The sequence below is a fragment of the Chrysemys picta genome, chromosome 3 (assembly GCF_011386835.1).
Source record: "Chrysemys picta bellii isolate R12L10 chromosome 3, ASM1138683v2, whole genome shotgun sequence".
Taxonomy (NCBI): domain Eukaryota; kingdom Metazoa; phylum Chordata; order Testudines; family Emydidae; genus Chrysemys; species Chrysemys picta.
Genome location: NC_088793.1, coordinates 114,626,668 through 114,729,746, shown reverse-complemented (window position 1 = coordinate 114,729,746; position 103,079 = coordinate 114,626,668). Strand labels below are relative to the sequence as shown.

Genomic DNA, 103,079 nt, shown 5'->3' with positions numbered 1-103,079 from the left:
GCTGCTGCAGGCCCCGGCTCGGAGGGTTCGGGGGCGCCAGAGCCGCCGAGCGCCATGGCCGCTTCCTCCCCCGTCGCCTGGCCCCGCGGGTCGCCCCCCTCCTCTCCCAACCACCCGAGTCCTGCCTGCACTGGGCCAGGCCGGACTGTTACTCACCCCGGCCCCGCGCTGCCTCTGAGTCTCCCGGGCCTCCCTCCAGCACTTGCGGAGGGAGGGGGAATGGTGAGCCCGGGGAAGAGGCGGGGATTCGGGGAGGGAGCCAATCGGGGGAGGAGGGGGCGGAGTCGGGGCAGGGGGGGGGGGCGCGAGCACTTCCGGGCTCGAGGCTCGGGGCATTTCCTTGTTTGTCCGGTTGTCCCGACCGCACGTCGGTCGGGACGCGGGACAAACAAGGAAATATCGGGACGGTCCCGATAAAATCGGGACGTCTGGTCACCCTACCTAAAGAAGAGCTATGTGTAAATGTGAGAGTTCGTCTCTCTTACCAACGGAAGTTGATCCAATGAAAGATATTACCTCACCCACCTTGTCTCTCATGAAAAACCCGGCTTTCATTTAAATACATGAAAAAGGATGTTTATAGCTCAGACAAGATAAGACAGACATACCCAGATGCAAGCATTAAACCCCACTCTGACCAGTGATCCAAACTGAGCGCTATTCACCGCCACCACCTCTGATTTCTTGTCATTATCCAAATCATACAATCCTTTGTTTGGGGTTTTTTTTGGGTCCCAGGTGGAAAAAGTGAACACCAGTGGCTTATAGTATGGTTGTGTAGTTCATCTCTGTCTACACTGGAACAGGGAAAATTAGGTTATACTGTGGCAAGAATTGCATTTTATTATGGTTTTGGCTGGCTACGGAACTGACATCAGAGTGCTGGGGCCAGCAATAGCAAAGCTCTATTTTACCAGGAACCATGACAGCTCCTGAGGTTAGCAAGTTAAAACAATGTGTGTGTAGGAGATGATCCTGATAAAATTAGAGCTGCCCAGAAAATTCAGGATAGATGCCAACAGGTAAGTTAAAATTTAAATAAGATTATGCTTCTGTACAGACATGCTTTCTTCCCTATTGGCAAGTGCATTGTGAAATGTATGGTCCCAATCATTTATCACTTTCATATTGCAGCTATGACTCCAACAACATGGGGAAAAGTTGCCATGCAAGAGTGCCACCCTAGTCTTTTCTTAAAATTAACCCATGAGTTTGGGAGAGCAGTGCTTCAATCACTGTTCAGCTAGCAGGGCTCCTCAGTGAAGTCACCACAAGCTAGTGTCCTGTAGTAGGGCACTATGGAGGTAATGTCAGGAAGGAGAAAAGGTGATTATTCACCTACAACAAGGGTGGGCAAACTACGGTCCAGGGGCTGCATCCGGCCCTTCAGATGTTTTAATCTGGCCATCGAGTCCTGCCGGGGAGTGGGATCCGGGGCTTGCACCGCTCCAGCCAGGGAGCGGGGTCGGGGGCTTGCCCTGCTCTGTGCGTGCCATGGCTCTGCATGGCTCCCAGAAGCAGTGGCATGTCCCCCCCTCTGGCTCATACGCGCAGAGGCAGCCAAGGGACTCCGCACGCTGCCTCTGCCCCAAGTGCCACCCCCACAGCTCCTATTGGCTGGGAACCATGGCCAATGGGAACTGCAGGGGCAGCGCCTGCAGACAGGGCAGGACACAGAGATGCCTGGCCACGTCTCTGCGTAGGAGCCGGTGGGGGGACATGCCGCTGCTTCCGGGAGCTCCTTGAGGTAAGCGCCACCCAGAGCCTGCACCCCTGACCTCCTTCCGTGCCCCAACCCTCTGCCCCAGCCCTGATCCCCCTCCCACCCTCAGAACCCCTCAGTCCCAGCCCAGAGCACCCTCCTGCACCTCCAACCCCTCATCCCCAGCCAGAGCCCTCCCCCGCACACCAACCCCCAATATTGTGCGCATTCATGGCCTGCCATACAATTTCCATACCCAGATGTGGCCCTCAGGCCAAAAACTCCTCCAACTACATTGCCCCCTACACAACTGATTCTCCGCATTGGAATCCAGCTGGAAACATAGTTCCTGGAGGTAGAAAAAAATGCAGGGTTTGTTAGTGGATGTGGGATAGCCTATGCTCTCCATCTCAATAATGTTGGAATTGAGGAATCTACTTCTGCTTTAAAATGGATCTTTGGTTGTGTATCAAGGAACTGGACTCCTACAGTGTGGCTCTGTGCAGGTAATACAGTTGGGAACAAGAGTTACTGTAGGTATCTCTTCTTCTGGATAACATGATGCCAGCACTACTGTAGGTAAGTCCGAAGTAGCATCACTAGAGTGCAACTGGGAATACCAAAGCTCTCTCTGCCTGAAGTGTGGAGGGAGGAACACAGAACATCCTCTGGGTACTTTCTTCTTCCCTGTATCCCTTTCTTCTTGGGTGTCTTCCATCCACCTTCTTGGCTTCCAAAAACTCCACTAGGAAATCCAACCTGGTCTTGACTTTAACCTCTTGCTTTTTCTCTAGCAGGCCATCTGCAAGCCGTACCTCATTATCACCAGTCTCTCTCAATGGCTTTTCATTTCTGTCGAAACATCCTCAGTTTCCTTTGACCCATCTCTGACTTCACACAGCTCCTTTCCAGACCTCTGACTGTCCAGCTTCCCCACAGCCATACTATTCTCTGGGCACTATGGAGTCCCCAAATCTCTTTTCTTCACCCACTGAATGATTCTTTTCTCATGCTTTCCAATATGGACAGTCGCCTCTGCAACTCCAACTGCACCTCCCACAGTTTGTGTTCCTGTTTTAGGAACTGCATGAGGACAGCCTGGATCTGCTTGGACTGCTTCTTGCCACTGAAACAGAACCTCTCTCTAGTAGTTTTTGCTCTAGATACACAGACTCAGGTGCACCGCACCCCACTCCCTCTTAAAAGGGCCCATCATCCTGTGACATTTCCCTTTTAAGTTTTAAAGTCAAAGACTACTCCAACTTTACTTCAACCTATAAAGAAAGTGGGCTCTGATTTGCACGTAATATTACAGGGTATAAACTCGAGGAATAAGTGCTATAGCTCACCTATTATAACACAGCTTTAAAGTATCACATCTCTATTTACAGATTCTTGGGAATTGCATTGTTAAACTGCAGGTGGAGCACAAGGAAGTCTTAGCAGGAGTTGTTTGATGTGCATTCACCAGACATTACTTTGTCTATAGTAGGCTGCTTCCCTTTCCCCATCCTAATACTGTACTGTCATTCTGCCATCAGTTCAGCTCCACCAGTAATACCATCTGTGCTAATACCGACAGACTTCCATGTGGCCACCAGCATTTTAAACACCATGTCGTCTAGCCCACAAATCTAGTTGATGCAGTGCTAAAAATGTAATGGGCCATCTGCGGGATTGTCTAAACTAAAACTCCTGTCATTGCTACCCTGGGTGGAGCTGAACTGATGGTAACAATGATGGGACATTTTTAGCAAAACAGTCTAGTGTAGACAAGGCCACATCTAGGGGACAGGGTACGACCCAGGAACCCAGTAACAAGTTCCAACTGCATTGAATCTCTCTGAGCCAAATTCGTCTCTCAATTAAGATGACATAAATCTAGATTAACATATTTGATTTATTACAAAAAAAAAGTAGCATTTTGACTAAAATTATGCTTCTGCACAGATGTACTTTCCTCTACACTGGCAGCTATGCTGTGAAATTTCTGGTACCTATCCACTTGAAATTGCTGTTGGGGCTCCCATGGCAAGAAAACAGTTTCTGTGCAACTGTGCCTCCACCTAATAATAATTTTTCATAGACTGACAGTGTTCCTAAACTGAAAGAAAGAAAAAATAAATGGAAAGAGCGATATTTAGAGGGAAAAAAGGAAGAACAGAGGGAAGAAAATACTACAAGTAGGGCCAGTAAAAGACAAATGTACAGTGAATATAAAATAAATACATAGTATTCTATGGCATAGCATTGTGGTCTAATGGTTTGCTCAATAGACTAGAAGCTAAGAATTCTTGAGTTCTATATACCGGCTTAACTACTGTGCAACTTTTGGCATGTCACAGTTTTGACCTAAGTTCTGCTTTGATTATACAGAGGTAAGTGAATTTAAGTCACTGGAATTACTTCAGATTTACCAGTTTAACTGAGAGCAAAATTTTGCTCTCAGTGTCTCACTTTCCCCATGTCTAAAATGTGGCTAATGGTAATTATGAGTCCCATCTAGATTAGGAAATAATCATGTTAGCTAATACAACTTTCAAAAATACATTAGTATTTAGTAGTAATAGTCTAGACAAGGCCATAGGGATGTTTTCATTTGTTAATGTTTGTACAGCACTGTGAGAATGTAAAGTATTATGACAGGTTTCAGAGTAGCAGCCGTGTTAGTCTGTATCCGCAAAAAGAAGAACAGGAGTACTTGTGGCACCTTAGAGACTAACAAATTTATTAGAGCATAAGCTTTCGTGGACTACAGCCCACTTCTTCGGATGCATATAGAATGGAACATTTATTGAGGAGATATATATACACACATACAGAGAGCATAAACAGGTGGGAGTTGTCTTACCAACTCTGAGAGGCCAATTAATTAAGAGAAAAAAAACTTTTGAAGTGATAATCAATCTTTCTCACACTTCTTAACTGTCTGTACTGGGCTAGCTTGATTATCACTTCAAAAGTTTTTTTTTCCTCTTAATTAATTGGCCTCTCAGAGTTGGTAAGACAACTCCCACCTGTTTATGCTCTCTGTATGTGTGTATATATATCTCCTCAATATATGTTCCATTCTATATGCATCCGAAGAAGTGGGCTGTAGTCCACGAAAGCTTATGCTCTAATAAATTTGTTAGTCTCTAAGGTGCCACAAGTACTCCTGTTCTTCTTTTTAAAGTATTATGCAAATACTGAAGATAGATAATTGCAGGTGTGACGGGTTGGATCACAGAAACCCCCTTGGGAGCTGCCACCCGATGTGCAAAGACTACCCCTGCTTCTGTTTTCCCTGCCAGCTCAGGACTCCAGCACCCTGTCTTGCTGAGCCAGACACTCCTGTTTGGTTCCAGACACAGATCCAGGGTCTGAATCACTTGTTCCAAAGCTGCAAGTTTACCTGAAAACAGCTCACAGTAGCGTGCTTGTCTTTAGCACTCAGATGCCCAACTCCCAATGGGGTCTAAACCCAGATAAATCCGTTTTACCCTGTATAAAGCTTATGCAGGGCAAACTCATAAATTGTTCACCCTCTATAACACTGATAGAGAGATATGCACAGTTGTTTGCTCCCCCAGGTATTAATACATACTCTGAGTGAATTACTAAATAGAAAGTGATTTTATTAAATACAGACAGTAGGATTTAAGTGGTTCAAAGTAGTAACAGACAGGACAAAGTAAGTCACCAAGCAAAATAAAATAAAATGCGCAAATCTATGTCTAATCAAACTAAATACAGATACTCTCACCCTCAGAGATGTTTCAGTAAGTTTTTCTCAGACTGGACACCTTCCAGGCCTGGGCACAATTCTTTCCCCTAGTACAGCTCTTGTTGCAGCTCAGGTGATAGCTAGGGGATTCTTCATGATGGCTCCACCCCCTCTCTGTTCTCTTCCCCCCTTTATATATCTTTTGCATAAGGCGGGAACTCTTTGTCTCTCTGGGTTTCCACCCCCCCTCACTGGAAAAGCACCAGGTTAAAGATGGATTCCAGTTCAGGTGACATGATCACATGTCACTGCAAGACTTCATTACTCACTTGCCAGCACACACATATACAGGAAGACTCACAGGTAAATACAGCCATCTGCAGACAATGGGAGTCATCAAGATTCCAAACCATCATTAATGGTCCACACTTTACACAATTACAATAGGCCCTCAGAGTTACATTTTATATTTCTAGTTTTAGATACAAGAGTGGTACATTTATACAAATCAGATGATCATACTCAGTAGATTATAAGCTTTGTAATGATACCTTACAAGAGACCTTTTGCATGAAGCATATCCCAGTTACGTTACATTCACTTATTACCGTATTTTCTCTAAAACTATCTCAGTTACATTATATTGACTTATTATCAAGTTTTTATAAAACCATATAGACTGCACAACGTCACAGCAGGGTCTCATGTTTTCAGCGCTTATGAGAGAGATTAATTGTATCAAACCATAGCTTTAAGTGCTACTTTAAAGTGCAATACATAAAACTTGTATAATGAACTCAGTCCCTCCTTCCCAGACATCACTGGAGCAGCACCTCAGAAACAAAACTCATTTAAAAGATGTGGTGCTGATAGCCAGGTGACAGGTCACAACCTCAAAGAAGTGTTAAGAGTACCAATTCACTTGTGCTGATAGGAAGCAAAAGAATGCCAAGAGGCATTGTGGTGGGGTCAAGCCACATCTGTTGGAATAGTTCAAAGTAATGTTACCGCTATTGTCTTCATGTATCTGTAACTTATTGATTTGCATTGTGTATATATACCCCATGCTTAATTAGTCCTAGATCAGCGATATGTGTTAGCATTAAGATGAGAATTTGCTTGATATATGAACCATATATGATATATGTGGGGAGGGATAGCTCAGTGGTTTGAGCATTGGCCTGCTAAACCCAGGGTTATGAGTTCAATCCTTGAGGGGGCCACTTAGGGATCTGGGGCAAAATCAGTACTTGGTCCTGCTAGTGAAGGGAGGGGGCTGGACTCAATGACCTTTCAGGGTCCCTTCCAGTTCTAGGAGATAGGATATCTTTATTTATTTATTTAACTTCCTCAAAACTAAATGAATGCTAACATTTTTGCTTTAAATTATCTATTTCTATTGTAATGAGTAACTGGCAATTGTATTATATCATTGAAACCAAATTACTTGTTGTCTGCATGCATCCAATGAAGTGGGCTGTAGCCCACGAAAGCTTTTGCTGAAATAAATTTGTTAGTCTCTAAGGTGCCACAAGTACTCCTGTTCTTTTTGCAAATTACTTATTTATGCATAGGAAGTAGAATGTTAATTTCAAAGCAAGTAGTCAATATGCTAACTTCAAAGCAACAATGGAAGCCCTGTCTGCATTAGCTACCCATCAGAGCCCATGCTAGGATGAAGGTGCCTGTCAGCTTGCCTTCCTGTGAACAAGATCTATAACAGGAGTCAGCAGCCTTTCAGAAGTGGTGTGCCGAGTCTTCATTTATTCATTCTAATTTAAGGTTTCGCGTGCCAGTAATACATTTTAACGTTTTTAGAAGGTCTCTTTCTATAAGTCTATAATATATAACTAAACTATTGTTGTATGTAAAGTAAATACGGTTTTTAAAATATTTAAGAAGCTTTATTTAAAATTAAATTAAAATGCAGATTCCCCTGGACCGGTGGCCAGGACTTGGGCAGGATATCAGAAATTTAAAATATTAAAAAACAAAATTTCATGCATAGGGATGTGATGATAGCTGCATCTTCCTTCAAAATCTGTTCATATTTGTACTTTCTAAAATTAGAGACTACATAAACGATCATAGACATATCAGAGTTTTTCCAATGTTTTCAGTGAAACTGCATGGTTCAGTGGACAGAGCCTTGGGATAGGAGTCAAAAGACATGAGTTCTAGTCTGGCTCAGTGTGACAGTCTGTGCCACTATGTTCACTACTTTTACAAGACTATGATAAATTTTGTGCAAAGAGTCCCTTGTGAAATATCAGTTGAAAACTCATAATCTGCTGAACATTATTGTCCTGATAAAATATGTGTTATCAAGATTACAGGTAAAGTTATAAGATTCTACTGTATCACATTGTTGTAACACGATCCAAGTTTAAGGAAAGATGGCCGAAACTAATTTCTCAGAAACAAAGGATACCCAGCCTGGTGTTAAAAGACCATCATCTGTTTAAGCGGCGACTCTCCAGCAGGGGGAAGGCATAAATAAGAAATTTACATTTCATCACAGGGACAGTGCAAACCTTACATCCACAAGAGACTGCTTGTCACCTGCACTCCAGCTGGGGGTAGTCCTCAAAGAGGGGAAAGGGGTATAAGAATGAGAATGAGTGGCCTCCAAATCACCTCTCCCCTCCCACCCCTGCATCTTTACTCATGGCAGCTACAATTCTGTAAAAACAAAGAAAGCACCATTGAACTGGGGGAGGGGTGTTCCGGGCTGGAAGGCTTTTCAGCCAGTATAGACAGCTGTGAGCATATGGTGAAACAAAATCTTTTTGCTTTTCAGTTCACTTAGCTTGTTAAATTAGGTATTAGCTTGTGCTTTTTTCCTTTTTATTTGCTTTCTAATCAATTCTGACTTTTATGCATCATTACTTGTAATCACTTAAAAAATCTATCTTTCTGTAGTTAATAAACTTATCTTATTGTTTTATTTTAACCAATGAGTTTGAATTAAAGTATGTGGGAAACTCCATTTGGGATAACAAGGCCTGTGTACATCATTTTCCTTTAATGAGACGATGGACTTTCTATGAGTTTGTACTGTTCAAGAGGGGATTGAGCAATACAAAATGGACATCTCTGGGGGACAAAGCTGGGACTAGGAATTTGTGGGTGTCACCATTTATGTCAGGGGTGGCCAACCTGAGCCTGAGAAGGAGCCAGAATTTACCAATGTACATTTCCAAAGACCCACAGTAATATGTCAGCAGCCTCCCATCAGCCCCTCCGCCCCCCTCTCCCAGCACCTCCCGCCCACCGGCAGCCCCGCTGATCAGCACCTCCCCCTTCCTCCCCGCACCTCCTGATCAGCTGTTTTGTGGCATGCAGGAGGCTCGGGGGGATGGTAGGGGGAGGAGCGAGGGCACGGCAGGCTCAGGGAAGGGGGTGGGAAGGGGTGGAGTGGGGGCAGGGCCTGAGGCAGAGCCAGGGGTTGAGCAGTGAGAACCCGCCGGCACAGTGGAAAGTTAGAGCCTGTAGCTCCAGCCCCAGAGTCGGTGCCTATACAAGGAGCCGCATATTGACTTCTGAAGAGCTGCATGTGGCTCCAGAGCCACAGGTTGGCCACCCCGATTTATGTAATTCATGAGTCAGAGCACTCATGTAATTTAGCTGGGAGTGATTTTACATGCTAGGGACTGTGTATGAACTGGCCAGGAGTTCTGACAGCCAAGCAGTGTAAAAGGCACCCCAGGCTAGAGAATTAGAGGGACACAGCTGTTCAACAGTCCAGATTGTACCCTGGGGCATGTTACACTCAGTCATTCATTTATTATGCAGGTCACTTTACTTTCTGTGCCCCAACTTCCTCATCCGTTAAACAGACAGTTATACTGATTCACCTGCGTGAAGTGCTAGAAGATCTGCAGGTTATGAGTGCTAAGAATTATTACTATACAGGAGTGTGAGAACAGCCATCAGAAAATTTGAGTCCCGAAAGTAGTAGAAGTTTTTAAAGTAAAAACACTTACAGCTTAAAGGGACTAAAAACATAAAGCTCAGTAGGGTCAGCATCCTTTGGTGCTGCGGGAGGAATAGAGGAAGAATATATATGTTGGTTCAAAAAGAATCAAGAAAGCTTATTCTACCATAACTGGAGTTTCTGCTCGTTTTTATTTTTGTACTCTATGTTGGAATAAAATTATTTTTGGGGTCACTCACTCTGCAACATTAAATGACTCATTTATGTTGTTAGTGAGTTTAAGCATATTTCATTTGACAGTGATAAGATAGTCTAGATACCCCATTATCAGTAGAGAAAGCATATATGCCAAACCTGTCTTCACTTATAAAAGTATACTATATGGAACTGGTACAGAATCGAAATTGAAGATGTACATATATACAAAATTGATACTAGAGCTAGTGTTTTATTCCTTGCAAAAAAAATTAAGGAAAATGAAACTTTGTCAAATTTTCAATTTTTTTTATGTTTTAGTCAAAAAACATCATGGTTTCAACGGTCATATATGTTAGGTTGTCAACAACTGAAAAAAATGTTTGGTTTACAGATTGTCATTGAATACTCACAAAATTTCAAAGAAAATGGAAATTCTCCCATGAAAATATTCATGCACTTATAAATGCATTTTTTTTGGCAAAGTGTTTCTGACCAACTCAAATTAATAGATTTTTCTCTTCCTTTCCTCTACTACAGCAATTTTCATTCTTAATATAAAGGAACACAACCAAATTCAGTATGATTAGGCACTAGATGTGTTAGTCATATCTATCTGGCTAAGCCAAAAGAAGGAAAACAAATATGTATTTATTCAAAATATTTCACTTACACATTTATTATTTATTTCCCACAAAAACCTCTTTTCAAATTTGTGTGGTTGTTTCAGAAGTCCATACTATCTAGAGGCAAAGCAAACTGATATTTGTGACCTCAAACAAATTTAGAACAAATGAAAAGGTTCACAGAAACATGTTTTAAAAGAAAGACCCTTTCCTTATTTAGCTGTTTTAAAAAAATAACCCATGGATTTAAAAAGAGGAGGCTGGATCAAGGATATTAGGGAACTCACTGGAGAAGAATCCAACTTCTATCTCAAGCTACAAGAGGAAAAAGTTAGGTTTCACTAAGATCATCTGAGACAATTAGACTTCTAGGTCATTTTCACCAGAAATTGACTTTCAGCTCATGGAAGTCCATTGGTAAGCCTTTCTCACATCAAGAACACTTTGCTGAAGTCTAAAATAAACCTATAATCCCTTTTTTGAAATTTAGAAAGCAGCTTTCCATTTGGACAAGGTCCAAGCTCCTATTGTATGAACAATTAGTTTGGCTTTTGTTTTTATTATTTTTAATTATTACATAGTGGTGGGGGGATTGTGGGATTTGCATGACCTCTTTTAGACATGATTTGGACTTCTTGAAAAGCATGCCAACTTCCTTGTAAAAGGGAACTATAATTCTTATTAATAAAAAGAGAGAGTCCAAAACCTTTGTTCCTCTGATGGACCACTTTTGCTTGTTTAAGTTGATTGCCAGAAGTTTTGACAGGAAGTTACAAACAGATTAGAAAAGTTTTTGCTGACTACTAAAAATTCAGACAGTGTGGATTTATTACAAATTGGAGTTCTACCAGCAATGTATATGGAGACTCGTTTATGGAAATACTTTTTCCAGAAACACAATAACATTAGACTTTATCTTTCAGATTATAACTTTTTTGGCCTCAACTATAACATGCCATTATTTACAGACTGACTCTCTGGCAATAAATTGAGTTTGGTCACACCCTTTCCCTTGAATAAAAGGGGCCACAGCAAATCCACCAGATGACTTGGTTTGCTTTTCAATGTGGTCACTAAGCTGCTAGCTGAGGCCTGGTCCACACCTAAAATTTAGGTCAACTTATCTATTTTGCTCAGAGGTGAAAAAAAAAATCTCACACAGAGACTTTATTAAGCTTACCTAAGCACCATCGTAGACACTGCTTGATTGACAAAAGAAAGCTACGGCCTCTTGAGGGACTGGATTTACTACAGCAACAGAGAAAACCCTTCTGTTGCTGTAGTGTCTACACTATAGTGATGTAGCTGCAATGCTGTATCTGTGCCACTGTAGCATTTGTAGTGTAGACATACCCTTAGGGTGACATTCTCCTAATAAAATGATTTGGCTGGCATTTAAACCTGAAAACTTCTAAGCACTTAGTAAATATACAGCTGAAGTCAATAATGTCAAATGGGATCCATCGTGCAAGGACAAAACAGATACCTGAAACAGCAATTGAATAAATAAATAAATCTACCAGTAATACCTGTGCCCACTCTAATAGTAGTTGCCACAAATCAATACACATTAAAAAAAAGGAAAAAGTTTTAGTTTTCCCTGGAAAGAGGCCACAGATGTACTCTATCTCTTGGGGGTGAGCATTCTAAAGCTGTAAGATTTTCAGGGTATGTCTACACTGCATAGTAAACCCAGGTCCATGTGACCCACACTTTCAAACCCATTTTTTCCAAGCTCACCTTTGAGCATCCACACTGCAGTCCTATGCAGTCCAGATACCTGTGCCAGCACATTCATATTGTGGTATGTACACGTGTCAGATACTATGGCTTCTGGCAGAATCTCCCAGGGTTCTTAGCACCCTTCCTAGCTGTAGCTGCTCTAAGGCTTGCTTCATGGTGTATTGTGGGAGCACCTCTCTGTCCATTTGAATTTGGCTAGGACATCTGGACTTCACTCTTGTGAAAAGTGCCAATATAAAATCACATGGCCATGAATAGTCAAGAGTTCTTCCAAGTGACATTAACACCAAAAACACAGTACTCCATAATCCCAGGCTGTCCTTTGTTTAGTCTTGAATGACCCATACCACTTCCTGAAGCAGCCAAGATTTTCTTTGGAACTTTCTCATTCACGCACTGACCAAGCCCAAACATGGTTAGTATATGAGATATGAGGAAATTACAGTCAAACTATATGGCTGCAGGATTCAAGCCACAGCTAGCCCTTTGGTTTTGTGCCAGCTGACAATGGGACACCATTTCTGCTGCTCTGGAAGAAGCTGTTCCGGTCGATTCCACTTGAAATTAGAAAATGTGACTCAGGCATAGGGATATCTGAAGACTACACCAAAATGGTTTTTCAATCTTGAACATGGGAAGGGACTAAGGTGATATTCATCCTACCAAGAAGAAGTGCCCTTTAGTGTGGTGAAAGAGGAGACATGTTTCAGGACATACAACAACCTCTATTTACAGAGATTAAGCGGAAACATTCTCTCTCTGAGCATTATTTCTTTACTGTCTAATGCAGGGCTTCTTGAACCTTCCTCTGAAGTACCTGGTACTGGCCACTGCTAAAGACAGGATGTTAGACAACAGGGACAAACTACTCTGATCCAATATGGTAATTCCTATATTCCTTTGACTAAATGAACAAAATTACAGCCTTCTGTGGACTCTTGAGTTTAGCACTCACCAAGCCAGGGTACCAATTAGGGTTACCATTCGTCCGGATTTACCCGGACATGTCCTCCTTTTTGGGTTAAAAAATAGCGTCCGGGGGGGAATTTGTAAATCACTAAAAATGTCCAGGATTTCCCCCCCATGCAGAGCGAGGCGCGGCTGGGAGGGCTGCAGGAAATTCAGCTGCTTGCATGGGGCTCTGGCAGCCAGAGCCCTTCCCCCGCAGCTTGCCGGGCTGGACTCCGGAGCAGCTGTAGAGCTCCTCCTCCCTCCCCCCCCTCCCTCCCTGCATTCTGAGTCGGCCGGCCTGCCGGGCCGTTTGCATCGGGCCTCGGCAGCTCCTCCTCCACTGCAGCCCAGCGCCCCACTCCGGCAGCACTGTGCGGGGGCAGGGACCGGGTTGTGTGTTGCGCTGGGGAGCACAGCCACGTGTCTGGCTCCGCACAGAGCCCAACACCATGTTCTGAGCGGCAGGGTAAGGGGGCCAGGGGGCAGGAGAAGGGGCAGGGAGATTTTGGAGGGGGCAGTCAAGAGATGGGGGGGGGGTCGGGAGTTCGGGGGGGGCTTTTTGGGGGAGGTGGAGAAGGTTTTGGGCAGTCAGGGTACAGGTAGGGGGTAGGGTCCTGGGGGGCAGTTAGGGTGGGGGGTCTTAGGAGGGGGCAGTTAGGGGACAAGAGGCAGGGAGGCTTAGGTAGGGGGTGGGGTTCTGGAGGGCAGTTAGGAGCAGGGGTCCCAGGATGGGGCAGTCAGGGGACAAGGAGCGGGGGGGGGTTGGGGAGTTCTGGGGGGGGCTGTCAGGGGGCAGGGGTGGGGAGAGGGATCGGAGCAGTCAGGGGACAGGGAGCAGAGGGGTTTAGATGGGTTGGGAGTTCTGGGGGGGGCTGTCAGGGGGTGGGGAGTGGTTGGATGGGGCGTGGGAGTCCCAGGGGTCTGTCTGGGAGTGGGGGTGTGGATAAGGGTTGGGGCAATCAGGGTACAGGTAGGGGTAGGGTCCTAGGGGGCCAGTTAGGATGGGGGGAGGATCTCAGGAGGGGGCAGTCAGGGGACAAGAGGCAGGGAGGCTTAGGTAGGGGGTGGAGTCCTGGGGGGCAGTTAGGGGCAGGGGTCCCAGGAGGGGGCAGTCAGGGGACAAGGAACGGGGGGAGGATTGGGGTTCTGAGGGGGGCGGGAAGTGGGAGGGGCAGGGGCGGGGCTAGGGCGGGGCTCCTCCCGTCCTCTTTTTTGCTTGCTGAAATATGGTAACCCTAGTACCAATAACCTGAGTTCTCTCCTAACTCTCCTGAATACTCAAGTTTGCCCTGCTGTCCTCACAAAAATAGATGGCAAGGGAGAAGTGGAATCTGCCAAAATTCTGGTTTTATTCCAAAGGCCAAGGAAGGAGCTTCTCAGTGAGTAACTCTTCCTTCCACTGCACAGAAGTGACAAACAAGTCTATTTGGCCATAACACAGTGTTAGTGCACCTGGCGAATATAGTTCAAGACTCCCTTAGTGCTATTTAAAAAAAAGAGATGGGCTCAAACTGTCAAATCCTGTTTGTGAATACTCTTAATTCCTTGAGCAGTCAACTCACCCCTAACTGAAAGTGACCCACAGATTCACTCTACCCCCTGCTCACATCCATTGCCTGCATTTGGAGAGAAAGAGGGCATGGGAGAGGGGAAACGAGTGATAATAGAGAGAGAGAGAATGATGAAAGATTGTGACAGAGAGAGGGAAAGAAAACACTGAAGGTTTAAATTAGAGATAAAAGGCAGGTAAGAAGAAACCATACCAAAGAGGCTGAGAAAAGAGAGAGATTTTTTTAAAATAAAAAAAGATATGGAAAAGGAGATGAAAGGCCACACGAACACTGAACAAGACTGAAGAAAAACAGTGAGGCATATAAGGAAAAGTAGGGAATACAATACAAAAGGAAAAAACAAAAAAACACTGGATCTATCTAAAATAAAGCCTCTACGGCAGAAAAGTTTGTCATGTTCATTAAGGATGCTCCCTTGTCAATTTAATTTACATAGGAAGCACTTAGAAACTATAGTGATGATTGCTGTAGAATATAAAGACCTAGATCCTGCAGAAGTGTGCTTAACTTTCATTGAAATCAACATATAGGTGTTTGCACTATCTGGGCCTAAAATAAATAGATACTAAAGGAAGAAAAGAAGTGGGGTGGAAAGCATATTATATTAAAAAAACATTAAAAGCTTGTTTTTAGCTTCATTTTAAACCTCAGATTTAGTGTTTTGTTTTTGTTACACACAGCTAAACAAACAAACAAAAATCCAAATCCTGAGTTTTTCCAGCTTTGGGAGGGGACTGCACAAACCCTTGCAACATCTGATACCTCTTGGATTTTATACATCAAACATTCTTTTTGAAAATATGACACATAGCCGGTTTGGGATGCTCAGCTCATGGGATGTGAGATCAGCCCTTTCTTCAGTGCTAGGTAGCCAACTATGAATTCAGACCTGAATCCAAATTCTGATTTTGTTTTTCTCCCTCCACATTTTAGCAGTGTTCAGTCATGAGTTATGATTCAACCTATTTTTATGAAATGAAAAGTAAAAGTAGGAGCCTTTTTCTATTACAAGGTCAAACAAGGTTATTAAAGTTATTTACAAAACAAAGAGTAAAAGCTTAAAAATACTGAGACAGAAGTTTAGAAATGAACTTCTGAATATAAAATCACCAGCTTTAAAAGTTTATTTAAAATACCTTGAATATATTTTCCTGTAATAATTTCAGAACATTTTATTTTTCATACATATTAATATTTCTATTTAAAATTGAGTGTATATTAATGTTAGATAATGTAAAAAAATTCCTTGTAAGAAATTAGAAGGATCTAAAAGATTTTTTCAACTGATTATTAGGATTAAAATGGGATATATAGGAATAAATTAGGTTGATACCAGTTTTTAAATTAAAAGGAAAAATATGAATGTGAATCTTAATATAATTTGTACATGTTCACTGTAAGGTAGGTTTGTAACTAAACAAGGTGCTTTCTTAGCCCTCAATTCAGTTTGAGTTGAAGGCAATCTATATCTCACATGAAGCGATCTGCATCTTTTGGGCTGGAGCCTTAACTGAGGGTGTTATTTAATTCTTCTTGTGAGTCAAAGGTTTCTTTTCCAACAGCATATGAAATCGCATTGTTCCATAAACCAAGGCTGTAAGGTATTTGGGACATGGACTACGATTTATTACATTTGGACAATGGAGCCTTAGTTCTTGACTGAGACCTCTAAGCATTATTGCAACACAAATAATAAAATAAGTAAAATTATATTTAGAGATTTAAAAGGGTGTATTGTACATAGAGTTTTGGATAGATGAATGTATTCTTTTGTTTCCTGAACAGTCAAATCCTGAAGAACTTAGGAAAAACTCTCTTTGAGAATGCACCAAAAAGAACTTCTGGTGAAAGCACCAGAGGAACCAGCACCAGATGCCAACAACAGTTTGGGAACCCCTGCCTAAGGAGATATATTCTGCTTTAAGCAAAATAGTTAGATAGGAAGCAAAGCTGAACATCCTCACCAGGGCTTGAGTCTCCTTCAGTACAGTCTAATAGGAAATCAGGTTCCTTTACTAAAGCTGCAGTGATCCATTTCAAACCATGGTAGAGGATCTTGGAAGAAGAACAGGAGTACTTGTGGCACCTTAGAGACTAACAAATTTAAGGTGCCACAAATACTCCTGTTCTTTTTGCGGATACAGACTAACACCACTGCTACTCTGAAACCTAATCTTGGAAGAGTCTCTCTTGAACTGGTTTTGGTGTAGCAGGAATTCCAAGACTTACAGACAAAGATACCTTCACGAGGCTGAAGCGTCAGCTTGCTGTACTCCAAATTCTAACGAAGGCTGTCCTATCCTGACATAAGCCTCGGCTGATGTGGTGAGGAGGCGGCCCCAATATATCTGCTAGGATGCAAGGCCCTTTCTCTAGCTAAGCAAGGTTCTGTGGGCTAAGATATAGGGCCAGCCTTAGGGGTGGGTGTTCAGTTTTATTGTTTTCTTTAAATGTGTAAACATTCCTATTGGCCTTAGACTTTATAAAAAGGTGTGGGTTTGGGGGGGTATTTTTAAGCTTTAAATTAAGCTAAATTTAAAAGTATCATCCTAAAGATTATGCAGTGAACTGCATGAAATTTAATTCGTCTGCCTTGGAAGGAACAAAAGATGCAGTGCAGAATTTACTATAGTGGCGATTTAAATCTGTTATTTCCAGGAAGTGTTAGGATGAAATCCTGACCCTATTGAAGTCAATAGGAGTTTTGCCATTGACTTTCAATAGGGCCAGAATTTCAGTTCTAGTGTTTTCAGCTTGATGCTTACACCAGTAAGCCATTTCCTCCAGCCTTACAAAAATGTTAATACAACCCAAATAGATATGGTTGAACAATTTGGTTGGGAGTGGACTCAGGATGTGCCATGGGATGGACTAACCACAGAGAAAAGCTCTTCCGGTCAGACTCCATGCCTTATACTATCATGTTTCACAGGAATACAGATGTGCTTAATAAGCCTGAACATCTCAGTCTCTCTCTTGCCCTCAGAACAATAGCATGCATGATGGTGGATAATCCAAAAAAAGTGAACACTAAAAACATCAGATTTAAAAACGAAAGAAAACAAATCAGTCCACTGTTGTGTAGCTGTGACAAACAGCAAACCGTCAAAATTCCTAAAAATAATACTTGTTTACAGACTGGACTGGGAATGAAGTGCAATGAAGATTTCTCTCAAAAGGTGGCATGCTACATCTATTGTTGCATAATTAAAAAAAAAAATCAACTCCACTACAAACAATGGTTAACCGTTTTTACGGATTGAGTAGTACACTCACTCAAGGATGCTATTTCAGGGGAACAGTCTAGGCCTCTAATCCTTGGAATGCCCCAAGCCCCAACCATTCCTTAAGAAGTGTATTTTCTCTTTCCAGATCTTCTTCATTAATAAAAACAATAGCCAAGTGGGTACCAAATAGAAATGAGCATTTCTACAAAAGTCTAGATTTTTATTTAAAAAAAAATATTTTTCTGCAAGGGAAAAAAGGAGAGAATACTGAATCCATGTCACAGCTACAGACCTGACATTTTTCTATCCAACATCCTCAGGACCTCATGATATAGCCACTATTGTTCTATCTGAATACACCTCATTAGGACTCCTTTGAGAAAATATCAAGGAAGCATTCATTCAGCTAAAGGTCTGCTGTTTAGTGGTATTTTCAATAAAATACTAAACATGTTTACATAATGCCTTTTATTTAAAAAAAACAAAGTGCTTTACAATGTATAGAGGAATAATTTCACCAGCAATAGAGAAACAGCCACCTGTATGGAACATGGCAGCCTCATAACAGTGCACAGTAGTATACAGCTATTCAGGACAGGAAATAAAATATCATCCACTCAAAACTGTACGAATAATTTAGAGTAGACAATGCAATTCCTAAAGCAACAGGTTTAACAACCCTATTCTAAGAAAAGTCTTAAATTTTTCACTGATCACAAGCTTTCAGTCCCTATTGAAAGACTTGCAATTTGAGCAGCTTACTAATCCCTATCATCACAATGGAGCATTTGCTCAGTATTGACTTAGAAGGAAGAGTGCCACTTAATAAGTCACCAACACCACATCATCAGCACCCTGGTTCTCTTGGGAGGTAACCTATCCAAGTACTGATGTGGACTAATTCTGCATATAGCTTGAAAGGACTTTCCACTCTGTTTTTATGAAACACCTAAGAAAATGTGTTTGTTGGTTTAAAAGGGCTTATAGCAATTATTTTATTTTTCATGAGAGTTGGACAGAACAAGGGCAGACAAAACTGTGTACTAGCAGCCTATTTTTACAGATCATTCCCCTCTAGGGTGACCAGATGTCCTGATTTTATAGGGACAGTCCAGATTTTTGGATCTCTTTCTTATATAGGCTCCTATTACCCCCCACCCCCTGTCCCGATTTTTCACATTTGCTGTCTGGTCACCCTATTCCCCTCTCATTTGGCATCAAAGCTTGGTTTTGCAACTTTAAGCTAGCTATGTCTCAATTGTCTGGAAAAATTTATATCCCTTGGAAAGATTTTACAAAATGTTTCTCATATTGCAATAACATTATCTAGTTTACCAATCAGCATGGAGATATTAAATAACTATAAACCAGAATAGTATCCAAATATCTAAATAACAACTTTCATTAGGATATTTTCAGACCTGCTTTTTGGAGCAGCGTAACTGTGGATTGAACCTAGCGTTTAACGGTTTGTATTGGAACACTGGCAAGAAACAACAAGGAAAGAGAGAAGTCTATCTGATGCAACAAATACTACATTTACATTGCATTTAAAGTATGTTCTAAAATATGATGGGATGACATTGGGTGAATACTGTAATGCATTGAGGTTCAAGAATCACACTCAAAATCCAGACTAGTTTGTAGAGACTAGAAAGTAGGTCTTAAAAGATTTGATGGTTTCTAATGAAATTTAAAAAAAGGGGGTTGACTAGATCATGTAATAGAATATTTATGGAGAGAAATCCTATATAATCAGAATACAAACATAACACTGGGATTGTGATACTGGTTTCCAGTTCAGAACATTGATGAGTGCACAGAGTTGAAAGAAACTGAAGGCCACAAAGTTGGTAATTACAACTACCCAAATATTAGTTGGGCAAAAGTCAAATCAAGACAGTTCAGAGGGAAAAAACAAAACAACACTCATCAAGATGGTTGCTTGTTTGAAAAGCTGGTTTTGAAACAGAAAAAGTTTATTCTTGATTTAGACCATAGTAACACACTGAAAGGTATATTTATATCTATATAGAGATTTTAAAGGAGAAAGCTACTTAGAAAGATCATAAAGACAAAAGTTAAGTTAAAATCCTTGGAATCAGCATGGAGGCTACTTATACTTCAGTTTAACTGAGGTGCTGAAGTTATGCAAATATCTAAATAAGACAGGAAGAAGAAACACAATGAGGTTAAAGGGCAAGGTACATAAGTTTATTCAAACTAAAAGGATGTTTTTCAAAAAGTGGAAATCCAGCCTGAGTAAAGCCAATAGAAAGAACATCCCACAGGAGGTAAAATATGCCTAAATTAAGAGGACTACAAAATTTAAAAAGGAAACAGTAAACAAATAAAACAAAAAACAGATGTCTTGGGGGTTGTTCCATTAGGAGGAGAAATAGATGAAGTCAAGTATTTCTTTGATGCTATCCTATTTATTTACAAAGCATGTACACACTGTCCTGTTTCCCTAAACACAGTAGGAATCAAATAGTAGGAGACAATTTCTTTGCTCACAGTTCCAAGCCTCTTTCCAGGCAGCACTCTCCCCACAAGCACTCTCAGCTTTTTTCTCAGGATCATGCTGTATGTTTTATTCTGGCTGTCTCTAGGGCTTCCTTACTGCCTTCTCTGTATGCTTTCTTAGCTGCTTCTGATCAGACACACAACTGTAATCAAATTAAATCCCCAACCCCAGCATATTGTATGGGACCCGGGGAAACCGCTTTGGCCACATGGCCCAGCAACTGTCCAGGCTTGCATGCAGTCTAATTCTTGAGACATGGTTTTCCATTGTTTCAGCTATCACTAAATAGAGAGGCATTTAATTATTCCATCATTTGTGGAAGGCAGCTGTCATGACCAATAGCTTCAGTGAGGTGGTGCGATTGCCCATAGATAAGGCTATAATTTAGTCACAGAGGTCGTGGAAGTCATGATTTTAGCCTGTGATGGTCAGGATATGCAGAGTCCCCCACTGCCTGCAGGGCCAGTGAGCTCCCAGCCACAGCGGGGGAACCCCACAGCTCCCGGATGCTGCGCGTGGCAAGGGAACCCAGTAGCTCCCAGCTGCCACCGGAAGCCCTGAGCTGCAGGCAGCAGGGGAAGCCCCGAGCTATTGGGGAACCCCACAGCTCCTGTCCACCGCAGGTGGCGGGGGAATCCCAGAGCTGTGGGACGCAGGGGTACCCCACCACCCCCAGCTGCTGCAGGTGGGGGAGGGCGGGGGGCTCCCTCCACACCCAGCTGCTGCAGGCGGCATGGAACCCCGGAGTTCCAACACACAACCCACGGTGGGGACTCCCGGAGCTCCCAGCCACCCTGCAGCTGCCCCTGCTGTGGGCTGTGTGGGGACCCACAGAACCCTATTTTGTCACAGATATTTTTAATAAACATCATGGCTTCCATGAATTATTCTTTAATGCTCGTGATTTGTCCATGACGTTTACTAAAAATATCTGTGACAAAAATCTTAGCCTCACTCATAGATCACAGATATGATTGGTGGGAGCTGCCCAACCTCCAGCACAACGGAACCTTTGTTTGAGTAGACAGTACATATGTTTGGAAGGAACTGTTTTGAATCTCTTTAATCAGCTGCTAGTCATAGGTTCTGGAAGGGAAGTATATTGCAGGTGCCAAGTACAATTGGACCTGTAGTATTACTATGGTTGGAACAGGGGACTGCTGCCCTGGGATCCAGTCGGAGAGAGGTAGAAATTCAGGGTTCCATCTAGACAAACAAAGGTAGCAAAAGGTGTCCCATGAGGGGTATAAGGCAGCAAGCACCATACATAACTGGGGCAGTATAGTGGGAGCAGAGCGTGGTGTAGCCTTGTGAACCAATCTAAGGTGAGGTGAACTGTGGAGTTCCACTCTGGGAGAAGTACAGATGGACATGTCACTTGAAAAGAGTGCCCACCACGAGAATGGGACAGAGATCATCATTGAAGCTCAGCTCTGAATCATGACAGTAGGTAATAAAGAGGAGGCAGGGGATTGCTCAAGATGTCAAAACAAATCAATAATTATTTATGGTAACACCTAGAGGATCCAATCAGAATTGGGGCCTCACTGAGTTAGGCATTGTAAGAAGCACATAGGAAGACATGGTTGTGACATCCTGCACCCCATATTCACCATGATGATATAATTATGTGTTTTCTACAAGGTATGCCTTGTGAAGTATCATTCTAAAAGTCAAGTATCAGAGGGGTAGCCATGTTAGTCTGTATCCACAAAAACAACAAGGAGTCAGGTGGCATCTTAAAAGGCAGATTTATTTGGGCATAAGCTTTTGTAGGTAAATAACCCGCTTCTTCATATGCATGGAGTGAAAATTACATAAATTTATATATTGGCACATGAAGAGAAGGGAGTTACCTTACTAGTGGAGAACCAATGTTGAAGGCCAATTCAGCCAGGGTGGATGTGGTACACTCCCAATAATTGATGAGGAGGTGTCAATATCAAGAGAGGGGAAAATTGCTTTTGTAGTGAGTCAACCTGTCCCTATTCAAGCCCAAATTGATGGTGTTAAGTTTGCAAATGAATTGTAGCTAAGCAGTTTCTCTGTGAAGTCTGTTTCTGAAGTTTTTGGTTTGAAGAATGGCTCCTTTTAAATCTTCACAGGGAGAGTGAAGTGTTCTCCTACTGGCTTTTGTATGTTACCATTCCTAATGTCTGATGTGTGTCCATTTATCCTTTTATGTAGAGACTGTCCGGTTTGGTCAATGTAAACGGCAGAGGGGCATTGCTGACACATGATGACATATCACATTAGTAGAGGTGTCTGAGCCTCTGATGGTGTGGCTGGGTCCTATGATGGTGTCGCTAGAGTAGATATAGGGACAGAGAAGGCAACGGGGTTTGTTACAGGGATTGGTTCCTGAGTTACTGTTTCTGTGGTTTGGTGTGTAGTTGCTGGTGAGTATTTGCTTTAGATTGAGGGGCGCGTCTGTAAGCGAGGACTGGCCTGCTTCCCAAGGCCTGTGAGACTGGAGGATTATTTTCCAGGATAGGTTGTAGATAGTTGATGATGCGCTGGAGAGGTTTTAGCTGGGATCTGTACGTGATGGCCAGTGGTGTTCTGTTATTTTCCTTGTTGGGCCTGTCCTGTAGTAGGTGACTTCTGGGTACCCATCTCGCTCTGTCAATCTGTTTCCTCACTTCCCCAGGTGGGTAGTGTAGTTTTAAGAATGCTTGATAGAGATCCTGTAGGTGTTTGTCTCTGTATGAGGGATTGGAGCAAATGCGGTTGAATCTTAGAGCTTGGCTGTAGACAACGGATTGTGTGATGTGTCCTGGAGGGAAGCTGGAGGCATGTAGGTAAGTATAGCAGTCATTTGGTTTCCGGTATAGGGTGGTGTTTATGTGACCATCACTTATTTGCACTGTAGTGTCCAGGAAGTGGATCTTTTGTGTGGACTGGTCCAGGCTGAGGTTGATGGTGGGGTAAAAATTGTTGAAGAGAAACTACTGAGCTACAATTCATTTGCAATTGCGACACCATCAATTTGGGCTTGAATAGGGACTGGGAGTGGTTAGCTCACTACGAAAGCAATTTTCCCCTCTCGATATTGACACCACCTCCTCAATTATTGGGAGTATACCACATCCACCTTAACTAAATTAGCCTTCAACATTGGTTCTCCACTTGTAAAATAACTCCCTTCTCTTCATATGCCAATATATATTTATGCCTGTTTCTGTAATTTTCACTCCATGCATTTGAAGAAGTGGGTTTTTTACCCACGAAAGCTTATGCCCAAATAAATCTGTTAGTCTTTAAGGTGCCCCCAGACTACTCGTTATTCTAAAAGTCTTAATCTGTTGAACATTAATATCCTGGTAAGTTGTATGTGCTATCGTATATAAAGTTATGAAGTTTTGCTATGTATGTGCTCCTGTAACATATTGTGAGGTTGGGAACACCCACAAGCAAACTTTCAGGTACAACAATGAAAAGGCCAAACAATGTTGATGGCCCATTGAGGAAATACACAAGGATTACCCCAGGAACTGGGTACAACAGGAACCTTTCTCAGAGCTATCACTACACAGTGGGAATGGTTTGAGCCAGGTCACAGCAAAAGATCTTTCCAGCAAGTTGAAAAAAAGATATAAAAGGGGGAGAATGACATCATGACTGGCCTCACTCCCCACAAAAGAGAATATCTGAGGAACAAAAACTGAACTGGGGGAAGTGCTGGTCCCAGGCAGGAAAGAAGGAAGCCTGTGTAGAAAACCTTGGCGGGCTGTTTATACTATTTAACAGGGTGAGACACTGCTTAATTCAAACCCTATCTATTATATTATGCTTAGTGTGCATTTTTGTTTATTTGCTAGGTAATCAACTTTGGTCTATTTGCTATCACTTTAATCACCTTATGGAAGCTTTTACCCTTTTCTGTAAAACATCTTGTACTAGCTACAGTTGAACCTCGGAGTTATGAACACCAAAGTTACGAACACACCTCATTTGGAACTGGAAGTATGCAATCAGGCAGCAGCAGAGACAAAAAAAGCATGTACAGTACAGTACTGTGTTAAATGTAAACTACTAAAAAAAGGTAAAGTTTAAAAAAGATTTGACAAGGTAAAGAAACTGTTTCTGTGCTTGTTTCATTTAAATTAAGATGGTCAAAATTAGCATTTTTCTTCTGCAGAGTAAAGTTTCAAAGCTGTATTAAGTCAATGTTCAGTTGTAAACTTTTGAAAGAACAACCGTAATGTTTTGTTCAGTTAACTACAGTGACGGTTCTCTCTATGTTGTCTGAACGATTCCAACTTGTCAGGGAGCAAGGAGTTAAGTGGTTTAAGTATAAGTGGAAGTTTCGTCTGAACTTGCAAGGAACTGTTTCAATTCCAACCATATATACACCGATAAGAGACTTCAGGATGGCAGCAATAGACTAGTACATTTTAAGAGAATTGTTGGGGAGAGACTTCAATTATGCTTAGTGGGAAAATATTAAGTTGTTTTTCTCTTCCTTTAAGTTCTTGGAGTTCCTTTGGGTTTGGGAAACACTGTTGTAAGGTAACAGAAATTTGGCATGTGGTATTATATTTTGGAAGAGAGAGTCATTAGCATATATGCAGTTGAAGGAGGTTTAGGGCTACTGCACCACATCCTTAAACATTTTAACTTGCAAGATGAATTAACATTAAAAGCTGTTGGGCAGAAACTAATTGGTTTTATATATATTTTTAGAACTCTTCTCTCTTTTTTGGTTATGCCCTATGAAGGAGTGTACTATCCCTTTAAGGGACAGGCTGCAGCCAACAGCTTAGGGTGTAATCAAGGAAGCTCTGCCCTATGGCTGGGATATATAAACAGGAAGAGAAGGTGAAGAACCTGTGCATGCTGCAGTGGGTGATGGTTTCTCTCAGGCTCCAGAGGATCAGCCCTATGACACTCAAGGCTTGTCTATATTTACAGTGCTATAGCTGCACCAGTGCAGCTGTAGCGTGTAATGAAGATGCTACTTATGTCTCTGGGAGAGCTTCTCCCATCAGCATAGGTACCCCACCTCCCCAAGGGGCAGTAGCTATGCAAAGGAAGAAAACCTCCCATCAACATAGCACTATATACACTGGGAGTTAGGTCAGTATAACTGCATTGCTCATGGGCATGGAATGACAGTTATACCAACATAAGTTGGTAGTGTAGACCAGGGTTCAAAGACTTGGTATTATGGGCTTTAAGGTGAGAACTCTCAACCAAGGTCTGGAGGTGAGGACTTATGAATGTTTGTTGCAATTGCTGCTGCCCACCAGCCTTATTTTAAAAGGGACATACCATTTTGTTCTTTTGTGTTGTCTTCTCCTTGCCTTAGGCTTTTAAAATGGAAATCTATTGCCACCTAATCAGGGGAAATTAAGATGGGGCACATCTACAGCACCACACTGGGGTGCAAAGGGACTGCCCACATCTTTACATGTCCTACATTTAACATGGGAACAATTCTTGAAATAAGAGAAATATGGAAGTTTTACTAAGCTGGGACAGGATGTGTTGGAGAAAAACTTGAAGGTAAATTTGAGACTGACCCCACCTTAAATCTACCTTTTCCTTCACTAAAATCAAGTTTTAGTACAAAAGCCTATAAACAACCAGTATAAATTGAAAAGAAAGATTGCTGCAGTTCTAATCCTGTGCTTATATAAAAAGGTCTGTTTTTTCCATTCAAAAATATTCATAATTAAGGGGAAGGAACACAGACTAACATTTTAAAACAAATGGAAATGTATTGTAAGACTCTTGTTCAAAAGTTAGGTGTTGTCTGTCTGAAGATTCTTTTTAAGGTTTGACAAAATAATATCTATTTTGATGAAAGGGAAATTACAGTTCAGCATAAATCATTCTTACTGAAGAAACCCATACTTGAGTTTCAAGTTTATAAATGTATTGCATGTTTTTAATATGTGATTTGTCTTTTGAGAAATATGTTTACAACTTTTTATACATTAATGTTGACTTACTGATTTCCAGAGGCTGCGAACTGTGTGTGCAACAAATGATTTTCCTGGAGTTTGTATGATTATAGGTAAGAGCCACCATTGTAGTTCAAAAAGTATGAATTAGAGCTACACTTGCTCAGGTGGTGGATGGAAATGCCCATATCTTGGTGATGATTAGAAATGTCCTTCTCTGTTATGAAAATTCAAATGGCACACAAGGAAAACCCCAAGAAATTGGGTTAGAAATCCCCAGTGAGCTGTTAGGTCATTATAAATATGCAATCAATGTTAGAATAATTACATAGATATAATGCAAGTGCAGGAAGCATTTCCCTAAACAGAGGTATTAAAAGTATATCCTCATTCTATTTTGTTCCTACATTAATAAAAAGAATTACTAGGCTCCCCCTAATCACAAGCATACTGCAAGTTACGTATTACAAAGGAGTGATTAATAAACATTCAGGAAAATACTTCACAATATACTTTGCTCCTAACAACTAAACACATTTTTCTGATGAAGTATCTTATTGTAATAGGTAGGGTCTACTATGACGTGTTTGCATGGAATACAACACTGTTAGTTTTTTAGGAGAGGACAGTTAGTCTGCAAGCCCAGTAGCAATTCACTAAGGTTCTGCTGTGTATTCAGTATTACATATAAAAACTACCTTAAATGATTGTTAAGGTGCAAAGTCAAGCCTTCAAATTAGGAAGTGCCAGAATTAAGGTTGCCTGTGTAATCTTAATGTGGCCTCCTTTAGGGTGTGAATTATGATGGCGTCTTTAATTACATTATTACATACCATTATTTCCACCCTTCCTCATTTAGTGTACAGGATGTGTCCCGAGAATGACTAGTGGTTGTGTTGCTAATGATGCTCTTAGCTGTTAGATCCCTGCCTCATTTGTTGCAGAAGTTGGAAGGTGTGTAGTGAATGAGGCAGAGGAATGCAGGAAGAGAAAGGCTATTTTCATGGTTTAGGGAGGATGGAATGCTCCTTGGAGAACTGGAGTCTCTACTATAGAGTTCCTGGGTGATGCCGGGCAAGACACTTAAACTAAACTTTTTACAGGTGGTCACTGTGTTCCTCATTTTCAAGGTGGCCAATAAGATACCCAGGGGTCTGACTGAAGAAGTTCTAAGCACTCACAACTGCAACTGAGCTAAATGGGAGATGTGTTCTGAATATATAAAGTCCTATAAAATACTAAGTTTTCTGAAAAAAGTCAGTCCCTAGGCATCTTAAATGGTACACCCAAAGTTAGTGTATGTTTTTACCTTAGTCTCTTTGCCTCAATTCCTTATCTGTAAAATGGGAATACCACCACCTAACTTCAGAGGTTGAGACATTCATTAATATTTGAGAAGCACTCTGATTAATACTTCTATATTCAGAGCAAGGTTTGAATAGTGTGCAGTAATTAAAGCATGGGGTCACATACTGGACAATGACAAAAAATGAAATCCACTAGCTGCTCTTCAAGTGAGCACTGGGGTAGAGGTACCGTGCCAAAAAAAAAAAAAAAAAAAAAAAAAAACGATGTCATGTAATTAAAGACTATCAAAACATATGCTCAAGGGTGGGGGAAGAGAATGACAGTTGCCTAGGGAACCTTAATTCTAGCTAAGGCACTTATATAGCCACTGTTACTGCAGAACCTGAGTGCTTCATAGCACCCCTGTGAGGTAGGGAAATACTACTATCTCCATTATACAGATGGGGAACCGAGGCACACTTTAAGTGATATATCCACAGTAACCCGGAAAATCTGTGAAAGCAGGCAACAGAACAGAGGCCCGAGTCCCAAGCTAGCACCCTAACCACAGGACAAATCTTCCTGGTATTCTGGTATTTCCTAGCTGTTGAGTGCTTCATTTTTAAACCTTAATGTTCTTTCTGTAGATTTTGTATTTGTAATATCCTAAGTTTAAAAAAAAAAAAAAAAAAAAAAAAAAAAGCAGCAAATTGGGAGAAAAAAGTTCCAACATGTGGCTCACAGTGAGACCCAAGCAGTCAGTCATCAGCAGAGCAGGAACCTTTAGACCCACCTCACAGAGATCTTCTGCTTGAGCTAACAGTAATTCACAGCAGTGGTAGGTTATCACCCTGTACATGCACTCTCTATTAGAGGGAGATGAAATGGAGGTTGCACTGCTATTTGCTGACAGCACAGGAATTTGGGATTTAGTCCATGTTTTGAGGGGCCTGTGCAATAATGGTTAGACCCCAGTGCGTACTTCTCCCCCGCATCAGACCCTTCTCCCCTTGTCCTTCCCGTCTATCCTTGTCCCAGTCCCCTCCCCCTCAATACATGCAGCACCCCCGCTACACCCAGCTCATCTGAGACCGCCTGCCCTACCCCTTCCCTAGGCCTAGCTTCTCACCCCTCTATTACAATAAGACCACTGCCACCACCTCACTGCATGGACTACAATAGCATAGGAGAGAAAATACCACGGCCCTCAGTTCCTACTCCCAACATTTGGTTGCTGGGAGGAGGAACTCCAGGGAAAATCCTTCTCCAGCATAGGGCTGCTGGGTTGAGAATGCTCAATATTTTTTCCCCTAACCTTGTTCTGAGAAAAGCTGAACCATTTTTGCTGAAACTTTAAAAAATAAAAATAAATAAATATCAGCAGGAGGCAGACACCCAGCACAGAAATCTCAGCTGAAACAGATCTATCTTGCAGTGTTATAAGCAGCTAAAATAGGGTTGCATCATTAATGGAAAGTCAGACAAATTTAATTGTACATATATTGCTACCTGTGCCATCTCTACTACAAAGAAGGATTAAGCAGAAATCCTGAATGAGTTTACCAAGATATCTGCTCCCTCACAACCAGGGGTGTGGTTTCCCTTCTCACTTACACATACTCATGGCTAGCTCTCATTGTGCTAGTGCAAGTATAAACAGCAGTGTAGTTGCAGTTGCACAGGGTAGCAGCAGTAAAGGCACAACTTAGCTGTGAGAGCAAGACTGAGTATGTGTTCGCAAGAAGTGGGGCAGAGTGGGGGAGAAAATCATACCCCTGGCTTGTCTCTAACAATTCTTCCAACATCTTTAAAGATGGACTCTTACTCCCAATTTCAGAGTCTGACTTTGTCATGGGGGGGTTGGGGGAGACTACCCCACTTGGCAGACAGCTAGCTGGCACGACTTACCTGTGTCTTACTGCTCTGACTCCGTTGGGCATCTGAGTCTTCTTTACAGGATCATGGTCTCACCCCAAATGATCCTTCCTTAACCCACTGCTGACTACACCTACTTAGCTTTCAGAACGGCAAAAACTATTAAAGAGAATTATTTGCACATATTGACCACACAGATGAGAAAACATTGTCAATTTATGTAAAATACTCAGAGAGAGAGACAAATCAAACAGCTTTAAAATAAGACCTCTGCTGCAGTGATGCAGAAAACCCAGAAGTTAGATTCATGCATTCAAAAAAAATTAAATACCATGCAACATATGGCACTTGAAAATGCCAAACAGTACTGGAACAGTAAATGCATGCCAAGGTGGAACCAGTTCCTAAAATAAATTGTAACTTCCACTGAGCATTAATTCTCTTTACTTACTGAAAAATAAAGTATTCTTAGGGACAATTGAAGTCATGTTCATCTGCAACATCCGTTGACATTTTAGATCATAAAATATCTACAATTTAATAACTTGAGTGTTAAAAGGAAAGTTTGTGAACTGTTGCACAACATCTTTATCTTTTGTAAATCAGTAGTAACAAGCCACTTGCCAGAAGCAGGTAAACGAAGAGCCCAAAATTGAACAGCAAAAGTACAGCTCTCTGAAACAGTGCAAATTAAACCTATCCCTAAGTAAACTATCAACCTCACAGCTGAATCACAAAGATGCATCAAACTGAACTACTCCATATTTCCCACTTATCATCCAGTCAGGTTCAGAAGTCACAAACTGTTCACCTTGTCCAGGTTTCAGACCAACCTGAACATCAGATTTTAGTGTTCTCAAGCTGCAAAGAGGTGCAGGATGAAATTTGTTTAAGGCTTGATGAAATGGAACAGTAAACTCCCATTTTCTATCTCCAGTTAGTTTCCTGTAGTTCAGATCACCTTTAAAAATAATTAAATGTGACTTCTGCAGCTCAGTGTACAAGTCAGTAGCAACCTGAGCCATACTACAAAATTCATGTGGCAGAGTCCAAAACATGTGATCATGGTAAACCCAAACTCCTTTTTTAATACTGCCCTCCCAGTTCATCCCACACCTAGACATCCACCTATTATTAGCGGACTGCAGCTGTTTAATAGTCCAGTTAAAATCTTGTTTTGTAGTATCCGATACATACCATGGAATACACTTTCCATGGAAATGGATTTCAGTTACTAACTTTGATGATAACAGAAAGTCAGCCAGTACTAGATCAGTAATAAGTTCATATCCAGCATTATCCAGGACTATGTCAACTCTAGTAATTTCTTCTGAAGTTCTTCTTTTCTTGTTGTTAATAAGCACTGACCAAATGCTTTCCGTATCATCCACTAAGATGAAAGTTTTCAAGTTGTCCAGCGATTTTAAAGGACTGGCTTTCTGAGAGTTGTCTTCACCAGCTGAAATGGAGAGGTCGCACTTATTCCCCCACAATGAAACCTGAAGAGAAAAAAGTCCATTTTGCTAAATCTCATTATTCTGTAGTATTTTGTTTTGTTCTAGAGACAGTGGGACCTGACTCCACATACATACTCCCTATTAAAGCTCAACATTTTGTACATAAAGTTCAGAATGATTTCTGGGAGAGAAACCAAAACAATACTCTTCACTTCCAAAGACACACCAGAAATGAGTTGGAAGGGGGAAATACAAGCCTCTTTCTCATCTTTATCTTGGGCTTACGACAGATTAGGTTTGGTATAAACACACTGACAGAGCTAAAGAAATTTATATTATAAAACACAACTCCAAAAAGCCTTGGCAGGAGTACACATAGGACTAATAATGGGAGGATAAGTGAGTTTTGATTACCTGGAGTTTGATAAGTTGATCTATATTGCAAGAATATGAAAATGTGCTCTTTTATGAAGTCTCAACAAACAGCTAGGTATGTAGCGTTGCCAACTTATGATTTTATTAAGTCTCATGGTATTTGGTGTTTTCCTAAAGCCTCAGCTCCTAGGGCAATGAGATTGTGAGAACTTCAACTTTCAGTTAAATAACTAAGTTTCTATCCCTAATGGTTAGAGACAAAACACCACCACCACAATAATTTTTGTAAAGCATGACTTAAGCAAATCTCATGACTTTTTGGAGCCTGACTCATGACTGGTAACACTGGATGTACATGAAAAAGAATAAGCAGGGCTTGGAACTTGTAATAGACCACCAGCAACATGGAATTGACATGATTCTTGTCAATTACATGGCTAATCATGTGATCTTATTCAAAAACACTATATCTAACCAGAGCCTTGTTAGTGTCACTCTGCTGCTCAGATCTTTAGCTAGTAGCAGAGGCACAAGAAATGTTTGCGGACTCAGCAGTAAACTGCATCAGTCAACATATGATAGGATATTTGCAAACATAAGGCCTAGAATTTTTTTAAAGTTTAAGTTCTGCAGAACTCAAATTTTGTAACTTGCCACAAGCAGAAACTGTGAATAAGAAATGCCAAGTTTACCTGCAGCAGCTTAAAAAATTCTTCCTGAAGTTGTTTTTCATCTAGGTCCTCAATGTTTTTAAGAATTTCCTGCAAGTAAGTGCATAAGGCAATAATAGCTTGTTGGGACTCAAAGAAGCTTTGAACCTTTGCTTCTTTAAATACATCATAGTCATCAATAGGAGGACTAAAATAGAAGGGAAAAGATATGAATATTAATGCGCTTTCCATTTTCTCACAGCAGCAGCAAGTGTTAAACATAACTTGGTTTTTTAGATGAATGTTAAACTTGGGGTCCTAATCTGAACTTCTAGAGTAATGTGGCATGCCAGACTCCTACATGGCTCCAGTAATACTTACTTCGTCTGGTATTCTGTCTCATGTATTTTAAGCAACACCTACAGATATTTATCTACAACAACCATATATATTATGGTCGTGGCCAAATGTCTCAATCACGATGGGCCTCTTCTCCCCCCCCCATGATATGGGGCACTGTATACACACTTTAGCTGCCCTTGAGGGTTTTCAATCTATGAGGGACAAATTGATGAACGGTGACAAGCCAACTAAGGTTAAATAATTGGTCCAGTTTTTTTCAGTACATTTGTATTTATGGTTGTGTGGCAACTTTTCACGTGGACATACCTAAACCCTTTATGAAGGGAAGGGGTTGGTCTTGTGAAAATTTTTCATCTGCACCATTCTAAAAATTAGCATGATAATTCTTCTGTTAAACTTAAAAAAAAAAAAAAAAAAAAAAAAAAAAAAAAAAAAAAAAAACACACTTTACCTTTATAATGTATTGGAAAAGATAAATACTTTTTTTTTGACAAATGACTCCGTATACCACGCAAAAAAAAAGTTTTAGTCAAAGATCCTCCGGGATTTTGATTTGATGAACAAAAAAGCCCTTCATGTTGTTAACTTTCCCTAAGAGATTACAAAAGAATTCTTCACTTTTGGTGTGGAGGGAGATTTAGAGAACACAATTCCAAAATAACAGGAAATACAATGAATGGATTCCCAAAAGTGCAACCGACACCGAAACTGACATTTTCTGGTTTGGAAAAATGTTCTTTCCCCACCTCATTTTGGAAACTAAAAACAATTTACCCATTTAGTTTACAGAGATCTTTGTGTGACATAGAACAAATGAAAATTTTAGAAGCCTTCTTTCACACTATGATCTTTCATTCAGGGCTTTGGAGCTGTGCTCCAACTCCAGGCAAAAACCTGCAGCTCCACTGCTCCACTCCAAAGCCCTGCTTTCATTATTTGTTTCATATGTGGGGTGAAGCTTTGTTTTGGAGAACTGAATTCTTAATATTGTGGCTTAAGTATTTTTCTACACAAAAAGGGCACAATTTTCAGAAGTGCTTAAGTCTCACTGAAAGTCAGTGGGGCATAGAGGCCTAACTCAATTAGGCTCTTTTGAAAATTTTCCCCAAAAATATCAGAGGTAAGAAGTGTATCCGTATGTGTAATTACAACTAACCCTACTGCCACCACATTTTCATCTTTTAGTGCCTGCTACTATTCCTGTTGAAATTAATGGGAGTTTTGCCATTAACTTCAAATGAGAACCGGATTGGCCCTTTGTTTTCAAATAAAAACACCAGCCAGTTTAACTTTTTTAGAGGGCACACAGAAAACATTAGCTCAACCTCGCATATTACTTATTTAAGAGAAGGATATCAGAGTTTGAATTATACTACGTTGCAAAGGAAGCAAAGCCTCATTAGCAACTTAACCAGGGAAATTGTTGCTAAGACTTCTAACAGTGGCGTTAGCAGAACATTGAAAAAGACTACTGCTCTACATTTGTAAGAAAGGTCTGCATTTTAAACTAATAATCCTGTAGGAAGCATCAGTAACTTAATTCTCAACCTGAATTACTCCGCAAGAAACTGAAAAGTCAGGCTCAGATGTCTCAGCAAAGCGAATCACAAGAACTGGAGCAGAAAAGTGACTGACTTAATAAACTTCAAGGTCTTCAGCACAAACAAAATGAAGAAAGACAGTGAGTGAATCGGGAGGGGGGAGAGGGGAAGGGGGGGATTCAAAGAAAAGGAAAGATGGTGAATCTTTAAAACAGAATTGCTTAATTTTAAGCTTACTCCCTTTTCCTTACTCCCCTTTTTCTGCTTCTCAGATGCACGAAAATCAGAAGAACTATACACAGGGTAACTCATGTTAGAGTGTATACTTACTTATGAAGTAGTGCTTCATGAATGCGGCGGTACATGTAACACTCCACATATAACCAAGGGGACTGAAACCAGCTTGGCTGTTCATTTCCATCTAATAAATTTTGTTGATATTCTAGGTATCGATTCCACAGTGGAACATCAGGGAGTTTATCATCCAAGGGAACCAATGGTTTGTCCGTTTGCAGCTCATTCCTTAACTTAGAGAGGATGGATATAGTGTTCTTCTCTGCCTCAATGCCTTTCTGAAATAAAATGGAAAATAAAAAAAGCGTCCCGAGTCCAAAAATACATTCCTGCATAACCACATACTAAATTTTACTGCAAAGGGAAATAAGTTTTGAATCTTAAAAAAAAATCAAATAAATATCAGACTCTCGGGATCTTGCACTTGAACAAAGACAAAAGTCTAAGTGATGCTAAGTGAAGCTTTTTTCCTACATCTGACATTCACTACAGTTTCACACCTTCCAAGCTAGAAGAACCCCCATATGCCATGAAAGTTATTTGATTCTATGTTGAGGCAGGACCTTTTGCTTATTCTCCATTCTGTTCAACAAAATGCCTGGTTCACTGGGGAGAACTGTTAGGGGTCTATTACAGTAGTGGGCAGATTACGTTCTGTAGACTGCAATTATCAGGGGGTAGCCGTGTTAGTCTGTATCCACAAAAACAACAAGGAGTCCGGTGGCACCTTAAAGGCTAACAGATTTATTTGGGCATAAGCTTTCATAGGTAAAAAAAAAAACCCTCACTTCTTCAGTTTTTTATCCACGAAAGCTTATGCCCAAATAAATCTGTTAGTCTTTAAGGTGCCACCGGACTCCTTGTTGTTTTTGTAGACTGCAATGTGCAGGAGATCAGACTAGATGATCATGATGGTCTCTTCCGACATAGACCTGCAGACTTTAATGAGAAGAGGAGCCTGAAACCTTGCCATCCCCACAAAGGCCAAGATGGATATGCCACATACCACCATGTAGCCAAACAATAGAGAAAACTGAGGAAGTTTCAGGAGCCAGAAAGACAAGAAAAAACATTAATAAATATAAGAAAACCAGGAAAGGAGAGGAAAAAGACAACTCAGGGGTTGAGAGAAAAAAAAAAGGGGGGGGGGCACATGAGAAAAATTAAGAGGGAAGACAACATGAGGAAAACAGGAATAAAAACAAAGCAGAAAAAAGATCTCTACGAAGTTTCAGTATGAGAAAAATAATACGAAACAACAGTACTCTTACCTCTCCATGTTCTTCAAAGAATTCATTTTTATGTCGGTGCAAAGTATCAATAACCCTAGTTAGGATTTGAGGCAGCCTGTCCTTAATTGAAAAATATGCAAATGATCTAAGAAAAGAATCAAAGCAGTACATTAATTACTTACATTAACACTAACAGATTTAATACCTTTTCCCTATTTATTCATTACTTTATTTTCAAGTACAATCTATCACATTTAAGGATAGCATATAAAATGTAGTAATTTGTTTTGCTAGCTTCTTTTGAAGTTAGAGGGAGGAGTCAGCAAATGTGAAAAATTAGTTTTTAATTTCACCATATCCTAATGGACTAAAGAAATACTTTGGCCCTGTCAGACCAGTGAAGACCAGTGAATTCCAGTGTAAAACACCCTTTCACTGAGAATGCTCAGCTATCAGATGTTGAAATCAAAGGAGGTAGGTTCAAGTGCCCAAATAGCTCATTAGAAGAAACGTACACTGTTTTAACCTTGTATCTTATTAACCCTGGCTAATAAAAGCAAAGTAACCTCAGACTTACCCTACACTTCCATTTATGTTACAACATACCCAGTTCCTAAAACAATTTACCTGGATGAATAAAAACCAGATCTGAAGAAGGGCAATAAGTAAAACAAAATGACATGCGTTGAAGCACTCACTATAACTAGTCGAAACATTTTCATTTAAATTTCAGTTCAGCAAACTATGTTTTGTCAAAATTAAAACGTTTCATGAAGACATTGTTTCCACTAAACTTTTGTTGGGAAGGTTTTGGGGTCCGGAAAGAGACTCTAGTTGGGTTGAGGGATGAAAAACCTTGGCTCTGAATCAGGCAGAACAGGGACTTGAACCCGAGTCTCCCACATTCCAGACCAGTGTCGTAACCACCAAGTTGTAGAGTAACTGCAGGCAGACTCCCCTTGACAATTGTTTTTCTAAAAAAATTCGAAAAGAATACTTTTGGTGGTGGTGTTCCAATGAAGAATAAAACAAATTTCAAAGCCTCGAGAGTTGCTACAAAATAACACTGCCATCTTCCCATAGCTCTGGTTCTCATCCCATTAAGTGTTTTTCCAACTCTTGTAAAGAAGCTTTGTCAAGGAGGCAAATTGACAGGCATCACTTGTGTCACCTTTTCAGATGATAGTATAAATACATTATAGCCCTTGCTTGACAGTGATAGGGTGATATGCAATCCTATACATATGGTTACTTTAATACACACAAAAATCCATTGTTAAGCAATCAGGACTGCTAACCCCACAACATACCTGACCCAAACTCACAATATCAGGGAAAAGTTAGGGTATGTTAGAGTACATAGCCTCTGTTCATCTACTCACACTTCTTCACCACCACAAATATCAAACACAGACCATGCACTGCAACCTCAACTCTGTCCCGCCCATTTTGTTTCTGCACATACCCTTTGCCAGATTTCTCCTCCTTCACTTCTTCCCCCAATACTATTAGTTATGGATATCAGGTATAAGGTAAAGGGTTAGCTGCAGAAGGATTGCTAAAGGGAGATTGCCCGGCCTTCTGTCATGACAGGACAAAATTAAGGTGGTCATGCATGGTCTTTGTTGTACTACATAAGCCTTTCTCTGCTGCTGTAGGATAAAATCTGAAGAAAACTGTAGCTCCTGGTGGGGAAGATTTCATATGTCCCTTATTCCAATGAACCATTAAGCCAGCATATGCAGTGTATATACTTTTAGTAATAACTAATAACCCTAAATCCAATTTTTTTTAAAACCACACATTACACCAGATCTACTCAGAATACACGCCTCTCTACCAATTTTTTTGTAGCAAGACAATGTTTTGAAGAGCTATTGGTCAATAACAAAAAGGTAAAAAACTCCCCCCCCCCCATTTTTTTTTTGGTCAGAACCCAGTTTCAGAGACTTCCTATTAAAAACCAAACCAAAGCTACCAAGGAAAAACTCAAAGGGCATAAGAATTAACCCTGTGTGAAATTTCACCTCAATAAGTCACCTACCTTTAAAGAAAAATAGGAATTCAAGCAATATTTTAAGTCAATTTTAGTCATTAGCAGGCACCTCCATTTACTAAATGTCAGTAATAATACAGAGATAACAGGCTGACAAAGGTGGCTGGTATCTGCCACAGTGCAACAACTTACATTAACACTGAGTTACTTGTCACAAAACGTGCATTAATAATCTTAAACTACAATTTTAATAGATACCTACAAACCTGGGAGACTAACACCCATCATAATCCTAGTACTAACCATCCATCTGGAGGAACACCTCAATGGGTACTGAATACATGCAGATGTACCGGCGCTGGAGCCCCCAGCGTAACTGCAACGGCTGGGGGCGAGAGCTCTCAGGGTCTGGCCAGAGGAGCAGTTTCACTTCCAGGGGCACGTCTGTACATCTCTGCCTTGCTACCAATACAGCATTTGCAGTGCCCCCTAGGATGCAGGGAGTGCGGGTTGACAAGGATGCCCGCAGGGCTTGTGTAGAAGGGAGACCAGCGATAAGGGCGAATTACCCAGGACAGCCGCCCCAGCTGAGCTGGCGTAACAAGGGCCCATGACAGCCTGGCCTCACGGCCAGGCCACCGCACAGCGAGCGAAGCTGTCGGACCGCGCCGTGTCCCCGCGTACGGAGGCGGAGCTCAGGCTACAGCGGAACTGCACACCCGGCTCTCGGACTCTTCATTCACCTCGCCCTCCGCCTGGCCCCACAGGAGCCCGCCCTCGCCCTGGCCGCCCCCGAGCCCCGTTAGTGCGCCGGCCCAGCGGCCTCCCGCCACACTGCCGAGCCGCGACTGGCGGGGAGTCACGACCCGGGGCAGGGTTCGACTTTCCGCCCTCTCCGGCCGCGGCGCTCTGCGGGGGGAGCCGCTGGACGCAGCCCCCCAGGGCAGGTTCGTCCCCCGAGGGCCCGTTCCCAGGTGCCCCCGCCCGTCGGACGCTCCCAGAGCGGCTCCGGGATGGGCTGTGATGTGCCCCGCCCCGGTTCAGCGATACCCCGCTTGCGAACCCCCCACCGAGCAGTAACGGACCCCTGGAAGCTGCCCGCCAACGAAGCCGGCACCGTCGCCATCTTCCCCCCTGCGGCGCCGCTCCGGAAATGACGCCAGCACGCCTCGTTGTGTCTTCAGTAAGTATTATTTGCGCCGCAGGAAGGAGGAGCCAGCCCGCGGGGCGGGATTGGTGGAGGAGCGCGCACGCGGTGTGGTGGGGACCGAAGGTCGGTGGCCGGGTGCAGGGACGGGCCGTTTGGCGCTGCTGTTCCCCGCGCGCCAGGGAGACGAGCCGCCCCCTTCCCCTCCCCTCGGAAGCTCAGGTCACTGGTAGGGCGCGACCCCCGCTCCGTATGAACAGAGCCGCGCGGGGCTGTCAGGCCTCCCCCGTGTGCCCCCGGCACGGCTGCTGCGGAGACTCGGCCCCCGTTGGTGGGGGGGGCTCTGAGCCGGAGCTATGAGCGCCGCGGGCTGGGCCTTATGAAGGGGAGGCCGAAGGCGGCGCTCGCCTTCCCTCGGCTCGGGTTCCCGGCGGCTGCTGTGCCGCCCGCAGCCGTGCTCCTCCCCTGTAGCTCACGGGGCGCCCTACCGAGGAGCCGGTGTTATCACCCCGTTTTATAGATGGTGAAACTGAGGCCCCGGGGGTGTTCAGGCCTGGAGGGAGTGTGCGAAGCCATATGCGTTTCTGTGCTAGGCCGTGACTGCCATGGCCTGTGCCAGTTCAACAGGATGGTAGAAAGCACAGGCTCCAGCTCCAGCCCAGATGTATGTAGGGGGGAGGGGTTTCTTAGTACATCCCTTTCATGCGCCCTGCCCAACGGGGCTCTTCCCCTTTCAGGAGCCTGAGGTAGGTTAGGACTCTGCAGCTGCTCCTACATCACAGTTGTGCTCAAATACAACCACCAGGGCCCCAAGCCACAATTCAGGGCATGTCTACACTGGCAGAGTTACAGCAGCTGCAGTTACAGTGCTGCTCAGAGAGCGCTGAAGGGAAACCGCTGTAGTGTGTTCACACTGTCAGCTGCCTACACAATCGCATGTTCACGCTTGCGGCACTTGCAGCGGTATTTGGAGTGGTGTGCTCTGGGTAGCTGTCCCACAGAGCATCTCTTCCTCTTTTGCCGCTAAGAGTTGTGGGAAGGCGGAGGGGGTCGTGGGACATCCTGGGTCCTGTCCCAGTGCCCCGTGATGCATTGCTTTGCATCCCAGCAATCGCTGTGTTTCTGTCCGCATTTGGCGCCATCTTTCAATGGTTTGTGTACTGCATGCCATGCCTCTTCGGGCTGCAGGAATGGATCCCAAACTGTTGACCAGTGTGCTGGTCGCTCTGACCAACGCATCATGAGTGGCAGTGGAGTTATTCCTTAAACTACAAAGGCACGGGGAGTGCGACATTGATCTCGCCACACATAGTAGTTATGACACAAGATTGCTTGTGTCATTCACGGAGGTGCTGACCACAGTGAAATGCCACCTTTGAGCTCGGGAAACAAGCACTGAGTGGCGGGATCATATCATGATGCACATCTGGGATGATGAACAGTGGCTACAGACAGGGTGGATTTGATTTAAATCGCTAGTCAGGAAGACTCTATTAAATCATGGATTTCTACATAAAAGTGCATTCTTGTTGGTTGTTACAACCTTAGTACGCATTCTTCACAACTCAGAGATAGATGTAGGTTTCATTTTTAGAAGGTACACACTATACATTTTTTAAGGGATTTATTTTGAAAACTTTTCAGATTAGGTTTACAGCTATATCAGAAAATGAATGATTGTTTGGTTATTTCATTTACCAAAGGTAATTGAAGCAGATATTTATGAAGTCATTGGGAAGTGAACTATCTCCAGTTCAACAGGTTAATCATTAATATTTGGAGGATTTTCTTGCCATGCTGTATTAGAAAGAGAACATCACCAGACAGACATTTAAATTGTTTTTTTTTAACTAAACAACAACGTTATGTATTCTGGATTTTTTTCTTCAACAGAAAACAAACAATATTTTAACAAAACAAGCATATGAATTTTTGAATTTTGTTAAACATTCAAGTTTTTTAAAATCAGGTTTTTGTTAAAATTGTTTTTAACTAAAATAGTTAAATAAAATATTAAAAAAAACCTCACAAAAATTAAATCAACTATGTCAGCCAGGTCAACGTCAGAAACTTAAAATATTGGCTTCTGCAGCTAACTCAGTCGTCTTCACCTTCATTTTCCTGTTTGTTCATAATCTGGAAAAGAAAAACAAGCTTTCCTGCTTTTTCAGGTCCCAAACGATTTCTCAATTTGGAATGAATTTGTCCAAAGGAATAAATATTCTTTCTACACTGGCAGAAGAAGCTACTGCTGTTAAAAGTGAGATCACTTTAACAGTCTCTGAATCCAAGTGCTTAAGTGACTTCCACCAGTTCACTGGTGTGACTTTTTTTAAAACATCATCCACAAACATATATTTCTTGAATGGTTCACCCTTAGCTCTGAAGTTTATTATGGTTGGCATTATGGAGGGATGATTGCTGGATGTCCATGTCATAGCCAACTCCTCTTCTTCAGCAGTTAAGGTTTGACAAGTATTGAGAATACACTGGAGATAGTGCTTGTCTCATTCGTTTTTTTAATGCTTGTAATTTAACTCTGTCATTGCATATTTCTCTTTTTAAGATCTCACTCAGTTCCTTCCAAATTTCAACAGCGTCAGCAATAAAACAGCTATTTCCCTGCATTTTGTTCAAGGCTACAGAAATAGGCTTCAGGGTACTCAGCATGTGTTCAACATTTCTTTTAAGCCCAATGTTGAGAACTTTGGCTGTGACGGTGCCATCTATTTTTTTTCCACAATTTTGTTCACAAACCATCATCACATTAGGCCAGTCTTGATATAATGCTCAAAACAGGCCACTACTGAGTTCCATCGCACGTCTTGTGGGAGAGTTAGATTGGTTTCTCCCATTTTTTTCAGAGCAGTTGCTGCAAAGTGGTTGTTACAGAAGTATTTTGCAATTTCAACAACATTAGCCTTTATTTCTGGAACACTGAAGTCTTTGGCTAGGAGGTGCATCAAATGAGCATTGCAACCGTATGTTATTAGCTTGGGACTTTCTTCTAAATAATTTCTTCTCATCTTGGATACATTTGCAGCATTGTCTGTGACCAAGCTGTTTACTAGACATTTGATTTTTTTTTCACAGTTTGTTATAGCTTTTACTGCTACTTCTTCTAAGTATTCTGCTGTGTGTGCATTTCCTGATGTATCAATTGTTTCTGTAAGGAAGACATTCCCTTCTTCTGTTATCAATCAAGCACATACAACAGGATCATTGTGGACATTGCTCCAGCCATCAAGACTCAGGTTAACAATTTTACCCTCTAGACCTTTTGCACATCTGCTCTGTTGGGTGGACTGTATCCATTAATGAATGAACCATGTTAATGAAGTGTGGGTTCTCAATCATACGGAAAGGAGAGTTTGTTGTATAAACAAACTGAGCAATTTGTTTCATCAGTTACCTCTTTTTGTAATCTGCTGGTTCTTACCACAAAGTTTTATCTATGGCTGTTTTTGGATGATGGAGATTTTTTTCTTTTTGCTACAGGCGATATACTGTGACTGAAACACTATCATTGGCAGATGACTCTGAAACTATAGAAAATGATGGTGATCTTGAAGGTGGATAGTCTTCAGAATTCTGTATGTTGAAGATGGATTCTCCTAAACAAAATAAGTCAATGTGGTTATTTAATTATTATTACTATACTGCTCATTTAGTATTACTCATTGCATTCATTGACACTCAGTACTACTTTAAAGGTGAAATTGTAAAAGGAAGATCTGCCTATTTCAGCGATTTATTTTTTATCACAACTGCATCTAAAAAAGATAGTACCATAGAGTAACAACTATATTTTTTGCTCAAACATGAGAATTCAAGAATAGTCCAGAAGGAAGACAGGCAGTCCTTAAGAAAGAAGTATGAAATAAAAAAGTTTACCAACCTGAAGATCCTGCATGTTCAGATATGTTCCTTTCATCATCTTCAACGCAGCTTCCTCCTAAGAAGGAATACGTCTCATGATGTTGTTTAATTCTGGCAACCAGGCGTTGCATTTCTTTGTTGCACTGTTTGCATTTTGCACACATGCCTGTCTTACCAACAGGTAGAGGAACTTTGTTAAAATATTCCCAAACTGGGTCTCTTTTATGGCCTGCTGCCATTATAGGTTTTCCCTTCTAGTGAGAGAATTGTATGGTAGATCTCAAATCAATGAAGGCTACCCTCAGAAAGACCTCAAGACTTCTGGAATATGTTGCTCAAACAGTTTCACTTTTGTTTCTACTGCCTGTCCCTCCCTTCTCACATTTATCTCCAGACTTCTTCTCCTTCTCCAGATCTTCTATTAATTGAACTGTTTGAAACTTTGCACTTTTAGAGAGAGGTAAGGTATTGACTCTGTGTACACAAAATTCCAGGGACAATAGGGTTGAGGTCTATTATTTCTCACCTCTGAATATTTATTTATTTTATTTTAAAACATTTTTGCTGCTAACAAGCATGTTATCTCTGGAGACACAAATCTACAGTTTGAGAACTGCAAAACTAAGCATCTCTAATGGTATCTTCTAGACTGAGCACTGAGTCCCATTGGGTAGATAGAAATATTAACCTAAATAATCTATACAGAAGACTCTGGAACCCCACAAGATTGGGTCCCTAATCCATGAACTATTGGAACTCATTTACAAAAATTTTCTTAAACATTACATGAATATATTGTCTCATACTATAGAATTAAAATTTATAATCCCTATTCCATGGTGAGATATCTTTGAGTTATAATGTATCTTTAGATAGGATTTTTCTTCAAAAAGCATTTTATGAAAAAAATCCAATTAAAAAAAAGTTTTTTTTTTTAATCATTGATTTTTATCCACCCTGGCTGCAGAACTTTTGGATGAAGAAAGCCACATTCATGGGACTGCGTGATGAGCTTGCCCCAGCCCTGCGGCGCAAGGATATGAGAATGAGAGCTGCCCTGCCATTGGAGAAGCACGTAGCGATTGCACTATGGCAGCTGGCTACTCCAGACTGCTACCGATCGGTCACTAGTCAGTTCGGAGTGGGAAAGTCGACCATTGGACTCATGTTGACGGAAGCGTACAGGGCTATTAATCGCATCCTGCTCTGAAAGACCGTGACTCTGGGCAACGTGCGTGACATTGTAGATGGCTGTGCACAAATGGGCTTCCCTAATTGCGGAGGGACGATAGATGGCATGCATATTTCAATTCTGGCACCAGACCACCTAGCCACTGAATACATTAATCACATGGTGTATTTCTCAGTGGTTCTCCAAGCACTTATGGATCACCGTAGGCGTTTCACAGACATTAACGCAGGGTGGTCCGGAAAGGTGCATGATGCATGCATCTTTCGGAACACTGGCTTATTCGGGAAGCTGCAAGCAGGAACTTTCTTCCCAGACCAGAAGATCACCATAGGGGAAATCGAAATGCCCATTGTGATCCTGGGAGATCCCGCCTATCCCTTAATGCCATGGATTTTGAAGCCATACACGGGGTAACTTGACAGGAGCAAGGAGTGGTTCAGCAAGTGCAGAATGACTGTTGAGTGTGCTTTTGGCCATTTAAAGAACCGCAGGCGCTGCCTCTATGGGAAGCTGGACCTGGCCGATGACAATATTCCTATGCTTATAGCTGTATGCTCCATGACATTTGTGAAGGGAAGGGTGAAAGCTTCACTCAGGTCTGGACCGCAGCACCTGGAGGCGAGTTTGAACAGCCAGAGATCAGGGCTATTAGAGGGGCACAGCGTGGGGATATAAGGATCAGGGATGCCTTGAGGCAGCAATTTGAAGCTGAGCCACTAATATTTGTTGCTATGTGCAGGATTGCAGTGCTTGTAATGCTAAGAGGTGATTGGTGCACATGATGCAATATGTGGGTTTAACATAATTGTATGTTGCTTTGCATGGCTCATTTTGCTTTCAATTAATAGAATAAAGATTGCTTTCAAACCAGCACAATTCTTTTATTAAAAGACAACAATCGGAGGAGAGAGTCAAACAAAAAAAAAAACAGCAGTGAGGGGAATGGGGGAAGGGAAGGTCCCAGGAGGAGGAGGGGTCCTGGGACAGCTAAAGATTTGTGTATGTCCAGGGATCATATCCAACCTTCTCCTTTGGAGTACAATGCAGCGGGTACTGTACTTCAGCAGGGCCAAGCTGCAGAGGAATGGGTGTTGAGTGCAGTGGGTAGTGGGAGTCCGCAGTGCTGGACTGTGAGTGGGGAGGAGTGGAATGCCGCGGGTACAGACTGGAGCCAGTAGGTTGATAAGAGTATGTTGGCAGTGTCTGGGGGGCGCATGGGAAAGAGTTTTGTGACAGCGGCTGCAAGTGAGGGCGGGTGTGGAGTTTCTTGGTTTGAAGAGCTAGTATCGCCTGGGCGTGTCTGCTTGGTGCTCCATAACCTTTAAGAGCCATTCTGTGGCTTTATTCTGGCATGCCACGTTCTCCTTTCAGTCCCTCTTCTCACTGTCCTGCCACTCTTTCAATTCCTGTTGCTTGGCGGCGGAGTGCATCATAACATCACCCAGAAAGTCCTCCTTAGTTCTTCGTGGCCGCTTTCTAATTCTGCTCAGCCATTCAGCTGCCAATAACAAAGAGGGAGTCTGGGCTCCCATGGTCATCTCTGTGAAGTTTAAACGCAAGATTTTACAGAAGCAGTATTGTTTGCAACACACAGAACACTGATTTAAAACATAGCCAGTACTCACACACCTGTCACTAACTGGCTGATGCCAGGCAAGCACACATGAGCCACAAGACTCCCCAAATGGTGAGTAGCTGCAGGGGCAGGGTAAATCACTCTTCCTGGACCCTGCTGTACACTGGGCACATGGCTTGTGTGTGGGGGGGCTGATAATCATAGAATATCAGGGTTGGAAGGGACCACAGGAGGTCATCTAGTCTGCCGCCGGCTCAAAGCAGCACCAATCCCCAGACAGATTTTTGCCCCAGATCCCTCAAGGATTGAACTCACAACTCTGGGTTTAGCAGGCCAATGCTCAAACCACTGAGCTATCTCCCCCCCCCCCATTCCTGTCCCCACACTTTCCACAGAATGTGATCATTATGGAAGATATCTCACTGTTGAGGGTGAGCAGGGAATCAAGGGAGGGTCTTCTCCAAGATTGCGGCTTCCGCCCTGGCCCCTATGCGGCTCACTTGTGTGCAGCAATGGTCTTCCCCACCCCCCATGATGGCACAGTGTTGTGGGAAAGTTACTGTTAATGGGACAAGAAACAAAGCAGCTCTGCCGAAGAACCTGTGGCCGAGGATTGCCCATTATTTCCACAAGAGTTTCCTGGAGATCTCTGAGGGAGATTCCCATGAAGTGAGAGAGTCAATCAACAACCTGTTCGGCCGCTCAGACTAGGCATGCGGTGAGAGACAAGCCTGCTTTCTGCAACCCTCGTGCTGCCAACTCCTCGCTTCAGTGATTCCCAAAATCAAATCCACATACGAGGGGCCTCCTCTCCTGTTTGCGCTTCGCCAACATCCAACAGCTGTGACTGGCTAGCCTTGTCCAGGGTAGAAAAGAGCTCCTGGCTGCATGCATCTCTGGCCTCCGAGTCATCTTCTGCCTCTGGGTCCCCTTCCACATCCTCGTACAAGATCTCCTCCTCCTGGCTCGGTCCACTCTCAACTGGCACGTGAGCCACCAAAGTATCCACAGTGGTCTTCACAATGAAGGTGGGGTCACCGCCGAGTATCGCGGACAGCTCTTTGTAGACCCGGCAGCTCATGGGCGCAGCACCGGAGCGGCGGTTTGCCTCCTGCGCCTTGTGGTAGGCGTTCCGCAGCTCCTTCACTTTGACCCTGCACTGCAATGTGTCCCGGTCATGGCCCCTTTCTGTCATGCATTGTGAAATTTGTCCACAGGTGTCATAATTCCTACAGCTGGGACTGGACAGCATCCTCTCCCCAAATGCTGATGAGATCCAGCAACTCGGTATTGCTCCAAGCAGGGGATCACCTGGTGTGTGGAGCAGGCATGGCAACCTGGAAAGATGCACTGAGACCACTGCCTGCGTCACTGAGCGAACAGGAAGGGGACTTTCAAAATTCCAAAGGAATTTACGGGGTGGGGATGACAGTTGGTCACCGGAGGGCAGGACAGTAGAGTTCAAATCGATGACCAGAGAGACGAGAACAGGCATTGTGCGACACCTCCCAGAGGCCAATCACAGCACTATAATAGACCATGGTGTCTACACTGGCACCACAGTGCTGTAGCTCCGGCGCAGAAAGCTCTTGTTGGGGTTTTTTTTTTTAAAGCACTACAACTGTGCAGTTTTTGCGCACTAAGTGGCTTGGCAGTGTGTACACCTCGGGAGTTACAGTGCAGAAAGCTGCTTTACTGTGCAGAAACTTGCCAGTATAGACAGGGTCTCAGGAATCAAGTTGCATTACTGAGGCCTTGTCTGCACCTCAAATGTAGGTCGACCTAGCTACGTCGCTCAGGGCTGTGAAAAATTTTAAGTCCTCTATGGTGTGGTAGAGCCAACCTAACCCCCACTGTAGATTCAGTAGGTCAGAGGACGAATTCTTCCATCAACCTAGCTGTTGCTTCTTGGAGAGGTGGATTGCCTTTGTTGACAGAAAAACCCCTTCTGTTGCTGTAGGAAGCGTCTCTGCTGCAGTGCTTATGTAGATGTACGCTGAGTCTCTCTGTCTTGAGAAAAGAACTCTGTCCTTTGGGGAGGAGATGCCTACTGTGTCTTCTTCCATTAGTCAGAACCTAAGAAATGATCGAAACTTCCTCTCCCCCACTCAGTTCATATAGGTCTCTGCCCCTAATTATATCCTGCCTATAGTACAATTCAACTACACACAACTGGTCTACTGATTCTCTTGTTCTGCCACAACACATGAGTAAGCCCCCCATCCCACATGTCTGCAAATACCTACAAAAATGTTTAACGTTGGGAGTAGTCCTATTGAATTCACATATGTTTTTACAGGACTGGTGTACAGGCTGTGTCTCCATTGAATATTTTCAGAAATTCTTGCACAATTGGTCACTGCAGCTTCAGCAGTGCTGGTAATGGAAGAACAGTAGTGCATTTTAACCTCTGCTGTCTGCATCCAGTCTACATTAACACATTAACGTTCCCACCATTGCGAGTACTGGTAGAACAGTAGTGGTATAGACAAATGGTGGAAGAATTTCTGAAAATGCTTAGTGCTTATTATTTGTATTATGTTAGCACCTAGATGCTCCATTCAGAAGTTTAGAACATGGATTCCACAGCACTAGTTTTTTTTATGGATATCAAGGTCTTGTTACAGTGTGTGTTTTTGTACATCATTCTTCATGCACAAGAACATGACAATTTAAAGTATTATTTCAAATACATGTTGGATGATTGGGAATTGGGTTCTTGTTAGGTATACTTGTAATTTTAATTTGCATATTTCATTAGGATTGCTCCCATTCTTGAAAAACTTAACACGTTCCAAAAAAAAAAAAAAGACCCTAAGCAAGTGCAGTTTTAATTTAATTGTGCATTATGTCCCTATGAGGGAAAAGCATACCTTATCCTAGTAAGAAGCCTAAAGACCCACTGAAGATGCCTCTATGCAAGAGGTTTTTCAAAAAATGTTCTCCAAAAAGGCAATTTTTTCATAATATAACATTTGCTGGGTTTCTGTCTCTGCTTTTTATTACTAGGGTTATTTGCCTGAAAACAGATCCTGTATTTTCAGGCAAATGTTCCAAGTAATGAAAAGCAGGTGGGGAAAAGATTTAGAGTTGTGTAACTGTTTATAAATGGAATGTGCTCCATGAAGTGTTAGCAGCATGTTAAATCTACCACCTTTGGAACACTCTGGCAGCTCATTCATATTGGCACACATGATGTGGTCCAAAATCTTCAGGCACTCACTCTCATTCTAGCATAACTGATCTTATTTTGGTTAGTGCTAGTTAGTTACTGGACAATGTCAAACTCCTGTCAAAATCAATGGGGTGGAATTCAAGCACTCTTCTGCAATAACTTGCAGGATCGAGGCCTAATTGGTATCCGTTTCTTATGGGATTCTGTATGATAGATTAATAACCACAACACTTGTATCTGTGTTGGGCTGTTTGTGAGACATGGTAATTGGCATTGTCAGGCAACATGCGTGTATTGTAGGAGACCTCTCTTTAGCAAGTGTTCACTAACTAATGTAAATGTTGGAGATCAGTATTCAGACTATAAGGTCTGTATAGTTTGATGTCCTAATCAATGTGAGCATCTTAATCCATGAGTCGAAGCTAATGGGGCCTATTCCATTATAAGGTGCTACTTGGTGTGAGTAAGGGTTTGAGAATCTAACTGTTATGCTAGCTGGTAGGCAGGCACTTCCAATCATTGCATTATCTTTTCCTGTCTTTTGCGGATGCTGGGCAAGAAATACATTTTGACCTTATTCAGGAAGAATATCACACGTGAGGGAAAAGTATTCAGAACTATCAGTATTTTTTTTTATATAGAATGCAAGAAGAGTATTGATAGGCTCTTCTCTTTAAATACAACTGAACATAATGTGATTTATTTCCAAGAGTTGATCTCTTAATTTTTTTTTTTTTATGCAGTTCAGAGTGAAGCGATGATAGTAAAACTGCTTGGATTCCTGGATAGATGTTCCCACGTTTTAATGAAAATATGTGAGTGCCAAGGCCTTCATAAACCTAGGCATCCAGTGTTAAAACTAAGCAATGATGTTGTCAGGGCATCATTCAGAACTCTAGCACCAAACAAAGTCTTGAACTTGTGCACTCCTGAAACTGCTACCTATTGCTTGACAAACCTGTGTGAACGACTCAAGAATTGGCAAAGGTCAGAAGCAAAGATTGTGAATTACCAGATCGGAGAAGTTTATCCTCCATTCAGGGACCATTTTGATACTCTAAGGACTGTGATATACAAGCATGGACTAAGTAGTGTTAGAAAGTTTATGAAAATGCCAAAAAGATCTTATTCAGTTGTATCAACTAGTAAAATACTGCCAAAACAAAGTATTCTGCCAACTAAGAGACCACCGAAGGCACCTAGGACCAAACAGCCATCCAGAGCTAACCAGCCACTAGTGTCAGAAACTGAGGTAAAGTATAAAACTTGTGTTGTCTGTGGAATGTTAAAGGAACACTGTCAATTTAGTTTAGGTCCCAATTTTTTTAACAAATACTTTTCATAAAATTAAGTGCACTCTTTTTTGGTGGAAGGAGGAGGATTTAAACATTCACATACATAATTGTGAACACAAACAGTAGGACTATGCTAATAGAAGAAAAAAAGTGAAATTCACTAGAAATAAGAATGTTATTGTCTAAAATGAGGCAGATGCAGCAAGCAAACTGCACAAATGGTGAGAAGAAAACAATATTAGAACTGAATGAGCTATAAAGATTTTTTTTTTAACTGGATTTAGCTTGTGTCCCCCTCTCTTGAGGTGTTGAAAGACCAAATCTGATCTTCAGAATTGTTTAATCTTTGAACACTCTTCTCTTTCTGCCTCAGTGATCAACTGTCACCATTTAAAAGGCTTTTAGGCCTGATCCCCACTAAGCCCCCACTTCGGACTAAGGTACGCAAATTCAGCTACGTTAATAACGTAGCTGAATTCGAAGTACCTTAGTCCGAACTTACCGTGGGTCCAGACGCGGCAGGGAGGCTCCCCCGTCGATGCCGCGTACTCCTCTCGCCGAGCTGGAATACCGGCGTCGACAGCGAGCACTTCCGGGATCGATCCCAGAACATCGATTGCCTGCCGCCGGACCCTCCGGTAAGTGAAGACGTACCCTTACTCTTCTCCATTTTTCTTCTGTTAAGAAAGTAATATGAAGGTACACAGAATAAATATCCAAATTGGTTTAAAAAAATTTCAGTTCAGGGAAGAAATAAGCAAAAATATTTAGGAAGTTTGTTTACATAGGTAACAGAAGTATAACATTTTTTCTTTTTTGAGTCTGATTTTGCTATTCTTATATTTAAAGGGATAATTATGCCGTGTCAAGCTATAGAGAAATAAATTACGCAAAAATGTTCCTTTCATTAGAAGTTCATGATATTTTCCTATAATCAATCCTGAATTAGTGCATAGTTGTTGCATTTACATTTCCCTAGGGGTTGGGGGAAGGACAGCTATACATTTTGTATAGCTAGTTTCTGGATCTGAGAATAAGCACATCATTGCACTTAATGTCTGTGATACAGTTAATGACAGGACAAATCTTGCTTCCCTGATTCATGTGGGAAGTTCCATTGACGTCAATAGAACTACTTGAATAAGCTTGGTGAGGAAGATTTGGTCTGACATTTATAAATGAAAGTAGCGTTTGTCACAAAGCCCTGCAGACTTGTTGGTTAAATAACTCCCAAATGATGGCAGAGGATAGAAACTGCATCAACAGAGCAGGAGGACTGAATCATTCAAAAGGAAAAACGAGTATGCTCTTAAGAAACCATCTGGCATCAGGATAAAGATGAGTACTATGCCAGTGTAGTGTATATTTGTTGTATTCAATCGGAACAAATCAATCAAGAAATCCCTTAATAACAACTGTCAATAGTCTATAGCAATGTTTCCCAAACTTAGGACGCTGCTTGTTTAGGGAAAGCCCGTCGGGCCGGGCTGGTTTATTTACCTGCCGCGTCCACAGGTCCGGCCGATCGTGGCTCCCACTGGCCACGGTTCGCTGCTCCAGGCCAATGGGAGCTGCTGGAAGCGGCGGCCAGTATGTCCCACGGCCTGCACTGCTTCCAGCAGCTCCCATTGGCCTGGAGCAGCGAACCGCGGCCAGTGGAAGCCGCGATCGGCCGGACCTGCGGACGCGGCAGGTAAACAAACCAGCCCAGCCCACCAGGGGCTTTCCCTAAGCAAGCAGTGTCCCAAGTTTGGGAAACACTGGTCTATAGACATCTTTGCTACCCATTTCTCAGCAAATACTAGACCATACTTAAAATTTTGCTACATGATGACCATTTTTAGCATTTTAGACTGTTTGAAAAATCTATATTTGTGTGAGCATGGCCTAAGTCAAGGACAGGAAGCTAATGCTAGGCAACCACAAAAATGACAGTAAAAATATTGAAAAGGTAGAATGTTTTCTTTAATAGGCACATTATTGAAAGGTTACAGGCTTCAGTATTTATTTAGACACATGCACGTTTATTTCAAGAGACAAAGATTCTAGGTAAAAGCTCCTTTTTAGTGCTCTAAGGTGGATGTAATGCAGTAGAAAACTGTTGCCAGGAAGTATATCTAAAAAACAAAACAAATCGCGGTCCAGGAATCGCCTATGTTTTTGCCAGTAGAAACCCAATCCAAAGGTTCCTTGAGGCAGGAAGCTGCTGCAACTTTGCATGAGTTATTAGGGACCAGTGCAGCCCACAAAGTGAGTGTGGGATGAGGAATATATTGATCAAACATATCACTTGGCAGCTTTCATCATCAGGGCTCCTTTCTGTAGAGCAGGTAGGCAGGTGCACATACTACAACCTGTTCTTTTTCAGGATTAATCCCCCACCGCTGAGGCTAAGGAGCCAGGCTAGCACAGAGATATAAATTATATTTCTCTTCAGTAGCTTGGGTGTATCTGGACTATATATTTGCTTTACAGGTTGTAAGTGATTAACCAGTTTTAAAGGTTGTTGGCAGGAATAGACCAGATGACTTGGGAAAGATCAAAGTAGAAATGGTAAAAATAATTTTGTGATATCAAAACTTCCATTTTAAGTAAATATTTTGTTTTAGTAACTTACATTGTCAGGATCCAAACTTTTGAGATACAGTTTACTCACTGTTCAAAGAGAAGGTAGTTTGGGGTTTTGTGGGTGATTTGTTAAGTTTGATGGTGGTATGCCACTATATTTTCCCCTTGAACTGAACAACTATACTCAGACGAATTTTTCAAGTAACAATAAATCATAATAATGACTTCCATCTGAGGATCTACAAATACTTCATTAATATTTGAATCTTCACAACATCTCTGAGAGGTAGGGAAATAATATTCCCATGTTACAGGTAGGGAAACTGAGGCACAGAGGTGGAATGACTTCCCAAGTCACACAGGACATCTACAGAAATAGTACTCAGATCTCCTGACTCCAAGGTCTAAGGTCTAACCACAAAGACCATGTTCCTTGGAGGAATCAAGTATATAAAGTGAATCTAATATGTGGGCGTGAAACACCTTGGAACAGATTGTTCCTATAACCATAACCCTTTGGGTGGTGATTTTTGTACACCGGAAAGCTAAGCAGGACCGACCTGGACAGTACTTAGATAGGAAATCTCAAAGAAAAACCCAGGTCCTGTAAGAAGCGGTGTTTGATTCAGTAACTGTCAATCTTTCCTCCAAGCCACTATTGAACTTCAGCTTGAGGGTGGTGCTGTAGAATAGGCTATCTGTGGAATGAGGCTGAAAACTTACGTATTAATATTGTCTAGCCATCTAAGCTTCCATTTCATTTTTTGCAAGATTATAGGGCATATGGTTCAATGTAATATATGAATTTCAGTATGGATAATTTAATGCCTGTCTACATAAATTCTCCTGTTTCTTTAAGGAGAGATGGTATTCTTCTCCACTTCCTGTCCCTAAATTGTTATGTAGTGTTTTAGCATTATTATTCTAGCCACCCTACTATGTGCAGAGGTTGTTGTAATTTGTTAGTGAGTGATTCATACATAATAGCATGTACCTTGCAATTCTTTGGGTATGTCTACACTGCAACGTAAGTCCAAGGTTAGTTGAACTTGAGTCAGATGACCTGTGTTAGGTCATCCACCATTGGCTTGAGCGTCCACATTGTATTTTAACCCTACGTTAAGACTTTTCTAACCTCTGCTGGAACCTAGGGTTCTGGTGTCCACACTGAAGTGTCCAGACCTGAGTCAAAGTAATCATATCCCAGAGTCCCTAGTGACCCTCCCCCCGCCCCAAAAATGTGGCTGCTTTAGCTCTAGGACTGTGATGCACTGTGGGAAAACTTCACTGCCCACCCTGCATGTACAGGTAGTTTGAATAGCCTGCCAACACAGCCTGCTGAGCAGTCAATTTTGGTCTGTGCACTCCCAGCTCTCTGATAGCGTGCTTGCAGATCAGAAGAGAATGGGTTAATGCTGACCTGAGCTGCTGCTGTTCGCCAAGTGGTAGTGGCTTCTGTTTTCAGTGGAGTAAATTGCAGATTGCTGGGATAGAGAGAACTAAGGAAGTTGTTCTGTGGTATTGTGGGATAGTTCTGGATGACTCCTGGGACCCAAGTCAAGCAGGGCTGCATCTACACTGCAGTGCAGTAGGGGTTGGACCTTGGGTCCTAGCTTGACTTGACAGATAACTGGCACAGGGATAGCTCAGGCTCTAGGCCTGCTAAACCTAGGGTTGTGAGTTCAATCCTTGAGGGAGTCATTTAGGGATCTGGGGCAAAATTCTGTCTGGGGATTGGTCCTGCTTTGAGCAGGGGGTTGGACTAGATGACCTCCTGAGGTCCCGTCCAACCCTGATATTCTATGATTTTATTTTATGAGGTCGGACTCTCCAGCTGGTCCTGGGAGCCTTGGATTCAAGCCCTGAATTAGTGCAATTGCAGGGTAGATGCAAGAGGGGGTTATTGTTGAGCTGAGGCTCAAGCATATGTCTACATTACAAAGTAAGCCTATGCTTGAGCCTGGAATATGGTTACTTTGATTTGGGTCTGCACACTGCCGTGCGGATGCCAGAGCCCTAAGTTCAAGCGCAGGTTAGAAAAGTCTTAATGTAGGGTTAAAATTCAATGTAAATGCTCAAGCTTAGAGTTCCCTGACACAGTTTGGCTGACTTGAGTCCCACAAACCATGGGCTTACATTGCAGTGTAGGCATACCTTCTGAGGCTTGTGAAAGGCACTATACAAAACTAACAAATTGCTTAATTTTGCCACTTTCATAAGCAGAGTGTGCATGTAAAAATACATAGTGCAGCTGTGATTTTTCCATTGTCAAAAAGCAGAGCAAACTGTCTGAAGTACTGAAATAGTACTTCTTTCAGAGGAAGCTTGCACATTTCAAAACATTATGCCAGAAGTCACACAAACTCAGACGTAATAAAAACATTTGTTATTTCAGAAATAACTTCTGTGTTTTTTCTTAATGTATAGCTCCACCTACTGGAGTGTTAACATTTTGTAACCCAGCGAAAGGTTGACACAGAACACACTGCCAGGGCTGGCTCCAGGGTTTTTGCCGCCCCAAGCGGCGCCAAAAAAAAAAAAAGCCACGATCGCGATCTGCGGCGGCAATTCGGCAGGAGGTCCTTCGCTCCAAGCAGGAGTGAGGGACCGTCCGCTGAATTGCCGCTGAATAGCTGGATGTGCCGCCCCTGATCGGAGCGGCCGCCCCAAGCACCTGCTTGGCAAGCTGGTGCCTGGAGCCGGCCCTGCACACTGCAACAAGAACTCACTTTTTTTTAACATCTACATACATTTCCTTAAAGGCATGTCTGACTTCTGCAAGATGACTGATGTCCCAATGAATGGAGCAGGGTGAATTGATTCAAATCAATCAATTGATTTAAACTGGCAAGCAGGAAACCTTGATTTAAGTAATTGATTTTAATCTTGTTTTGCATTTCTGTTTTTAATTATTTTCCTAAAAGTTTGATTCTCATTGGTTGGTTAATCATTGAAACATGTTGATTTGCAACAAAATATAGTTTTTTTACACTAAATTTGGTACTTCTTTTTGCTAACCATGGGGATAAACGATATCTACACACATTTAAGCAGTTGCATAGCTTAACATACATTTATTCAGATTCTTAATTTTTATGTTTTTATTATGTTAAGAAATGTCATTCACCATTTTTGATTCACTAGATTTTTTTGATTTTTTTTTTATTTATTATTTTTTTTACTTGTGATTGATGTCAAGCTGCCTTTGGTTGGAAATTGGAAATCAATTAAAATGCACAATAACATTTTAAAATTGCTGTTCATTAGTTAAATAAAGCTACCTTAAATGTGTTGGATGCAGAAGAAAAATTTATCAAAAGATGTTTTGCATTTAAAACTGATTTATTAAACAAAGTATCTATGGTTAGGGATTGTACTGTTTCTGATCACCGTGTCTTGCAAGGTTTTAGAACTAGCAGATCTCATCCTTACACCTTCATAGTTTAGAAGAGGAAAATTAGCTTTCCTGATCTTTCAGCTCCCAATCAGTTTCTCAACTTAGAATGAGCTAGTCATTGAATTGAACAGTTAAATAAACTAAAAGGAAGAAAATATTTTTTTTGTACCTGCAGAAGAGGCTACTCTTGTTAAAAGCTGGTGTAGCACTTCAACAAAGTCTGGTTCCAGATGCTTAGCCAGTGGGTTGACTTTCTTTAAAACTTTGGCAGCAAACACATACTGCTTGAATATTTTTATTTATATTATTTCAATAAATTATAATAAGTTTAGGCCTTAATATAGGTTATCATAATTTCAAATTTAATTTTTCATACGTTTTCCTTTATAAATATAAACCTATTTAAATGAAAAACTATGTGTTTGTGGAGTTTTTAAATCTGTTTTTATCCACCCTGAAATGGAAAATCTTTGAAGTATTTTTCCAAGGTGTCATTTGTTTTCCTCACTAAGTTTTATTCTACATAGGCCCTTACGCCGTGGTATATGAGTGCCTTCCAATAGTGTATTAAACAGTGTGACTACCCCTCTGTCACGTGTTGTTTGTTCTCTCATAATCTCCCCAGAGGGAGGAGCATATATAGTGTAGGGCTTTTTTAGAACTGTTTTAAAAAAATTTTAATATAGATGTTGCTATGTGTTTGTTGGAGAAGGCAGTGTCAAGAAAGTGTGTCTTGCACTTGTAATAGTAGGTGGTATGGTTTGTAATGGTCCTTAGTTCCTGGGGGAGTTCATTCCATGGTCTCAGACTGGCCCCTTAGAAAGTTCTGTCTCCTGCACAGACGAGCTTTACCCTTATTGTAGAGAGTTCCACTGCCAGAGCAGTGTGGTTGTCAACCAAGAGCTTTAGGCAGACTTAGATATCCTGGGCCCATGCCATGGAGCACCTTGAAGATAAAGACTTGAGACCTTGAATATGATTCTATGGGAAATCAGTGTAGAGAGCAGGGAACAGCTTTTGTGTGCTCACAGTAACCTGTGTGACTGAGGAGAGACACTGTAACATTCTGTACTAGTTGGGGTTTCCTGAGTGTTGAAGGTTTTATGCCCAGGTATATTACATTGTTGTACTCCAGTTGAGAAGTAACTAACCCTTGTATAAATGATGCCAGGCCATCATCTGCCAAAGTGGGACAGAATCTCTTAGCCTGTTGGAGGTGATAGAAAGCATTGCTCATGAATGCTTCTATGGAACAATTTAGCATCAGTGAGGAATCCAAGAATACTCCTAAACTATTAACCAAATTGACCAATTATGAATGTGTACCTTCCACCAATGGAGACTGTGCTGTGACTGAAAACCTCTTGAAAATGTTTTTCTCTACCACCAGCATCACCTCTGGTCCTTGAAAAGCACATCATCTACTCTTCCTTTGTATATCTTGAATTAACCCAGAACTCTGCAAATATTCAGGCTAAATTATTGTCACTACAGTTGTAAAAGAGCACGCTGCTGTATCTGAATCATCATAAGTAGCCTTTAGAGAGTGTTTGACTATATCCTGCCTTTTGGAATGATGGCTTTAGGTTCCCTCTTTAGGTCTTCTGGCAGGTGATCTGTGAAGGATTTCAGCTTGTTCAATTGGAAGTAGTCTCATCTAGCCAGAAGAGTCAGACAGTTAGTCATCCTCATTCACAGAGTAGATGAGGAATAAGCCTTCTTATCAAGGAGATTCAGTTTCCTTATACTCTGTCATGAGGAATGGATTTTAATATTACTTCAGCTACTACTAAATACTTGCAGCAGGGTGCTAGTAGAAATATCCCAGCCATGGCAGTGCAGATTCATCTGTGGTAGTCTCAGCTTTTGTGGAAGAAACTGGGATGAATGGATGGATTACTTGCAAGTCCTTGGATTGACTAAACAAGTCCTCAGTGATTAGTGGTACCACTATTCTGTTTAGCTGCTGTGGCCACAAGGTATGAAACAGTCTCCTATTCAGCTGAATTTTAAGTGCAGACACAGTAGGTGAGGTGGTTCTTACATTCCTAAGAGCTCATGAAGACTGACTCCGTGCATGGATGCTAAGGAATAGGTTCTTCTTCCAGGTTTCCTCTTTTAAAGATGCAAATCCTTCAGCTAGTGGGGCGGGGGATGCTGTCTTCAATGGAAACTGGAGAACTACATTTAAGAACCAGAGTCCTCAATTTTGTTACAGGGCCTTTTTCTAGGTGTTGATATTCAAGTCTGTCCAAACCATTCTGCTAGTTCCATAGAGATAATGTGATGAACAGCAGTTCATTCACCCACGTGCTTTAGACTGACTGATTCCTTCTGCCCCTTCAGTCCAAGGTCTTAATGGAGCCACACCTCTGCTTGGCTTTTGCCACAGAAAAAGGCCCTGGTGCTCAGTCTGAGCTTCTCAGAGAGCCTGCACAATCAGGAAGGATGAGGTAAAGGTAGTACAGCAGAACACGTCTCCAGCAAGTGAGTCTTTGAGGAAGATGAGCCATTGTGCATGCATTGACCTCTGTGTATTACACAAAGGGGGCACATGTGAAGCTGGTTACCTTACCAGCCATCCTTTGGTGCCAAATGAAGGTGTCCGTAGCACAGAGAGTAAAATAACAAATTTAAATTGGAAAAATGAATGTCAAATCATATAACAAACTTGGCCACAGAGCCAAACAAATATCCTGTAAACATGTCACTTCAGCCTTTTTTTAACCCAAACTTGTATTCCTTTGGCACAGGATCTGATGCAGTGTACAGCCTTCGCAACAGCAGATGAATATCATCTTGGTAATCTATGTCATGACCTGACTTCATATGGATATGTTGAAATAACAAGTTTGCCTAGAGGTAGATTTTTAAAACCTATTTTGAGCAGCTTTATCTTATTTTGGGAACAAAATATGGGTGAGTTATATAGAAAAGTAGTGATTATTTTCTACACTTTCATATGTACTTTATCTTTGACATAGTATCAGGGAATATTTTGATACCTTCGAATAAAATTTCCTTCCCTCAAAATTTTCTTAATAAAACAAAAACTGAAGACAAAACAAAACAAACTTTTGACAGAGCAACATTCTCTGCACTTGCAAATAACTTATGATTTTCCAAAAATGACATAATAGAGCTGGTTGGAAAATAGAATCCCTCCTCCCCACCAAAAATAAATTGCCCCGAAAAAATCATTTTGAAAGTTTGATAAAAGAATTTCTATTTTTACAGGAATTTTCAAATGGAAGGTTGTTCTGTTTCTAATTAACATTTCAAAACAAAATGAAGTTTTTCATGGTTCGTCGTCTTCTTCCTTTATGCCACTTTTCCTGGTGAGGGTCGCGGCGGCAGCATGGAGAGTAGGGGGGATGAGACCTCCTTCTCCTCCTCAACAGATTCCAGCTGTTGTCCCACGACTTTTAAACAAAATAAAAAATGGTGGGGGTTTTGATAACCAAAATTCTTCATTTTGAAAAATTTCAGAAATAAATAAATTGTCAAATGAAAATTTCTCAAATCTTTTGACAAAACCCTACTTTCCAACTACAAAAATTTTTAGTCTGAAAATTTTTTGACCGGCTGTCACTTATAATAAGTGCTAAAATAAGAAGGTAGCTGGTAACTGTTAAGAAGATAACATAACTAATAAGTGGTAACCTACATATTGACTACAAAAGGTCTAAACTAGAATGCAGCAATATACTATCTGTTCTGCAATCTACTTGTCACTGGCAAGTATGAAGCTTTTTCTAGTAAGTAGTCCTTTGCCATCAAATTTGGCAGAATTAAGCTTTCATGTGAAAGTTTCTAGATATTATAGTTATGAATATAGCACAGCAGTAGTTTACATGCAGATTGTCATCTTTTGTCTACAGACAGTTCTAATTCCTCTATAGCTGCCCATAACTTTACCAATCTGCAGCAAAATGAAAGTTGACCAGTCTTGGCAGTTTCACAGCTGTTAGTCAGAGCCCTGCAGATAAAAGTAAAAACATGTCTTTCGCTCTGCTGTTGCTTGGAAAAGCTATGAGACGTTGCTTTTTATTGGGGGGAGAAGCTTGGGATGGGAATAGAATAGTGAAGACATCTCTTGTGGGAAGCTGAATAGAGCAGTGGTGATATCCTCAACCAACCCATCCCACTGCAAGGGTCTTTGGGGTAGGAGGAAGGGAGGGAATGCTGCTTCTTTCCAGTAGCCAGAAAGTTTAGATGCTTCATATTTATTGGGCACTTTCTAGCGTGAGGCTGATCTTAAAAGCCCAGAACAAGATCCTGGGACAGCAGCCTGGTTAGAATCCCAACAATCTCCCCTTTCCTTGCAGCTGGCTGGACTTCTCACCAGGGCACTTTCCCTAATCATTGACGTTCTTTTCCTGATCTTTATTGGCCCTTGAGTGTCTGATAAACTTTTCCAGCCCTGATCTGTATTATGAATTTAAGAAGTATCCCCTGAATACTGCAAGCTGTATTATCTAGATCATCCCTGACAAGTGTTTGTCTAACCTGCTCTTAAAAACCTCCAGTGACTAAGGAGATTCCACAGTTTCCCTCGGCAGTTTGTTCTAGTACTTAAGTTCCCTGACAGGAAGTTTTTCCTAATGTCCCATGCTGCAATTTAAGCCCCTTGCTTCTTGTCCTATCCTCACAGGTTAAGGAGAATTTTTTTTCTCCCTCCTCCTTGTTACCAGTCTTTTATGTACTTGAAAAGTTATGGTGTCTCCCCTCAGGCTTCTCTTCTCCAGACTAAACAAAACCAGTTTTTTCAATCTTTCCTCATAGATCATGTTTTCGAGACCTTTAATCATTTTTGTTGCTCTCCTCTGGACTTTCTCCAATTTGTCACATCTTTCCTGAAATGTGACTCCCAGAACTGGACACAATACTCTGTGCTGATAAGACCTCAGCTGGAGTAGAGTGGAAAAATTACTTCTTGTGTCTTGCTTACAACACTCCTGCTAATAGATCCCAGAATGATGTTTTGCTTTTTTTGCAACAGTGTTACACTGTTGACTCCTATTTAGCTTGTGATCCACTATGACCCCCAGATCCCTTTCTGCAGTACTCCTTCCTGGGCAGTCATTTCCCATTTTGTTTGTGTGCAATTGATTGTTCCTTCCTAAATGGAGTACTTTGCATTTGTTCTTATTAAAATTCAGCCTATTTACTTCAGACCATTTATCCAGTTTTTCCAAATCATTTTGAATTTTAATCCTGCACTTCAATGCACTTGCAACCCCACCTAGCGTGGTATCGTCTGCAAACTTTATAAGCATACTGTCTATGCTGTTATCAAAATCATTGACAAAGATATGGAACAGAACTGGACCAGGACCGATCCCTGTGGGACCCCACTCAATATGCCCTTCCAACTTGAGTGTGTACCACTGATAACTACTCTGGGAACAGTTTTCCAACCAGTTACGCACCCACCTTATGGTAGCTCCCTCTAGGTTGTATTTCCTTAGTTGGTTTATGAGAAGGTCATGCAAGACCGTATCAAAAGTCTTACTAAAGTCAAGATGTACCACATCTGCTGCTTCCCCCCTATTCACAAGGCTTGTTACCCTTTCAAAGAAAGCTATTAGGTTGGTTTGACACAATTTGTTCTTGACAAATCAATGCTGATTGTTACTTACCACCTTAGAAATACTATAGTGGCAGACTACCACAGATTTTCCTAGAAGACCATAAACATGGAGAAAACAAGTATTTGGTGGGATATGGAGATGGGAAGTTATGGATTATCCTAACTAGGTCTAAACTTTTGAAATGCCTACATAATTAGTATCAGAAGGGTAGCCGTGTTAGTCTGGATCTGTAAAAAGCGACAAAGAGTCCTGTGGCACCTTACAGACTAACAGACATATTGAAGCATAAGCTTTCGTGGGTGAATACCCACATAATTAGTAATTTATTACTACATGATTCTTCATCTTTTCTCTCTCATTCTCTGTTCATGTAGTTCTCTGGTAACTACACTGGACTGAATTCTGGCATGGTATAAGTAGACAAAACTCCCATTAAATGAAATGGGATTTGTGCCCGCTTATACCATGATATTACATGATAGACGAATTTATCCTATGTCAAATGTATTTTAACCGTGATGGGAAGTATAACAAATACAGAGGAAATAACTGGGCAGTGATATTTTAAAGTGGGAAAATGAAGGGGTACGCTGACAAATACTCTCTTCCATCAAAGAACACTGATGATATTGTAATAGTTTTGCTTAGCGTTTGAGACTTGATCAACCACTACAAATTTCCCAATTCTGACTGCCTTAGTGGATAAAAGTCATGGCTTTTAAGTGGCCGATGTCAAGTCAGTTGGTGGCATCAATTCAGTTTCCATTGAAAATGAATCCACATCACACAGTCACCACCTCAAGTAGCCCTAATAGATACTTGTTTCCCAAGTAAGTTTGCAATAAGGCAAAGGATTGAGTGGGCACAGACACTGAATTTAACACTTCACCCCAGCCCTAGAAGTGATTCTGTCACATTGGGGTTGATGCACATTTGGCTACTATCTTAAGTCTTGTCTGCACTAGAAAGGGTTTGCTGGTATAGCTACACCAGCAATCCCTCATAGCTTATCCCAGTTGCCCAAATGAAATAAGCCATACCAGCAAACACTCTTTTTGCTGGTAAAACTGCATCAACACTAGGGCTTTTGGCAGCATGGCTATGTCTGTTATGGGGTCTGATTTTTCACACTCCTAACCAACATAACTATGCTGGCAAAACTTGCTGTCCTTTCTGTATGGGAAAAGAGGATTTCAGTTTTCTGGGCTGGCAAGCTCAACAAGGAGGTTGTCTGCAACTGTGGGGGCAAACCATTGTTCCTTTCACATCAGTTAAAATTCCTCTGGGTGGCATCCACTGACTCCTGGGTCTCCTTCATAGAACAGTGTATACTTTCCAGGGTTCTCTGCTTGGTATCCCCCAACTGATTCCCTTGTTTACACCTATGACCTCACTCCCATTCCTATTTTTCATTTGTTGTCCAGTGCCATCAGTTCCATCCTATGTCCTATATTCTTCATGAGTACTACATTTCACTACAATTTTTAAAGGGAACTAGGCTAGTGGAATGCAGAATCAAAATCAGGAATGAATGTGCATTTTTGAGAACCCATGCAATTTTATATATTGTAATCGCTTCCTGTACTCCCTCCTTGAAAGCATTTCTATTTTAAAAAATATATAGTACTTTTATTTTGGAAGTACTGTTCCCAGATAAAGACTGTTAAAACTGGAGTTAGTTATAAATGTTAAACAGGTTTAAAATACAGAAACTGTTCTGCCTTCTAAAGTGTTATTCCCTTCCTCTTATTTTTAAACTAGATGCAGCAAATGTTTTGGTGATTGGCACAGAAAACGCTGCAAAAGAATATGATCCTGGTATGATCTTTTTCTTCAGGTAAGTTGCAAACCAAGCCTGCCACATATGATATATGTGGATGTAGCAAGCTACTTTGTCAGAGTTCAGGGCAAATGCACCTGGATTTCCTCCTCATAGTCTGGCAAGGGTACCCATTCTATGCTTCAGGCTCCTCAAGCAGTCACCTCACTTGGGTAGAGCCCCACGTCTTTCTACAGTGTGAAAGTCAGACTGCCTTAGCAGACCTGCTTTGCTTCTCCTCAGAGGCTATAAATCTACACACATGCTAATAACTTTACCAGAGATCATCCTAACTCCAGCAGGGATTCTGGCAGGTGACCAGCCCTCTCATCCCCACCAAGGGGGTTTTCTGTGGTTACAAGTTCATAACAGCTGTTAGTGCAGAACAAGCACCCCATGAATCTGAGTTTCTCATTGTTAGGCCTCTGATCTTGCCCTCATGTAACAGGTAATGAGCAGACAAAAGTCCCCTTCTCAGGGTGAAGCTTCAAAAGGCTGAGTTACACAACTGGAGGGAGTACATTTGCATACACCTTCCCCTAGAGATTTCCTGGGAAACCCACATCTTTAAAATTCATTCTTGTCTAGTCTATTGTTTCAAATAGTCCTTTGACGCGAATAACGCTTCCCAGGGTTTATGTTAATCATATCTCCCCCTTTGGACATTGCATATAATCCCCCAATAATGCTACACATTTTTATTTTTAATACAATGAACTTGTAAGATACTGAAACTTAATTCAATAAGTTAAATTTTATTGAATTAAAGTGTGTCCAGCCTATTGCAGGAAATTGCCATATCGGTCACATATTTTATTTTAATTACAGTATGTTAAAAAAAATAAGTGTTTCCTTCTGGAGATCCAGGAAACATCATGCAACCACTTAAGTGTTAAGTAATTAAATAATTAGGACTTTAAAACTATATTTGAGTATTTTTTGTATTAAAAATTAAAGCTTGATTAACAGCATCTGTTATGGGGACCATATGAAAACTAAGCATTGTAAATTTTCTTGATTCACTTTATACAAAGGCAATTCCTGACAACTGGCCTGCTAAACCCAGGGTTGTGAGTTCAATCCTTGAGGGGGCCACCTAGGGATCTGGGGCAAATTCCTGACAACGTGACTGTAGCATTAAAGCACTTTTATGTACAAAACAATGTAATCTGACCCTGAAGCCTAATGCATCGTTATGTTCTGTTAACACAGGGAAGGGTCTGTTGTGTTTTGGAATGTGGAAGAGAAAACTGTAAGTAGAAAAAGAAGCTGTATAATTTAAATATCAAAGCTGATTAAGGTGAAATTCTTGTCATTCCTGCAAAGCCGGAGCAGATGGGTTTTGCATAGGTGACCTATGGAGGCGAGGAGAGGATTAAATTCTTCTCCTCAGTGAAGACAGCCACTTGGGACTGCATCAGACAAGTGTGGATTGTTCTTGTGTAGTCTTCACATCTTGCCTGCTTGTATAAGGTGGGCAGGTCTTCCACAGTGCTACCATTAGAAAATAATATCCCAGTTACCGCAAAGTAGAAGCTCTAAGATGCCTTGCAGACCATGCCACCTGGTGCTAAAAGCCAGTCACGTCTCATAAATTAACTGGAGTCAAGCCAGGTCAGTATAGCAGTGTAACAACAAGAAACCTCGAGATGATTATTCAGTATGTGACACCTTTCCTTCTCTTTCAATACTGAACTGCACCTGGATAATATTTTGGGGCACTGTGCTGTTGGATATGTCATCTTAGATCAGAGCTCCCTCATCTCTTGCAATCACTGCAGATCCCATATCCTGGCCATGTACCAACTTAAGCTTCCCCTGCAGCTGGAATTGGGTACAATGGAACTGACTCTTTGTTGTTGTGCACCTTGTACAGTTATTTACACCAGTACAAAGTGGATGTAAAATACTAATGGAGCAGAATGGGAGCATTTTATACCCACTTCTAATTAACTTTTCACTAGTATTTTTTTTTAAACTACACGTGAGTTAGAGCGACAGAGAAGCAGATATAAGGTCTGGTGTACACACACTTTTTGTACTGGTATAACTGTTGGTTAGGGGTGTGATTTATTTATTTATTTATTTATTTATTTTCAATTTTTTTAAACCAAAATAATTACACCTGCACAACCCCTAGTATGAAATGCAGTTACACTGGTATAATGGTGCCACATACTAGTGTAGTTTATTTCCCTTCCTCTACTGGAATAATCTACACTAGTATAAGTGCCTTTATACCAGTATAATTGAAGGGCACCTTCAATACTACATATGGTCCCTGGATGTTGTTGGAAGTTTTGCTTAATTCCTTGGCCTGTCTTTAATTTCCAAAAAAAAGAACAGGAGTACTTGTGGCACCTTAGAGACTAACAAATTTGTTAGTCTCTAAGGTGCCACAAGTACTCCTGTTCTTCTTTTTGCGGATACAGACTAACACGGCTGCTACTCTGAAACCTTTAATTTCCAAGACTGATTTAGCACCTGCCTCCTGATTTCTCTTGAGAAGTCTACAAGGAAGATTTTAGCTAAGCTGTTACATACACTTTAAGTCAATGGGAATCTTTCTGTTGACTTTAGTGGGCTTTGGATCAGACCCCAAATAGACATAAGCAAGCTGCCAGTGAAGTGTAGCCACTTCTGCGATGGAACACAACAGTATACAGCAACGATGCATGACAGCTTAGAAAATGAAGAGAAAAACTGCATCAATTTGTAAACTGAATGGGGGCATTTAGCTAGGCAGACAGGAATTACCAAATAGGAATGGCTGGAAAACGAAGGCTAGCAGCCCTACTTTTTGAGTATAGTTCCATGAGAGTTTATTGATCGTCTCAGCTAGAACCTGGATTTTTGGTCTCATGTAAATGACAATAGCTTCAGCAAAGAACAAGCCTATGATTTCTTAGCTAAACAAATAGAGACAGTAAAGTTCAGCAGCAAAGTGTCTTGTGGCCCAAGTATTCAGTATTTTCTAAGGGGAAGTTGTGCTGCCTACTGAATCACTGATATCAAAGTCCTATAGCACTGGATTCTCCCCACAGGTCTATACAAATGCTAATCAGGCCTGATCCTGCTTAGCCTACAGGATCTTGTGAGATCACAGCCATAGATATTATGACTGCTATAAAAATGAAAGGTACTTTATCTCAGCAATACAAATCAGAATTTCTCTTCCTTTTTTAGCAGTAATTCTTGGAATACTTGGCAGACTAGACACTTCAGTATGAAATTCAAAATGATATGGCAATATTCAGAAATTGCAGCTCTCCATAAAAACATATGGCAATGACTTCTTATAGCATCATGTATATTGTCAATAAATATTATGAAAGCAATAAAGAAAGCTAACACCGCAGAGAAAATTATAGTTTCGTGTGGGTACTAACTGATTTTAAATTATCTGTCTCTGGAAACTGCTTTATTATAAATTGATGAAGCTAAAATTTTGCATTGAAAGCTCCACTATTCTCCTTATTTTGAAGAGATAAGTGTTTAAAACTTGGGTACCCTAGCAGTGAGTATAGTATAAGTGCCTAGATGGCACAATCTTTTGGCCAGATTAGTTTAGAATTTCTGTTCTAAAATGTACAGTGTCAGAAAGTCTTGTACTATGTAAGATTTTCTGAATGGGATGTAAAATGATATTAAAATGGTTACTTTATCCTAATGCAAAAAGGTATTTTCACCACACCTTTAACATTCTTTAAATAAACATCAACGTATTGCTTTAATTTTATGTATTCAATATTTGAAGACTTATGTGGGGCAATTGTGTAGTATTTGCTAACCATTTTAATAATGTGCAATTGTCTTTTTCCTAGATGAAGAAAATAATGCAAGTGCTGGAGCGGCATGAAATTCAGCCTTATGAAGTTGCACTGGTTCATTGGGAGAATGAAGAAATTAACTATAGGAGAGGAGAGTAAGTATTTTTATGCATCCGTTACCCAAAAACATTCCTTTTGTACCTCTCCTCCAAAGGAGTAAGATAAGTGTTTTGAGGGGGTAAATAGTATGGCCTACAAACACTAAATCCATCGGTCTTAATGGAGTATGCATTAATGTTTTTTTTTTTTTAATATTGCTTTGCAGCATTACTTGTGATTTTGATTTTATTTACTGATCATACTAAGGTATTAGAGTGAACTCCATGGCTTCACAATTGTAAGTGCTCTTCAGCAGTCTCAAATGGAGAAACTCACACCTTATGAGGGCCGATATAAAGGAAAGGTGCATATTGAGACAGCTCTGATACAGAATGGTCATCACAAGGAGTATCTTGTCTTCTTAAATACATTGAAATACACTGAAAACATAAATTTCTAATAGGGGTAAAACGGGCATATCATGGAAGAAGACGTGTGATCTTCCTTGACTTTGTTACTTGTTAAATCATATCTTGAGATCATGATGAGCTAAAGTTCTTGTTCAGAAAGATTTTTCATTGCAAATCATTGCTATTTCATAGAATACATTGTATTTAGTCTTTTGTAGTACAATGCTGCTACATAAGATGGCCATTTTCATAGCCAATGGAAAACTGAATGTGTTGTAAATTATGGAATCTGTAACTATTGAATTGTTCCATTGTTTTTAGCTTCTCCTTCACAAGCATTTGTACTTTAAATTTCAGGATGCTTCCCAGATTCTCAGGTGGGACTTATGCAAGGCACCTTGAAACTTGCAGGACTCATGACTTCTACTTTGCTGCTGACACACTGAAGAGAGCTATTGGGGGTTGGGGGGAGAGTATCACAATTCAAGAAGGGAAAGGAGTGGAAATAGAGTGACAGAACAGAATAGGAGAGACAAAAACAAGAACAATGAATTAGAAAGAGAAAGCACAAGAGGGGAGGAGGAGTGAGTGGGAAAGAGAAGTCCATAGTCCTGCTGTTTCTCTGAATTTTCCCAGTAGTGCTGCAGTTGTTGTAGAAGATACTAATATTAGGTATTTGCAGAGGAGTTGCTGGTGTAGAGGTTGAAGAAAGTGCTCTAGATGGGTTTTCTGTCACTTTAATTGTGACTGAGAGCAAAATGCAAGGAAGTGAGATGGAGCAATCATATACATTGTTCCATGTTTTTAAATTTTAAAAAGGTGCATGAGGAATTTCCTTGTGCAAAGGATTCTGCCCTGACTATTAATTTTTAGAGGTGACTTAGTCAATGAAGATGTCTCAATCCTGTTTTTACAGAGGCCAGTCAAAGCTCCACAGAGGAGAAATCTTGTTAAATTCTGACCTGGATATTGATGAAGTAATTCTGCAGAAATTTGCCTTTTCAAATGCTCTTTGCCTTTCTGGTAAGCTAATACTTTATGTAGTGTCCAATTTTACTTAAGATTGTGAAATGCCATCACAAATTTGGACATATACAATAACAGGGATGGAGGGAGAAGATGACCTTAAGCAAACTTTATATATGTATCCAATGGCGAATGTCTGTCTGTTTTCCCTGTTGGGTATCCGGTGTTGTTACATGGGTTACTCTCATTCATGAAAGTGAGATATGCACATAAGTTGCCAGAGGCTGAATGGGAGGAGTACTCTCATAGTTTTTAACGTGTGTTTTGTAAATTGGAGCCCTACTTCAATCACAGGTAAATCTTTTAAAACAACATGCTTGAGGAAACATACTTTTTTTTCAATTTACATCTCTTCCCTTCCCCAACCCTAAATACTCTACTAATATTAGATAAACTAGAAGATAGCAGCAGTTTGTGCTTGAAGCACATAGAGTATGCCTGCATTGCCATTCTCTATGCATGCTGAACATCTTCTGTAGATAAACAGAAGACTTCTTTATCCAGTTCTGTCTGGTCTACACCTTTTATGAACACCAACTTCACCAAAAACAGAAGGAAATTTACTTCATTAAAATAAATATTAACACGAACACTGCAGAAACATTGTTCTGACTCTCTGTGTTTGCAGAGCAATGTCAGGCAACTCCCAGATTAGTTATTCTAACACAAGCCTTGAACAGCTACAAGTGATAATATATATTTATAGACTTAAAACTAATGAGCGAGTGATAGTTATTTGAATGGCTGGTTATTTAGACCATTCAAGTCATAAAAAGTCAACTGCAGTTTAATGGAATCTTGAAACATTGGCAGATAGGCACTGTGTTTTATGGTTACTAGAATTCTGAGACAACACATGAGAAGTAAGGTCCTATTTTGTTAATTTTTTGTTGCAGTAAAACTGGCCCTTTGGGAATCATCCTTGGATAATTTTGTGGAATCTATCCAGTCAATTCCTGAGGTGAAATTTCTGTTTACTTGTTTTGTTTTGTTTTGTTTTAATTCTTTGTAAAGAATTCATTTTATCAGGAAAAAGATATTGGGAAAGCGTTTGAATGGCTAGCCTGTCTCTTTAAAAACAATGTATTCACTTTTTTTAAAGCATCTCAAAAGAAGAAATTAAGAAAGCTCAGTAGTTAGAGGATAAGAGAGAAAGTTCTATCATAAGTTAGAAACTAAATAGAGACAAAACAGAATAAAAGGGAATAAGTGGTCCATTTTCAGCCTGGCAAAAATTTAACAAGGGGTGTTCCAAGGGTCTGTGTTAGGAGTGGTGGTGGTTAATATATTGATCAATGATCTAGAAAAAGGTTGACCAGTTGGATGTGACACAGCAGGTTACCAAATTATTTAGGTAAATCAAGACTATAGAAGACTAAGGATCCCCAGAGCGACCTAACAATGCAAGGTAAATGGGCAGTAGAGTAGCAGATGAAATTCAGTGTTGATAAATGTGCAGTAGTGCACTTCAGAAGGAATAGTTTGAACAACTGGTACAATGCTCAGGGTGTAGGACTCAAGATTTTTTTTTATTTATTTAAATAAAATAAGCAGTTATGGAATGTCTTTGGCTAACGATTTATCACTAACTTCTCTGCAGATATTAAAATCAAGGAAAAAAGTGAAACTCTCTCATGCTGATGTAATGCAGAAAATTGGGGAACTCTTTGCCTTACGGTAAACTTTTTTTTTAAGGGCTCACACCCTATCATTTCAAAAAGTATATTAATAGATTCTTAGAGTCCAACGCCAGAAAGAAAGAACCTCTGTGACCCATGATTAAAAGATTGCAAACATTCCTTCTAGTGATAATTTCAAGGAGCCCAATTTATTTACTTTAACGAAGAGAAGGCTAAAGGAGAATTTGAACCCAATTTATACACCCCAATTTTACATGGGGAACAAACATTCGATAATGGGCTCTTAAATCTAGCAGAGAAAAGTATAACACAATCCAGTGGCTGCAAGTTGAAGCTAGACAAATTCAGACTGGAAATAAGGCGTACTTTTTGAACAGTGCAGCTAATTAGCCATTGGAACAGTTTAGCAAGGGTTGTGGGGGATTCTCCATCACTGACCATTTTTAAGTCAAGATCTGAGGAGTTTTACTGTGATAAAAATGATTCCTTTGTTGTGGCCCTCTCACAAATCACATAAGTGTGATTGTAATACACATTACTATATATGTCCCATTCAACTTAAATTCAGTAAGTTAACAGGTGGAAGGGGAAAAAAGGACTATGAAGACACACAGCTATGATATGAACGCTATCTGCCAAGGCTCTGGATTTCGTATCCACACCTAGAGGAGCCTATTGCCACTGGGCTGGAGGAAGTTATTGTTAGTGATCCTGATAACCAGCATTCAATATCTGCTTTGTGCTGGAGGTGGAAGATATTACAAAGTAACTTTGATGCTGTTGTGACAAAAGGCCTGGCATGGGAAGGTGCTTCCCACTCAAGTCTATTCCTGTAGGTGCTCAGCACCTCAGGCCTAAGCATTCTGTCACAATAAGTTTGTTTATTTCAAAACCATCTGTCTATACTGATATTGCTGTATAGCAAAAAGTGACTCATTCATGAGGGTCTAGTGACTTTCAGTATTCTCAGAACAACCAATTTAAGCAATTCTTACTGTTTAGTATTAGTCTCCTGTCCCCGGATTTGTATTTTCTATAGGGAATAAGGGGAAATACTTCATACAGTTACAGTTGATGTTTTTAAAATAAACACTGTAGAAATTGGTAGGAAACTGAATAAACTTTAATCATTGCTTTGAAATAGCATAATAAATATTTGAACCTTTAATTGCCAAAAGAACTTTGAACTACCATAACCATCCCTCTTTAGGCACTGTATAAATCTGAGTTCAGACCTGCTGATAACTCCTGACTTCTACTGGGACAGAGAAAACCTTGAAGAGCTTTATGACAAAACCTGTCAGTTTCTCAGCATTAATCGCAGAGTTAAGGTAAGTTTTTTGCAATTAGGAGGTTCTCCCTCACCCATAACAAGTCTTTGTAACTACATGAGAACATAAGAATGGCCATACTGGGTCAGACCAAAGGTCCATCTAGCCCAGTATCCTGTCTTCCGACAGTGGCCAATGCCAGGATCCCCAGAGGGAATGAACAGAACAGCTAATCATCAAGTGATCCATCCCCTGTTGCCCATTCCTAGCTTCTGGCAAACAGAAGCTAGGGACACAATCCCTGCTCATCCTGGCTAATAGCCATTGATGGACCCATCCTCCATGAATTTATCTAGTTCTTTTTTGAACCCACTTATAGTCTTGGCCTTCACAACATTCTCTGGCAAAGAGTTCCACAGGTTGACTGTGCGTTGTGTGAAGAAATATTTCCTTTTGTTTGTTTTAAACCTGCTGCCTATTAATTTCATTTGGTGACCCCCTAGTTCTTGTATTATGAGAGGGAGTAAATAACACTTCCTTATTTACTTTCTCCACACCAGTCATGATTTTATAGATTTCTATCATATCCCCCCCTTAGTTGTCTCTTTTCCAAGTTCAAAAGTCCCAGTCTTATTAATCGCTCCTCATACAGAAGTCATTCCATACCCCTAATCATTTTTGTTGCCCTTTTCTGAACCTTTTCCAATTCCAATATATCTTTTTTGAAATGGGGTGACCACATCTGCATGCAGTATTCAAGATTTGGGTGTACCATGGATTTATATAGAGGCAATATGATATTTTCTGTCTTATTATCTATCCCTTTCTTAATGATGCCCAACATTCTGTTCACTTTTTTAACTGTTGCTGCACATTGGGTGGATGTTTTCAGAGAACTATCCACAATGATTTCAAGATCTTTCTTGAGTGATAACAGCTAATTTAGACCCCATCATTTTATAGGGATAGTTGGGATTATGTTTTCCAATGTGCATTACTTTGCATTTATCAACATTGAATTTCATCTGCCATTTTGTTGCCTAGTCACCCAGTTTTGAGAGATTCTTTTGTAGCTCTTCGCAGTCTGCTTGGGACTTGACTATCTTGAGTAGTTTTGTATCATCTGCAAATTTTGCCACCTCACAGTTTACCCCTTTTTTCAGATCATTTATGAATATGTTGAACAGGACTGGTCCCAGAACAGACATTTGGGCGACACCACTATTTACCTCTCTCCATTCTGAAAACTGACAGTTTATTCCTGCCCTTTGTTTCCTATTTTTTAACCAGTTACCAATCCATTAGAGGACCTTCCCTCTTATCCCATGACAGACTCTGGTTAGTCTTCTGCTGAGCAAGACTACTCCATGAGTTGTTATAAATTTGACTCTGTCCAGTGAAGCAGAGATTGAGAGAGTGATCTGGATTTTTTAATGGTTTTAAACTATTAATTAATAAAAGTTCAATATTATTTACTGCAAAAAGATATTTTGTACAAAATAATAGGGGCCTGTAAGTTGCATCCTCTTCTATAAGCTTTTATTTGCATTTTTTCTGTGACAAATTCATGATACTTCCCCATTTTTGGCCATGACAAACAGCTAACCTTTATCATTCCAGCTTACATGTAAAGAGTATTTTTTCCAAGCCTTTAAATAAAGTTTACATTTTAACAGGAAGAGCTTTTCTTTTGTTCTAAAATACCAAACAATATGTAAAGAAGCAGATTAATTTTTTTCTTCTGCTTTTGGGTTTTTTTATCAAGTAAAAGTGTTTTAAAGAAACAGAGGAGTTAAAAGGCCACTGAGGTGTGAAGCAATCTTTTTAGCTAAGCCAAACAAGGTTCCTGTGACACCTTAATCGATTGATAGAATGAGCTGTAATAAAATGAACATGCTAGTTAGGCCTTGTCTATACTACAGAGTTTTGTCGACACAAGTTTTGCTGACGATCGAAAACCGGTATAATTACATTGCTTGTGCATGTTCACACAATGCTCCTTCTGTCGGCAGAGCATGTCCATAGTTGGTGCACTGTGGGTAGCTATCCCACTGTGCAACTTGTCACCTTCTTCAGCTAGGAGTTGTGGGCTCAATGTCTCGTGATGCAGTTTTTTTCCATTCCATCATTCCATGGGCTTCCGAATGCATTTTGTGGCATTTTTCAACGGCCCCAGTTTACTGTGTGCCTGCTATCTCTGTCTCAAAGGATGGATCCTGCACTGCTCTCTACTGTTGTGGCCACTGTTATGAACACATTGCGGCTGATCATTCAGTATATCATGAACAGGAATCAGAGGTGCCTGACCTGCTGTGTGCCATGGAAAGAAGCAACGTCAGATTACTTTTGGCATTCACAGAGTAGCTGCAAATGGTGGACTGTTGCTTTTGGGCTCGGGAAACAAGCACTGAGTGTTAGGATCACTTCGTTATGCAGGTCTGGGATGACAAGCAGTGGCTGTAGAACTTTCGGATGTGGAAAGCAACCTACAAGGACACCAAAATGAGAGGTGCCCTCTCGGTGGAGAAGTGCGTGGCAATTGCTGTGTGGAAGCTGGTAACTCCAGACTGCTACCAGATGGTCACGAATCAGTTTGAAGTCGGTAAGTCCACCGTTAGGGTTGCAGTAATGCAAGCGTGCAGGGCCATTAGTCGCATCCTGCTACAAAGGACTATGACTCTTGGGAATGTGCGTGAAATAGTGGTTACTTTGCTGCAATGGGATTCCCTAACTGCGGCGGGACATGTTGTGATGGAGTACATCAGTAGAAGGGGGACTTCTCTATGATATTGCAAGAGCTTGTGGATCACCGTGGGCGTTTCATTGACATCAACATGAGGTGATCTGAGACGGTGCATGACGCACACATCTTCAGAAACACTGGCCTGTACAGAAAGCTGCAAGCAGAGACTTTCTTTCCAGACCAGAAGATTCCAGTGGGGGATGTCGGAATGCCCATAGTGATCCTGGGAGACCCAGCGTACCTCTTACTCGCATGGCTCACGAAGCCTTACCCCGGAAACCTGGACAGCAGCAAGGAGCACTTCAATAATAGGCTGAGCAGATGCAGAATGACGGTAGAATGTGCCTTTGGCAGATTAAAAGCATGCTGGTGCTGTCTTTATGGCAGGTTAGACCTCAATGAGGAACCAGAAGTCAACTACTGTTGATCTCAGTGGAAGTTACAGGCTCTTAATCCCAATCATTGACGGTCACAGAAGGGAAAAAAAACCATGAATGAGATACAACAGAAAATTAAACCAGAGCCTTTTAATATTAAAAGTCTCTGAATTCTTGGGATACTTAAAGTACCTTCCATTTGAGGGACCTTGTTTCCCCAACAGTATTGGTTGTGACACAAAAGGAGTTTTAGTGGACACCAAAGGGTAAGAATGGTGTTGAGTCCTGTGAAGAAGAGCTGGGTATCTTTTCTCAACCCCAAACTGTATTACACAGCTGCTTAAGTAAAAAGACAGTGACAAAGTCAAGACAGGTTTCACTGTGTGAATACTGAATAGGCTAGATGCATACATTGTGGGTGATAGGGAAACTCTGAAGTTACAGAGGTCCCCTTCTCCAAAATTGTTTTGGAAGGCAACACCTCACCTTGCTCCAGTAAATCGCTCAGTTCACTCTTCTCAGTACTGCCCTGAACTGCATCAGCAGGTGGACTAACCCAAAGATGTGTCACAGACATTGCCTTATTGCTTACTTAATCTTTGACCTATTAATCTGTTTAAAAGTTTCTGGCTATGATGGACCTGATAGTATTGGGGATGGTGGGGAGCTAAAGGAAGTTATACCTACCTAATGGTGGGATGTTGAGAGTCTTAAATCATTAGTGTTTGTAAAGCACTCCGAGGACTTTGGATGAAAGGTGCTATAAAAGCATCAAGTGGGTCGAGTTCATTTTAAGAGAGCGCAAGCTACATCAATAGTGTTCCTCAGTGATGTCTCAATATTGGACATTTGCAAGGCCAACATGGTCATCAATACATATGTTTTCGAACCATTCTACCATTACCACATCATCCAAAGCAGATGCAAATGTTAGTGGGCCAGTTCTGCAGTCTTTGTTTAGGTCGGGGTGCCCAACCTATGGCCCAAGGCCATACATGGTCCACTAGAGCATTTCATAAGGTCCACGGCCTGCTTCAACACAATATACTAATGGCCGATTCATTACTGTTTTTTTTTCCTGTTTACTATAATTCATCTGATAAATGTTTTATGCACGGATTTCTTTGTTTTTTAAATAGACAATACTGTACATAGGTTGTTTCTATCTAAATAAATACAAAACAAGCTGAACTTAAAATATAAATCAATACAGGTGCCTTTAGATCTTATTAAAATATATAGAATCTATTTGGCCACACAAGGTTGTGCTTAGGTTTATGTAGCACTCCTGTGTGATAAGATTGGGCACCACTGGTTTAGGTAAACTGAGCCCCACCTCCTGAGGTGGGTACTGCTTGAGTTACACAAGTTGAATACACAGCTGCATCTTCTTGAAGAAGAAGAAACGGTTACTTACTGTAAATGGTTCCTCAAGATGTGATGCAGACATGTATTCCACAATCCCCCACCCCATCCCTTCTGTATCAGAGTCTAGTCTCTGGGCATTCAGGTGTGAATGAACTGAGAGGGTCGAGGTGGCATTGCCTCATATAGCCAAGGGAGGGGCTGTGGGCACGAGGTACCAGTGCTGCCTCCTTTGGGTAACACTAGGCAAAATTCTTTGGCCTTGGTACACTGGGTGTGCACTCACTTAAGTGGAATACACATCTGCATCACATCTTGAAGACACTCAGTTACACTAAGTAACCGTTCCTCATTTTCTGTATAAATCAGGGAGATGTTAACAAAAGTGCTTCAGCTGATCACTTGTCACAGTGTCATTTGGGGCAAGTGGCAGTCTCTGAAGGTAGTAAGAGCTCAAACCAATTGGGCTTTTTGAGTTCAAAACAACTTCTTACATTTCACCTGGAATCCAATTGTAGGACATTGGTGGCTGTGTGGCATTTTCCTGGGTTCAGTGCTAGTCATATAAAACAGGCTTTGCCTTTTTAAAAGTTGATATGAATACTTATAAAATCACAGATTTTTTTTTAAATTCCAACTGTTTATCTTATCACTATTACAATGTGCTCGATGGATTTACATCACACAGATTCAGAGGTTCTGAGCATTCAATTTTTCCAGTACCTCAAAATGCCTATTCAATAATTAGTTGAAGCACTGAGAGAAACCACCCCTTCAATTTGGTTGAAGGGTAAGGATTTTTTTTTTTAATGGACAGTCTATTGGGTACCCACATGAGTTGTGCTTCCTTACTTAATTTCTTGCATTTTTAGGGATTTAGACTACATAGATGATCTATTAATTTTATTCATCTTGGCTCCTATGAACGTGTATTTTTACTGGACGTTATTCATCCTTATGATGAATTGACAGACTAGCTTCAAGGTGTTTTCATTAAAAACCTTGCTACTGTGTTTGTGTGGTATACCACAGGGGCTGTGCTGTACATTTTTGCACAGTGAAAAATCTGTATCAGCCTGGAAACCAAACAGTCATGTTTAAGTTAGATAATTTCTGTGTTTGGTTAGCTTTCCTTAATGATTTCATAGAACTTGTTTAACTCAGGCTTTCTGCAAATGCAGACTCTTCAACAGAAAACACATGTTTTTGCTGCAGGTAATGAATGAGAAACTTCAGCACTGCATGGAGCTGACAGACCTGATGCGAAATCACCTGAATGAAAAACGTGCACTGCGCTTGGAATGGATGATAGTCATACTCATCACTATAGAGGTTAGTTTGGTGTTCAGTTGCCACGCTTTTAATCATCACTCTGCAGAAGAAAATTAAATAATGAAAATATTATGATGCAGTAGTCACCTATAGGGGAGGGATAGCTCAGTGGTTTGAGCATTGGCCTGCTAAACCCAGGTTGTGAGTTCAATCCTTGAGGGGCCCACTTAGGGATCTAGGGCAAAATCAGTACTGGTTCCTGCTAGTGAAGGCAGGGGGCTGGACTCGATAACCTTTCAAGGTCCCTTCCAGTTCTAGGAGATGGGATATCTCCATTAATTCATTATTTATTTATTTATTTTTGCAGGTGTAAGCAGCTGTATATTTTACATAGCATGACTTGAAATATCGTGGCATAGTTTATGCTTATGTAGGCTGTAGGAATAAGTCTTCAGTTTTGGTTATTTCATGTATCATCACTGAGCCTTTTATTTTGGTTTGCAGCTATCTATAGACCATCTTTTCAGATTATTTCATTTACCCTTTATCTTTTTTGTAGTATTAAAGAGAACTTGTACTATGCAACTCCTTATTAATACTTGTATTCATTACTGTGCAGGTCATGTTTGAACTTGCCCGAGTAGTTTTCTGACCATGGCAGAAGCTAAGAACATCTGAGAAAAGTATGACAGGACCATATTCACAACAGAAAAAAGTTCCTTGCTCCCATCTCTTTATTTTCTGTACACTTCTTGAAAATACTGTCTTACTAAATAAATGTATTTATGTATAAATGTACGTCTGTTCAAATAAACTGTGAACTTAGTGAATAAATTGTAAGTTAGGTTCAGCACTACTAGACAACTGATCATTTGATATAACACTAATCTATAGAATTTATGCATTTTAAGTGAAGTTTCTGCAGTGAGTAGGAAATGCTGTGTGTCAATAAATGTCTCCAATGTGACATTTGTTTTGTCTCAGTCATCATGGAGGGGACTCATTCAGCCTGTTCTGGTCCATGGATACCAAAGTCCTCGCTGCTGCCCCTGCTTCCTCTTCCCCCCCCCCCCCCACTCCCCCTGTACTGAAGTGTTTGCTGCCTGCTCCCTTTGAGTACTGAAATATACTGATACACCTACCCCCTGTTTTCCATTTTTGGTGAAAGCTATTCTTCCTTTCACATTTTGTTGCTTGAAATGTCTAAAGGCCATTCACCTTCTGGATGTTCGATCTGTCAGACCTTTACCCCAAGAACTCACAACTGCAACAACTTCTGCTTAAGGAAGCCCTTGAGGCTAGACCCTTTGGATCCATTCAGACTTTGGTTCAAAGGTCTAAAGAGTCAGTCTCAGCCCCAGTGGTCTCTGTCAATTCCGAAGGGATCCAAGCAGCTGCAGCCCCAATCAGGGCCAGACTTGGTTCCTGCAGCTCCCATAGTCAAGCCCCTGAATGATACAAGGCTGAACCAAGAGGCGTGTGGTTGAATCCCAATGCCCCGGTTCTGGCAGAAAGGTCGATGAACAGTTCTGCCACCCTTGCCAGTACCAAACCTCGTACCTCACAGCAATCTGATCCTGACATAACCCCTGCAGCTGCAGGACATGGGTCAGTTCCAACTGCCTTTTCCAGATCTTGGAAGATGGATTTAAATAATGCCTTTGAACTAGAGCTGTCAACGCCTTTGGTTTCAGATGCTGTGGCACTGAGGAAAAAGCACAGGAGCAAGACAGCCAATGTTAGCAGTGCTGGTTCCTGTGCATCAGAGCTATCAGATCCATACAATTCTGACGGAGTTGTAGTTGCAAAGTGGAGACATGTTTCACCCCCAGCTTCAGTAATGAAAAAGATGAGCCCACTTATCATTGGATCCGATGATGTCCAAATCTTCAGATTTGCTGTCATTTCCTGATCCAGTTTGTGTGTCAGTCTGGTTACCTCCTCGGTTCCAGAAAGTTGTTACGATGGCAAGCAGTCCAAGTCCACCTTTCGGCTCTGGTCCATGCTTTGGATCCAGGTTTGAAGCACACAGCACCTAAAGCAGGGGTTCTCAAACTGGGGGTCGGGACCCCTCTGGGGATCATGAGGTTATTACCTGGGGGGTCGCAAGCTGTCAGCCTCCACCCCAAACCCCGCTTTGCCTCCAGCATTTATAATGGTGTTAAATATATTAAAAAGTGTTTTTAATTTATTAGGGGGGTCGCACTCAGACACTAGCTATGTGAAAGGGGTCACCAGTACAAAAGTTTGAGAACCACTGGGTTCAGTTTCAGGATAGTCGTCTTCATCTCCTCTTAGTAAGATGAGACCACATCCTGTTGCTGGATCTTCCCTGGAACACTTTCTGATTCCTAGGATCCATACAGATTCTTCACACTGAGCTGATTCTCCATTCCCCTCTCTGGATCCATTTCTATGCTCAGTACACTCTCCAGACCTAGATCTCTCCAGGAGGACGACAGAGGAAGAATACAAAGAACTGGAGCGAGGTTCGGGCCACTCTTTGGGCCACCCCTGTCGGGATGGTCCTGACTCCCTGTTGTTGGGGAGACTGGCAGTCCTGGGGCCTTATTGGGGGCCACCTCAGGATCTCTTCACTTATCCTCCGCATGGATGGAGAGGTGATGTTTCATCTGAAAAGCCAAAAGCACAAAGATCCTCAGATCTGACTCCCGGATCCATTGATGCTACAATGATACCTCTTTCTGAGGATGATGAAATAGAGTGAACGCCTGTCTTTCACCAGGAGCATTTAGAGCAGGGGTTCTCCCAAGAAAATTTTTGGTGGCCTCAGAATGCAGCCACCAACTATTGCTGGTGGCTGCTCTGACAATTGTTCCTAAAATACTAAATTACCTTTAGGAAAAACAAATAAATATGCATGTCAAGGCTGTATCCCCACTTTGAACTTTAGTGTACAAATGTGGGGGCCTGCATGAAAACTTCTAAGCTTAACTACCAGCTTAGCTCTGGTCCGCTGCCACCATTCCCAAAAGCTAATTCCCTTCCCTGGGAACCCTTGAGAAACCTTTCACCAATTCCCTGGTGAATACAGATCCAAACCTCTTGGATCTTAAAACAAGGAGAAATTAACCATCCCCCCTCCTTCCTTTCACCAACTCCTGGTGAATACAGATCCAACCCCCTTGGATCTAAAAACAAGGAAAAATCAATCAGGTTCTTAAAAAGAAGGCTTTTAATTAAAGAAAAAGGTAAAAATCATCTCTGTAAAATCAGTACGGAAAATAAATTTACAGGGTAATCAAACTTAAAGAACTCAGAGGACCTCCCTCTAGCCTCAGGTTCAAAGTATAGCAAACAAAGATAAACACTCTAGTAAAAGGTACATTTACAAGTTGAGAAAACAAAGTAAAACTAAGACGCCTTGCCTGGCTTTTTACTTACAAGTTTGAAATAGGAGAGACTTGTTTAGAAAGATGGGGAGAACCTGGATTGATGTCTGGTCCCTCTCAGTCCCAAGAGCGAACGAACTCCCAAACAAAGAGCACGAACAAAAGCCTTACCCCCAAGATTTGAAAGTATCTTGTCCCCTTATTGGTCCTTTGGGTCAGATGCCAGCCAGGTTACCTGAGCTTCTTAACCCTTTACAGGGAAAAGGATTTTGGAGTCTCTGGCCAGGAGGGATTTTATAATACTGTACACAGGACAGCTGTTACCCTTCCCTTTATAGTTATGACAATGCACATATACATGTCCACATCATTGTAATTTATTTATGATGGGTTTTTTTTTGCAGACTCAATAATAAAAATGTCATTTTCTATGTTCTTTACTGGACCTAAACAGAATAGAAACAAATAATGTGTTTTGCATGTTCTTGTTTCTTTTGCTTTTTTTGTTGCTTATTTTTTTAAGACTTGCTAGCTAGTTAGGCTGTGGCCACGCGAAAAGCCGCCGGTGGCCACATGTGAGAAATGCTGATTTAGAAATTGACCTTGAGCCTGACCCATCACCAAATTAACATGCAGTGACTTCAGCCTCCTCTCGTGGGGATGCTATGTAGTTCCACAATTTGATGGATCACATGGTGTCCATTTTGAATCTCCCTTCGGTACTGGTGGAAGAGACTTCCCACCTGCTATTTGATATCCTCAATTCTACTGTCAATGGGTTGTTACAGCCAGCCAAATCTGTGTGGTCCAATCCCACCTCTTGTCCATCTGTCTCTAAGAAGGCAAATTATACCAGATACTCTCTGAAGGGTTCTCTTATTTCAATACCCACCCTGCTCCCAATTCATTGGGGGTGACTGCTGTCAGCAACAGGGCAGGGTCTGAACAATCACACTCCATCCCAAATGATAAAGGGGGAAAAGTTTGACTCATTAGGGAGAAAGGCATTCTCCTCTTCCTCCTCATCCATTGGTATCAGCGTGGCAAACTATTAGGCAGACATGGCCTATTACCAATTTCATCTATGGGGGAAAGTGTTGCTTTTTTCCCCAGGAGTTGCCTAATGACAGAAGGTTGGCAAATGCCGTCTTATTGGAGGGTCAGATTGTGACCAAACATGCCCTCGGGGCCTTCTTCAATGCTTCAGACTCTGCTGCTAGAGCATTGGTGTTGGCTGTGACCTTCAAGAGGCATGCCTGGCTTAGATCCTTCTCCTCAAGCTATGGACATTAGAAAGTAAGATGGAGGAGTGCTTCCTGCTTACCTCAGAGGTTTTACTCCTGATATTTTCTGGTAAAAAGGAAGGGTTGGGGTAGTGGGCATTTTGGCTGATGCTACACATGAGGGAATTTAACAAGTACATCCAGAAGTTTTGGTTCTGTACACTGCTCTGGCCTCCATAATCCCTTTGTTGTCGATCCTGGATTGGTTCATGACAATCTAAAGGATGTGTATTTCCATATCCCAATTCGCCAAAATCATCAAAAGTAACTTTGATTCATGGTGGCTGGGCACCATTTTTAATACCAGGTGCTCCCCTTTGGCCTTTCCCCAGCACCCAGGGTATTTACAAAATGCCTCTCTGTGGTAGTGATGTATCTGCAGAATCAGGGTATTTTTGTTTACAATTATTTGGATGATTGGCTGCTGCAGGCCACTGTACGCAAGGACCCATTGAGCTACATGGTCACCATGAACAATCTTTTCTCAGACCTAGCCTTTTTTCTCAACCTTCCAAAGTCAATCAAAAGGATTCCTTTTATAGGCACCATATTGAACTCAGTAAAAGGGAGAGCTTTTCTGCCAGAGGAGGGATTTCTCAAAGTGAGGCAATGTCTATTAAAGACTCAAAGTTGCCCTACAGTGAGGGTAAGAGTCGTCTTGTGGATCTCATGGGGTACATGGCAGCCACTACCTATGTGACTGCCCAGCTAACCATGAGACTTGTGCAGCAATGGATGGCCCAGCATGTCTATGCTCCAGGTTGTGACAGTCTTCAGTTATTGATCACCATGTCTCAGAATGTTATAGTCTCGCTACACTAGTGGTCAAGCAGGAAGAACATGCAATTTGGCTCAGCAGAGACAGCGCCTAGATGCACAGGTGGTCCCTGAAAGATCAGTTGGATCAGACCATATTTTCCAGATGGGGTTGACCAACTGTTGACTGTTCACAATGAAGTTCAACAGAAAGTGTCATTGTTTATCTTCCAGAGCAGCCTTGGACAGTCTATCTCTAGCAGATGCTTTCCTGTTGCAATGGGGGAAGAGTCTGATGTACATCTTTCCTCCTTTTCCCTTGAGACAGAAGGTGATAAGGAAGATACATCATGGCAGGGCAAGGATGATATTCATTGCTCTGCAGTGGCCACGTCAACAGTGGCTTACTGATATCAAGCTATCCAGCAGTGTCTTTATGCTCCTCCTCTCTCTCCATCTCTTGTGTCCCAGGAGGGCGGACTCTTCCTCACCTGATGGCATGCGCAACCAGACTTTGACTCTGCACTTGAGTAGTCATCTGTCTCTGTATGCAGGACATACTAGTTAACTCTAGATAGTAGCAGTTTCTAGTTGACTGTTTTCTAAAGTGGTCCAGATTGCAGGCATGGATGCAGAGGAAGTCTGATTCTTCTATAGTTGCCTCCATTCCTTGTGTTCTGGAATACTTAGAGAACCCCTGTTTTTTTAGGTAAGTTAATTCAGCTTTAAATGTCCATTTGGCAGCCCTCTCTGCCTATCATACCTTAGTTGATGGTAGATTGCTGTTTGTTCATGTTTTGGTTACAAAGTTTATGAAAAGTTTAACAAAAGTGTATCTTCATGTTAGATGCTCTGTCCCTTCTTGGAACCCTCAAATTGGTTTTGACCACATTGGTAAAATTTCCAAGCCAGCAGTTGAGTGTTCGTTTAATCATCTATCTATCTTTCAAAACAGCCCTCATTATTGTTATTGCATCAGCCAGGAGAGTGAGTAAACAGAATGCACTAATGGCTGATCCACTTTTTACTTTTTTTCATAAGGACAAGGTCTTTAGACCTGATCTTTGGTTCATATCGAAGGTGGTGTCTGATTTTCTCATTAGTCTATTAATTTACCACTTTTCCCCCTTAACCACATTCTAATAAAGGAAAATCTGTTCTCTATACATTGTATGCTAGAAGGGCTCTTGCCTATTATTTTAACAGAACTAAGAGTTTTCGTAAAACATCTAAACTGTTAGTTTTGTATGCTAAGACCAACACAGGGCACACAGTTTCTTCCCAGACTATTTCCTGGTGGATTAAGCAATGTATTGGTGAGTGTTACAGGCTCGCAAAAGTTTGTACCTGCTTCAATTTGACCACATTCCTGTAGAGCTGTGCCTACCTCCTTCACTAATATGAGGCAGATACCACTTGCTGAGATCTGCAGAGTTTTAACCTGGACTTTGGTACACACCTTCAGCAAGCACTATGCTCTGCATTTGGCTTTTAGAGTGGGCACGAGGAGGTGTTTTAGTCTTTATTCAACTAGGACCATGTCCCTAGCCTCTGTTTGCCAGAAGCTGGGAATGAGCGATTGGCTGGATCACTTGATGATTTGTTCTGTTCATTCCCTCTGGGACACCTGGCACTGGCTCTGGCGGAAGACAGGATACTGGGCTAGATGGACCTTTGGTCTGACCCCATAGGGCCATTCTTATGTTCTAGGACTCTTCTTCCCTCTAGGTTAGTTTCAGCACTGCTTATCAATCTTTCCCACGAGTCCTGTAACTGGACTCCAAGCTGTCTCTGCATCTTCATACTTCCCATCTCTCCTCCTCTAGTCCATGTTCTTGAGTCTGGCGTGGTGGTGGAAGAAACGGAGGTGGGAGGGCACTATCGCTCCCTATTTAGCCTTGCCCCTCAATACAACGGGATTGGAGGGGAAGGGGTACTGAAATTGCTAGAAGAGGGTTTTACCACAAGGTGGCGTAGTATTCCTTAAATGTGAATATGCAGAACCATCTTGAAGAACTCCAGTTACAGTTAAGTAACCTTCACTTTTCCTTTCTGGCTCTTCAATCTGCAAATCACCATCTCCAAAACACTGCTATGATTCCTTCATCTTGCCTCTACTGAACCTTTTTATGGGATCTTTTCATTAATTTAGTCTGCCTAAAGCCCTACTATCTAAATCTGTATTGAGAATCCACAGGCATAATCCTATTCCAGATAGTGGGACCATATCACCTCAGATTTACCAGCATTTTTAAACCTAAACTTATCCTCATTTCCTGAATTATCCTTGTCCCATTTTTAATCTTTACCCATGCTTGTTTACTCATTCCTTCTCTTGACTTCTTGCTACCATACATATGCTGGTGTTAAACAAGTCTTCCGGGAACTGGACTGAAATTAATTCTTTCCACATAACTAGGGTGACCAGACAGCAAGTGTGAAAAATTGGGATGGGGGTGGGGGGTAATAGGAGCCTATATAAGAAAAAGACCCAAAAATCAGGATTGTCCCTATAAAATTGGGACATCTGGTCACCCTACACATAACCCATCCAACTACTATCAACTAGTAAAAGCTTTTGGGCAGGACTAAATTTAGACTGGAATCAAACTGGTAAACTACTGTGAAAAGCACCCCTTTGCAATCTTCTGTGCTCTCTCTAAAGCAGTGTTTCTTAACCTGGGTGTGGGCTTCTCTAGGAGGGTGCCAGACTAGTCCAAGGGGCAGGAAAAGCTGCATGACATGAGATCCACCCTTCTGCCCTACTAAGAATTTACTCCCCTGGTTCCAGATAAGCCACTGGCCTCCCTGCCTTCCGGGAAGTTTTTCTATCCTATCCCCTTTGCACTACAATACAGTAGTCACTCACTCACAGTGACTATGCAGTAGTTGAGGATTTTGCTTTTGGGACAATTCAGCTAGTTACCTAAGACCTTTGATTGGGAAAGGTTTGAATGATCACAGGAGCATTCACAGATATGAAGGACTCAACTGGAGGGCTACACTGGCAGCCTATAAAATTTTCCAGAACAGCTCTGGTGCAGGAATCGTGTTTTCTATATGGCTGAAGAACCTAGCCTAGAGTTGTTCCTATATTAATAATAAACGTTGTGACGGGTTGATCACAGAAACCCCCTTGGGATCTGCCACCTGATGTGCAAAAGACTACCTCTGCTCCTGTTTTCCCTGCCAGCTCAGGACTCCAGCACCCTGTCTTGCTGAGCCAAACACTCCAGTCCGCTCTAACACAGACCCAGGGTCTGAATCACTTGCCCCCAAAGCTGCAAGTTTACCTAAAAACAGCTCACAGAAGTGTGCTTGTCTTTAGCACTCAGATGCCCAACTCCCAATGGGGTCTAAACCCAGATAAATTCGTTTTACCCAGCATAAAGCTTATGCAGGGCAAACTCAAACTGTTCACCCTCTATAACACTGATAGAGAGACATGCACAGTTGTTTGCTCCCCCAGGTATTAATACATACTCTGAGTAAATTACTAAATAAAAAGTGATTTTATTAAATACAGACAGTAGGATTTTAAGTGGTTCCAAGTAGTAACAGACAGAACAAAGTAAGTCACCAAGTAAAATAAAATAAAATGCGCAAATCTATGTCTAATTAAACTGAATACAGATAAGCTCACCCTCAGAGATGCTTCAGTAAGTTTTTTCTCAGACTGGACACCTTCCAGGCCTGGGCACAATTCTTTCCCCTGGTACAGCTCTTGTTCCAGCTCAGGTGATAGCTAGGGGATTCTTCATGATGGCTCCTCCCTCCCCTTTGTTCTCTTCCACCCCTTTATATATCTTTTGCATAAGGCAGGAACCCTTTGTCCCTCTGGGTTTCCACCCCCCAGAAAAGCACCAGGTTAAAGATGGATTCCAGTTCAGGTGACACGATCACATGCCACTGCAAGACTTCATTACTCACTTGCCAGCACACACACATACAGGAAGACTCACAGGTAAACACAGCCATCTGCAGACAATGGGAGTCATCAAGATTCCAAACCATCATTACTGGCCCACACTTTACATAATTACAATAGGCCCTCAGAGTTATATTTTATATTTCTAGTTTTAGATACAAGAGTGGTACATTTATACAAATCGGATGATCACACTCAGTAGATTATAAGCTTTGTAATGATACCTTACAAGAGACCTTTAGCATGAAGCATATCCCAGTTACGTTATATTCACTTTTTAACCATATTTTTCTAAAACTATCCCAGTTACATTATATTCACTTATTATCATGTTTTTATAAAACCATATAGACTGCACAATGTCACAAACGTAACCAGATACCACTTGATTCCAATAAGGGACAACTATTAACTTTAGAAGTTAAATTTAGTGGGTGTTTTTATTGTAAACTGAATGGTCTCGTTCTTTTAGCAACAATCTGTTTTTTTCCCATTCCTAAATTCAATTCTTATCCATTTTGGGCATAATCCATTAACCTACCAGCATCTCATGCATTTTAAGTCTGTAGACTTTAATGTTTCAGCTAAATTGCTAATTCTTCACCTGGTGGATATATGCACTTAACCACCTTTTTGAAATATATAAACAAGCAAGAAGGGCAAACAGTGTCAAGCAATGGCTAGTTTGGTCACCTCTTCCTATTAAATAGTTCCAGTGGTTTGTCCTATGATTATACTGTATTACATTAGGAAAACATTAAAGTTGCAAAGTCAAACATTTAAAAGTTAGGAAATGCCAGAAGTAAAGTTACCTGTGCAATCTTAATGCAGCCCATTTGCATGTTTGTATGCATTATATAGGCATCTATTACATGATCGTATACTATTTTTTCCTCACAGTGCACAGGATGCACAATACTAAAAGGTTTCAGAGTAGCAGCCGTGTTAGTCTGTATTTTTGCGAATACTAACAGGGTAGCTATTAATTTTTTTTAATCATCATTCTTTTATGGCCCTATGCATTATTTACGTATCATCCAAGCTGCACTGAACACAGATATTCCACATAGACTATGCTATGGTACTCACATCATAGTACCCACTTTCTTTACAGACCATTCATGAATTTATGTTCTCAAAACCCCTGTGAGGTGAAGAGTATCATCTCCATTTTACACAGAGGATGAGGGTACAGAGATGAAAGCCAGACATGCCAAATAAAAGTGAGTGAAACCCAATTTGAGAAATCTTGGGCCTGATTTTTCAGAGAACCTAGCATTAAATAGCACAGAGCAGAACTCCCCTTGAACTCAGTTGCAGTTGTGAGTATTCAGCACTTCAAAACAAATCCCTCAGATTTGGTCATCAGAAAATTAGGAGCAGTCATCAGCCAAAATTTTGGTTTACATGACTTGCCTAAACTCTGGGGCAGTGGCAGGGAAAGAATCTAGTTCTGTTGGGAAGCGTTCAACTTGTTCAACCATGAGACCAGCCTGCCTCTTTGCCTCCTTTACTACACCCTTTCCAGTTTCTGCAACAAACGAGGCAGGGTCCTAGAGACAACAGTCTTATTCTTACACAGCCCTGATTTATCCCCGAAGCACCGTCCATCTTGTGCACTGAATGAGGCAAGTGTCCTGTGGAAAAATAGCAAATTACATATATAAAGATTTATAAATAGATATGCAGAAGGCAGCCAAATAAAGACTGCATGAACTTAAAATAGGTCATTTACTACCTTTTGTGTACTTGATTCTGCAGCTGTAATGTTTAATGTAGTTTTTTTAATGTAATTTTCTGTTTGTTAAAAAACAAAAATTGAAGAAAAAATATGATATTAAACTCTTACATGGGTCATCGGCAAGATTCGGATTTTTAGATGCACAAGCACATCCTCTGCTACTTGAACTAAGGGAGTAAATGACAGTAATAGAAAGCTCTTATCTTCTGTATAGCTCTTCCACTAGAAAGGAGGGGACATACCTTGCCAGTTAATTTCACAGCTAGCTGCTAGACAGCACAGGAATGGTGAAATTTGGGATTCCTGGGTTCCATTCCAGGCTCCGAAGGGAAGTGTCTAGGGGTTACAGATCATTCCTGCCTCTGCTGTCCCCCTCAGCTCTTGTTCCCATTCTACCTACCCTATCCTCTTCTGTCCTTATCTTCCCCAACTCCTGCTCCCGTCAATCTTCTCCCACAGCACCTCTGTGCTCCTATCCTCCCTCACTCCCGCCACCCCCCTTAGCTGTGTCTCTCCTATCTTCTGCCCCACCTCTGCTCCTGCCCCTGTATCTTTCCCCTCCCTCTGCTCCTTCCCCTATGCCCCTCCACATTGCATGGGGACCAGCAGGGATAGCACTGAGAACCCAGAAAATACAGTCTCCCTTTCCTCAATTTCTATGCCCAGCACCACAGGAGCCCCCAAGATTCATTACTAAAGAATGACATTGTGATGAGAGAAGTACAAACTAAACTAGAAACTTGATTATAAAAAATTTTAAATAGGAGATTTCCACACAATCAGCAAGGATGCTGAGATCTCTTCTGAAGAAAACATACACATAACAGACGAAAAATCTGCTAAACATAAGGAGCATTTGAACTACAGTGCAACCTACACAAACACCATCTACATATACACAACCACTCTAAAATGATTCCAGAATATCTTTTAGGAAGCAACCAATTTTTGCTAGTCTCTGGAGTGTGAGGTTTTTTTATTTAATTTTTGTATTTCACACAACTTTCCTTCTGTAAGAATTAAGACTATGCATACAACCCCAGTGCTTAACCTTTACAAGCTGAAAGTTTCTATCATGCAAGTTCTCCTACAAGATATAATTAAGAAGTTGAAGTGACACCACCAAATTTTAAAAAGTCACTTTTTTTCCCACCCTGTTGTTATAAGAAACTGAAAATTGCCTATAAAAGATTAGAGGGAAAAAAATTGGTTTCCTGTTTACTTTAGGCTTTTGATAGTTCTCTTCCAGAGATGTTCAATGTTTCCTCTGTTGTTTATGTGGATCTTTCAAAGAGCAACTGGGCAGGAAACATTTGATTGTAAAATGATAGAAATTGGGAAATATAATACCTGAAAGTACTTTGTTTTTAAATACTAACTAGATTTCAAGTGGATGTTGACCAGTTAAGCACTCAAATTGGTTTTGCACATGCACAGTATCCCATTAATTTTAAATGTATGCTACAATTTGGAGGAAACTATGCAATACTGTAAATACTTATCAATGCTATTCAGTTAAGCAGGTGTGATTTTATGTTTTTTTCCACTGAAGAGTTCAGTAATTGCATAAGCTTTTAACTATACAAGTATGGAAGCACTCAGTAAAGGCAATAGTATTTTTTTTAGTATATTAATTTGTTCCCTCTCTTACAAGAAGTATACAGTCATTCACATTGGTGTATAATAGAGTAGCTCTCTGAAATGTGTCATTCTAGTCAGGAGTGCACAGTCATATTCTGAGTTTGAGTACAGTGAGAAAGTTTGGCTCAAATATGAAGCTAAACTGGAAAGGATGCTGAATCTGGAGATGGAGACCTGCATTCCAATCCTCCAGTCTTCCACTTGACACAGGATACAGGAGAGGTGGTTTAAGCTACTACTGTACTTGGTGTATTCTCAGACTCAGGTACGCACTGGCTGCAACAGCCACATAGGCTGTTCACCGAACTGAGGCTAGTGAATTCCAGTAACACTCAAGGGAAGGAGGAAAGATGCCACACCTTTCCAATATTACCTGGAAATACACAAGCTATAATCTACACAGAACTACCACCGCTCATCACCTAGGATAAGTACTAAACCCATTTAGGGCCAGGGTTTTTTCGTTGAGAGACACAACTGTCCTGTTTGAAAAGTGGAAAAGAGGAAGGCAAGTGGTTATTCAAGGCACTGACTCTATTTTAGGTTTAAATGGTGTCAGACATCTCTTGAGGGCACCCATGGAAACAATAATTAGCATCAGTCAGCCTGAACTGGATTAAAGTCAATAGGACCATCAGATTCTAGACACCACACAGCAGGCTCAAGACTGGCACTGAGAGCTGTTCTGTAGTCTCTCAGTTTAGTGTTAGTACTAATTATTACATTTACCAAAAATAAAAAATTAACTTGAGGGGTTTGGGTGTCTAGTCCAGGCTTCTCCCACTGCTCAACTGAATTCTTACTTGCAATGCATTGACGATGGGATTAACATGCATCATCATCCCACCAGCACCTGTACCATCATTGGTGTCCACTGATCTAAATCATAGTATGCGGTACTTGTAAGTAATATCTCTTATCTGGATGCTGGATACTTGGCAGGACAGAATACGGTCTAATATTATGATTGGATTGGAGCCTGTAGCCCACAGTCACACAAATAGTCATTCCTGTTCTCAAGTCCTGTACTCAAATAAGTAAGACTGCAGGATCAGGCCAGTATTTAGTCAGTTTGATTGTGCCTGTCAAAAGTCGTACAAGGAAAGTAAAACCATTTTATTCATCTAGTATTCAGTGACAAAGTGGAAGAAATCTGCTTTTAGAAATACCATATGGCTCCGATTCAAATGGGAATCTTTCCATTGACTGATGGGCTTTGATCAGACCAAAGGTCCTTTTACACCAAGATATCAGATTACCATTATTGAGAAAATGTTATGAACTGAAGTTTACAGTGGTCTATAAACTGTTGATGAAAATCTAACTATTAAATACAATTATTTACATTTTCCTCCAGCTTTAGAGCCTGATTCTCCTTCTCTTATGCTGCTGTGAATGAGTAACTCCATGGAAGCCACGGGAGTAACACCAGTATAAAACTGTTTAAATATGGCACTCAAAGCCCTAGCCTTCAACAAATAAAGCTTGCCAGAAATGTATTTGTTTCCCTCTTCTGAGTAGCCCATTTAGAGAATCATCATAATTATTTCACTTTAAAATTATGATGGTTTTGTTGTTCTCAGTGAGAGTAGCATCTCTGTGTTTTGTGTAAACTCCCTAACTTCAAACATTTGGCTTATCAGCTAGGTTAGTTTATATTTCAAATAGTCAAATCAAGTATGAAGCACTGTCAAAAGGAGCACAGACCATTCTGGCAAATAGATCAGAAATGTTCCCATTTATTAATTAAATATGTGCTGTATAAGCTTAAATCACACATTTACTCATGGAATCGAACAACTCAAAGCTGTTGCAGTCAACCACATACATACAGCTAGGGACATGATACAGTACTCTGTTTATGCACAATACCTGAACGTTAGTACATGTTACAGACTACCAACTTTGAGTTTGGTGAGCACAAAACCAACTGAAATAATTTTTTTTTCTAAACTTACTGTAAAGTCTGATTTAAGATTTGTTTTATAATTCAGATTTTATAGGCTAGATTCTCCCTATAGATCCAACCTGAGCACACCCCTGCATACATGCAGAAACCCACTGACTTTAGTGGGACTTCACACAAACTTAGAGACATATCTTGACATTCATTTGCAGGCTAAAGCCCTCCATCAATTTAGTGCTTGCAAAATGTGATGACAGACAGCCCTGAAAACTGCAGTTGCCCACTGTGTCTCAATCATGACTGGCTCTACAGGTGAAAAGTTTGTTTATTCTCCATTATTTGTGCATCACATGGCCTTTTTTTTTTATGTAAACTGCAAAACAGTAGTTAGTAATGTGAACACCTGTCTTCTAAGAACTGGGCTGAAACAAGTAAGTTCACCCACCATGCTACTTAACAGCCATCAGAAAATTCTCTTTACTCCATAACGGATCAAATTCAAACAGTTGACATGGTATTATATCCTGCTCCTGTCAAATGGAAAAACTTCCTCTGATTTTAATGACATCAGGACAAGCCCCCTCGAGGGTAAAGCTTTATAACTAGTGCTGGTCAATGATTTTTCCACCAAATTGTTTTGATGGAAAATTAGATTTTTCAACTAATTGAAATTTTTTGGTGAAAAATGTTTGCTTTCTGCCTTAAAACTTTGGATTTTTCAGCCAAAAAACCTGAAATTTTCAGCAGAAAATCTTTTTTTTGACCAGCTCTATTCATAACATACATACATACATACACACACACACACGTATTAAAGTTCAGGTCTGGACTTGGAGACTACAGAAGTACAGCAAAGAAAAATACATGTAGACTGCTGAGAAGGTGGGAAACTTTCATTTCTCAGATGACTCCCCCCCACTCTTTCCAAAGGGGAAAGTCCACCCTCAATTCACATTAATGTCTATGGCCAATTGCAATGTATTAAAATTTGTAAATAAGTAAAACAATTCAAAGACCATGGATCACATCAAACATCAATGTATTTTGTTCAGATTTATTTATGCTACTTTGTAATACACAAGTGTTCTGCACAATATATAAAATCTTAGTAAGATGAGGTCTCACTCCAGTACTGCCTCTCCCTTCCCTCCCACTACAAGAAATGGGCACAGTCACAAGTGTAAAAGCTGCAGAGCAAACTTTTATGAAAGATTTTCTATACTTTTAAAACTAGAAGTATTTTAAAACTACAGAGTATGAAGACATTCCAACTGCATTTATACTTGAGCAATGTTTTAACTTAATATTTTAGACTGCAGAGTTTATGTATTATGTATTTGACAGTCCTATGAAATATAAAACCTGTCTTACCTAAATTAACCTCTTAGGATATGTCTACATAGCAGTTAAACACCCAAGGCTGGCCTTTGTCAGCTGACTTGGGCTTGCAGGGCTCAGGCTGTAGAGCTATAAAATTGCAGTGTAGACATTTGGGCTCAAGCTGGAGTCCCGGCTTTTGGACCCTTCCCCCTAGCGGGGTCCCAGAGCTTGGACTTCAGCCCCAAGCCTGAATAATTTTACAGCCATGTATCCCAAGCCAAAATCAGCTGACACAGGCCAGCCACAAGTATTTAACTGCTGTGTAGATGTACCTTTAAAACCCAGCACTAAAGTAAAGCCTACTATACTCTGTAGTTTCTGCTTTGACGGGTCTTTACCATCACCTTTACAACAGATGTTATATCAACTTCCACATTAACCAGTGCGACCTGAGCAAGGGCACAACCACTTGCAATAGATAAAACCATCTAGATACATCTTAAAGCTTTGTTTTAATCGCAAAAGGTGCCTGTTGCTGATGAGCAGAACCAGATCAAGACTTTACTGTGGATTCTGAAATGGTGCTAACCAGATAGTCCTTGGCTACACTTACCGTTAAACCACATCCAGCACTGGATCAGTTCTGCCCAGTGCTGACAATGGGTATTTTTAAATAATGTAGACAAGGTTTAAGTGGACACTTTAAACTGCATTTTAAACTCAGTTTAATATCCACACCCAGTTTCAAGTATAATTCTGAAGATGCCACCCTGGCAGAGGGGCACTCCTGCGCAGCGCAAGGTGGTCTCACTGGCTGAGCCCCACAGAAAGAAAGAGCAAGTCCAAAGTAGGCAGGTCCAGGGAGTTTTGGAATATGCAGTGGGTGTGTGGCACCGAACAGCGGTGGCTTTGCACTGCTCCACCCCAAGCAGGCCACTCTGGTCTGCTGTGTCTGAAACAGGCCCCGACATGAGCCAGGCCTTAGATCCCCCTCCCCAGGAGAGGCTGCGCCCTCAGCAGCAGGATGTGGTGAGGGCTGGGGAAAGCTACACTCGGGCTTCACCTCCCCCGCCGGTTTTTAAAGGGGCAGCTCCCCAACAATAACGCGCGGCAGGGCTGGCTCCGGGGTCCCATTCGGCCGGGGAAGGAGGGAGCTGTGGCTGGCGGCTCGGAGCAGGGGCTGAACGGGGAGCCCCGGCCCGGTGCGGCCTGTGCTGGGCGCCGCGAGAGAGAGAGGGGAGGGGCGGGGTGGCTCCTGCTGCTGCCGCCACCAGCGCTCGCCGCCTCCCCTCCCCCCCGGCGGGGGCTCCTCGCTGCAGCCTCTGTGCTCCGCTCTCGGTCATGTGACCCTAACGTAACCGGACAGGAAAAGCCGCCGCCGCCGCCGCGCTGACTCCGTTGTTGCTGCTGCTGCTGGGCGCGGAGACGGCGGCGGCCCGAGCGGGACCAGGCGCCACAGCGGCCCGAGCCCCCAGGTGAGCGCCCTGCGCCCGGGACCGCAGGGGGGCCGGGGCCGCTCCCACGTGCCCGATCCCCGCCGCACCGAGCCAGCCGGGAGAACGCGGGCTCCGGCGGGAGAGGCTGGGCCCGGCCCCCGCCATTGTGTGAGAGGGGAGCGGGCCGGGCCGGCCGCGGGAGCTGGAGTGGGCAGCGGCGGCCGCGCAGGCGAGGGACAGGGGGCGGCAGCAGCGCCTGGCGCCGCCGGAGCTCCCTGGCCTCCCGACCGGGTCGGGCCGCGCCATCCAGGCCGCGCGGGGCGAGGGGAATGGGGGCCGCGCGGGGAAGTGGGGAGATTGTCTCCTTCCTCGCGCGCCCTCCCCCCTTCGGCCCGCGCGGGGCTCGGTTCGGTCGGTTGGGGCCCTCGCGCTCTCTCCCCGCCCCTCGCGCCCGAAGCGGAGCGGCCCCCTGCGGCGGCATCCGGCGTGGGGGAGGGGCGAGGGCTGAGGGAGCCGCGCGAAGCGGAGGGGGCGGCTCCGTCTGGTTCTCCTCAGCAGGCTGGGCGGCCCTGGCGGCAGCGGTGGATCCCGTCTCGCGCGCCCTGGCGGCTCCGCTCGCGCTGCGTCTTGTTTGCGCCGGCTCCGTCCCGTCCGTGCGCGCGTCGCGTGCGCTAGGGGGCGGGGCCCAGCCAGTAAGAGCCGCGCGCGGCCACTCAACCTTCCGCCTCGGCGACCAATGAGAAGGCGTCCTCAGTCCCCGCTGCCACAGGCCGAGCGTGACGCCTGAGGGGGTGGAGGAGCCGCCGCGAGACTCCACCCCCCCCGCGCGCCAGAGCCCGCTGCCCGCGGGGCTGGGGGAGGGGAGTGCTGTGCTGTGCCGCTGAGCTCCCAGCAGCTGGGCCCAGCCCTACTGAGGGCTCCACGCTGCAGGCCCAGGCCGCTCCCAGCCCGGCCTGGCGGCGCCACCCCCATGGCGGAAATAAGCCGCTGGCACCAAGCGGGCGCGTTAGCTGCCCCTTGGCACCCCGGGGCCCGGCTGGAAGCCGGCAGGGACCTGGCTGGGTGGGGCGGGCGCGGAGAACTGCCCAGAGCCCCGCTGCCTCCGCTCCGGGAGCTGCTGGTGTCCTACCCAGGCGCTGCAGCCGCACACCGCTAGCGTGAGCCCGGGGCAGCTCGGCAGGCGTGGGGCTGGGGCCTGCGTGGGGGCGCAGGTAGTGGCCAGATTTTATAAGGGTGTTTACCGTATTCTGGCTAATAGAGCAAACCAGCCTTACCCCATGGCACCTTTTGAGAGGCTCCAGTCTCCCAGCCCTTCCATCGGTGAGAGATTTCCCACGTCCTAACTTGCTACCAGAGCAACCCCGTCCCTATTTCATTTCTTTAAGGTTATTTGCCATGATTTTCTCTTTATAATTAAATTGACCTCCTTTTTCACTTTTATATTTTGGTTCTCCATACCAGACTTAAGTGTTTGCAAAGGGTTTGCATAATTCTGTGAATTATGGTTTTTATTTGTTACTCAGTTTACATGACTTCAAAAACTGATCTTTAGAAATGATCACCAGCTGAACAAAGTAGCCCATCCAAGCTATGCTGCCAGCAACTTAGTAATAGGATCTTCTCCATAATACTAAGCACAGAGATATTTCCGTGTGGAAATGTTTAAAATACAAAATTGTATTATTAGACTGATTTATTATATCAGCCTTATTTAGCTATACTTCAACTTAGTGATCATATAATAAAGTCATGAATTTTCTTAGGCTGAAAACAACTTTGATATTGTTTAAAAACAAAATACAATAGGTTGTTTCCTCACTCTTTTCCCCTTCACCAGGGTGAGTGTGAAAATGGAATTAGTTTTTAGTGCCTTTGATTCTAAAACACTATCATTTTTGAGTACCCATAAAAGTGATAGGTGTACACACATACTGAGATCATGCCATCCTGGATACTAATTTAGCCAGCTCTGGGATGGAATATAATAGCCGTTCAATAGCTACCTTGACTCTACAGTTTAGAAAAGGAAACAATACTGTGTCCAGGACCAGCTTAGATAGCTAAAGGTAAATAGAGTGCCTCTTAACAGATGCCACCACCACCTGGATCATTACTACCTTCTATCTCACCTAAAGGTCTTCTATCCAAGTACAAACTGGACCCAGCCCTGATTAGTTTGTAAATCCTGAGATGTTCACAAAAATATTGCATAAAAGTGAAGGCTTGATCTTGCAAAGTGTTCCATGTTGTCACAGAGTCTACTTGAGTGGAGCACCTTACAGGATTGGAACCTGAACTGTGAATGTGCTTTGTTGTTGTTAAATTCTCAAAAGTAAATATTTGATCTATTATATTTGCAGAGTCACAAATATCAAATGCCAACTTGTGTGCTTTATGGCCTTTATGATGATGGGAAGCTAATTTTTTCCTATTAAGCAGTAGTGTTCATAACAAAGTTGTCCTTTGTACACTGCATTCTTTCTTCCCCACTCCTGACTCACTTTACACATAGAATTGTAGGACTGGAAGGGACCTCAAGAGATCTTCTAGTCCAGTCCCCTGCACTCAGCGGGGTGCAGGAGGTGTTGGGGGGGGAAAGAGGTGTGCTTGGGGGAGGGGGTGGAAAGAGAAGGGGAAGGGGTGGAGTGGGGACGGGCTGGGGCTGAGTGGGAAGTTTGGGGGTCCATTAACATTTTAAAATCAAAATGGGGGTCCTTGGGTTGCTAAAGTTTGAGAACCACTGCTCTATGCCATTATCTAAATCACTGATGAAGATACGAAACCAGACCTAGAACATACCTAGAACTGATCTCTGTGGGACATCACTTGATATGCACTTCCAGCTTGACTGTGAACCACTGATAACTACTCTCTGGGAACAGTTTTCCAACCAGTTATGCACCCACCTTATAGTAGCTCCATCTACATTATATTTCCCTAGTTTGTTTATGAGGTGATCATATTTCATAATTTCATATGAACTTCTGTGTCAGTGCAATGTATTCAAGCAGCTTGGTGGCTAATTGCAGTCACAAAGTGTTATAATACTTTGGTCCTTCAGCAGGTTTGAAAAATTTCTAATACCTACTACTCCAATGACTAAACCTGTTAGCTAAGGTGAAATACCTACACCACCATCCCTCTCCTCCTGAAATTGAAAGGGAAAATACAGTTGTGCATTGTTGTAATATTGTTTAAAATGTTCTATTAAACTTTGGAAAACATAACTTTCTGTATGTCCTGTGGTCTTGTTACACTTCCCCCTTCCTGGCTTCACTGTATATGTTTTTTTCTATTATAGATCATGTATGTTTTTCTTAATTGATGTGGATGTTTGTTTTCCTTCCTACACATTTCACTGCTTTATACCCATTCCTCCCTTTCCTACTGTCTTTTGTTCTGTTTTCCATCTCTCCCTTCTTTCCAAAGTCTCTCTCCTGTACTTTATCCCTACTCATTTTCTTCTTCCCATTATCATTCCCGCCATACCCACGCACTCACTTACACGCACTCATCCACTCAAAGGCTTTCTTGGCCCCCCGTCCCAAAAGTTAAAAACATTGGGTCCTAGAGGATGCTGCACTCCCTACTCTGCCTCCAACTCTTGAGAAAGTAGTAGGAGCTCCTGAGCTGCTTCTCTACTGCACTGTTTCCTGCATTCACCTCCTTAATCCTGAACAAAATCAGTAATGGCACCTCTGGACTGCTTTGCTCCTGTTCCGCCTCCCCCTTACTACAGCATCAACCTCTGAGCTGCTGCTGCTCACAGGTTTGCCCTCCGGGGAAAGAGTCAGCAAGTATAACATCCCTGGCTCCTCTTGCCTGCTCCAAATTATCACTCACCCTGGGCAAGTGAGGTTTTCCAAGCCCTGTTTGAATTTTCAGTTGCCCTGCAGGTAGGTGTTTACTTTTACACGTGTGTGTCAGTGATCTCCTCTACCCACACTGAGGTATTGATGGAGGTGATTGAAATCCTGAGGAGATAAAGGTCTACCAACTGACCAGACTATACTTATATAAATAAATTAGTAGCAAAAAACCTCAATACAATCTCCCTGTAAAAATAAACTCATCTCTTGCTCATCTTTCTTTTGTCTCTCTTTCCCCTCTCTTGGATTGTGTATATTTATCTCTTAGATATCTCCTACTCTAATACCCTTATTTCTACCACTGACTTGTTATGTGACCCTGAGCAAATCAGTCAACCCTCTATAAAATGGGGATATTTACCTACTTAAGACACTGTTTATAAAGCACCTTGATACTCTTGCATGAAAGGTGCAGTAGAAGCACAACGTATATTGAAAAAGAATGTTCATGTACATCTACTGTTAAGTAAATACTTTTACATAAATGTCATTTGCTTTTCAGAGTGTGAAAAATGGATCTGGCCAACCACGGACTTATACTGCTACAGCAGCTAAATGCACAGAGGGAGTTTGGTTTCCTGTGTGACTGCACGGTTGCTATTGGTGATGTCTACTTCAAGGCGCACAAATCTGTCCTTGCTTCTTTCTCCAACTACTTTAAGATGTTGTTTGTTCATCAGACCAGGTAACTATAGAAATATTGACTGTTAAAATGTTATTAATTTAAGTTGGCTAAAAAAGTCTAGCTACATTCTGACGCATTAAAAAAGTGTTCATTTGATTTTTTTGTTAATATTCATAGAGATCCCAAAATCTATTCTTATTTGCAAACAAGGAACTTCATCAAGAAGAGGTAAGGTTGAAATTGTGTTTCTTTGGAGTCCAGCTAACCTCCAAACCTAATATTATACTTCAACAAAAATTCTTCACCATTAAAAAACAAACACATATTAGAATATCTAGAAGTGAATAGTTAAGGTAGCCAGCCTCGTCTCCACTGTAGTTCTTGGTCACTGTCATCCACCCAAACTTAACTTTATCTCTTCAAATCTGCAAAAGATTACCCAAGAGCCAGTAACTAATTACTGGGAGAGTGTGAGAAATGGCATTGTAAAAAATCGGTTAGAGATTTGTTTTTTATTTTTGCTCCATAAAAATTGCAAAAATATTACAAAGTTAAGATTTGGAGGGGTGATAGTGAACAATGAAGGATTACATGGCAGTGGAGCACAGGCTGCATCCCTTAGCTGTTTATTTCCAGACATTGTACAAAAATGGGGTTTTTTTGGGGGGGTGGGGTGTTTTAAGGGTCGAATTTTTGAAAAGCAAGTATTGTTATTGGGTGTTAGCTGGACTTCAGTGAACAAGTTCAACCTTAGCTCTTAAAGTTTTTTGAACTAGCACTAAAATTTTGAATCTGGTATATAAGGTCCACAGGTAGAGAGCCAACTCAGATAGTTCTAACACCCATCAAGGTGCATATTTTAACAAGAACTGGAGAGGCGGAAGTTATACCTGGGGAAAAAATGGGAGTGGCGGACTATGGAGAGATGGAAGTCTCTTATTCAGATTGAAGGTAGTGGGGCAGGAGCCTGTGGGAACACTGTATGGGTGAGGTCATGCCAAATGGCCGATGCCATTTTATACAGAAGCTTCCTAGTGGCAGTGGCAGAGTACCTGCACTTAAAAAAAGCCCTAAAAACCAGGACTATACCCCTGATTAAATGGTTAATGTCTTGTATCTAGAAAATTAAGCATTTAAAGTTTACCATGAATAAGAGTCTCTGCCTATCGCTGTCCTCTAGTCCCCTGCATTCCTTTCATCGCCCCCGACTCCTAACCTCTTGCTTCCCTTCTTCAGAACCCCTCATTCCAAGACCAGGTAGCATGGCTCCATGCCAAAGTCCTTGCCCTCAGGCCCTACCCCTTCTAATCCATTGCCCCTTTATCATGCCCCCCACTGTCTCCTCCCTAATCTCTGCCTAGAGTCAGCAGTAGGTAATCCTATAAACAATTGTAATATTATGCTGTATGCATGTGAAAACAGCTTCTTAAGATTATGGCCTAAATGTAGCTGCATTTAACCAAAAAAGGGCTGGGAAATTAAAGAGAAAACATTGGCTGTAGCATGATCTAGTTTCTAGTTAGCCTCTAAAAGCATGTGTCAAATTTTTTATTGACAAATTCTTGAATTTCATTAATATTCATCTTGTACATTGAAACCCACGTAGTGACCTCTGATGTAATGAAACAGTAATGAATAAAAGCTCCCAATTGTTTCAGTGCTTTGCAATGTGCAAATTACACTTCTCGTTTTAGCAATCCGCCACTTAAAGTGAATTGTCTGTAAGTAAGAATGCTTTGATAGGATTTAATCTAGCCATTAGCAAGATTTTAATACAAGACTAGTGGGAAAAAACACATCCTTGTAAACTGCAGAATATATTGTGTGGGACAGCAATTTCATAACAGCAGAAAATAATTATTATCTTAGGGTCTGTCAGAACACATTTATGTTTCAAAGCAGTTGGTTTACTGAGAATAAGATTGCCATTTTTCAATTGGCCAAATAAATTAATGCCTTTTGCCCCATCTACAAACCATGTCTCTTATGACAAGCTACACCCTCTCTTTCCAAGCAAAACTAATCATTACTGGAATTGCAGGTTGGTATGAACTATGGGGACTATAGGTTATTGTTTTACACTTGCACTTTTAGCATTCACACATTTATAATTTAACAACAACAAATGTGATTCTCCCTGTGTTTCAAAAATCTCCCTATGTTTCTGCCTGGCACTTGTAGAAGTGTTATGTTTAGTTATGGTGCTGCATAAATGCAAGAATTGGTTCCTGCACATATGACCTAAAATTCAGTTAAAAATGAGGAGGTCATTTTTAAAGCAAATACATTTTGTAATACATTTTATGTTTGTATTTCAAGCATATAACACTAATTATCTTTTATTCAGACTTGAATAACCTAGATTAGATTCTAGAGACTTTTCCTTATCTCATTGTTTACTAAACAATTATTTTTCTTTCAGTGAATGTGTCCGTTTGAAAGCAACTGACATACAACCAGATATCTTCAGCTATCTCTTGCATTTGATGTATACTGGGAAGATGGCACCTCAGCTCATTGACCCAGTTCGATTAGAACAGGGAATAAAGTTTCTGCACGCATATCCACTGATTCAAGAGGCCAGCCTTGCCAGTCAGGGTACCTTTTCTCATCCAGATCAAGTTTTTCCATTAGCCTCTTCTTTATATGGCATTCAAATTGCAGATCACCAGACAAGACATCCCACTAAAGTTACCTCAGCAACTGACAAACTTGGGCGAGAATCAAGGCCACAGCCTTCCAGGATGAGCCAAGAACCAGTGTCTGAGGGCTCACAGCTCTCACAGTTGGCTTCAAGTCTGCCACAAGTGACCCGGACAAATATGACCACTTCTGACCCTTTGCAGTCTTCACTGTCTCCAGAACTGGTTTCCACTGCTGGTAATAGTTCTCCTCCAGAGGAGGAAGCCAACATGGAAGCATCTTCTTCAGATGAACAGCCTGCGTCACTCACAATAGCACATGTCAAGCCAAGTATTATGAAAAGGAATGGAAGCTTCCCAAAATACTATGCCTGCCACCTCTGTGGTCGTCGATTCAATCTGCGAAGCAGTTTGCGTGAGCACCTCCAGATCCACACAGGAGTACCCTTCACATCAAGCCAACAGGGAGAAAGTAGCATTTCCCTGTCTCTTTGTAATAATGCAGCTGAAAAAGATGCCATGGAAGTGCCTGAAGCGGGAATGATTAGTGACAGTGAGCTGCAACAGATCTCAGATTCCCCAATAATTGATGGACAGCAGCAGGCAGAAACACCACCACCATCAGACATTGCAGACATAGACAACTTGGAGCAGGCAGATCAAGAAAGAGAAGTTAAAAGACGGAAATATGAATGTTCCATCTGTGGACGCAAATTTATTCAAAAAAGCCACTGGAGGGAGCATATGTACATACATACTGGCAAACCTTTCAAGTGCAGCACTTGCGACAAAAGCTTCTGCAGGGCAAACCAAGCAGCCAGACATGTGTGCCTAAATCAGAGCATGGATACGTATACTATGGTGGACAAACAGACTCTGGAACTGTGTACTTTTGAGGAAGGCAGTCAAATGGACAACATGTTAGTACAGACCAACAAGCCCTACAAATGTAACTTGTGTGACAAAACATTTTCAACTCCCAATGAAGTGGTCAAACATTCGTGCCAAAATCAAAACTCTGTCTTTGCTCTAGAAGAAGATAGATCCATTCTGCTAGGCAGTGAGGATACAGAAGCTACAGAGACTGATAACTCAGTGTTAACCTCCATCAAAAAGGAGCAGGAAGCAGTGTTGTTAGACTGAAGGTGAAACCTATCAATTTTTTAAAGTTCAGTCATTTGTATCAAACTAATACTCCCCCTGCAACCAGAACTACACAGGCATGGTAAAAAAATTTGATCTTGCCCCTCCCACAAATAAATAAATAAAAGGCCTTTGCCTCAAGCCACAACATAATTGATTTTAATACAAAGGAAAGTGTGTAGAGGGAATTCATCTAACTTTGTCAATAGTACTAGTAAACTCAAATTTAAATAGATTTTAAACAGATTTTAGATTATTTAAATGCATACTTAGATGCAATGAAGTGTGTAATGAGAAATAAAATACCATTTTGGTAAACGAAGAATATATATATATATATTTAATTATAATTATTTTCTCTGGTAACAAGTCTTCCTTTTGAGAAGAAATAGCAGATGATGCAGCGTGCTTTCTAGAGCTACATGTACAAACTCTGTAAGATAACTAAAAAAGGCTTAAAACTTTTCACAGTGAACCCAGGAAACTTTGTTTTTAGCCTTTAGTTTTTCCTCAAGTATTCCCTGGGGTATGTATTTCAGGTATCATCATTGACATTATGTCCATTCAAGAAAATTTAGTTACTTAGTCAACTCTGACTAAAGTAGCAGTAATAATGATGTGATGGCAATCTTTTTATATGTATATATAGAAAGCGTG

At 41.7% G+C, this 103,079-nt stretch overlaps 3 protein-coding genes across 30 annotated transcripts; 2 read left to right on the top strand and 1 right to left on the bottom strand.

Annotated features, from left to right (window-relative positions):
* Window positions 1–29,454: 29,454 nt before the first annotated feature.
* ARMT1 (acidic residue methyltransferase 1) lies at window positions 29,455–38,392 on the bottom strand. 3 transcript variants are annotated; one of them, XM_065588828.1, is made up of 6 exons: window positions 38,250–38,330; window positions 37,468–37,653; window positions 35,208–35,313; window positions 33,973–34,214; window positions 31,781–31,946; window positions 29,455–30,755 (listed from the first exon to the last, which is right to left on the bottom strand). In XM_065588828.1, the coding sequence occupies exons 4-6, from the start codon at window positions 34,005–34,007 to the stop codon at window positions 29,988–29,990; spliced, it is 969 nt and encodes a 322-aa protein (XP_065444900.1). In that variant the 5' UTR covers window positions 34,008–34,214; window positions 35,208–35,313; window positions 37,468–37,653; window positions 38,250–38,330; the 3' UTR covers window positions 29,455–29,987. The 3 variants fall into 3 exon arrangements, with proteins under 3 accessions (XP_065444900.1, XP_005301466.1, XP_065444901.1); XM_005301409.4 differs by lacking the exon at window positions 37,468–37,653 and having other exon boundaries at window positions 38,250–38,392; XM_065588829.1 differs by lacking the exon at window positions 38,250–38,330 and having other exon boundaries at window positions 37,431–37,547.
* RMND1 (required for meiotic nuclear division 1 homolog) lies at window positions 38,269–77,746 on the top strand. 25 transcript variants are annotated; one of them, XR_010599724.1, is made up of 13 exons: window positions 38,360–38,437; window positions 48,877–49,385; window positions 58,147–58,255; window positions 62,749–62,824; window positions 64,019–64,058; window positions 66,631–66,731; window positions 68,002–68,108; window positions 69,008–69,072; window positions 69,712–69,788; window positions 70,962–71,082; window positions 73,459–73,624; window positions 76,723–76,839; window positions 77,399–77,746. XR_010599724.1 is itself a non-coding variant. In XM_065588816.1 (12 exons), exons 2-12 carry the CDS (start codon window positions 48,891–48,893, stop codon window positions 77,429–77,431), a joined length of 1,398 nt encoding a protein of 465 aa, XP_065444888.1. In that variant the 5' UTR covers window positions 38,269–38,347; window positions 48,877–48,890; the 3' UTR covers window positions 77,432–77,746. The 25 variants fall into 25 exon arrangements, 20 of the variants coding, with proteins under 20 accessions (XP_065444888.1, XP_005301452.1, XP_065444887.1 ...); XR_010599723.1 differs by having other exon boundaries at window positions 38,387–38,540; XR_010599722.1 differs by having other exon boundaries at window positions 38,388–38,533.
* A 16,297-nt stretch (window positions 77,747–94,043) lies between these two features.
* On the top strand, window positions 94,044–102,563 carry ZBTB2 (zinc finger and BTB domain containing 2). Of its 2 annotated transcripts, none has more exons than XM_005301390.5 (3): window positions 94,044–94,182; window positions 98,515–98,697; window positions 101,060–102,563. In XM_005301390.5, the coding sequence occupies exons 2-3, from the start codon at window positions 98,525–98,527 to the stop codon at window positions 102,420–102,422; spliced, it is 1,536 nt and encodes a 511-aa protein (XP_005301447.2). In that variant the 5' UTR covers window positions 94,044–94,182; window positions 98,515–98,524; the 3' UTR covers window positions 102,423–102,563. The 2 variants fall into 2 exon arrangements, with proteins under 2 accessions (XP_005301447.2, XP_005301448.2); XM_005301391.4 differs by lacking the exon at window positions 94,044–94,182 and adding an exon at window positions 95,328–95,463.
* The last annotated feature ends 516 nt before the right edge of the window (window positions 102,564–103,079 follow it).

Coding starts and splice junctions, on each gene's coding strand:
- ARMT1 (XM_005301409.4), bottom strand. CDS start 38,290: ATGGCGACGGTGCCGGCTTCGTTGGCGGGCAGCTTCCAGGG. Junction 35,314..38,249: donor TTGGCGGGCAGCTTCCAGGG/GTCCGTTACTGC, acceptor TTCTTTTCTTAG/ATCATTTGCATATTTTTCAA. Junction 30,756..31,780: donor AATTTTTTAAGCTGCTGCAG/GTAAACTTGGCA, acceptor TTTTCTCTTCAG/GTTTCATTGTGGGGGAATAA.
- RMND1 (XM_065588813.1), top strand. Junction 62,825..64,018: donor GGTATGATCTTTTTCTTCAG/GTAAGTTGCAAA, acceptor CTGTTAACACAG/GGAAGGGTCTGTTGTGTTTT. Junction 66,732..68,001: donor ATTAACTATAGGAGAGGAGA/GTAAGTATTTTT, acceptor CTGTTTTTACAG/AGGCCAGTCAAAGCTCCACA.
- ZBTB2 (XM_005301390.5), top strand. CDS start 98,525: ATGGATCTGGCCAACCACGGACTTATACTGCTACAGCAGCTAAATGCA. Junction 98,698..101,059: donor TTGTTTGTTCATCAGACCAG/GTAACTATAGAA, acceptor TTTTTCTTTCAG/TGAATGTGTCCGTTTGAAAG.